The sequence below is a fragment of the Prunus avium genome, chromosome 6, assembly GCF_965620075.1.
Source record: "Prunus avium chromosome 6, drPruAviu1.hap1.1, whole genome shotgun sequence".
NCBI classification, from domain to species: Eukaryota; Viridiplantae; Streptophyta; class Magnoliopsida; order Rosales; family Rosaceae; genus Prunus; species Prunus avium.
This window is the reverse complement of record NC_142289.1, coordinates 22,007,533-22,151,711: the sequence shown is the minus strand read 5'-3', so window position 1 is coordinate 22,151,711 and position 144,179 is coordinate 22,007,533. Positions and strand designations below refer to the sequence as shown.

Genomic DNA, 144,179 nt, shown 5'->3' with positions numbered 1-144,179 from the left:
TATACTCTTAATTCAAACCAAGATAGCTAACATGCAAGCCTAAATGGTGATCAATCATTCAAACTAGCATATTAACTTATAAGCATAATGAATAAGAACAAAAACCATAATTGAAACTTGGAAACTAATCAAACTTGAAACTAAAGAAAAGAATTTACATAATGAAAAGTAAATTACAACTAAGAAAACATTAAAGAAAGCTAGAATTGAGAACTAGAAAGCAAAACTAAGAGAATTTGAGGGAGAGAAGGGAAGGGAGCTCTAGAGAAGTGTTTGAGAGCTCCCCCCCTTGGGGTCTGTTTACAAGCTTAGAGAACCTCCCTATTTATAGGCCTAAGGGAAGTGAAAATCTGAATTCAATATGGCTAATGCATACAACACTTGTTTTATAAAATCTGAAATGGTTGATGCACTTGTATTAGAAAATCTAAATTGGGTGATGCACTTGTATTAGAAAATCTTGAATTGGTTGATGCACTTCACCAATAGATCCCACCAGCAGCCCTAGCTCATCTTCATGTCACCATGACCAAGCTTCCAACCAGAAATGATAGCTCATACCTAGCTCACCATGACCAAGCATCCAACCAGCACATGCTGAGGTCAGCATGACCAGCAACTTCAAGGGCTTACAACTTGGGCTTCTCTTAATCAAATTAGGACTTTAAGCACTCGAAATTGAAGTTCAGAATGTCTTCTTTCCAGCCATATGTTATTTGGGCCAATCCAACGTCGGAGGAGGAAGTTAAGGCCAAAACAAATTGCTAACTCATTTTCCGCGCTGATAAGATCCATCCTGAGCATGGTTCTGTGTTTGCTAGGTAACAGCCTCCATATTTATCCAATGGGGCTGAATTTTGGATATGTTATAGTACACAACCATTGAAACAACTTTCATGAAGAATGTGACCTCATTAGAGCTATTTAGGTTGTTGAAACAAAGCTTGCAATATGACCTACGGAACTGGACTGGCAGGGGGCTGTAGCCAAAATGAGTTTGTCTTTAAGCTCTTCATCCATTCATCCAAATTAGGCCTTAACATGCTTGAATTGCATGAATTATGCTCTCTAAAGCCATCATTATTACCTAAAGCTCAATGAACTGAAAGATAAACACAAAAAGGATTAAAAGCACAAGTTTAACTCAAAAACATAACCAAATCATAAGCTAGAAGGGTACAAAATGATATACAATTATGAACCGATCAAATACCCCCAAACCTAGATTTTGCTAGTCCTCGAGCAAAACAACAAGAAAAACAAAACAAGAAGTTTAACTAGACCACTTTCGTAGGTAACTCGATTGCATTGAGCGTATGCAACAAGCCTTTAAACCTCTAGGCATCCCTAGTAGGAGGAGTTGTGTCTCCTGAGGGTTTAACAGATACGATACCCACAAACGTTTTTCTAACTCTACAAAACAAAATGGTTAGAAAACTTATTAGATTTGTTAGTCCTTAAGCAAAACAAAACAAAACAAAATACAAAAACGTTAACCTTCCAACCGGACAAAAATGTTAAACTTCATAGACATGGCTCAACAAGGAACAAAACAAGCACTAAGGAAGTTCTAAACATTATTCAAGTGCTACCACAATCTCACAAAAATCATGCTCAAGGTGTGTGTGTGAAGTAGCCATGAAGATACAACTCATGCTTCTCAAACAACGATATGAATTCCTGCAAGAATGAACACAAATTTGCCAAGCTAAACCAAGATCAATAGGACTTTACTTATGGATGTAATGGGGTTATGATAATGGTTAGACAAAGAATGGTTAAGGAAACACAAGGTCTAAAGAACAAAGTAGAGCATGACATGTAAACAAGATTATTGACATTTGAAATGTAAGGCACAAAAATTGAAAAGCTCACAACACCATATTTTGCAATTGAATCACTTCACAATTTGATTTTGACATTTACACACTTTGTATAATATTTGGCCCAATTTTGCGGCTCTTTACCCTAGATCACCTTTATTTCTCCTTATATCACCCTAGGGTCGTGACTACATTGGCCACACTTCTTTTCTCTTTTTCTTTTGATTTTTTTTTATAGCTCATTTATTGCCTTGAATACAATCTGAAATACAATCATACTCTACATGTTCTCTAGATGGTAGGATGTTTAATGGATGATAAGGTGATAGAAAGAAATGGCTAAGTGTTTGAGCACAAAGGGGTTTACAATGGAATATGTATTGTATGGGTTGATGGAGGAAAAAGAAAGAGGCTTAACAAAGATGGCCTAAATCATATCTTAGTTATAAACTTGACATTCCAGTGAATCACACAAGCAAAAATGCATACAATTGGGTAAGACATGCAAGAGTTGTATAATCATGGCTAAAGTGCATAAAAAGCTCAAGCATAATTATGTGAGACTTAGCTAGCAAAAGAATAAGATTCAGACCTAACACAATGCTTATCAAATTCCTAAGAGCCATATTAGAAGTTAGACTCAAGATTTATCATTGGTGTGGGAAGGAAAACTGAAAATGACTCAAAGAAAAGAAACATAAGCTAAAAAAAACTTTCCAGCACCCCCAAACTTAAATGAAGCATTGTCCTCAATGTTAAAGCAAAGTAAAGATGATTGAGAACATGTAAATGATAAGGGGAAAAGTTAAGAAGAAGGTTTAGAAAGAAAAAAAAAATGAATATATAAGCAACTCACGGATGACCAGTTAAGGGCCTCAGAAAACACAGCCAGGGGATCCGGGAAGGTTGGAGGGGTCACAATGGTCCCGCTTAAAACCCAAACTTCTTAGACACCGAAGGTGTCGCCTAAAGAACTCCTAGACACTGTATTGACGGAAGTGCTCACTGGAGTTACCATAAGTCAGCTCATATGAAAAATCTTTTTAAATTTTTAAATTTTAAATTTTTTTTAAATTTTTATAAAAAAAAAGAAACAGAAATTTAAAATAATAACAAGTAAAGAGAAAGGATTGAAATGCTCCCCCTTGAAGCGATTAGGTCGAGCGTGATGCATTTGGAGGTCGCGACTTCTCCCACTACTCCACACTTCCTATCTTTGAAGTTGCCATCTCTCTCCATTTTTATTGAGCTATTTACATTGTAAAACAAACACACAGAAAAACTTGAAACGGAATTAAAGGATTATGAAATATAAAAAAAAAACTAAAAATGAAAAGGAAAAATCAATACAAGTCCAATTCCATGCTTCAAAGCAACAAGCACCAATGGGTTGTGTAAGCTGGGACTTAAACCCAGTTCTCTTGCTTGTTGGGCAATTGTCCTTTTCTGTTGGACTACAAACACAACTTGTCCATTAACGTCATTAACTTTAAAACTTGAAATTGTCCAGTTAAGAAAAAAAAAAAAAAAAAAGTAGGAAAGCCAAATAGAATCAAACAATGTTACCGATCCCCGGCAACGGCGCCAAAAACTTGTTGCGTAAATACAGCTGCACCAAAATGGATTCAGCTGCATCCTCAACTTGTGATACTCGCAAGTGCACGAACCGTTGGTAGTTTAGCGTATGTAAGTGCGAGGTCGATTCCACAGGGATTGGTGATTGAATGATCCAATTTAGTTTCCCTACACAAAATAGAAATGAAAACAAAGAACATGAAAGAAGGAAGAAAATAAGAAAGTAACTCAAGCAAATAAGTTCCCAAGTTCAATTTAGATTAATGGATTGATTCTAGCTAAAGTATGATTAAGCCATGGTGTGTGGTCATAACCTTGTGTTCCTAATTCCCTAATTTGATCATTTGTTGTCTAACCTAAAATTAAGCATTAGGAACCCATTAAGCATAGAAGAACATTTTAAACAACCAAGCATGTATCTAATCCCTGTTGTCGAATGTCCATACATACTCTTCCTATTCATAGTTCAATTCGAATTAAAGCATGGTGTATACTCTTAATTCAAACCAAGATAGCTAACATGCAAGCCTAAATGGTGATCAATCATTCAAACTAGCATATTAACTTATAAGCATAATGAATAAGAACAAAAACCATAATTGAAACTTGGAAACTAATCAAACTTGAAACTAAAGAAAAGAATTTACATAATGAAAAGTAAATTACAACTAAGAAAACATTAAAGAAAGCTAGAATTGAGAACTAGAAAGCAAAACTAAGAGAATTTGAGGGAGAGAAGGGAAGGGAGCTCTAGAGAAGTGTTTGAGAGCTCCCCCCCTTGGGGTCTGTTTACAAGCTTAGAGAACCTCCCTATTTATAGGCCTAAGGGAAGTGAAAATCTGAATTCAATATGGCTAATGCATACAACACTTGTTTTATAAAATCTGAAATGGTTGATGCACTTGTATTAGAAAATCTAAATTGGGTGATGCACTTGTATTAGAAAATCTTGAATTGGTTGATGCACTTCACCAATAGATCCCACCAGCAGCCCTAGCTCATCTTCATGTCACCATGACCAAGCTTCCAACCAGAAATGATAGCTCATACCTAGCTCACCATGACCAAGCATCCAACCAGCACATGCTGAGGTCAGCATGACCAGCAACTTCAAGGGCTTACAACTTGGGCTTCTCTTAATCAAATTAGGACTTTAAGCACTCGAAATTGAAGTTCAGAATGTCTTCTTTCCAGCCATATGTTATTTGGGCCAATCCAAGGTCGGAGGAGGAAGTTAAGGCCAAAACAAATTGCTAACTCATTTTCCGCGCTGATAAGATCCATCCTGAGCATGGTTCTGTGTTTGCTAGGTAACAGCCTCCATATTTATCCAATGGGGCTGAATTTTGGATATGTTATAGTACACAACCATTGAAACAACTTTCATGAAGAATGTGACCTCATTAGAGCTATTTAGGTTGTTGAAACAAAGCTTGCAATATGACCTACGGAACTGGACTGGCAGGGGGCTGTAGCCAAAATGAGTTTGTCTTTAAGCTCTTCATCCATTCATCCAAATTAGGCCTTAACATGCTTGAATTGCATGAATTATGCTCTCTAAAGCCATCATTATTACCTAAAGCTCAATGAACTGAAAGATAAACACAAAAAGGATTAAAAGCACAAGTTTAACTCAAAAACATAACCAAATCATAAGCTAGAAGGGTACAAAATGATATACAATTATGAACCGATCAAATACCCCCAAACCTAGATTTTGCTAGTCCTCGAGCAAAACAACAAGAAAAACAAAACAAGAAGTTTAACTAGACCACTTTCGTAGGTAACTCGATTGCATTGAGCGTATGCAACAAGCCTTTAAACCTCTAGGCATCCCTAGTAGGAGGAGTTGTGTCTCCTGAGGGTTTAACAGATACGATACCCACAAACGTTTTTCTAACTCTACAAAACAAAATGGTTAGAAAACTTATTAGATTTGTTAGTCCTTAAGCAAAACAAAACAAAACAAAATACAAAAACGTTAACCTTCCAACCGGACAAAAATGTTAAACTTCATAGACATGGCTCAACAAGGAACAAAACAAGCACTAAGGAAGTTCTAAACATTATTCAAGTGCTACCACAATCTCACAAAAATCATGCTCAAGGTGTGTGTGTGAAGTAGCCATGAAGATACAACTCATGCTTCTCAAACAACGATATGAATTCCTGCAAGAATGAACACAAATTTGCCAAGCTAAACCAAGATCAATAGGACTTTACTTATGGATGTAATGGGGTTATGATAATGGTTAGACAAAGAATGGTTAAGGAAACACAAGGTCTAAAGAACAAAGTAGAGCATGACATGTAAACAAGATTATTGACATTTGAAATGTAAGGCACAAAAATTGAAAAGCTCACAACACCATATTTTGCAATTGAATCACTTCACAATTTGATTTTGACATTTACACACTTTGTATAATATTTGGCCCAATTTTGCGGCTCTTTACCCTAGATCACCTTTATTTCTCCTTATATCACCCTAGGGTCGTGACTACATTGGCCACACTTCTTTTCTCTTTTTCTTTTGATTTTTTTTTATAGCTCATTTATTGCCTTGAATACAATCTGAAATACAATCATACTCTACATGTTCTCTAGATGGTAGGATGTTTAATGGATGATAAGGTGATAGAAAGAAATGGCTAAGTGTTTGAGCACAAAGGGGTTTACAATGGAATATGTATTGTATGGGTTGATGGAGGAAAAAGAAAGAGGCTTAACAAAGATGGCCTAAATCATATCTTAGTTATAAACTTGACATTCCAGTGAATCACACAAGCAAAAATGCATACAATTGGGTAAGACATGCAAGAGTTGTATAATCATGGCTAAAGTGCATAAAAAGCTCAAGCATAATTATGTGAGACTTAGCTAGCAAAAGAATAAGATTCAGACCTAACACAATGCTTATCAAATTCCTAAGAGCCATATTAGAAGTTAGACTCAAGATTTATCATTGGTGTGGGAAGGAAAACTGAAAATGACTCAAAGAAAAGAAACATAAGCTAAAAAAAACTTTCCAGCACCCCCAAACTTAAATGAAGCATTGTCCTCAATGTTAAAGCAAAGTAAAGATGATTGAGAACATGTAAATGATAAGGGGAAAAGTTAAGAAGAAGGTTTAGAAAGAAAAAAAAAATGAATATATAAGCAACTCACGGATGACCAGTTAAGGGCCTCAGAAAACACAGCCAGGGGATCCGGGAAGGTTGGAGGGGTCACAATGGTCCCGCTTAAAACCCAAACTTCTTAGACACCGAAGGTGTCGCCTAAAGAACTCCTAGACACTGTATTGACGGAAGTGCTCACTGGAGTTACCATAAGTCAGCTCATATGAAAAATCTTTTTAAATTTTTAAATTTTAAATTTTTTTTAAATTTTTATAAAAAAAAAGAAACAGAAATTTAAAATAATAACAAGTAAAGAGAAAGGATTGAAATGCTCCCCCTTGAAGCGATTAGGTCGAGCGTGATGCATTTGGAGGTCGCGACTTCTCCCACTACTCCACACTTCCTATCTTTGAAGTTGCCATCTCTCTCCATTTTTATTGAGCTATTTACATTGTAAAACAAACACACAGAAAAACTTGAAACGGAATTAAAGGATTATGAAATATAAAAAAAAAACTAAAAATGAAAAGGAAAAATCAATACAAGTCCAATTCCATGCTTCAAAGCAACAAGCACCAATGGGTTGTGTAAGCTGGGACTTAAACCCAGTTCTCTTGCTTGTTGGGCAATTGTCCTTTTCTGTTGGACTACAAACACAACTTGTCCATTAACGTCATTAACTTTAAAACTTGAAATTGTCCAGTTAAGAAAAAAAAAAAAAAAAAAGTAGGAAAGCCAAATAGAATCAAACAATGTTACCGATCCCCGGCAACGGCGCCAAAAACTTGTTGCGTAAATACAGCTGCACCAAAATGGATTCAGCTGCATCCTCAACTTGTGATACTCGCAAGTGCACGAACCGTTGGTAGTTTAGCGTATGTAAGTGCGAGGTCGATTCCACAGGGATTGGTGATTGAATGATCCAATTTAGTTTCCCTACACAAAATAGAAATGAAAACAAAGAACATGAAAGAAGGAAGAAAATAAGAAAGTAACTCAAGCAAATAAGTTCCCAAGTTCAATTTAGATTAATGGATTGATTCTAGCTAAAGTATGATTAAGCCATGGTGTGTGGTCATAACCTTGTGTTCCTAATTCCCTAATTTGATCATTTGTTGTCTAACCTAAAATTAAGCATTAGGAACCCATTAAGCATAGAAGAACATTTTAAACAACCAAGCATGTATCTAATCCCTGTTGTCGAATGTCCATACATACTCTTCCTATTCATAGTTCAATTCGAATTAAAGCATGGTGTATACTCTTAATTCAAACCAAGATAGCTAACATGCAAGCCTAAATGGTGATCAATCATTCAAACTAGCATATTAACTTATAAGCATAATGAATAAGAACAAAAACCATAATTGAAACTTGGAAACTAATCAAACTTGAAACTAAAGAAAAGAATTTACATAATGAAAAGTAAATTACAACTAAGAAAACATTAAAGAAAGCTAGAATTGAGAACTAGAAAGCAAAACTAAGAGAATTTGAGGGAGAGAAGGGAAGGGAGCTCTAGAGAAGTGTTTGAGAGCTCCCCCCCTTGGGGTCTGTTTACAAGCTTAGAGAACCTCCCTATTTATAGGCCTAAGGGAAGTGAAAATCTGAATTCAATATGGCTAATGCATACAACACTTGTTTTATAAAATCTGAAATGGTTGATGCACTTGTATTAGAAAATCTAAATTGGGTGATGCACTTGTATTAGAAAATCTTGAATTGGTTGATGCACTTCACCAATAGATCCCACCAGCAGCCCTAGCTCATCTTCATGTCACCATGACCAAGCTTCCAACCAGAAATGATAGCTCATACCTAGCTCACCATGACCAAGCATCCAACCAGCACATGCTGAGGTCAGCATGACCAGCAACTTCAAGGGCTTACAACTTGGGCTTCTCTTAATCAAATTAGGACTTTAAGCACTCGAAATTGAAGTTCAGAATGTCTTCTTTCCAGCCATATGTTATTTGGGCCAATCCAACGTCGGAGGAGGAAGTTAAGGCCAAAACAAATTGCTAACTCATTTTCCGCGCTGATAAGATCCATCCTGAGCATGGTTCTGTGTTTGCTAGGTAACAGCCTCCATATTTATCCAATGGGGCTGAATTTTGGATATGTTATAGTACACAACCATTGAAACAACTTTCATGAAGAATGTGACCTCATTAGAGCTATTTAGGTTGTTGAAACAAAGCTTGCAATATGACCTACGGAACTGGACTGGCAGGGGGCTGTAGCCAAAATGAGTTTGTCTTTAAGCTCTTCATCCATTCATCCAAATTAGGCCTTAACATGCTTGAATTGCATGAATTATGCTCTCTAAAGCCATCATTATTACCTAAAGCTCAATGAACTGAAAGATAAACACAAAAAGGATTAAAAGCACAAGTTTAACTCAAAAACATAACCAAATCATAAGCTAGAAGGGTACAAAATGATATACAATTATGAACCGATCAAATACCCCCAAACCTAGATTTTGCTAGTCCTCGAGCAAAACAACAAGAAAAACAAAACAAGAAGTTTAACTAGACCACTTTCGTAGGTAACTCGATTGCATTGAGCGTATGCAACAAGCCTTTAAACCTCTAGGCATCCCTAGTAGGAGGAGTTGTGTCTCCTGAGGGTTTAACAGATACGATACCCACAAACGTTTTTCTAACTCTACAAAACAAAATGGTTAGAAAACTTATTAGATTTGTTAGTCCTTAAGCAAAACAAAACAAAACAAAATACAAAAACGTTAACCTTCCAACCGGACAAAAATGTTAAACTTCATAGACATGGCTCAACAAGGAACAAAACAAGCACTAAGGAAGTTCTAAACATTATTCAAGTGCTACCACAATCTCACAAAAATCATGCTCAAGGTGTGTGTGTGAAGTAGCCATGAAGATACAACTCATGCTTCTCAAACAACGATATGAATTCCTGCAAGAATGAACACAAATTTGCCAAGCTAAACCAAGATCAATAGGACTTTACTTATGGATGTAATGGGGTTATGATAATGGTTAGACAAAGAATGGTTAAGGAAACACAAGGTCTAAAGAACAAAGTAGAGCATGACATGTAAACAAGATTATTGACATTTGAAATGTAAGGCACAAAAATTGAAAAGCTCACAACACCATATTTTGCAATTGAATCACTTCACAATTTGATTTTGACATTTACACACTTTGTATAATATTTGGCCCAATTTTGCGGCTCTTTACCCTAGATCACCTTTATTTCTCCTTATATCACCCTAGGGTCGTGACTACATTGGCCACACTTCTTTTCTCTTTTTCTTTTGATTTTTTTTTATAGCTCATTTATTGCCTTGAATACAATCTGAAATACAATCATACTCTACATGTTCTCTAGATGGTAGGATGTTTAATGGATGATAAGGTGATAGAAAGAAATGGCTAAGTGTTTGAGCACAAAGGGGTTTACAATGGAATATGTATTGTATGGGTTGATGGAGGAAAAAGAAAGAGGCTTAACAAAGATGGCCTAAATCATATCTTAGTTATAAACTTGACATTCCAGTGAATCACACAAGCAAAAATGCATACAATTGGGTAAGACATGCAAGAGTTGTATAATCATGGCTAAAGTGCATAAAAAGCTCAAGCATAATTATGTGAGACTTAGCTAGCAAAAGAATAAGATTCAGACCTAACACAATGCTTATCAAATTCCTAAGAGCCATATTAGAAGTTAGACTCAAGATTTATCATTGGTGTGGGAAGGAAAACTGAAAATGACTCAAAGAAAAGAAACATAAGCTAAAAAAAACTTTCCAGCACCCCCAAACTTAAATGAAGCATTGTCCTCAATGTTAAAGCAAAGTAAAGATGATTGAGAACATGTAAATGATAAGGGGAAAAGTTAAGAAGAAGGTTTAGAAAGAAAAAAAAAATGAATATATAAGCAACTCACGGATGACCAGTTAAGGGCCTCAGAAAACACAGCCAGGGGATCCGGGAAGGTTGGAGGGGTCACAATGGTCCCGCTTAAAACCCAAACTTCTTAGACACCGAAGGTGTCGCCTAAAGAACTCCTAGACACTGTATTGACGGAAGTGCTCACTGGAGTTACCATAAGTCAGCTCATATGAAAAATCTTTTTAAATTTTTAAATTTTAAATTTTTTTTAAATTTTTATAAAAAAAAAGAAACAGAAATTTAAAATAATAACAAGTAAAGAGAAAGGATTGAAATGCTCCCCCTTGAAGCGATTAGGTCGAGCGTGATGCATTTGGAGGTCGCGACTTCTCCCACTACTCCACACTTCCTATCTTTGAAGTTGCCATCTCTCTCCATTTTTATTGAGCTATTTACATTGTAAAACAAACACACAGAAAAACTTGAAACGGAATTAAAGGATTATGAAATATAAAAAAAAAACTAAAAATGAAAAGGAAAAATCAATACAAGTCCAATTCCATGCTTCAAAGCAACAAGCACCAATGGGTTGTGTAAGCTGGGACTTAAACCCAGTTCTCTTGCTTGTTGGGCAATTGTCCTTTTCTGTTGGACTACAAACACAACTTGTCCATTAACGTCATTAACTTTAAAACTTGAAATTGTCCAGTTAAGAAAAAAAAAAAAAAAAAAGTAGGAAAGCCAAATAGAATCAAACAATGTTACCGATCCCCGGCAACGGCGCCAAAAACTTGTTGCGTAAATACAGCTGCACCAAAATGGATTCAGCTGCATCCTCAACTTGTGATACTCGCAAGTGCACGAACCGTTGGTAGTTTAGCGTATGTAAGTGCGAGGTCGATTCCACAGGGATTGGTGATTGAATGATCCAATTTAGTTTCCCTACACAAAATAGAAATGAAAACAAAGAACATGAAAGAAGGAAGAAAATAAGAAAGTAACTCAAGCAAATAAGTTCCCAAGTTCAATTTAGATTAATGGATTGATTCTAGCTAAAGTATGATTAAGCCATGGTGTGTGGTCATAACCTTGTGTTCCTAATTCCCTAATTTGATCATTTGTTGTCTAACCTAAAATTAAGCATTAGGAACCCATTAAGCATAGAAGAACATTTTAAACAACCAAGCATGTATCTAATCCCTGTTGTCGAATGTCCATACATACTCTTCCTATTCATAGTTCAATTCGAATTAAAGCATGGTGTATACTCTTAATTCAAACCAAGATAGCTAACATGCAAGCCTAAATGGTGATCAATCATTCAAACTAGCATATTAACTTATAAGCATAATGAATAAGAACAAAAACCATAATTGAAACTTGGAAACTAATCAAACTTGAAACTAAAGAAAAGAATTTACATAATGAAAAGTAAATTACAACTAAGAAAACATTAAAGAAAGCTAGAATTGAGAACTAGAAAGCAAAACTAAGAGAATTTGAGGGAGAGAAGGGAAGGGAGCTCTAGAGAAGTGTTTGAGAGCTCCCCCCCTTGGGGTCTGTTTACAAGCTTAGAGAACCTCCCTATTTATAGGCCTAAGGGAAGTGAAAATCTGAATTCAATATGGCTAATGCATACAACACTTGTTTTATAAAATCTGAAATGGTTGATGCACTTGTATTAGAAAATCTAAATTGGGTGATGCACTTGTATTAGAAAATCTTGAATTGGTTGATGCACTTCACCAATAGATCCCACCAGCAGCCCTAGCTCATCTTCATGTCACCATGACCAAGCTTCCAACCAGAAATGATAGCTCATACCTAGCTCACCATGACCAAGCATCCAACCAGCACATGCTGAGGTCAGCATGACCAGCAACTTCAAGGGCTTACAACTTGGGCTTCTCTTAATCAAATTAGGACTTTAAGCACTCGAAATTGAAGTTCAGAATGTCTTCTTTCCAGCCATATGTTATTTGGGCCAATCCAAGGTCGGAGGAGGAAGTTAAGGCCAAAACAAATTGCTAACTCATTTTCCGCGCTGATAAGATCCATCCTGAGCATGGTTCTGTGTTTGCTAGGTAACAGCCTCCATATTTATCCAATGGGGCTGAATTTTGGATATGTTATAGTACACAACCATTGAAACAACTTTCATGAAGAATGTGACCTCATTAGAGCTATTTAGGTTGTTGAAACAAAGCTTGCAATATGACCTACGGAACTGGACTGGCAGGGGGCTGTAGCCAAAATGAGTTTGTCTTTAAGCTCTTCATCCATTCATCCAAATTAGGCCTTAACATGCTTGAATTGCATGAATTATGCTCTCTAAAGCCATCATTATTACCTAAAGCTCAATGAACTGAAAGATAAACACAAAAAGGATTAAAAGCACAAGTTTAACTCAAAAACATAACCAAATCATAAGCTAGAAGGGTACAAAATGATATACAATTATGAACCGATCAAATACCCCCAAACCTAGATTTTGCTAGTCCTCGAGCAAAACAACAAGAAAAACAAAACAAGAAGTTTAACTAGACCACTTTCGTAGGTAACTCGATTGCATTGAGCGTATGCAACAAGCCTTTAAACCTCTAGGCATCCCTAGTAGGAGGAGTTGTGTCTCCTGAGGGTTTAACAGATACGATACCCACAAACGTTTTTCTAACTCTACAAAACAAAATGGTTAGAAAACTTATTAGATTTGTTAGTCCTTAAGCAAAACAAAACAAAACAAAATACAAAAACGTTAACCTTCCAACCGGACAAAAATGTTAAACTTCATAGACATGGCTCAACAAGGAACAAAACAAGCACTAAGGAAGTTCTAAACATTATTCAAGTGCTACCACAATCTCACAAAAATCATGCTCAAGGTGTGTGTGTGAAGTAGCCATGAAGATACAACTCATGCTTCTCAAACAACGATATGAATTCCTGCAAGAATGAACACAAATTTGCCAAGCTAAACCAAGATCAATAGGACTTTACTTATGGATGTAATGGGGTTATGATAATGGTTAGACAAAGAATGGTTAAGGAAACACAAGGTCTAAAGAACAAAGTAGAGCATGACATGTAAACAAGATTATTGACATTTGAAATGTAAGGCACAAAAATTGAAAAGCTCACAACACCATATTTTGCAATTGAATCACTTCACAATTTGATTTTGACATTTACACACTTTGTATAATATTTGGCCCAATTTTGCGGCTCTTTACCCTAGATCACCTTTATTTCTCCTTATATCACCCTAGGGTCGTGACTACATTGGCCACACTTCTTTTCTCTTTTTCTTTTGATTTTTTTTTATAGCTCATTTATTGCCTTGAATACAATCTGAAATACAATCATACTCTACATGTTCTCTAGATGGTAGGATGTTTAATGGATGATAAGGTGATAGAAAGAAATGGCTAAGTGTTTGAGCACAAAGGGGTTTACAATGGAATATGTATTGTATGGGTTGATGGAGGAAAAAGAAAGAGGCTTAACAAAGATGGCCTAAATCATATCTTAGTTATAAACTTGACATTCCAGTGAATCACACAAGCAAAAATGCATACAATTGGGTAAGACATGCAAGAGTTGTATAATCATGGCTAAAGTGCATAAAAAGCTCAAGCATAATTATGTGAGACTTAGCTAGCAAAAGAATAAGATTCAGACCTAACACAATGCTTATCAAATTCCTAAGAGCCATATTAGAAGTTAGACTCAAGATTTATCATTGGTGTGGGAAGGAAAACTGAAAATGACTCAAAGAAAAGAAACATAAGCTAAAAAAAACTTTCCAGCACCCCCAAACTTAAATGAAGCATTGTCCTCAATGTTAAAGCAAAGTAAAGATGATTGAGAACATGTAAATGATAAGGGGAAAAGTTAAGAAGAAGGTTTAGAAAGAAAAAAAAAATGAATATATAAGCAACTCACGGATGACCAGTTAAGGGCCTCAGAAAACACAGCCAGGGGATCCGGGAAGGTTGGAGGGGTCACAATGGTCCCGCTTAAAACCCAAACTTCTTAGACACCGAAGGTGTCGCCTAAAGAACTCCTAGACACTGTATTGACGGAAGTGCTCACTGGAGTTACCATAAGTCAGCTCATATGAAAAATCTTTTTAAATTTTTAAATTTTAAATTTTTTTTAAATTTTTATAAAAAAAAAGAAACAGAAATTTAAAATAATAACAAGTAAAGAGAAAGGATTGAAATGCTCCCCCTTGAAGCGATTAGGTCGAGCGTGATGCATTTGGAGGTCGCGACTTCTCCCACTACTCCACACTTCCTATCTTTGAAGTTGCCATCTCTCTCCATTTTTATTGAGCTATTTACATTGTAAAACAAACACACAGAAAAACTTGAAACGGAATTAAAGGATTATGAAATATAAAAAAAAAACTAAAAATGAAAAGGAAAAATCAATACAAGTCCAATTCCATGCTTCAAAGCAACAAGCACCAATGGGTTGTGTAAGCTGGGACTTAAACCCAGTTCTCTTGCTTGTTGGGCAATTGTCCTTTTCTGTTGGACTACAAACACAACTTGTCCATTAACGTCATTAACTTTAAAACTTGAAATTGTCCAGTTAAGAAAAAAAAAAAAAAAAAAGTAGGAAAGCCAAATAGAATCAAACAATGTTACCGATCCCCGGCAACGGCGCCAAAAACTTGTTGCGTAAATACAGCTGCACCAAAATGGATTCAGCTGCATCCTCAACTTGTGATACTTGTTGTCCAGATTTCAGCTGCACCAAAATGGATTCAGCTGCATCCTCAACTTGTGATACTCGCAAGTGCACGAACCGTTGGTAGTTTAGCGTATGTAAGTGCGAGGTCGATTCCACAGGGATTGGTGATTGAATGATCCAATTCAGTTTTCCTACATAAAACAGAAACAAAAACAAAGAACATGAAAGAAGGAAGAAAATAAGAAAGTAACTCAAGCAAATAAGTTCCCAAGTTCAATTTAGATTAATGGATTGATTCTAGCTAAAGTATGATTAAGCCATGGTGTGTGGTCATAACCTTGTGTTCCTAATTCCCTAATTTGATCATTTGTTCTCTAACCTAAAATTAAGCATTAGGAACCCATTAAGCATAGAAGAACATTTTAAACAACCAAGCATGTATCTAATCCCTGTTGTCGAATGTCCATACATACTCTTCCTATTCATAGTTCAATTCGAATTAAAGCATGGTGTATACTCTTAATTCAAACCAAGATAGCTAACATGCAAGCCTAAATGGTGATCAATCATTCAAACTAGCATATTAACTTATAAGCATAATGAATAAGAACAAAAACCATAATTGAAACTTGGAAACTAATTAAACTTGAATACTTAAGAAAGAATGTACATTACAAGAAAAATAAATTACAACTAAGAAAACATTAAAGAAAGCTAGAATTGAGAACTAGAAAGCAAAACTAAGAGAATTTGAGGGAGAGAAGGGAAGGGAGCTCTAGAGAAGGGTTTGAGAGCTCCCCCCCTTGGGGTGTGTTTACAAGCTTAGAGGACCTCCCTATTTATAGGCCTAGGGGAAGTGAAAATCTGAATTCAATATGGCTAATGCATACAACACTTGTTTTATAAAATCTGAAATGGTTGATGCACTTGTATTAGAAAATCTAAATTGGGTGATGCACTTGTATTAGAAAATCTTGAATTGGTTGATGCACTTCACCAATAGATCCCACCAGCAGCCCTAGCTCATCTTCATGTCACCATGACCAAGCTTCCAACCAGAAATGATAGCTCATACCTAGCTCACCATGACCAAGCATCCAACCAGCACATGCTGAGGTCAGCATGACCAGCAACTTCAAGGGCTTACAACTTGGGCTTCTCTTAATCAAATTAGGACTTTAAGCACTCGAACGTGAAGTTCAGAATGTCTTCTTTCCAGCCATATATCATTTGGGCCAATCCAAGGTCGGAGGAGGAAGTTAAGGCCAAAACAAATTGCTAACTCATTTTGCGCGCTGATAAAATCGATCCTGAGCATGGCTCTGTGTTTGCTAGGTAACAGACTCCATATTTATCCAATGGGGCTGAATTTTGGATATGTTATAGTACACACCCATTGGAACAACTTTCATGAAGAATGCTGCCTCATCCGAGCTGTGTAGGTTGCTGAAACAAAGCTTGCAATATGACCTACGGAACTGGACTGGCAGGGGGCTGTAGCCAAAATGAGTTTGTCTTTTAAGCTCTTCATCCATTCATCCAAATTAGGCCTTAACATGCTTGAATTGCATGAATTATGCTCTCTTGCTTTATTTGCCTACAAAACACACAACGGGAGGCAAATAACTTAGAAATCTAAGAAACTAAGCAAAAGAAGTAAGTAATTAGGGCATGTATATGTATGAAATTATGAGCTTAACACACCCCCAAACTTAGATTTTGCTAGTCCTCGAGCAAAACAAAAGAAAAAAATAAAAATAAAAATAAAAATAAAAACAAAACAAGAAGTTAACTAGACCACTTTCGTAGGTAACTCGATTGCATTGAGCGTATGCAACAAGCCTTTAAACCTCTAGGCATCCCTAGTAGGAGGAGTTGTGTCTCCTGAGGGTTTAACAGATACGATACCCACAAACGTTTTTCTAACTCTACAAAACAAAATGGTTAGAAAACTTAATAGATTTGTTAGTCCTTAAGCAAAACAAAACAAAACAAAATACAAAAACGTTAACCTTCCAACCGGACAAAAATGTTAAACTTCATAGACATGGCTCAACAAGGAACAAAACAAGCACTAAGGAAGTTCTAAACATTATTCAAGTGCTACCACAATCTCACAAAAATCATGCTCAAGGTGTGTGTGTGTGAAGTAGCCATGAAGATACAACTCATGCTTCTCAAACAACGATATGAATTCTTGCAAGAATGAACACAAGTTTGCCAAGCTAAACCAAAATCAATAGGACTTTACTCATGGATGTAATGTAATGGTTAAAAAAGGAATGGATATTAAAATACAAAGTCTAAGGAACAAAGTAGAGCATGTCATATAAACAAGATCATTGACATTTGAAATGTAAGGCACATAAATTGAAAAGCTCACAACACCAGATTTTGCAATTGAATCACTTCAAAATTTGATTTTGACATTTACACACTTTGTATAAAATTTGGCCCAATTTTGCGGCTCTTTACCCTAGATCACCTTTATTTCTCCTTATATCACCCTAGGGTCGTGACTACATTGGCCACACTTCTTTTCTCTTTTTCTTTTGATTTTTTTTTTCTTTAGCTCATTTATTGCCTTGAATACAATCTGAAATACAATCATACTCTACATGTCCCCTAGATGGTAGGATGTTTAATGGATGATAAGGTGATAGAAAGAAATGGCTAAGTGTTTGGGCACAAAAGGGTTTACAATGGAATATGTATTGTATGGGTTGATGGAGGAAAAAGAAAGAGGCTTAACAAAGATGGCCTAAATCATATCTTAGTTATAACTTAACATTCCAGTGAATCACACAAGCAAAAATGCATACAATTGGGTAAGACATGCAAGAGTTGTATAATCATGGCTAAAGTGCATAGAAAGCTCAAGCATAATTATGTGAGACTTAGCTAGCAAAAGAATAAGATTCAGACCTAACACAATGCTTATTAAATTCCTAAGAGCCATATTAGAAGTTAGACTCATGATTCATCATTGGTGTGGGAAGGAAAACTGAAAATGACTTAAAGAAAAGAAACAGAAAAGAAAAACGTGAGGTTTCAAATTGCTGTTTTGCTCAATTTCAACATATAATCTGTTTTGACATGTAACTTTCAAACCACTTGGTCAAATTTAACGTTCTTTATGTCGTTGGATTCAGCATGAAAAAATGAAGAACACAACGCGGACCAAACTTTCAAAACAGTAGCAGAAAAAAATTTGTAGCAATGAAGAAGCCTACGTTTTCAAACACAAACACACAAACTAAAAAAACTTTCCAGCACCCCCAAACTTAAATGAAGCATTGTCCTCAATGTTAAAGCAAAGTAAAGATGATTGAGAACATGTAAATGATAAGGGGAAAAGTTAAGAAGAAGGTTTAGAAAGAGAAAAAAAAAAAGAATATATAAGCAACTCACGGATGACCAGTTAAGGGCCTCAGAAAACACAGCCAGGGGATCCGGGAAGGTTGGAGGGGTCACAATGGTCCCGCTTAAAACCCAAACTTCTTAGACACCGAAGGTGTCGCCTAAAGAACTCCTAGACACTGTATTGACGAAAGTGCTCACTGGAGTTACCATAAGTCAGCTTATATGAAAAATCTTTTTAAATTTTTAAATTTTAAATTTTTTTAAATTTTAAAAAAAAAAAGAAACAGAAATTTAAAATAATAACAAATAAAGAGAAAGGATTGAAATGCTCCCCCTTGAAGCAATTAGGTCGAGCGTGATGCATTTGGAGGTCGCGACTTCTCCCACTACTCCACACTTCCTATCTTTGAAGTTGCCATCTCTCTCCATTTTTATTGAGCTATTTACATTGCTAAAACAAACACACACAAAAACTTGAAACGGAATTAAAGGATTATGAAATATAAAAAAAAACTAAAAATGAAAAGGAAAAATCAACACAAGTCCGATTCCATGCTTTAAAGCAACAAGCACCAATGGGTTGTGTAAGCTGGGACTTAAACCCAGTTCTCTTGCTTGTAGGGCAATTGTCCTTTTCTGTTGGACTACAAACACAACTTGTCCATTAACGTCATTAACTTTAAAACTTGAAATTGTCCAGTTAAGAAAAAAAAAAAAAAAAAAATTAAAGTAGGAAAGCCAAATAGAATCAAACAATGTTACCGATCCCCGGCAACGGCGCCAAAAACTTGTTGTCCAGATTTCAGCTGCACCAAAATGGATTCAGCTGCATCCTCAACTTGTGATACTCGCAAGTGCACGAACCGTTGGTAGTTTAGCGTATGTAAGTGCGAGGTCGATTCCACAGGGATTGGTGATTGAATGATCCAATTCAGTTTTCCTACATAAAACAGAAACAAAAACAAAGAACATGAAAGAAGGAAGAAAATAAGAAAGTAACTCAAGCAAATAAGTTCCCAAGTTCAATTTAGATTAATGGATTGATTCTAGCTAAAGTATGATTAAGCCATGGTGTGTGGTCATAACCTTGTGTTCCTAATTCCCTAATTTGATCATTTGTTCTCTAACCTAAAATTAAGCATTAGGAACCCATTAAGCATAGAAGAACATTTTAAACAACCAAGCATGTATCTAATCCCTGTTGTCGAATGTCCATACATACTCTTCCTATTCATAGTTCAATTCGAATTAAAGCATGGTGTATACTCTTAATTCAAACCAAGATAGCTAACATGCAAGCCTAAATGGTGATCAATCATTCAAACTAGCATATTAACTTATAAGCATAATGAATAAGAACAAAAACCATAATTGAAACTTGGAAACTAATTAAACTTGAATACTTAAGAAAGAATGTACATTACAAGAAAAATAAATTACAACTAAGAAAACATTAAAGAAAGCTAGAATTGAGAACTAGAAAGCAAAACTAAGAGAATTTGAGGGAGAGAAGGGAAGGGAGCTCTAGAGAAGGGTTTGAGAGCTCCCCCCCTTGGGGTGTGTTTACAAGCTTAGAGGACCTCCCTATTTATAGGCCTAGGGGAAGTGAAAATCTGAATTCAATATGGCTAATGCATACAACACTTGTTTTATAAAATCTGAAATGGTTGATGCACTTGTATTAGAAAATCTAAATTGGGTGATGCACTTGTATTAGAAAATCTTGAATTGGTTGATGCACTTCACCAATAGATCCCACCAGCAGCCCTAGCTCATCTTCATGTCACCATGACCAAGCTTCCAACCAGAAATGATAGCTCATACCTAGCTCACCATGACCAAGCATCCAACCAGCACATGCTGAGGTCAGCATGACCAGCAACTTCAAGGGCTTACAACTTGGGCTTCTCTTAATCAAATTAGGACTTTAAGCACTCGAACGTGAAGTTCAGAATGTCTTCTTTCCAGCCATATATCATTTGGGCCAATCCAAGGTCGGAGGAGGAAGTTAAGGCCAAAACAAATTGCTAACTCATTTTGCGCGCTGATAAAATCGATCCTGAGCATGGCTCTGTGTTTGCTAGGTAACAGACTCCATATTTATCCAATGGGGCTGAATTTTGGATATGTTATAGTACACACCCATTGGAACAACTTTCATGAAGAATGCTGCCTCATCCGAGCTGTGTAGGTTGCTGAAACAAAGCTTGCAATATGACCTACGGAACTGGACTGGCAGGGGGCTGTAGCCAAAATGAGTTTGTCTTTTAAGCTCTTCATCCATTCATCCAAATTAGGCCTTAACATGCTTGAATTGCATGAATTATGCTCTCTTGCTTTATTTGCCTACAAAACACACAACGGGAGGCAAATAACTTAGAAATCTAAGAAACTAAGCAAAAGAAGTAAGTAATTAGGGCATGTATATGTATGAAATTATGAGCTTAACAATACTCGCAAGTGCACGAACCGTTGGTAGTTTAGCGTATGTAAGTGCGAGGTCGATTCCACAGGGATTGGTGATTGAATGATCCAATTTAGTTTCCCTACACAAAATAGAAATGAAAACAAAGAACATGAAAGAAGGAAGAAAATAAGAAAGTAACTCAAGCAAATAAGTTCCCAAGTTCAATTTAGATTAATGGATTGATTCTAGCTAAAGTATGATTAAGCCATGGTGTGTGGTCATAACCTTGTGTTCCTAATTCCCTAATTTGATCATTTGTTGTCTAACCTAAAATTAAGCATTAGGAACCCATTAAGCATAGAAGAACATTTTAAACAACCAAGCATGTATCTAATCCCTGTTGTCGAATGTCCATACATACTCTTCCTATTCATAGTTCAATTCGAATTAAAGCATGGTGTATACTCTTAATTCAAACCAAGATAGCTAACATGCAAGCCTAAATGGTGATCAATCATTCAAACTAGCATATTAACTTATAAGCATAATGAATAAGAACAAAAACCATAATTGAAACTTGGAAACTAATCAAACTTGAAACTAAAGAAAAGAATTTACATAATGAAAAGTAAATTACAACTAAGAAAACATTAAAGAAAGCTAGAATTGAGAACTAGAAAGCAAAACTAAGAGAATTTGAGGGAGAGAAGGGAAGGGAGCTCTAGAGAAGTGTTTGAGAGCTCCCCCCCTTGGGGTCTGTTTACAAGCTTAGAGAACCTCCCTATTTATAGGCCTAAGGGAAGTGAAAATCTGAATTCAATATGGCTAATGCATACAACACTTGTTTTATAAAATCTGAAATGGTTGATGCACTTGTATTAGAAAATCTAAATTGGGTGATGCACTTGTATTAGAAAATCTTGAATTGGTTGATGCACTTCACCAATAGATCCCACCAGCAGCCCTAGCTCATCTTCATGTCACCATGACCAAGCTTCCAACCAGAAATGATAGCTCATACCTAGCTCACCATGACCAAGCATCCAACCAGCACATGCTGAGGTCAGCATGACCAGCAACTTCAAGGGCTTACAACTTGGGCTTCTCTTAATCAAATTAGGACTTTAAGCACTCGAAATTGAAGTTCAGAATGTCTTCTTTCCAGCCATATGTTATTTGGGCCAATCCAAGGTCGGAGGAGGAAGTTAAGGCCAAAACAAATTGCTAACTCATTTTCCGCGCTGATAAGATCCATCCTGAGCATGGTTCTGTGTTTGCTAGGTAACAGCCTCCATATTTATCCAATGGGGCTGAATTTTGGATATGTTATAGTACACAACCATTGAAACAACTTTCATGAAGAATGTGACCTCATTAGAGCTATTTAGGTTGTTGAAACAAAGCTTGCAATATGACCTACGGAACTGGACTGGCAGGGGGCTGTAGCCAAAATGAGTTTGTCTTTAAGCTCTTCATCCATTCATCCAAATTAGGCCTTAACATGCTTGAATTGCATGAATTATGCTCTCTAAAGCCATCATTATTACCTAAAGCTCAATGAACTGAAAGATAAACACAAAAAGGATTAAAAGCACAAGTTTAACTCAAAAACATAACCAAATCATAAGCTAGAAGGGTACAAAATGATATACAATTATGAACCGATCAATACACGAGGCCGTACCCTCCAGAAATCGACCGAATCCCTCTTCCCCGGAACTATCGATTGCCGGAATTCATGCTATTCTCCGGGGATGGGCAGACCTCCTCCATTGAACACATAGGCCGTTTCACGGCCCAGTGTGGGGAATCCGATTCGGACGCCCAGAAGCTACGCCTATTTGTTCATTCTTTGACCGGCGCCGCGTTCTCATGGTTCATAAACCTTCCGCCGAACTAAATAAGGGATTGGTCTGATATGGAAAGGGTGTTCCACGAACATTTCTATGAGACCAACCGAGAAATAACGGTCACCGAGCTGGCAAGGATGAGCCAGGCGTCGGACGAATCACCTCGCGATTACCTACAGCAATTCAAAACATGTAGGAATTGGTGCCGCACGAACCTACCAGAGAGGGAGTTCGTCAAGATGGCCGAGGAAGGCTTGGAATTCGAATACCGAAAGAAATTCCAGGGGATCGAATTCCGGGATATGCATGACTTGACCAACAAAGTGGACAGGTATGCGTCCTTGTTGAAGGAAGAGATGCAGAAGAAGACGGCCTCAAAGGGGACCTACTACAGGAATCCCATCGTCAGCTACGCCGAAGTAGACGGCTCCGCGGAGGCCGAGGGCGAGGAGGTAGAGATGAGTTCGGCCGAAGTCAGCATAGACAAACCCTTCGTTTGCAGAGGGCTTGTTAAAACTGACAATAGCCGCACAAAAATCCCCGACGCCAAGTTCGCAACGCGGGAAACGAAGGCCTACACTTTTGACTTAACAAGGGCCGAGGCTATCTTCGACCTGCTATTGGCCGAGAAAAAGGTCAAATTGTCCTTCGGCCATAAAATTCCGAAACCCGAAGAGCTCAAAGGGAAAACGTTTTGCAAATACCACAGTTCTTGGTCTCACAACACCAACAACTGCGTTGTCTTGCGAGACGTTATCCAGAAATTAATAGACGAAAAGAAGCTCTAGTTTCCGGAGAAGGCGGCCATGTAGGTCGACTCCAAGCCGTTCCCTCCACCTGTCGTCAACATGGTCGACACCCAACTCCCAGCTGGGTATAGGGAAGTCCGTCGACCGGCGAAAGGGAAGGAGCCACTGGCCGAACTAGAGCTGGCCCTTTGCGAGCGATGCAAGTATGAGATCGGTCAGCCCAGGTTGCAGGAAAACAAGAGGAAGGCCGCCGAGCCATCTCAAACGACCATAAAGAGATTCGGTGGTCAGTACGACCGACGGCAGACCAGCAGAGCTGTTTTCAGCCGACTGGGGCCACAAACCCCCAGAACCTCGGTCAGCCTCGAAGAAGAGGCCGCCCCTAGGTCGATAAAAACTTTCAAACCACCGGTCATAAAGGATGACTGTTGGTACCAGGCACGGCCTGGGGGCAGGGCCGAACCGCTGACGAGGACTCAACTGAGGAGAATGTAGAGACAGGTTCAGCAGGCCAGGATGCAGACAACCGAGGCCGAAGGCTTCAAGCGCCAAAAGAAAGTGACGACTGCGGACGGGCCGTCATCCAAATCGGTTGTTTCCCCGGCAGTAAAAACAGCCAGCACCAAGCCTTTGAGGACGTGGCGCCCTAGGCAAGACGAGAATCCCCATGGATCGGCGGCCAACTCAGCTCAGCCAAAGGCCGCGGTCATGGAGAAAACAGACGAAGGTGTCGTCGACATCTACCGCGGGAGGGACCCCCTTTCTCGGCCAACGGTTTGTCCTTTCTCAGGGAATTCCATAAGGACCATTCGGCCACTGAGAACCGTGAAATCGTGGAATTGGCCCTCAAGAATACAAAGGCGGAAGCGCTCGTCATCACCAGCAGTTTTGACTCGGCCAGTAAGCCCGTATATCAGGCAAACAGGGAAGCCAGAGCAAGAGGCCTGCCAAGTTACCAGCTCGACCTCGGTGAATCAGAGGCTAAGATCCCCTTCAGCAGGGGCGATTTAGAATATCTCCGCCAGTACTTTACTGTGACTCCGGCGGACACTGTCTTCGGCTTGACGACCGAGGAAAAGGGGCGGGTAAGCCGCCTAGACGATTACCTAACGGCCAGGGATGCATTGGCAAAGGCTAGACGGGCCCTCAAGGAGGAGGTCGAAGCCTCGGACCCCCCTGAGATCAAAGCATCCACGACCGGTAGCCCGGGGACCGCGAGACCTATGATCGAAGGTTTCGGTGATCCTTTTTTCGGGCACGAGGCCGAAGATGGCCCCGCTTTAGGAATCTCCGATGAGGAATATGAGGGGATCCTCGGGATGATCGAGGAAACGGTTCTCGCCAAGGACGGCTCTGAGGCCGAAGAAAAAGCCGGTAGGGGAAACCCGCGAGAACAGGAGGAAGTCGGCATCAACATGGTCATGGTGCTACCATCCGAGTTTTCAGCCCCAGGGGGACAGACCAACGGCCTAGAGGATGACATGGCCGAGGAGCAGTTAGATCTAAGGCCAAAGACAAAGGAAGAATTGTTGGCCGTAGCGTTTAACGAGGTGATACCAAGAGACGAGCCAAACAAATACCGGCACTTGAAGCCGTTGTACATCTCGGCTCACATAGAGGGTGTGCCCATATCCAAGGTTTTCGTTGACTGTGGGGCGACGGTCAACATCCTTCCTTATTCCTTGATGAAGAAACTAGACAAGTCAAAGGAGGACCTCATCCCCAGCGACGTGGTCATGAGCAGCTTTGTCGGCGACAAGTCTAAGACTATTGGTGTATTGCTGTTGAAGATTACCGTGGCCGACCAGACAAGGGTCGCGGCCTTCTACGTGGTTGAATCCAGCGTCGACTACAACATACTGCTCGCCCGTGATTGGATCCATCAGTCTGGGTGTATACCGTCCTCTCTCTTCCAGCTATTATTCTTTTAGGACGGCCAGAAGGTGTCTATACACCAGGCCGATGAAAAGCCTTTCGAGGCCAACGCCGTACAAGCTCAGATCTACGACGATGACGTTGGATGGGTTGTTCTCACCGGCCACGATGCAAACGGCCGACCAACTGGAACAACGGCCCAGAAAGTGCTGGAGTTAGGCACCGAGAATATCCGACAGGATTTGGCGCGCGAAGTATTGATCGACCTCACCAGCCTTTAGATGACAGACAAGGCCACTAAAGAGGAGGGGGCAGCAGCCGTGAAGGATTTGGTAGAAAGACTGCTAGAACACTGGGCGGAGGAATCCTTACGGCCAAATTCACCAATCAACCTGATCGAATTCCTCCACGAATCGGACGATACGGACGCTTTGACTCTGGACGACCTAGAAACGGCGCCGGCCGAGATGGAGGATGACTACCCTGAAGTCCAGGACCCTTTGTTAGAAATAAATGTAGGGTCGGAGGCCGAACCACGGCCTCTTTTTGTAAGCGATCTTTTGGATCCTAAGTTAGCGGCCGAGGTTATCGGCCTGCTCCATGAATATAAGGATTATTTTGCTTGGGATTATCACGAGATGCCTGGGTTGCCGAGAAGTTTGGTCGAACACGAATTGAGAATCAAGGACGGGTTCAAGCCTTTCCAGCAGCCGCCAAGGCGTTTCTCAACCGAGGTACAGCTCAGGGTCAAGGAGGAAATTGAACGGCTCCTTAAGGCCGGCTTCATCCGAACAGCACGGTACGTTGAGTGGCTAGCCAACACTGTACCAGTTTTGAAAAGGACTGGGGCTTTGAGGGTTTGCACCAATTACCGAAATCTGAACCTCGCAACCCCAAGGATGAATACCTCATGCCAGTGTCAGATCTCCTGGTGGACGGGGCAGCCAAGCACGAACTCTTGTCTTTCATGGACGGCCATGCGGGTTACAACCAGATTTTTGTAGCCAAGGAGGATGTCCACAAAACGGCGTTTAGGTGTCCAGGAGCAATCGGGACCTATGAGTGGGTAGTCATGCCTTTCGGCCTAAAGAATGCCGGCGCAACATATCAGCGAGCTATGAACCTAATTTTCCACGACCTCATAGGCTGGACCATTGAAGTCTACATCGACGACGTGGTTGTGAAGTCCCCATCCAAAGCCGACCACGTAGAACATCTCCGACAAGCTTTTGACCGAATGCGAGCGCATGGCCTAAAAATGAACCCAAAGAAATGTGCTTTCGGCGTCACCGCCGGGAATTTCCTCAGTTTCTTGGTTCATCAACGAGGAATCGAGGTAGATAAAAATAAAGCTACGGCCATTATGGCGGCTCCTCCGCCAAGAACCAAGAAGGAGCTCCAGTCCTTCCTCGGTAAGGTGAACTTTTTACGGCGCTTCATATCCAATCTGGCAGGGAAAATCCGGCCGTTGTCTCCCTTGCTCAAACTAAAAGACACTGAACGGTTCGTATGGGGGACAGAGCATCAGGTGGCCCTCGACGACATCAAGAAATATTTATCCCAACCGCCGGTCCTTATGCCGCCAAAAAGAGGGAAACCATTGAGGCTTTACATTTCGGCTTCGGAGGGCTCTATCGGCTGTCTGCTGGCTCAGAACAACGAGTCTGGGCGCGAACAAGCGGTGCACTATCTAAGCCGCACCCTCAACACAGCCGAATTAAACTATTCACCGATCGAGAAATTATGCCTAGCGCTTTATTTCGCGGCCACCAAGTTGCGGCATTACATGCTTCCTTCGGTCGTTCAAATCATCTCTAGGACTGATCTCATCAAATATATGCTTACTCGGCCGATCATACGCGGCCGAATTGGGAAGTGGACGATGGCATTGTCCGAATTTACCTTTCAATACGTAGCTCAGAAATCGGTCAAGGGTCAGGCACTGGCCGATTTCCTAGCTCATTACCCGGCCCAAGGACAAGAAGAGGAGTTGGAGGTCGAGATCGGTATGGCCCGCATGGAAAAGAATTATTGGACCATGTACTTCGACGACTCCAGCACCGAGGCCAGGTGTCTGCCGCGCAAATCTCACAGCCTGGAGTTCCGGGCCGAGGGGATGTGCGTTAACACGGGGTTTCCTGCTTTTGGGTGCGGTGCGGTTGTGCGCGGGCGTGCCAGCACGGTTTACCGTGCGTTGATGTTTCGATGAGTTTTGGATGGATGAATGGTGCGCCTGTTTGATCTGTCTTCCTAGTCAAACGATTGTAGCCGAGAGAGGAACTGGTCTCGGCTGTTAGGTTCACGACCTGAACTACAAGGCCGTCGAGTGATGGTGTTGGTGGTGGATTTTGGGCGGTGCTCCGGCACGCTGCTCAGGGAGCGACGGTCGTGTGATATATGGGGTGAGTGAACGAACAACAAGGATGGTGCTCCGGCGCCTTGAAAATCAAGGGTCGTATGATATATTGATGAATGGATTCTGCTTACAATCTAACACTACTCCTAGGAAAGCAAGTAAAGATATTGAAAGTGCATTACAGAAAAAATAAGTTGCTCCGTGGGAGGCTTGTTTTGGTGTTTGAACCCTTTGAATGTAGCTCCAGTCTTGTATTTATAGGAAGAGTCCCTGGATGAGTAATCGAGGCTGAATTTGCGCATAGTGGAGTCTGATTAGCGCAAGTGGGCAGTCCAATCGACATTTGGGATCGTGAAGTATGGTGGTGAGACTCCAGAAATCCCGGTGAATCTCGGCCGCGGCGCTCAATCGTGGGTTTTGAACCTCTGGCCGTGGAGACGCATTTATTGCCTGGATAGCTGGTGAACCAACATCTCAAGCTGTCAGAATCCTTGTGAGAATGTCCACGTCTAATCACTCTGATCTTCATCACCAAATCCTGACTTCAGTCACTTCCCACCTTCCCTCGTGCATTAAATGCTACTTTGTGGCCAATGGGTTTTGCTGCATTAAACAGGCACTACTTCATTAAATGCAGCCTCGGACCCTGCTGTCACGTGATGATTTGCCTTTAAAGCCTTGGCCGTAATTTGGTTCGACCTCGGCCTCGGCCTAAGCTTGAGGCCGAGATGATCATGCCTTAGCATTTCCTTCTTTTATTTTTAAGAAGGCGAAGTACCCTGGTCGAAACGCTGCGTTTCAGTCTCTGCGAACAAGTGCCAGGGCCGAGAGAAAGGGCTCCTTCGGCCAGCTCATGGCCGAGATTTATCAGGCACAAACACCAGGTCAGGAGCCGGAGTTGTGATCGAATCTCCTCAAGGGCAAAAATGGCAGTTCGCATTCCAACTCGACTTCAAATGCCCTAATAATCAGGCTGAGTACGAAGCGCACATCATCGGTCTCGAGATTTTGAAAGAAATGAAGGCAACCCGTGTTTTGGTCTACGGCGACTCTCAGCTGGTGGTTAACCAACTGACTGGGGAATACCAATGCACGAGCGAGAACTTAGCCATGTATTATGTAACGGCCCTCAACACGGCCGATAGTTTTTCTAGAATTTCCTTTGTTCATATACCGCGCGCCGAGAACGGCGAGGCCAATGAGATGGCCCAGGTAGCATCAGGCGTAAACATCCCGAACACCGACCACGATCGCGTGATAAGGATCGAGAGGCGTACCTTGCCAGCTTTGGCCGAACGAGGAATGACAGCGCAAGTATCTTCGGCCGATATCACCGACAAGATCAACACGGCCGAGGCCGACTGGCGCTACCCCATAGTGAAGTATTTGCGTAACCCTTCTGGCAGCCATGAGAGGACTACACGTTTCCGAGCTCGGTGTTATTTGATTTATCAGAACGAGCTGTATCGAAAAGGATCAGATGGTTTATTACTCCTATGTCCCAGCGCCGAGGATATCAAGGTCATCATGACTGAATCCCACGAGGGGATTTGTGGTGCTCACCAGTGTGGGGTTAAGATGAGGTGGTTGGTTCGGAGGCACGGCTATTACTGGCCGACCATTTTGAAAGATTGCATAGAATATGCAAAGGGATGCATCAAGTGTCAAATCTACGGCCCCATACAAAGGGTACCGGCCGAAGCCTTCCACCCGGTTATCAAACCATGGCCGTTCAGAGGGTGGGCCGTGGATATCATCGGCAAAATCCATCCGGCTGCATCCAACCAACACGCATGGATTTTGGTGGCGACCGACTATTTCACCAAATGGGTCGAGGCCGAGTCCTATCGGTCAATATCCAGCGCATAGGTGGTCAAATTCTTTGAGAATCACATCGTCCACCGGTTCGGTATTCCAGAAACTATCACGGCCGATAACGGCCCGGTATTCGCATCGGCCGAGACACGGGAGTACACCGAGAAAATGGGGATCAAATTGATCCACTCAACACCTTGCTACCCTCAATCTAACGGACAGGCCGAGGCAAGTAACAAAGTAATCAAGGGCATCCTTGAGAAGATGATCGAGGAAAAACCTAGGGCGTGGCACGACTTGCTCCCCGAAGCTCTTTGGGCTTACCGAACCTCAAAGCGGTCGGCCACGAGTACATCTCCTTACACCTTAACCTACGGTCACGATGCCATCGTTCCAATGGAGTTAAAGGTTCGGTCTCTCCATGTGGCCAAGCAGCGTGAACAAGGAGGGGGGGATTATGCACAAGCCATGGCTCAGGAATTGGAAGATTTGGAGCAATCTAGACTCGACGCTTATAACCTCATGCAGGCACAGAAGTAGATTGCGGCGAGGGCTTACAACAAAAGGGTTAAGCAAAAAGCTTTCGCCGAACGCGACCTAGTATGGCGAGCCGTGCTTCCTATCGGGACAAAAGACCCTCGGTTCGGCAAATTTTCGCCCAATTGGGAAGGGCCGTTCATTATCGAACGAATTCTTGGGCGAGGTGCATTTCAGTTAAAGGATAGAGATGGAGAGTGGCACAACTTACCGATCAACGGCCAGTATTTGAAGAAATACGCCCCGTCATTATGGGAGACGGCCGCGAAAGGGTTATGAATATTTACAAATGATGAAAGTGGAGTATGCAACACGACAAAGACGAACTAAAGGAAATCATACTTCATTTTATTCATTTAGTTTAAAAAGGGGGACACGTTTATGAAGGAACGGCCAGGTCATGGCCGGGTACAAACACACATAAGAAAAATCACACCCTAAATCTACGCGCTTCGGCTCCATGGTCTTCCTGCTAGACAATCGGACGCTTTCCCCCGAGGCAGGACCTCCGCCACCCATATCGTCATCAGCCACGGCCAGCCTAAAACCACAGCTTCACTCCAGGCCATGGAAAGCGCAAGGGGCGTCACTTCGGACACGGAAAGCAACTGCCACTCCAGCCATGGTAAGCAGTCGCCATTCCGGCAGTAGCAGCGGCTGTCGTTCAGGCCGTGGTAGTGGCCATCACTCTGGCCATGGTAAGCGGTCGTCATTCCGGTCATGGTAGGAGCCATCACTCCAGCCATGATAAAGGCCGTCACTTCGGCCATGGATGTGACCCGGGTACTCAGCCGCATAAATTTGGCCACGTTGGAGTCATCATCCCAGGTCCTCTCGCCCTCATCAAACTGCCAAGTCATCTGGACCAGGCCAAACTGCCAGGTCATGAGACTCAACAGATATGGCTCCCTGGTTTCGAGGAGGCTGCATTGAGGATCATTAGGGCAGGTTGAAATAGGGGAGGACGAAGCCCAGGAATCGAAGGAGGGCTCCAGAGTGATTAAAGCGAGAAGGAGGGTCACTGAGTAATAGAAAGAAGGCTGAGAAAAACTGGGGGAAGTCAGTGTGAACCTTCGAAGAACATGAACTCAGAGATTTTGGGAGTGTGAAAGAAAATGCGAAGGAGTTTGGGTTTTATACTGGCACTGGAGTTCAAAACACAGAAGTGTGATTCTCGAAAGATGAAACGGCCTGACAGCGCATTCAGAACACGCGAAGATATGACAGAAACTTGGCGGCCGACGTTTCGATTAGCAAGGAAGAATGATGGCTCGTGCGAGTTAAGAGCGCGATGACGTGGCAAAAGCCCAGAGGCCGTCGTTTCCTCTGACAAAACAAAGCGACGCCTCGAGCGAGCCTGGGCAATAATCACCTGCACGACGTGCTTGAGGCATTAAATGCGCCGACTGGCCTGCACATTTAATGCCCTAGTTGTCAATCACTTCAGAAGGAATGCAAAGGGTCCATCCCTTGGAATCCATTCGGCCCCTACCCATGCCGAGGCAGTGTTTGTGCCTAATAAATCACGGTCATGAGCTGGCCGAAGGAGCCCCCTTTCTCGGCCCTGGCACTTGCTCATAAAACTGAAACGCAGCATTTCAACAAAATGCTTTGCCTTCCTGAAGACAAAAGAAAAATGCCAAGGCATGATCATCTCGGCCTCGAGTGCAGGCCGAGGCCGAGGCCAAGATCGCGGCCAGAAATATTAAAGTCAGATCATCACGTGATAGCAGGGACCCATTCTTCATTTAATGAAGTAGTGCCTGTTTAATGCAGCAAACCCACTGGCCACAAATAAGCATTTAATGCATGAGGGAAGGTGGGAAGTGACTGAAGTCAGGTTGTGGCGACAGAAGACAGAGTGATTAGACGTAGACATTCTCATAAGAATTCTTGCAGCTTGAGAGATTAGGTCACCAGCTATCAGAGCAATAAATGCGTCTCCACGGCCAGCTGCGCAGAAACCACGATTAGGGCGGCGGCCGAGATTCACCAGGATTTATGGGGTCACACCACCATGCTTCACGATCCCAAATGTCGATTGGACACCCACTTGCGCTAATCAGACTCCACTATGCGTAAATTCAGCCTCGATTACTCATCCAGGAACTCTTCCTATAAATACAAGGCTCGAGCTACATTCAACGGGTTCAAACACCAAACCAAAGCCTCCCACGGAGCAACTTATTTTTTCCTGTAATGCACTTTCAATGTCTTTACTTGCTTTCCTAGGAGTAGTGTTAGACTGTAAGGAAAATTCATTCATCAATATATCATACGACCCTTGATTTTCAAGGCGCCGGAGCACCATCTCTGTTGTTCGTTCCCTCACCCCATATATCATACGACCGTCGCTCCCTGAGCGACGCGCCGGAGCACCGCCCAAAACCCACCACCAACACCATCACTCAACGGCCTTGTAGTTCAGGCCGTGAACCTAACAGCCGAGACTAGTTCCTCTCTCGGCTACAATCGTTTGATTAGAAGACGAGTTCAAACAGGCGCACCAATCATCCATCCTACACTCATCAACATCTCGACGCTCGGTAGACCGTGCTGGCAAGCCCACGCACAACCGCACCGCACCCAAAAGCAGGAAATCGCGTGTCAACACACATCCCCTCGGCCCGGAACTCCAGGCCGTGAGATTTGCGCGGCAGACACACGGCTGGAAGAAGAGGAGATGCACTGCCCAGAAAAAAAGAAAGGAGATAGCTGCAAGAGGAGAAATGGAAAAATAAGAATTTAATTAAGTTTCTTGGAGCTTTCAAGGGGGCGCGTGAATGGCTATAGAGTGGAGTGGGCACGTGGATGACAAAACCCTTTGGTTCTTAAAAACGGGTAATTACAACCCGGTTTTAGCATAAAGAGAATTCCAAAAGTATACCGTTTGATCAATCAGACGTCTCTTAAGGGAACCCCGCATTATAGCCTGGCCTTTTGATTTTAAGGTTTTTTTCTATTTTCCTAGTTTCACATTGGGCACAACCATAATTTTATAAAATGCTGAGATAATGAATGTGTATGGTTTCCTAAGTATTTGATTTTGAATTTTATATAGATGTTTTTTACTTCAAAATAGTTTCAATCCTCATGATTTTAGTAAACACAGCAAAAATCAGGAACAATCCCTTCTAGCTTAGTAAATATGTCATAAATTAATTAAAACAGAGAGGGGTTATATTTTCTCTAGAAAAAAGGGAAGGGATATTATTTTGCTTCAATTAAAATTGGAAAAAATAAAAAGAAAAAAGAAAGCTAGCTAGCAAGGCATGAAATTGAAAAGCAGCATATGGTGTAAGAGGCCGGCCCAACAAAAGGAAAACAGAAACAAGGAAAGACCAGTTTGAGGCAAGAGATGGCTCTCTCTCTCTCTCTCTCTCTCTCTCTCTCTCTAAACAATGAAAGGCCTCCAAGTCATTCATTCTATGAATCTATGAATCTATCTATATAGTTCATAGATCAGTGTCTACATTTCCCTGTCTAGTGTCTGCTTACTGGAGTGGTGTCTCAGTCTTAGTCTTAGCATACTCTTATAGACCCAATCCAAATGACAAATCCCAAACTCTGAAAGCAAAACCCCCAAATCCATAACTCATTTTCCTCTTCTTCCTCAATTCTCAAAGGAAACATGGTCGGAAAACCTGAGCCAGTCAACGGCACAGCCACTGCGAAGACCGACCCATCTCCGTCCCCGGGCACCTCCATGTTAGGGCTGAAATCAGATCTCCTCAATAACCTCTCATTCAAAACCCTAAAACTCAAAACCAAGCAGCAGGAGCTCCTGATCCGAGTCTCCATCCTCCGCTTAGTCTACATCCTCGCCTTCATTACGCACCTCTTCAGCGTCCTTCGCTACTAGTCCATGAACAACGAGTTCGATCCCTATTTCAATTACCGCACTACCCTCTACTTGACCGAGAAGGGCTTCTACAACTTCTGGAATTGGTTCGACTCCGAGAGCTAGTACCCCCTTGGCCGGATCATCGGCGACACCCTCTACCCTAGCCTCATGGTCACCGCCTCCCTCATCTACTGGACTCTCCGCTTCCTCAGCTTCGCCGTTCACATGCGCGAGGTCTGCGTTTTAACGGCCAAAAGTATATGATTCTTTAGAGGTGACACTTTATTAAAAAAGTTGAGTAGAAATGGTTCTTTTGAAGGATGTGGGGGGGGGGGGGGGGGGGGGGGGGGAATAGAAGGCAAAGAGAAACACACACAATACCAACAATGCAACCCACCTTAGTCCTTGCCAAAGCTTATGACTTCATACAAGACAAAATTTTCTAAAAGATATGGATAAAAGCTTATCACTGCTCAGAATAAACAAGGGCAGATACTTACATGGTTTGAAACAAAGATTTGAACAAGACCAGCCTCAGCAAAAAAATCCCATCTATGAGAATTCAGATGCCATCACATATTTTCCGCAGTTTGCATGAAGAATACAAGTGCTTGAAAAAACAAAGAATATTGATGCCATCACCTTGATAGGTAAAAGAGGAAAGCATACCTTGTTCACCATAGTAACAACAGCTTCTAAGATCTCTCCTTCGAATGGTATGAAAACAACACACTAGTCCTTCACAGGGAATGTGACAAACCCTGTCCCATCGCGAGTTAGCCCCTTCCCAATGTTTTCTATGCCCGTAATTGCAACCACAAACTCATGTTGACCACTGCACAAAAGATGAAAATATCCAACTGCTTTATCCATCCCACCATGTAGCAAAAACAGCAAAGAACATTTACCACATACTTGGTTTTTCAAAGCTAAAGCACTTGAAAGTTAAACTTGATCAGGAGAACTTGGTGAAATTCAATTATAAAGTGACTAAAAATGGAATTGGACTAGTATTAATTATACAAAAGGAGCCATATTAATGTCCATTTGCAATAAATATAGTTCCACCAAAATTCAAAGCTGAGTCAATAAGGGACTGTGGGCTTCATGGGTTCGTCCATGCAATAAGGCCTAGTGCCCAAGACATAGAGTCATGGGCTATGCCCATTAAAATATGTTGGGCTGTCAAGTGCAAGTCCCAAGCCCAATGAACTTGTCCATTGAAAATTCAATTGGCAAAGTGGTGCAAAGTCTCAAATCCACAAGTTATGAATTCATGAGCTTAAATACAAAAATGCGTATTAGTTTCCAAATCGTCAAGTGAAAGCCCAAGTGGTACAAAACCACATCAAAAGCCCCACTAAGAAATGTGGGAATCAATCACTGTGGCGAAGAAGCTATTCAGAAAGGAGTGCCAAGCGACTCAACCATGTTGTGACGGTGACTCCAATCCAAATAAATAATTGGTCATGCACTGAGCATCAAGCTCGCTCTCAAAAGATACTAAAGGAGCATCAATATGGATTAACGGGTTTGTCAACCACAATGGCCCATTAATCTTAAATCCTCCAAATCATGCATGGATACAAATGCATGTGTTAATGATTAAATTAAATCTCTCAAACACAAATTCTAAATTAGTGGGTCATATTTACCCATTAATTTCCAAACTTGGAACTACATCGGTTTGATCCCATCAAGGGTATGTAAGCGAACATCCCAATAGAAGCAATAACAATCAAATTTTCGATCCCATCATGTGATTAAGAGACATGATTTGCAATTGCAATCATAATAATTAAAGTCCATTATTTAAATAATGGCAATGAAATTATGTTAGGAGGTTTACATTTTGCACTTATTATCCATGTTGACTTGTGATGGGGACAATCCTGGAATTTAGGAGCCTTTTGTAAAAACAAAAAATAGGGCCCTATATGATATAACAAACAAAGCATAATAATCCTAAGACAACAACACCATGCACCTCACAAATCCACGACACATCATCTACTTATCTGAATTCTTCACTTCATAATATTTTAATTTTTATTATAACAGCTAACACAATGCTTCTACAAATAACGTGGAAAATTGAAGCAAACATCTCTGTATAACCGCCACGTTTGAAGAAGAAAAATCATCGTATTTTTTAAGCTCATCAGGATTATTTCTCGCACTTTGACGCATCAGCAAACACCTCAGTGTAACATATTGGGCAAGCCTGAAAAATCAAATACTATCAGCTAAACTTAATCCAACAGAACAGCTTGCCTTGTCGATGCTAAGCCATCTGGTCCCCCAACCAGCATGATAGAGGTGTTTGCACGGTAGAGTAATCCATCGGTCCCCTCGTTTATATTCCATCTGGCAAATCACACATCTACGTCCAACAAGGGAATACAAGTTAATGACGGGAAAAAAAAAAAAGTGTTTTGTTACCATTGGGAGGGGGGATTTGAACTCTATCCTTGGTTGTGGAGATAAATACTCAGTACCATTGGAAGGCACCATGTAGTAGGCACAGACAGATCCCGAAAACTTCTAATATGGGATGGGAGCTAATTATATAAATCACTTACCAAGATGAAACCCTAACCATTAAACTTTAGCAAAACTAAATCCAATCCGATACTTATACTGGTGTCTCTGTAGATTTTTCAATCCAAACCAATCTAATCCCGTCTAAGGTTGGATGGATGATAAACTTCTTGACATGTATATTCAATTTTTCATCAGATGCAGATATGAGTTCTATGAGACATAAAATTGAAGTGACAAGAAAAGTGCAATATAACTACACATTATAATTTAGTCTTGCAGCATAAGGCCCAAAGACTTTGTTAGTGACTAGTAGCCAGTACCTTAAATCATAGGTCCTCATACAGGATTATTACAAACTTTCTCACCTCATACACCGAACAGTATCTATCCTAGTGAATGACCATGTTGGACATATATTTCTATCGAACATGTTGGACATATATTTCAATCACAGACAGCAAACGAAGCATGATGCAGCAGAAAATCAAGTCGTTACTTTTATGTTTGACAGTGAGCTACCTTGCTTATAATGCCCTATTTGCTATATTTATGTCATCATTCTATCGTAGAAACATTTTGATCAAACAGCCTTGTGCAAAAGGGTACCTTCATTCTCCGATAAATTAGTGTTCTATATCTCTCCAGAATCCCATATTTATGAAATCAAGAAAAACCAATTTTCTGTTCTTTCTGTTTTCAGATAAATTGAAAGAAAAGAAAAAAAGTAGAACAAGGGAAAATGTTATTCTTGCAAACATTAGTAAATATTAAACTGTCCGGTGCTATAATAAACCATAAGCAATTCCATAAAGTAGGACTTTAGATTTCCAATTTTGATTTGAGGGGCTGTTGGAGAGAGAGAGAGAGAGTACCTCTCATCTCGTGATTCCTTTCTCGAGAAAAAGCTGCATTTGCACTTCGAGATTGGAAGCAAAGAAATCTGATCTTGAGAAAGACATCGACTTTGAGTTCCAACTGCCTCACCTAACTCAAGTAATTCCGGAACATGAAAAACATTGTCAGTAATATTGATTCAAAATATATGTAAAAACACAAAAATATAAGGAACCAAAGAAATGTTTTTAACAAGTACTAGATGTTTCCATACGACACAAGGTGTTAAAGACATACAACAGCTTAAACTAGAGAACATGGTTATGTTTCAGAGATTCGCTCACTAACAATTATGGAGTCAGATCCCCACCAAGAATACAAGGGCCAGAACCAAAAATCATATCCACTGGTAAAAGCTGATGAGGCTGATGAGACTAGCTAGGAATATAATATTCTACGCTATTATGCAAGGAATGTAGCATTTCAGGAAAAAAACAAAAAAACAAAAAACAATCCACTTAAACTAATGACAACAAAGTATGAATTCAAGGTATGCCCAGTGCCCAGTAACAGGTAGAAATTGTGCAGTTGAGAGATAAAAAAGAAAAGAACCGAAGTCTTAACAAATTTGCAAGAATCACGTCATTGAGAACGAACTGAAATTACTTGAAATGAACTTTTTAGAGCACAAGTAACCTTCCTACCAATGAAGTAAATCTACACCATCAAGGAAAAAAATTCAGTATGAACTGCTAAAATATCCTTTTTGTTAGCATAACATCCTAATGAATACGTAATCTAGAGAAAAATCAAAACTTTTCAATAGATAAGACAGATTACTTAATGATAATAGAAATGTATTATCCAAATTCTGAGGAGGAGAAAGTATAAAACTAGTAGCAAACCTCGTAAGTCATGCTATCAGGATCAATGTTGTCTTGCCAAATAACCTGCAAGTAAGAAAATGCTTCAACTTTCAATGTATTCAACTCATTATATTTCTCACACAAAGAGTTTGAATGTCATAATGATCTAGAGAAAAAATTCCGGTACAAAATCTATGGTTAGGATATTTTAGGAAGAAAAATTATAAATGGAAATCAGGAAAAGGCCTGCCCAGGCTGTGATGACTTGTTTCCCTCTTTTCGGCCGGGTAGGCCGATGGAAGGAGTTTTTGGTCCTTCTTCTCTTGAGATGCGTAGGCGTGCCACCACCAAACCACTTGATGGCTTGGATGGAAAGATTGTGTGAGTGTGTTTGCGCTTCTGACTTCTTAATCAAACGATTGATCGACCAAGCAAGGAACCTCCTCTTGGCCTAGGTTCTTTTTCCTCCTTGAGGTCAAGGATGATTGATATTTGTATGACTATTTTTAGGATTTTTGTGATAAGTGCAATGAATGTAAATGCAGTAAACGAAATGACAGAAATGTAAATGCGATTAAGTAGATTAAAGCGATAAAGACTTGAATTAAATTTGAATGTAAAGACAATTGAAATTAAATTGCAAGAATGTAAAGCTTACAGTAGGAAAATGAAGAACTTGGATAATCTGAAAAGCTTGAAAAGATAAAATCCTAGACTATGAATTGAAAAGTACATGATGAAAAGATAGATTTTGGGTGTTCAGTTGGCGGTCCTTCTTTCTTCATCTGATGTTCTATTTATAGAGCTCCTCAGCTCATGGGTTTGGTCATTCAACTAACTCTGCCTTGGAAATCTTCCCAATATTAATGCTTTCGGGAGCTCTAGGCACGAACTGCCCGATGTCTTGGAAATCTTCCCAATATTAATGTCTTCCTGTCTTTAAACTCCGCCACTTGTAGGAAAACATCTGCTGGAACTTGTAGGCTGGGCTTTGGACTTGATGAAGACTCCCACCAACATTAAGTGGCATGTGAACTCCAAATATTTGATATCGGCCGCATGATGAATTCTCCAAATATTTGGAAATTCTAACCTTGGTTGAGAACTTGTTGGCAAAGGAATTCTCTATTTTTTGTTTATATGGCCATACCTTGTCGGCCGCATGATGAACATATGTCTTACTAATTTCCGCCCAAACGATGAGTGGATGCCTCCCATATGAATAATTATATTAAATTCCAAATATATATAAGCCTAAAATAGGATGAATAAGGCTTAAACTTGGGAGCTGGCCGCACATGCACATTCATCTACTTATATATACTTATATATATATATATATATATATATAATATTATATTATCACAATATATGAGATGGAGGGTTTAAACTTGGGAGCCTCCACCCGCATTCATATAATATATATATGTATATAAGACAAAAAACTTCAGCCCAGCTTGCACAAAAAATCCATGCGCCCTATCTACTCCAAAAACCAAATACCCGGCCGACATATATATATATGTATATATGATTAAGTTTCCTACTCAAAGCCCTTCAGCCCAGTTTGTAAAGAAACTAAATACCCGGCCGACATATTCCAAAATTGTGTTCGCTCAAAACCAAAAAACAACTAGCCGCAATTTCTAGCAAACCCCAGCCGAGATATCCCAAGCATCACAATCCGACCGCAATCTTTTCGCAAGCCTTAAACCCCGGCCGAATTTGAACAATTCTCGGCCGCCAATCTTTACCCAGCTTTCCTAGCTTCACCCGGCTGCAAACTTGTGTAGCCCAAATTGCTACGACCTCCAAACTTCAAGGTCCCGGCCACATCAATTCCAAAGAACTCCAAGCTTTGGCCGTATTCATGCATGCATCCACCCATTTATATATATATATATATATATATATATATAAATGAATATATCAATATGATATGCCCAATCACTTTAGCCCAACTTTTTTGCAAGAGTAGTGTTCAGCCAACTTCAAAGATACGCCCAATCTCTTTTGCAAAAGAAGACACCTTGGCCACCTTTTTTGAGAAAACACTCGGCCACCTTTTATCCGCCTCTATGAATTCTTCCTATTATATATCTATATGTAATAGGACAAAACTCAAAAACTCTTCGGCCGAACCAATTCCATAAACTCCAAACTTTGGCAACACTTATTCATCCACTTTGTATATATAATAGCATAAGGAAAGAACTTTTCAGCCACATTGGCAGACCATCTAAATGCTCCAACCATGCTTTTCCCATTTATCCACCTATAATACAATAACTTTTCTTCAGCCCACTTCTCTTCAGCCAACTTCTTCAAGACCCAAAACCGAGGGTACTGTTCATAAATCCAGAAGTCATATTTAGGAAGCTCCGATCAGAAAACTTCCTTCATGAAAGTTGTTCGTCTACCTGAGGACTAAAATCTGTGAAACTTGTAGATTTTTCTGAATTTTCCTGATGCCTCAAAACGGGTTTGCAGCTTTTGTGTTCAGCCACGGCTGGTGGGTTTCTGCAGACTCGGTTTCTGCATTTGATTTTAATACGTGATTCTCGGATGGTTGTGCTTGCTTCACGAAACTTGCTCGAAATTATGTTGGCTATAACATATCCAAAATTGAAGATCATCCAACCGTTGTAGTGCCCCCTGCCTTCATTTTTCTGAAGTAAGGATTTAGAGGCTACTTGATTTAGCTTGGATTTGGAGACCACATCCAAACAGATTTTCAACAGCCCCAAACATGACTTAATCATCTAAAGCTTCCATTCATGTTAAGGCAATCAATTCTACTCAGCCCCCAATATAGGTGCCTGTGTGCACATGTAGTGCATATATGCAAATGTGAACGGAAGCCTAATTGTATAGTATATCTAGACAGAGATATTTTAACACTTAAAAGCATTCAACTTGTTCTGCACCGAAATCATGGAGAAGCTAAATACCTGATAATCCTGGGAATTTTGATTTCTCCGTGGGCCTGAAATGTAAAATATGATACTTCAATTGTTGGAAAAATAGGCAAATATCAAGTGTAAAGTAAATGAGTGGGAACAGAATCCACACCAAACGACATTAGGAGCAAAAAAGGATCGAAATTGAGGAGAAAACAGAATTAACATCACTTTTAGTCAAACTCAGAAGAAACATGCAAGTACACGGTCCTTCAAAGATTTTAAGTTTACAATACACTGTCACAAGGTTACATCAGTGGAGTTTAATATATACAGCCCATGTTACCTATAAGGGCTCATTTGGCCTGCCATATATTTTGAAGTTGTACATACAGGTTTCATCACACGATGGTTTTAAATTTTTAATTAACAGGGTGAACCATGGTGGCCGCATGGAGAGATCAAGTAGCTCTAAACAACAGAAAGTTTGAATTCAAAAGAATATGAAATGAAAAAGAGCAAGTACAACAATATAAAAGCTTTTGTATAAGTAAAATGTATTATTAGAAAACTCCAAGAGGAAACAAACCAAGGACGAGTAAACATTGTAACAGTGGGTCCTATCATTAAAATTCAGAAAAGGTGGTTGCCAAAAACCTACGTCCATGAATTTGACGCCTACCCATGTATGAAGTAATAATCCTTGGAACTGGAATGAAACCATTATGCAAAATAACAAACTTTTTAACAATCAAACACCTAATCATTAACTTCTTCTTTTCAAGAGGAAAAATATATGTCAACTAACTCTATGAGTCACCACTAGGCCTCTATATCATCTATGTTACTGGTCCCTGCAGGCCCTATAATGTTTTAATCCATCCATAAAGAGAAGAACAACTAGAGAATGCTCTAAGACTATCTTACCTTCGGAAACTTCATCACCAATGAACATAATAGTCACTAATTCATTGTTTTATTCTCTAAATAACATTTTTCCAGTCTTCCGGGCCTCTAATATAGGACCCAGAAAAGAGAAAACCAGAGCATAATCATGATACCTATTGCCACCCAAAAAAGAAAAAAAAAACACTTGGAACTTACATTCTATGGGGTTGTTGCGCGTAGAAGTGTTTGCATTTCCTTCCCATTCTGAATTCACTGCCACATTTTGTTCACTAGTCGTTGTTGAAGAGCTCTGCAAAAGCCTTCTTTGTTCACCATCTCTTGGGTAAGGATCATTCAACTCATAAGCATGACCAAAACCAAGATCATAATATGAAGTATTCCCAGGTTCAGATAACCCAAACTTGTAATAATTTGTATTCATTGTTCCGTAAGCACTCTCCTACACACAGAAGAAGGAAAAATCTTATCGTACATGGAACAAGATGTAAGGTGTATTGCATAGTTCTAGCGATTGGATTTCACTCAAAACTCACCAAACGACTCCTCCCACCATATTATGATGTTGCCCAAGTTTTGGGCTCGATCCGATATCAATAGAGGTAAGAGATTGGACAATTCAACTTGAAAGGCAGTTCGTTCCAAATTGGATTGGTTGGTGTTTTGCATAGTTCTAGCGATTGGATTTCACTCAAAACTCACCAGATGACTCCTCCCACCACATTATGATGTTTCCCAAGATTTGGGCTCGATCTGATATCAATAGGTCTAAGAAATTGGACAATTCAATTTGAAAGGCAGTTCGTTCCAAATTGGAGTGGTTGGTGTATTGCATAGTTCTAGCGATTGGATTTCACTCAAAACTCACCAAATGACTGCTCCCACCATATTATGATGTTTCCCAAGATTTGGGCTCGATCCGATATCAATAGGTGTAAGAAATTGGACAATTCATGTTCCAACGCAGTTCGTTCCAAATTGGAGTGGTTGGGGTATTGCATAATTCTAGCGATTGGATTTCACTCAAAACTAGCCAAATGACTCCTCCCACCATATTATGATGTTGCCCAAGTTTTGGGCTCGATCCGATATCAATAGAGGTAAGAAATTGGACAAATCAATCTGAAAGGCAGTTCGTTCAAAATTGGAGTGGTTGGTGTAGTGCGCAGTTCTATCGGTTGGATTTCACTCAAAACTCACCAAATGACTCCTCCCACAATATTATGTTGTTGCCCAAGTTTTGGGCTCGATCCGATATCAATAGAGGTAAGAAATACGACAATTCCACTTGAAAGGCAGTTCGTTCCAAATTAGACTGGTTGGTGTATTGCATAGTTCTAGCGATTGGATTTCACTCAAAACTCCCCAAATGACTCCTCCCACCATATTATGTTGTTTCCCAAGATTTGGGCTCGATCCGATATCAATAGGTCTAAGGAATTGGACAATTCAAGTTCCGACGCAGTTCGTTCCAAATTGGAGTGGTTGATGTATTGCATAGTTCTAGCGATTTAATTTCACTCAAAACTCACCGAATGACTCCTCCCACCATATTATGATGTTTCCCAAGATTTGGGGTCGATCCGATATCAATAGGAGTAAGAAATTGGACAATTCAAGTTCCAACGCAGTTCGTTCCAAATTGGAGTGGTTGGTGTATTGCATAGTTCTAGCGATTGAATTTCACTCAAAACTAGCCAAATGACTCGTCCCACAATATTATGATGTTTCCCAAGTTTTGGGCTCGATCCGATATCAGTAGAGATAAGATATTGGACAATTCAACTTGAAAGGCAGTTCGTTCCGAATTAGAGTGGTTGGTGTATTGCATAGTTCTAGAGATTGGATTTCGCACAAAACTTACCAAATGACTCCTCCCACCATATTATGATGTTCCCCAAGATTTGGGCTCGATCCGATATCAATAGGTGTAAGAAATTGAACAATTCATTTTGAAAGGCAGTTCGTTCCAAATTTGAGTGGTTGGTGCATTGCATAGTTCTAGCAAATGGATTTCATTCAAAACAAGCCAAACGACTCCTCCCACCATATTATGATGTTGCCCAAGTTTTGGGCTCGATCCGATATCAATAGGTGTAAGAAATTGGACAATTCAAGTTCCAACGTAGTTCGTTCCAAATTTGAGTGGTTGGTGTATTGCATAATTCTAGCGATTGGATTTCACTCAAAACACTCCAAATGACTCCCCCCACCATGTTATGATGTTGCCCAGGTTTTGGGCTCGATCCGATGTTAATAGAGGTAAGAAATTGGGCAATTCAACTTGAAAGGCAGTTCGTTCCAAATTGGAGTGGTTGGTGTATTGCATAGTTCTAGCAATTGGATTTCACTCAAAACTCACCAAATGACTCCTCCCACCATATTATGTTGTTTCCCAAGATTTGGGCTCGATCCGATCTCAATAGTTGTAAGAAATTGGACAATTCCATTTGAAAGGCAGTTCGTTCCAAATTGGATTGGTTGGTGTTTTGCATAGTTCTAGGGATTGGATTTCACTCAAAACTAGCCAAATGACACCTCCCATCGTATTATGATGTTGCCCAAGTTTTGGGCTCGATCCGATTTGAATAGAGGTAAGAAATTGGACAATTCAACTTGAAAGGCAATTCGTTCCAAGTTGGAGTGGTTGGTGTATTGCATAGTTCTAGCGATTGGATTTCACTCAAAACTAACTAAATGACTCCTCCCACCATATTATGCTGTTTCCCAAGTTTTGGGGTCAATCCGATATCAATAGGTGTAAGAAATTGGACAATTCAAGTTCCAACGCAATTCATTCCAAATTCGAGTGGTTGGTGTATTGCATAGTTCTAGCGATTGGATTTCACTTAAAACTCACCAAATGACTCCTCCCACCATATTATGTTATTTCCCAAGATTTGGGCTCGATCCGATATCAATAGGTGTAAGAAATTGGACAATTCAAGTTCCAACGCAGTTCGCTCCAAATTGGAGTGGTTGGTGTATTGCATAGTTCTAGCGATTGGATTTCACTCAAAACTCACCAAATGACTACTCCCACCATATTATGATGTGTCGCAAGATTTGGGCTCGATACGATATCAATAGGTGTAAGAAATTGGACAATTCATGTTCCAACGCAGTTCGTTCCAAATTGGAGTGGTTGGGGTATTGCATAGTTCTAGCGATTGGATTTCACTCAAAACTCACCAAATGACTACTCCCACCATATTATGATGTGTCGCAAGATTTGGGCTCGATCCGATATCAATATGTGTAAGAAATTGGGCAATTCCATTCGAAAGGCAGTTCCTTCCAAATTGGAGTGGTTGGTGTATTGCGTGGTTCCAGCGATTGGATTTCTCTCAAAACTCACCAAATGACTCCTCCCACCGTATTATGATGTTTCCCATGTTTTGGGCTCAATCCGATATCAATAGGTGTAAGAAATTGGACAATTCAAGTTCCAACGCAGTTTATTCCAAATTGGAGTGGTTGGTGTATTGCGTAGTTCTAGCGATTGGATTTCACTTAAAACTCACCAAATGACTCCTCCCACCATATTATGATGTTTCCCAAGATTTGGGCTTGATCCGATATCAATAGGTGTAAGAAATTGCACAATTCAAGTTCCAACGCAGTTCATTCCAAATTGGAGTGGTTGGTGTATGGCGTAGTTCTAGGGGTTGGATTTCACTGAAAACAAGCCAAATGACTCCTCCCACCATATTATGATGTTTCCCAAGTTTTGGGCTCGATCCGATATCAATAGGTGTAAGAAATTGGACAATTCAACCTGAAAGGCAGTTCGTTCCAAGTTGGAGTGGTTGGTGTATTGCCTAGTTCTAGCGATTGGATTTCACTCAAAACTCCCCAAATGACTCCTGCCACTGTATTATGATGTTTACGAAGTTTTGGGCACGATCCGATGTCAAAAGGTGTAAGAAATTGGACAATTCAAGTTCTAACGCAGATCGTTCCAAATTGGAGTGGTTGGTGTATTGCATAGTTCTAGCAATTGGATTTCACTCAAAACTCACCAAATGACAACTCACACCATATTATGATGTTTCCCAAGATTTGGGCTCGATCCGATATTAATAGGTGTAAGAAATTGGACAATTCAAGTTCCAACGCAGTTCGTTCCAAATTGGAGTGGTTGGTGTATTGCATAGTTCTTGCGAATGGATTTCACTCAAAACTCACCAAATGACTCCTCCCACCATATTATGATGTTTCCCAAGATTTGGGCTCGATCCGAAATCAATAGGTGTAAGAAATTGGACAATTCAAGTTCCTATGCAGTTCGTTCCAAATTCCAGTGGTTGGTGTATTGCTTAGTTCTAGCAAATGGATTTCACTCAAAACTCACCAAATGACTCCTCCCACCATATTATGATGTTTCCCAAGATTTGGGCTCGATCCGATATCAATAGGTGTAAGAAATTGGACAATTCCATTTGAAAGGCAGTTCGTTCCAAATTGGATTGGTTGGTGTATTGCATAGTTCTAGCGATTGGATTTCACTCAAAACTAGCCAAATGACTCCGCCCACCATATTATGATGTTGCCCAAGTTTTGGGCTCGATCCGATATGAATAGAGGTAAGAAATTGGACAATTCAACTTGAAAGGCAATTCGTTCCAAGTTGGAGTGGTTGGTGTATTGCTTAGTTCTAGCGATTGGATTTCACTCAAAACTCACCAAATGACTCCTCCCACCATATTATGATGTTTCCCAAGATTTGGGCTCGATCCGATATCAATAGAGGTAAGAAATTGGATAATTCAACTTGGAAGGCAGTTCGTTCCAAATTGGAGTGGTTGGTCTATTGCATAGTTCCTGCGATTGGATTTCACTCAAAACTCACCAAATGACTCCTCCCACCATATTATGTTATTTCCCAAGATTTGGGCTCATTCCGATATGAATAGAGGTAAGAAATTGGACAATTCAACTTGAAAGGCAGTTCGTTCCAAATTGGAGTGGTTGGTGTATTGCATAGTTCTAGCTATTGGATTTCACTCAAAACTCTCCAATGACTCCTCCCACCATATTATGATGTTTCCCAAGATTTGGGCTCGATCCGATATCAATAGGTGTAAGAAATTGCACAATTCAAGTTCCAACGCAGTTCTTTCCAAATTGGAGTGGTTGGTGTTTTGCATAGTTCTAGCAATTGGATTTCACTCGAAACTCACCAAATGACTCCTCCCACCATATTATGATGTTTCCCAAGATTTGGGCTCGATCCAATATCAATAGGTGTAAGAAATTGGACAATTCAATTTGAAAGGAAGTTCGTTCCAAATTGGAGTGGTTGGTGTATTGCATAGTTCTAGCGATTGGATTTCAGTCAAAACTAGCCAAATGACTCATCCCACCATATTATGATGTTGCCCAAGTTTTGGGCTCGAACCGATACGACTAGAGGTAAGAAATTGGACAATTCAACTTGAAAGGCAATTCGTTCCAAGTTGGAGTGGTTGGTGTATTGCATAGTCCTAGCGATTGGATTTCACTCAAAACTCACCAAGTGACTCCGCCCACTGTATTATGATGTTTCCCAAGTTTTGGGCACGATCCGATATCAATAGGTGTAAGAAATTGGACAATTAAAGTTGTAACGCAGTTCGTTCCAAATTGGAGTGGTTGGTGTATTGCGTAGTTCTAGCTATTGGATTTCCCTCAAAACGTACCAAATGTCATCTCACACCATATTATGATGTTTCCCAAGATTTGGGCTCGATTCGATATCAATAGGTGTAAGAAATTGGACAATTCAAGTTCCAACGCATTTCATTCAAAATTGGAGTGGTTGGTGTCGCGCATAGTTCTAGCGATTGAATTCACTGAAAACTCACCAAACGACTCCTCCCACCATATTATGATGTTTCCCAAGATTTGGGCTCGATCCGATATCAATAGGTGTAAGAAATTGGACAATTCAAGTTCCTATGCAGTTCGTTCCAAATTCCAATGGTTGGTTGATAAGTTCATAATTTCACACATTTGCATGCCTTCGTTACTTAGTAATTTTGTTTAGTTTCTCTTTATTTCAAGTCACTTACCTATGTTTGTGTGTTCTATAGGTTGAAGGCAGCAAGAGATTGCTTTTGAAGCAAAATGGTGCAAAACGTGCAAAAACTGGATATTGAGTTAGAAGTTCATTTCGGACTTATCTTCTTCATCCGAGCTTGGATTGGGCCAATACTTGTGTGGTTGGATCAGAGACATTCTGAACTTCAAAATGGATATCTTAAAGTCATATTTGGATTCAGCCAAACCCAATCCGTGAGCCCATCAAAATACACATCATGCTGACATGAGGATGAGCTGATGGATGCTTGGTCATGGTGAGCTAGGCATGAGCTATTGGTTTCTGGATGGATGCTTGATCATGCTGACATGAAGATGACCTATGGCTGCTGGTGGGATTTATTAGTGCAGCAACCAATTCTGATTATCTAAATACAAGTGTTGTATGCATTAGTCATATTCAATTCAGAATTCCCCTTTCCTTCTCCCTATAAATACCACTTCCATTCCACATCCCAGACACAATTCACTTCATCCATTACTTCCATACACACATTCAGATTCACCACAAAGAGAGAGAGAGAGCTAGCTGCAAAGGAGGGAGAGCTGGGAGCTGTCCTGGAAACTACCTTGCTGCCACCAGCTAGTTCTTCTATTCTCTTTATTCTACCTATGTATTTCTTATCTTCTGTATTCATAATTATGTTTAACTAATCCATTTTGTTAGGGCTTAGGATGAAGCCCTAGTCATGAATATTCAATGTTATGGATGATTTCATAGTTAATTGATTTCCTTGCTTTCATTATCAAGTTGTTAATCTCCAGCTTATTATGTGCTTGATGTATGTTTTCTTGGAGTAGCTAACTAGGATTTTATGCATCTAGCACAGGTTGGGAAGGGGTTTAGATTCACCAATTCTACTCTCCTTTCACAAGCAACACATGAATGGCCTAAGAATCATTCAAGGGGTTAATAACCATAGGTTGACTAGGACAGATACCATGTTCTAGGACTTGTGTGATTATCATATTCTCAAGGAACTTAATGACTCTTATATGCTTTATTCTAAGTAGATACCATGCTTAGGTTGCATATTAGAGATCACGTGTTGTGTAGATACCATGCACAATTACATGCCTTAGGAGAATCATGCATCCTGCACCTAGATACCATAGGCTTGTATGCGATAATCTATTGTTAATGAAGCTTGAGTCAATTTCTATGCATTCATAACTTGGATAGGAAGACTAGTGGTAGATTCCAAGGCTCTAACACTTCTCAATCATTGTTTCACAACTTGTTCATTGCTGCCATTGTTTACTTCCAGCACTTCCATTTCATTCTCTTGTTTTCATTTAAACAACAAAAACCCCCCATTCGAGTGCGTGTGTGGTGCTAGGATTCTGTCCTAGACCTTGCCAATTGTTAGTTAGTTTGTTTCTTTGTTTTCAGTTTTTCCATCATTCTAAGTAGTTTAACTTGCAACCAAGTTACCATTCTCCGTGGGATCGACCTCGTATTTCATAAGCTATACTATAAATGGTTCGTGCACTTGCGAGAATTGAAGTTTCTATTTTTAATAACTCATTTTAGTTGTTAGGAATAGGCTCAACAAGTTTTTGGCGCCGTTGCCGGGGAACCGGTAACGATGGTGCTATAGTTAGATTACTTTGAGTGTTTTTGTTTTTGTTTTCGTTGGTTTTTATTTCTGTATTCTGTTTTTCTTTTTAGTTGTTATCTCCATTTGAAGGCACTAATTGGTTTCTTGTGTGTGCATATATGTCCGAATCTGATTCTGAGCCAATTTCACCAGGAACTTTTGCTGTACGTGTTGGTTTGAGGAGGAATTATAGTTCTTTAAGTGCTGAATCTGAGAGCTACGAATCTGAAGGTTCAAGCAAGATGGCAGAGATTCCAAACAACAACAATAATGATGAAGGAGGTGGTGCGCTTGTTGTCCAACCTAGGAAACCCCTGCGTGAATTTTCCATCCCCAAAGTCACTGATCAACCTTCGTGCATCGTCTATCCTCAACTCACAATTGACAGGTTTGAGCTTAGAAGTGGTATGATTCATCTTCTTCCAACTTATTATGGTAATACCACTGAGGATCCTTACATGCATGTTAAGCAATTCTTTGAAATATGTGCTACAATCAAAATTCAAGGACTTGATGATGAGCAGATTAAGATGAGGCTATTCCCATTCAGTTTAAAAGATAAGGCTAAGTCATGGTTATACTCTTTGCCTAATGCTTCAATTCGTACTTGGGATGAGCTTTCTAATAAGTTTTTGCAGAAATTCTTTCCAGCTCAAAAGACTAACAAGATTAGAAAGGAAATTCTTGGTTTCACACAAAGAGAAGGAGAAGCTTTTCATGAATGCTGGGAGAGGTACAAGGAGATGATGAGTTCTTGCCCACACCACAATATAGAGAGTTGGATGCAAATGCAATCTTTCTATGAAGGTTTGCTTGATTCCGAAAGGATGATGGTAGATGCAACAAGTGGAGAAGGACTGATGAACAAAACAGCAGATGAGGCTTTTACTCTCTTTGAATCTTTGAGTACCAACTCTCAACAATGGAGCTACAATAAAGGAAGAGGAGCTCCTATGAAAGCTGTGGTCTCTGAGGTAAGTACTAATAATGAGATTAATGCAAAACTTGATGTTATGTGTTCTTTGCTTCAACAGGCAGTGACTGGCCCTCTAGGAAGCAAAGAGGAAGTTCAAGACCAATCTTTTGCAAAGCACATGCTAGAGCAAGCAAATGCCCTTCAAGGAAGGAATCCTCAGAATGATCCTTACTCAAACACATACAATCCGGGGTGGAGAAATCATCCTAATTTCAGGTGGAGCAATAATTCAAATGTGCAACAATCTCAAGGACCTCCCCCAGGATTTCAAATACAACAAAGGCAATTCCAGCAAGCTCCCCAACAAGTACAAGAGCAAAGGGGTGATCAAATGGGAGAATTGCAAGACATGTTCAAGAAGTTCATGGGGCAACAGATGCAAACCAATCAGAATCTTCAAAATGCAGTGAACAAACTAGAAGTGCAAGTTGGGCAGATTGCATCCTCCATGAGCAATAGAGCATCCGGAACTTTTCCAAGCCAAACGGAGGTGAATCCAAGGCATCATGAGCAAGTTAAAGCAGTGCACATCTTGAGAAGTGGTAAACAAGTTGATAATAAGGTTGGAGATGCCAATGAAGAGCAAGAAGATGGAGAAAACGTGGAGATCATTCAGCCACCACAAGGGCAGCCCACAGGTTCCACCAAACAGCCCCTCAATTCTCTTGGAAAGAGCACAGGCCCTAAGGTATCATCTAATGCTAATCAAGTTCCAATTTCATCTAATGATTTTAGGCCTATTGCACCCTTTCCCAGCAGGTTATCAAAGTCAAAGAAAGATCAAGGCTTGGATGAGATAATGGAAATATTCAAGAAAGTGCAAATCAACATCCCATTGCTCAATGCCATTGCTCAGATTCCAAAATATGCAAAATTTTTGAAGGATCTATGCACTAACAAGAGGAGATTCAAAGAGCATGAACAGGTTGCATTAAGTGAAGAGGTTAGTGCAGTCTTACAAAGAAAGCTACCTCCAAAGCTAAAGGATCCAGGTTCATTTTCTATACCTTGTATAGTTGGTGATTTTAAGTTTCAAAAAGCTTTGCTTGATCTTGGTGCATCCATTAACCTTATGCCATATCATGTTTATGAGAAACTTAACCTTGGTGAGTTGCAAGCCACATCTGTGAGCATTCAATTGGCAGATAGAACTATCAGGTACCCTAGGGGCATTCTAGAAGATGTTTTGGTGAAAGTAGAAGAGCTGATTTTGCCAGCTGATTTCTTGGTGTTGGAAATGGAAGAAGCACCAATTCATGACAATCAGTTACCACTCATTCTTGGTCGTCCATTCATGGCAACTGCCGGTGCAATTATTGATGTGAAGAAGGGTACATTGACTATGAACGTGTTTGATGAGACAATAGCATTCAAAGTGTTTGAAGCCTCCAAGTTTCCAAGTGATGAGCATGAAGTTTTCCAGCTTGATGCAATTGATAATATGGTGAAAGAAGCACTGCCAATGAGTTATTTGGAGCCTATTGAAGCATGCATCACACAAAGCATAAGGAAAGAAGAAGTGGACAGATTAGAGGCTGTGATCTCTCCTTTACTTCTTGAGCTTGTTTGCAGCATGGATAGCTACATAGAAGTGGGAAAGAGGTATGCAAACCAATTTGAATCTTTACCCGCACCTACTAATAAGGTTTTACCTTCTATTGTGCAGGCACCGGAGTTGGAATTAAAGCAATTGCCAACACACCTTAAATATGCTTATTTAGGTGAGAGTGAGACTCTACCTGTTATCATTGCCTCACACCTCGAACCAAATGATGAGAAGAAGCTTTTGAGGGTTCTAAAAGAGCACAAAACTGCGATTGGATGGAGCATTGCAGATATCAAAGGCATAAGCCCAACATCGTGCATGCATAGGATACTATTGGAGGACAATGCAGTGCCTAAGAGGGATGCCCAAAGACGTCTCAATCCAAACATGAAGGAGGTGGTAAGGAAAGAAGTAATGAAGCTTTTAGATGTTGGTATTATTTACCCTATTTCTGACAGTAAATGGGTGAGCCCAATACAAGTTGTCCCCAAGAAATCAGGTATCACAGTGGTGAAGAATGAAGCAAACGAGCTTGTACCAACACGGATGACCACGGGCTGGAGAGTTTGCATTGATTATAGGAAGCTCAACACAGCAACAAGCAAGGATCACTTCCCTCTTCCATTTATTGATCAAATGCTTGAGAGATTGGCTGGCCATAGCCACTATTGCTTCCTTGATGGATATTCAGGTTACAACCAAATCGCCATAGCCCCAGAAGATCAAGAGAAGACAACCTTCACATGTCCCTTTGGTACTTTTGCTTATAGGAGGATGCCCTTTGGTCTTTGCAACGCCCCAGCCACTTTCCAAAGGTGCATGATGAGCATTTTCTCCGACATGGTAGAAAGGTTTATTGAGGTATTCATGGATGACTTCTCTGTCTTTGGTGATTCTTTTGATCAATGTTTGCATAACTTATCTAAGGTGTTGGCTAGATGTGAACAAAATAACCTTGTGCTTAATTGGGAAAAATGTCATTTTATGGTTAACCAAGGCATAGTTCTTGGTCATGTCATCTCTAGTAATGGAATTGAGGTAGATAAAGCTAAGATTGATTTGATTGCTTCTATGCCCTCACCTACTTCTGTCAAAGAAGTACGTTCTTTCCTTGGCCATGCAGGTTTCTATAGGCGTTTCATTAAAGATTTTTCTAAGATTGCAAGGCCTTTGTGCAATCTCCTTGCCAAGGACATGGATTTTGTGTTTGATCAAAACTGTGAGAATGCTTTCAATGCTTTGAAAATGATGCTCACAACTGCCCCAATCATTATGCCACCGGATTGGAGCTTGCCTTTTGAACTGATGTGTGACGCCTCAGATTATGCTGTTGGAGCTGTTTTGGGGCAGCGAGTTGATAAGAAGCCACATGCCATCTACTATGCTAGTAGAACCCTCAACGATGCCCAACTCAACTATTCCACCACAGAGAAGGAGTTATTAGCTGTCATATTTGCTTTAGAGAAGTTCAGATCTTATTTGATTACTAACAAGGTCATTGTTTACACTGATCATGCAGCATTGAAATACTTGTTAGCTAAAAAGGATGCCAAGCCACGCCTCATTAGATGGATCCTCTTGTTGCAAGAGTTTGACTTGGAGATAAAAGATAAGAAAGGAAGTGAGAATGTGGTGGCTGATCACTTGAGTAGATTGGTGCATGTATCTAATGAAGAGGAGGATTCACTGCCATTGCGTGAAAGCTTCCCTGATGAGCAACTCTTCTCTATTTGTGCTTTGAATTCTCTTAATCCATTGCCTTGGTTTGCTGATATTGTTAACTACTTATGCACTAACGAACTCCCTACAGGGTTATCTACATTCCAACGTGACAAGCTTAGGAAACAAGCAAGATACTACTTTTGGGATGATCCATACCTATTCAAGCATTGTCCGGACCAAGTAATTCGAAGGTGTGTGCCTGAAGGTGATTTTAAGAGCATTCTAGAGTTTTGTCACTCCCATGCATGCGGAGGCCATTTTGGAGCAAAGAAGACTGCCAACAAAGTGCTACAATCAGGTTTCTTTTGGCCTACCCTTTTTAAGGATGCTTATACATTTTGTGCTTCATGTGATAGATGCCAACGGATGGGTAATTTGCATGCTAGAAATCAGATGCCTCTCACTAATATCTTAGTCATTGATATATTTGATGTTTGGGGAATTGATTTCATGGGCCCTTTTCCTACTTCTTATGGATTTGAATATATATTAGTTGCTGTCGATTATGTTTCCAAATGGGTGGAAGCCATTGCCACTAGAACTAATGATGCTAAGATTGTGATCAGTTTTCTCAGAGGAAATATTTTTACAAGGTTTGGCACACCAAGAGCAATCATTAGTGATGGTGGCTCCCATTTTGTTAACCAAGCTTTTGCAGCACTCTTGAAGAAGTATGGAATCAAGCATAAGGTGGCAACACCCTACCATCCTCAAACTAGTGGGCAGGTTGAGATAAGCAATAGGGAGATTAAGCACATACTTGAGAAGACAGTGAACACCACAAGGAAGGATTGGTACATGCGTTTGGAGGATGCATTGTGGGCTTATAGGACAGCTTATAAGACCCCCATAGGTATGTCTCCATATAGACTTGTTTTTGGTAAACCTTGTCACTTACCAGTGGAGCTTGAGCACAGGGCTTATTGGGCGATCAAGGCATTCAATTTTGACATGAAAGCTGCTGGTGAAAAGAGGAGGCTTCAACTCAATGAGTTGGAGGAGTTGCGACATGAGGCGTATGAGAACGCTAAGCTTTATAAGGAGAAAACAAAGCAGTATCATGACAAGAAGATTCTTAGGAAGACGTTTGAGGAAGGGCAGAAGGTTCTCTTATTCAATTCACGCCTTAAGCTCTTCCCAGGTAAGCTTCGTTCTCGGTGGATTGGCCCTTTTGTTATTACTAATGTGTTTGATCATGGCGCAGTGGAGATTCAAAACATTAAGGATGGCAGCACCTTCAAGGTGAACGGACATCGGTTGAAACCTTACTTTGATGCCAACTTTGATGCCAATATTGAGTCTCAAGCACTCAAGGAGCCTCCACCACTCTCTTGAAGCTCACCAAAGTTTGGACGTCCGGCTGAAGACATAAAACTTAGCGCTTCTTGGGAGGCAACCCAAGGTGATGAGGAGAAGATAGAACGTGCAAGGAGCTTGCTTGCGTCCTAATCGCTTCAAAGGGGAGTTGTTTTCTGAACTCTAACATTTGGTTATGTCTTTTCCTTATCTTCTTTCCTTTCATTTATGAGGCATTGCTTGTTCTTATACTCTAAACATTGAGGACAATGTTTCATTTAAGTTTGGGGGGAAGGATTCAGTTATGTTGTTTTATTGTCAAATTTTAAAATTTTTAAGTGTGTCTAGTGTCTAATAACGCAGGATTTTGTGTGTTGTTTCGTTATCCTTCCAAACACCTATGATAAGACTTGGATTTAATACTAATATGGTTTTTTCAGAAATTGATAGTCATTGTTTAAGGCCTATGTGTGATTCTGAGTGAACTTTGTCTTGCATGCCATCCTTGCACTTATTGAGCACTTTGCCAAGTTAGTCCAATTTCTTGCTACTTGGAGATGTTATGCAATTCTGCTTATTTCATGATCTTGGTTTCATGCTCTAGAACTTATTTGAATATCTCTTGAGACATTCTGTTGCCATACAATGCTTAGGAAGTGATTTAGGCCATGTTTAAATCGTTTGAGCCTTTCTAACCATCCCTCTACATGTATTCATCCCTAGTCAATCCATTTGAGCCTACGTTAAGCCTTTCTTTGTGTAAACCATTTCTACCATAATAAATCTCTGTTTCTTATCTTTACCTATTCTTTGAGCAATTAAAGCTATCTTTAAAGGAGAGTCATAAAGATTGCAAGGTTTTTGGAGCAAAAGTGAGTCATTAGTGCTGTAACCCAAGTGTTGAAAAGAAATAAGTTTTGGGGTATTGTTAACTAATCAAAAGAGGTAATGAAGTGTGACCAATGTAGTCACGGCCCTAGGGTGTTATAAGGAAAGATCATGGTGATCTAGGGTAAAGAGCCACAAAATTAGGCCAAATAACACATTTGAAGGTGCTGAAATTATGTTGAAAATCTGCTCATGTATGTGTTCCTTGCTTGTTACAAAGTTCAGTAATCTCTCATGCTTTTACCTATGCTTTAGTTGTGCTCAAAATGTTGTTATATCTCCATGTCTCCTCTTTCATTCAACCACTACCCTAAGCCTCATTACAACCCTTGTAAAGTCCTTTTGATCCTTGGTAATGTGTGGTATTACTGTGGAGAGCTGATTTCATAATGAGCTTATGGGGCTCGAAATTCTTGATTGTGCTTTAAGTGTGTGCGCATGTACTTATTTGAGTTGCAGGTGTTGTTCTGATTTGGCATTCACACACTACACTTAAGGATGTCATTGTAAGCTTTGCACACTCTTGAATCATGTGTGGAACTTAGATTGTGATTGTTGTGTTTCTTTGGAACCATATACTTTGATGATTCTTTGAGGATATTGTTTGGAAGGCTAGCTGCTTATTTTCTGTTTTCTAAGTTGTAGTTTTATTTTGTTTGCTCGAGGACTAGCAAAGTCTAAGTTTGGGGGTATTTGATAAGTTCATAATTTCACACATTTGCATGCCTTCGTTACTTAGTAATTTTGTTTAGTTTCTCTTTATTTCAAGTCACTTACCTATGTTTGTGTGTTCTATAGGTTGAAGGCAGCAAGAGATTGCTTTTGAAGCAAAATGGTGCAAAACGTGCAAAAACTGGATATTGAGTTAGAAGTTCATTTCGGACTTATCTTCTTCATCCGAGCTTGGATTGGGCCAATACTTGTGTGGTTGGATCAGAGACATTCTGAACTTCAAAATGGATATCTTAAAGTCATATTTGGATTCAGCCAAACCCAATCCGTGAGCCCATCAAAATACACATCATGCTGACATGAGGATGAGCTGATGGATGCTTGGTCATGGTGAGCTAGGCATGAGCTATTGGTTTCTGGATGGATGCTTGATCATGCTGACATGAAGATGACCTATGGCTGCTGGTGGGATTTATTAGTGCAGCAACCAATTCTGATTATCTAAATACAAGTGTTGTATGCATTAGTCATATTCAATTCAGAATTCCCCTTTCCTTCTCCCTATAAATACCACTTCCATTCCACATCCCAGACACAATTCACTTCATCCATTACTTCCATACACACATTCAGATTCACCACAAAGAGAGAGAGAGAGCTAGCTGCAAAGGAGGGAGAGCTGGGAGCTGTCCTGGAAACTACCTTGCTGCCACCAGCTAGTTCTTCTATTCTCTTTATTCTACCTATGTATTTCTTATCTTCTGTATTCATAATTATGTTTAACTAATCCATTTTGTTAGGGCTTAGGATGAAGCCCTAGTCATGAATATTCAATGTTATGGATGATTTCATAGTTAATTGATTTCCTTGCTTTCATTATCAAGTTGTTAATCTCCAGCTTATTATGTGCTTGATGTATGTTTTCTTGGAGTAGCTAACTAGGATTTTATGCATCTAGCACAGGTTGGGAAGGGGTTTAGATTCACCAATTCTACTCTCCTTTCACAAGCAACACATGAATGGCCTAAGAATCATTCAAGGGGTTAATAACCATAGGTTGACTAGGACAGATACCATGTTCTAGGACTTGTGTGATTATCATATTCTCAAGGAACTTAATGACTCTTATATGCTTTATTCTAAGTAGATACCATGCTTAGGTTGCATATTAGAGATCACGTGTTGTGTAGATACCATGCACAATTACATGCCTTAGGAGAATCATGCATCCTGCACCTAGATACCATAGGCTTGTATGCGATAATCTATTGTTAATGAAGCTTGAGTCAATTTCTATGCATTCATAACTTGGATAGGAAGACTAGTGGTAGATTCCAAGGCTCTAACACTTCTCAATCATTGTTTCACAACTTGTTCATTGCTGCCATTGTTTACTTCCAGCACTTCCATTTCATTCTCTTGTTTTCATTTAAACAACAAAAACCCCCCATTCGAGTGCGTGTGTGGTGCTAGGATTCTGTCCTAGACCTTGCCAATTGTTAGTTAGTTTGTTTCTTTGTTTTCAGTTTTTCCATCATTCTAAGTAGTTTAACTTGCAACCAAGTTACCATTCTCCGTGGGATCGACCTCGTATTTCATAAGCTATACTATAAATGGTTCGTGCACTTGCGAGAATTGAAGTTTCTATTTTTAATAACTCATTTTAGTTGTTAGGAATAGGCTCAACATTGGTGTATTGCATAGTTCTAGCAAATGGATTTCACTTAAAACTCACAAAAAGACTCCTCCCACCATATTATGACGTTTCCCAAGATTTGGGCTCGATCCGATATCAATAGGTGTAAGAAATTGCACAATTCAAGTTCCAACGCAGTTCGTTCCAAATTGGATTGGTTGGTGTACTGCATAGTTCTAGGGGTTGGATTTCACTCAAAACAAGCCAAATGACTCCTCCCACCATATTATGATGTTTCCCAAGTTTTGGGCTCGATCCGATATCAATAGGTGTAAGAAATTTAACAATTCAATTTGAAAGGCAGTTCGTTCCAAATTGGAGTGGTTGGTGTATTGCACAGTTCTAGCGATTGGATTTCACCCGAAATCCACCAAATGATTCCTCCCACCATATTATGATGTTTCACAAGATTTGGGCTCGATCCGATATCAATAGGTGTAAGAAATTGCACAATTCAAGTTCCTACGCAGTTCGTTCGAAATTGGGGTGATTGGTGTATTGCATAGTTCTAGGGGTTGGATTTCACTCAAAACAAGCCAAATGACTCCTCCCAACATATTATGATGTTTCCTAAGATTTGGGCTCGATCCGAAATCAATACGTGTAAGAAATTGGACAATTCATGTTCCAACGCAGTTCGTTCCAAATTCCAGTGGTTGGATTATTGCACAGTTCTAGCGATTGGATATCACTCAAAATTCACCAAATAACTCCTCCCACCATATTATGATGTTTCCCAAGATTTGGGCTCGATCCGATATCAATAGGTGTAAGAAATTGGACAACTCAATTTGGAAGTCAGTTATTTCCAAATTGGAGTGGTTGGTGTATTGCATAGTTCTAGGGATTGGATTTCACTCAAAACTCACCAAATGACTCCTCCCACCATGTTATGATGTTTCCCAAGATTTGGGCTCGATCCGATATCAATAGGTGTAAGAAATTGGACAATTCAATTTGAAAGGCAGTTCGTTCCAAATTGGAGTGGTTGGTGTATTGCATAGTTCTAGCGATTGGATTTCACTCAAACCCCCCCCCCCCCAAATGATTCCTCCCACCACATTATGATGTTTCCCAAGTTTTGGGATCGATCCGATATCAATAGGTGTAAGAAATTGGACAATTCAAGTTCCAACGCAGTTCATTCAAAATTGGAGCGGTAGGTGTCTCGCATAGTCCTAACGATTGGATTTCACTCAAACCTCACCAAATGACTCCTCCCACCATATTATGATGTTTCCCAAGATTTGGGCTCGATCCGATATCAATAGGTGTAAGAAATTGCACAATTCAAGTTCCTACGCAGTTCGTTCGAAATTGGAGTGATTGGTGTATTGCATAGTTCTAGGGATTGGATTTCACTCAAAACAAGCCAAATGAATACTCCCACCATATTATGATGTTTCCCAAGTTTTGGGCTCGATCCGATATCAATAGGTGTAAGAAATTGGAGAATTCAATTTGAAAGGCAGTTCGTTCCAAATTGGAAAGGTTGGTGTATTGCATAGTTCTAGCGATTGGATTTCACTCAAAACTCAACAAATGACTCATCTGACCATATTATGCTGTTTCCCAAGATTTGGGCTCGATCCGACATCAATAGGTGTAAGAAATTGGACAATTCATGTTCCAACGCAGTTCGTTCCAAATTGGAGTGGTTCGTGTACTGCATGGTTCTAGCGATTGGATTTCACTCAAAACACACCAAATGACTCCTCCCATCATATTATGATGTTTCCCAAGAGTTGGGCTCGATCCGATATCAATAGGTGTAAGAAATTGGACAATTCATGTTCCAACGCAGTTTGTTCCAAATTGGAGTTGATGGTGTATTGCATAGTTCTAAAGATTGGATTTCACTAAAAACACACCAAATGACTCCTCCCACCGTATTATGTTGTTTCCCAAGTTTTGGGCTTGATCCGATATCAATTGGTGTAAGAAATTGGACAATACAAGTTCCGACGCAGTACGTTCCAAATTGAAGTGGTTGGTGTATTGCCTAGTTCTAGCGATTGGATTGCACTCAAAACTCACCAAATGACTCCTCCCACCATATTATGTTGTTTCCCAAGAATTGGGCTCAATCCGATATCAATAGGTGTAAGAAATTGGACATTTCAATTTGGAAGGCAGTTCGTTCCAAATTGGAGTGGTTGGTGTATTGCACAGTTCTAGCGATTGGATTTCACTCAAAATTCACCAAATGACTCCTCCCACCATATTTTGATGTTTCCCAAGATTTGGGCTCGATCCGATATCAATAGGTGTAAGAAATTCGACAATTCAGTTTGAAAGGCATTTCGTTCCAAATTGGTGTGGTTGGTGTATTGCATAGGTCTAGCGATTGGATTTCACTCAAAACTCACCAAATGACTCCTCCCACCGTATTATGATGTTACCCAAGATTTGGGCTCGATCCGATATCAACAGGTGTAAGAACTTGGACAATTCAAGTTCCAACGCAGTTCGTTCCAAATCGGAGTGGTTGGTGTATTGCATAGTTCTAGCGATTGGATTTCACTCAAAACTCAACAAATGACTCATCCCACCGTATTATGATGTTTCCCAAGATTTGGGCTCGCTCCGCTATCAATAGGTGTAAGAAATTGGACAATACAAGTTCCAACGCAGTTCATTCCGAATTGGAGTGGTTGGTGTATTGCATAGTTCTAGCGATTGGATTTCACTCAAAACATACCAAATGACTCCGCCCACCGTATTATGATGTTTCCCAAGATTTGGGCTCGATCCGATATCAATAGGTGTATGAAATTGGACAATTCATTTTCCAACGCAGTTCGTTCAAAATTGGTGTTGTTGGTGTATTGCATTGTTCTAGAGATTGGATTTCACTCAAAACTCACCAAATGACTCCTCCCACCGTATTATGATGTTTCCCAAGATTTGGGCTCGATCCGATATCAATAGGTGTAAGAAATTGGACAATTCAATTTGAAAGGCAGTTCGTTCCAAATTGGAGTGGTTGGTGTATTGCATAGTTCTAGCGATTGGATTTCACTCAAAACTCACCAAATGACTCCTCCCACCGTATTATGATGTTTCCCAAGTTTTCGGCTCGATCTGATATAAATAGGTGTAAGAAATTGGACAATTCTAGTTCAAACGCTGTTCGTTCCGAATTGGAATGGTTGGTGTATTGCATAGTTCTAGCGATTGGAGTTCACTCAAAACTCACCAAATGACTCCTACCACCATATTATGATGTTTCCCAAGATTTGGGCTCGATCCGATATCAATAGGTGTATGAAATTCGACAATTCATGTTCCAACGCAGTTCGTTCCAAATTGGAGTGGTTGGTGTATTGCATAGTTCTAGCGATTGGATTTCACCCAAAACTCACCAAATTACTCCTCCCACCGTATTATGATGTTTCCCAAGTTTTGGGCTCGATCCGATATCAATAGGTGTAAGAAATTGGACAATTCAAGTTCCAACGCAGTTCGTTCCAAATTGGGGTGGTTGGTGTATTGCACAGTTCAAGCGATTGGATTTCACTCAAAACTCACCAAATGACTCCTCCCACCATATTATGATGTTGCCCAAGTTTTGGGCTCAATCCGATATCAATAGAGGTAAGAAATTGGACAATTCAACTTGAAACGCAATTCGCTCCAAATTGGAGTGGTTGGTGTATCGAATAGTTCTAGAGATTGGATTTCACTCGAAACTCACCAAATGACTCCTCCCACCATATTTTGATGTTTCCCAAGATTTGGGCTCGATCAGATATCAATAGGTGTAAGAAATTGGACAATTCAAGTTCCAACGCAGTTCGTTCCGAATTGGAGTGGTTGGTGTATTGCATAGTTCTAGCGATTGGATTTCACTCAAAACTCACCAAATGACTCCTCCCACCATATTACGATGTTTCCCAAGATTTGGGTTCGATCCGAAATCAATAGGTGTAAGAAATTGGACAATTCAAGTTCAACGTCAGGTCGTTCCTAATTGGAGTGGTTGGGTTAATTCATAGTTCTAGCGATTGGATTTCACTCAAAACACACCAAATGACTCCTCCCACCATATTATGATGTTGCCCAAGTTTTGGGCTCGATCCGAAATCAATAGGTGTAAGAAATTGGATAATTCAAGTTCAACGGCAGTTCGTTCCTAATCGGAGTGGTTGTTGTATTCCATACTTCCAGCGATTGGATTTCACTCAAAACACACCAAATGACTCCTCCCACCATATTATGTGTTCGCACCACTTTGCAAAACCCAAGGGAGATGTCGTATAGCAGTGTAGCTCGGAAGTCCGAGTGTCGTATCCACAGAGAGCAGTCTAAAGAAAATAACAGAGATGAAAAAGAACAATTATGATTGAGAGGTAAATTTATGCAAGATTTGATTTAGAGAAAATTTAATTGATTAAAACACTAAGGCATTGGGGTTCCACTTTTAACATAAGCATGCGACTCTTAATAATTTGATCCACAAAATATTTTCCAATGTAGTTGTTCAAAATAATTAAAGCTCTTTTTAATTTCCTTTAGAAGTATTCTAAGCATAACTTGTACCATTGGCAACAAACTATCAAAAAATAATCTTCATCAAAATTCTATTAATCTTTAGTAATTTTCTTCTCTTTTAAAAGCATGAAAGTTTTTACTACACAATGGGAAAAACATGATTGAACTCATGAAATAGATTATCAAACATTCATCAATTAATTAAAAAGAAAACTACAAATTCCATTTGAACAGAAACTACAAATTCACATTAAAGCTTAAGTTTGGATCAAACTAATAAAAATTACACACTTATATTAAAAGCTTTCTCCCTAGCCTTAGCTAGGGAGTTAGTTCCCCATAATAAAATAAAACTAAAAACAGAAATTAAAACTTAGAAAGATATGGAGGAAGGAGAGAAAGCTCAAGTTGTGAGGCTTGGTGTGATTTTACAATGCCTTAGCTCCTCCTATTTATAGGAAAATGGGAGCAATTCTAAATTCATCAAATCCCTCCATTCATGAATTTAATATGTATTCCACTTGCCATCAAACCAATTGCCAATTTGCTTCCATTACTTATTCCATAGTGTTGATGACTCCATTCTCCAAATTCTTCATCTTATTCAATGCACAACCGTAACCCATCTCTTCATTGTTTCTTCTTTTGGCATGGGTGTGGCACTTCATGCATTCTTTTCAATTCTTTTCTTCTTGGTTGCTCCATCCATTGCTTCTTTTCCTTTCTTTTATGCCTTGGTGTGGCACTAATTCTTCATCATTCATTTGGTCATTCCCAACTACAAATTGTTTGATGCCACCAAGTCACCATTTGATAATTCTTCAACCTTAAGATAAAATAATGAAATCATCATCAATTGTGTAATGGGTATGTAAGCAAGTGCAAAAGTGAAAAACAAACCTAATTAACTAAAATTGTAAGAAAATCAATTACTAACAAATATATTTAGGGATAATAAATGTGATAGTTTATGTGCTCATCATTATGGTGTTGCCCAAGTTTTTGGCTCGATCCGAAATCAATAGGTGTAAGAAATTGGACAATTCAAGTTCAACGTCAGTTCGTTCCAAATTGGAGTGGTTGGGGAAATTCATATTTCTAGCGATTGGATTTCACTCAAAACACACCAAATGACTCCTCCCAACATATTATGGTGTTGCCCAAGTTTTGGGCTCGATCCAAAATCAATAGGTGTAAGAAATTGGACAATTCAAGTTCAACGGCAGTTCGTTCCAAATTGGAGTGGTTGGGGTAATTCATACTTCTAGCGGTTGGATTTCACTGAAAACCCCCAAATGACTCCTCCCTCCATATTATGATGTTGCCCAAGTTTTGGGCTCCATCCGAAATCAATAGGTGAAAGAAATTGGACAATTCAAGTTCATCGGCAGTTCGTTCCAAATTGGAGTGGTTGGGGTAATTCATAGTTCTAGCGATTGGATTTCACTGAAAGCACACCAAATGACTCCTCCCACCATATTATGAGGTTGCCCAAGTTTTGGGCTCGATCCGAAATCAATAGGTGTAAGAAATTGGACAATTCGAGTTCAACGGCAGTTCGTTCCTAACTGGAGTGCTTGGTGTATTCCATACTTCTAGCGATTGGATTTCACTCAAAACTCACCAAATGACTCCTCCCACCATATTATGATGTTGCCCAAGTTTTGGGCTAGATCCGAAATCAATAGGTGTAAGAAATTGGACAATTCAAGTTCAACGGTAGTTCGTTCCTAATTGGAGTGGTTGGTGTATTCCATATTTCTAGCGATTGGATTTCACTCAAAACACACCAAATGACTCCTCCCAACATATTATGATGTTGCCCAAGTTTTGGGCTCGATCCGAAATCAATAGGTGTAAGAAATTGGACAATTCAAGTTCAACGGCAGTTCGTTCCAAATTGGATTGGCTGGGGTAATTCATAGTTCTAGCGATTGGATTTCACTCAAAACTCCCCAAGTGACTCCTCCCTCCATATTATGATGTTGCCCAAGTTTTGGGCTCCATCCGAAATCAATAGGTGAGAGAAATTGGACAATTCAAGTTCACCGGCAGTTCGTTCCAAATTGTAGTGGTTGGGGTAAGTCATAGTTCTAGCGATTGGATTTCACTCAAAACACACCAAATGACTCCTCCCATCATATTATGGTGTTGCACAAGTTTTGGGCTCGATCCGAAATCAATGGGTGTAAGAAATTGGAGAATTCAAGTTCAACGGCAGGTCGTTCCTAATTGGAGTGGTTGGTGTATTCCATAGTTCTAGCGATTGGATTTCACTCAAAACTCACCAAATGACTCCTCCCACCATATTATGATGTTGCCCAAGTTTTGGGCTCGATCCGAAATCAATAGGTGTAAGAAATTGGACAATTCAAGTTCAACGGCAGTTCGTTCCTAACTGGAGTGGTTGGTGTATTCCATACTTCTAGCGATAGGATTTCACTCAAAACTCACCAAATGACTCCTCCCACCATATTATGATGTTGCCCTAGTTTTTGGCTCGATCTGAAATCAATAGGTGTAAGAAATTGGATAATTCAAGTTCAATGGCAGTTCCTTCCAAATTGGAGTGGTTGGGGTAATTCATAGTTCTAGCGATTGGATTTCACTGAAAGCACACCAAATGACTCGTCCCACCATATTATGAGGTTGCCCAAGTTTTGGGCTCGATCCGAAATCAATAGGTGTAAGAAATTGGACAATTCAAGTTCAACGGCAGTTCGTTCGTATTTGGAGTGGTTGGGGTAATTCATAGTTCTAGCGATTGGATTTCAATCAAAACACACCAAATGACTCCTCCCACCAGATTATGATGTTGCCCAAGTTTTGGGCTCGATCCGAAATCAATAGGTGTAAGAAATTGGACAATTCAAGTTCAACCGCAGTTCGTTCCGAATTGGTGTGGTTGCTGTATTCCACACTTGTAGCGAATGGATTTCACTCAAAACGTACCAAATGACTCCTCCCACCATATTATGATGTTGCCCAAGTTTTGGGCTCGATCCAAAATCAGTAGGTGTAAGAAATTGGACATTCAAGTTCAACGGCAGTTCGTTCCTAATTGGAGTGGTTAATGTATTCCATACTTCTAGCGACTGGATTTCACTCAAAACACACCAAATGACTCCTCCCACCATATTATGATGTTTCCCAAGTTTTGGGCTCGAACCGAAATCAATAGGTGTAAGAAATTGGACAATTCAAGTTGAACGGCAGTTCGTTCCTATTTGGAATGGTTGGGGTAATTCATAGTTCTAGCGATTAGATTTCAATCAAAACACACCAAATGACTCCTCCCACCATATTATGATGTTGCCCAAGTTTTGGGCTCGATCTGAAATCAATAGGTGTAAGAAATTGGACAATTCAAGTTCAACGGCAGTTCGTTCCTAATTAGAGTGGTTGGTGTATTCCATACTTCTAGCGATTGGATTTCACTCAAAACACACCTAATGACTCCTCCCACCATATTATGATGTTGCCCAAGTTTGGGGTTCGATCCAAAATCAATAGGTGTGAGAAATTGGACAATTCAAGTTGAACGGCAATTCGTTCCTAATGGGAGTGGTTGGTGTATTCCATACTTCTAGCGATTGGATTTCACTCAAAACTCACCAAATTTCTCCTCCCACCATATTATGATGTTGCCCAAGTTTTGGGCTCGATCCGAAATCAATAGGTGTAAGAAATTGGACAATGCAAGTTCAACGGCAGTTCGTTCCAAATTGGAGTGGTTTGGGTAATTCATTGTTCTAGAGATTGGATTTCACTCAAAACACACCAAATGACTCCTCCCACCATATTATGATGTTGCCCAAGTTTTGGGCTCGATCCGAAATCAATAGGTGTAAGAAAGTGGACAATTCAAGTTCAACGGCAGTTCGTTCGTAATTAGAGTGGTTGGTGTATTCCATACTTCTAGCGATTGGATTTCACTCAAAACACACCTAATGACTCCTCCCACCACATTATGATGTTGCCCAAGTTTTGGGCTCGATCCGAAATCGATAGGTGTAAGAAATTGGACAATTGAAGTTCAATGGCAGTTTGTTCCTAATTGGAGTGGTTGGTGTATTCCATACTTCTAGCGATTGGATTTCACTCAAAACACACCAAATGACGCCTCTCACCATATTATGATGTTGCCCAAGTTTTGGGCTCGATCCGAAATCAATAGGTGTTAGAAATTGGACAATTCAAGTTCAACGGCAGTTCGTTCGAATTTGGAGTGGTTGCGGTAATTCGTAGTTCTAGCAATTGGATTTCACTCAAAACACACCAAATGACTCCTCCCACCATATTATGACGTTGCCCAAGTTTTGGGCTCGATCCGAAATCAATAGGTGTTAGAAATTGGACAATTCAAGTTCAAAGGAAGTTCGTTCCAAATTGGAGTGGTTGGGGTAATTCGTAGTTCTAGCAATTGGATTTCACTCAAAACACACCAAATAACTCCTCCCACCATATTATGATGTTGCCCAAGTTTTGGGCTTGATTCGAAATCAATAGGTGTAAGGAGTTGGAGAATTCAAGTTCAACGGCAGTTCGTTCCTAATTGAAGTGGTTGGTGTATTCCACACTTCTAGTGATTGGATTTCACTCAAAACACACCAAATGACTTCTTCCACCATATTATGGTGTTGCCCAAGTTTTGGGCTCGATCCGAAATCAATAGGTGTAATAAATTGGACAATTCTAGTTCAGAGGCAGTTCGTTCCAAATTGGAGTGGTTGGGGTAATTCGTAGTTCTAATGATTGGATTTCACTCAACACACACCAAATGACTCCTCCCACCATATTATGATGTTGCCCAAGTTTTGGGCCCGATCCGAAATCAATAGGTGTAAGAAATTGGGAAATTCGAGTTCAAAGGCAGTTCGTTCCAAATTGGAGTGGTTGGGGTAATTCGTAGTTCTAGCAATTGGATTTCACTCAACACACACCAAATGACTCCTCCTACCATATTATGATGTTGCCCAAGTGTTGGGCTCGATCCGAAATCAATAGGAGTAAGAAATTCGACAATTCCAGTTCAATGGCAGTTCGTTCCAAATTGGAGTGCTTGGGGTAATAATTCGTAGTTCTAGCGATTGGATTTCACTCAAAACTCACCAAATGACTCCTCCCACCATATTATGTTGTTGCCCAAGTTTTGGGCTCGATCCGAAATCAATAGGTGTAATAAATTGGACAATTCAAGTTCAAAGGTAGTTCGTTCCAAATTCTAGTGGTTGGGGTAATTCGTAGTTCTAGCGATTGGATTTCACTCAAAACTCACCAAATGACTCCTCCCACCATATTATGGTGTTGCCCAAGTTGTGGGCTTGATCCGAAATCAATAGGTGTAAGAAATTGGACAATTCAAGTTCAACGGCAGTTCGTTCCAAATTGGAGTGGTTGGGGTAATTCATACTTCTAGCGATTGGATTTCACTCAAAACACACCAAATGACTCCTCCCACCATATTATGGTGTTGCCCAAGTTTTGGGCTCGATCCGAAATCAATAGGTGTAAGAAATTGGACAATTCAAGTTCAACGGCAGTACATTCCAAATTGGAGTGGTTGGGGTAATTCATAGTTCTAGCGATTGGATTTCACTCAAAACATACCAATGGACTCCTCCCACCATAGTATGATGTTGCCCAAGTTTTGGGCTCGATCCGAAATCAATAGGTGTAATGTAACAACCCAGACCTTAATTATTATTTAATTAATAATTTAATAGAGGAAAAGACAATTATACCCTTGGAATATTTTATTAGGTTTTAAGATGACGTTTTGACTGGGATAGAATCTGGAGATTTGTTTGTACCATTTGGTAAAGCGCGTCGAAACGAGTCCGTAGACACGTGGTAGACTCAAATCCGAGTCGTATTAGGGAAAATACGAGTATTTATATGCGAGTATTTATATAAGAAATGATTTATGTAAGAAATGATTTAGATTTTATAACATTTTTACAGTGGGGTTAGTATGTTCTTATACTATGTTTTAAAACCTTGTTTCTGGTCCACTCACCCTTTAAATGTTTTGCGCCCCCAGGCAGTAGTCGTACGTCAGTGCGCCACCACCGGGCCGAGTCCATCTTCTGCTACTTTCCTTGACAGCATAAGGTCTTGTATAATTATTTTATACTTGTAATCTAATCTGTGTAGAGCTCTGATATTGCCCTAGTATACTTGTCTAACTGTTAGTATGTAAATTTTTGTATGGTGGCAGTTGGTGTATATTCTTACATGTTTGACAGGTGTAATCTTGGGATTGGTCTAATTGTACGGGAGACTATGCTGAGTTTTTTCGTCAAAAGTCAAACCCTAGTTTTAGTTGAAATTTGACTAGAAGGGCAATTAGGTCTTTTGTGCTCGGCACTTGCTGGGTGTCGGACACGCACAGGGTTCGGCTCGGATTCCAAAGTGGAATTTGGGTCGGGTCCTGTCAACTTGGTATCAGAGCATTAGGTTAACTTCCTGTAGACTCCGCACCGTGTGTGCATCTCGGTTTCAAGGAATTTCTGTTTCTTTTCACAAAATCAGGGGCCCATAGCGTGGTGGCACTAGGAGTGGGACTAGACAGTTGTCCCGACTTCGGGGACAGGATCCCCATCCTGAACCAGAGCAGGTAGAACAGTCTCAGGTGGGAGGTCAGACAGGGGCCGTACCGGCGAGGGTTCTCCAACACCTGGACCCTAATTTCCAGCAAACTTACTTAGGCCATATCTAGAACTGGGCAATCCTGAGATCCTTCTCTGAGCTACGCAGATCAGGCTAGGAGGTTAGGGGCCATCGATTTTGAGGGTGATGGTGGCCCAGCTGTAGCTGAGAAATGGATAGAGAGGATAGAGTGGATTATGGAGGTGATGGCCGTTCCACAGGATCACAGGGTGACCATGGCCACTTTCGTTTTGGCCAGAAATGCTTGATGTTGGTGGGAATCAATCAGGAGGAGATATCAGGACCCATCAGTCATTACTTGGCCAGATTTCAGAGCAAAGTTTGATATGCAGTTATATCCACTTACCTATCAGAATTTGAGGATGGAAAATTTCATGCAGTTGGAACAAGGGTTAATGACTATACTAGAGTACAGAAAGAAGTTTAAGGAGTTGTCTAAGTATTGTGTTCCACTGGTAGCAGATGAAAGAAAGAAGTGTCAATGGTTCACCAGAGGTTTGAGGGCTTCCGTCAGAGATATTTTGATTAATCAGCGGTTCACTAAGTTTGCAGATCTGGTTATGACGGCCTCACTGAATGAGAGCAGCCAAATGATGGTCCAAGTGCGGGGTAATTCCCCCAGGCGACAGTTTGAGGAGGGTGGTCCCAGTCAGGGGTCATAAAAAGGGGCTGTTTCAGTTCGGGATCATCTAGTGGCCGCAGTTACAGAGGTTTTCGACCTGGAGTGGGTTCCAGTTGAGGGTCTAACCTGAGTGGTAGTTCTGGGAACCGCTCTGGAGATGGAGCAGCTAGAGGTGCTGAGAGACGTATTTCTGGAGGCAAATCTAATTTCCCTAGAGATGGTGGATTTATATGTCATTTTGGGGATGGATTGGTTAGCCAAGCACTATGCCTCCGTAGGTTGTTTTTGGAAAGAGGTCATGTTCCGTAGTCCTGGACGACCTAAGGTGACATTTTAAAGTGAGCTCAGAGTACTTCCATCTTGACTCATTTCAGCCATGACGGCAAGGCGGTTGCTCAGGAAAGGATGTTCAGGATATTTGGTGCACATTATCGATACCCGGGATAATGGATTGAGATTGGAGGATATTCCAGTGGTACATGAATTGCCAGATGTGCTTTCGGAGGATCTCAAGGTTTACCACCTCACCGAGAGATTGAGTTCACTGTTGAGCTCGTTTCGGGTGCGAAACCCATTTCTTAGGCGCAGTACAGAATGGCAACAGTTGAGTTAAGGGAGTTAAAGACTCAATAGCAGGAGCTGGTGGATGAGGGTTTCATCTAACCCAGTTCCTCACCATGGGGCGCTCCAGTAGTGTTGGTAAAGAAGAGGATGGCACCATGAGATTGTGTATTGCCAACGGGTAGTAGAATAGGGGCATAGTAAGGAACCGGTATCCGTACCATGGATAGATGACCTGTTTGATCAGTTGAAGGGTGCTAAGGTATTTTCTAAGATTGACTTGAGATCTGGATATCATCAGCTGCGCATTAGAGAGGAGGATGTGCCTAAGACAGCTTTTCGGACGAGGTATGGGCACTATGGGTTCCTGGTGATGCCATTTGGATTAACTAGCGTGCTAGCTGCGTCTATGGATCTCATGAACAGAGTGTTCCGATGTTATTTGGATCCCTGTGTGATTGTGTTCATGGACGACATCTTGATTTACTCTAAAAGTCAAAAGGCGCACTTGAAGCATTTGGAAGTTGTGTTGAAGACCTTGAGATAGAAACAATTGTATGCCAAGTTCAGCAAGTGTCAATTTTGGTTGGACAGAATGAGCTTCTTGGGGCACGTGATTTCTGCAAAGGGTATTTATGGGGATCCCCAGAAAGTTGTGGCAGTAGTGAATTGGCCACGACCAACTAGTGTTACTGAGATACGGAGTTTCCTTAGGTTAGCTGGTTATTATTTGTCGCTTTGTGGAGAGTTTCTCTACTATAGCGGCACCTCTCACTCGCTTGACTAGGAAAGGCGTCGAATTTGAATGGTCAGATGAGTGTGAAGAGAGTTTAACGAACTCAAGACCAGGTTGACCACCGCTCCGGTATTAACACTTCCGGACGACACAGGAAATTTTGTAATATACAGTGACACATCCCGACAAGGATTAGGTTGTGTGCTGATGCAGTATGGTAGGGTGATCGCTTATGCTTCTAGGCAACTTAAGAAGCATGAGTTGAACTATCCTACTCATTATTTGGATCTTGCCGCAGTAGTATTTGCCCTGAAAGTTTGGCAACACTATTTTATGGGAAAACGTACTAGATTTTCAAGGATCATGAGAGTTTGAAGTACTTGTTCACCCAGAAGGAATTGAACCTGAGGAAAAGGATATGGTTAGAGTTGATTAAAGATTATGATTGTACTATTGAGCATCACCTAAGAAGAGCTAATGTGGTAGATGATGCCCCAGCAGGAAGTCCTCGGGATTGGTAGCTCATGTTCCAGGGAGGTATTTGCCACTGTTGGTGGAGATGAGGAAATTGAGAATTGGGCTAGTTAAGGATGATCAGGGAGCACTGTTAGATACTCTCAATGTGAGACCAGTGCTAGTAGAGCAAATAATTGAAGCCCAGTCTCAAGATCCGTTAGTTTGGGCATTGAGATTAGAGGTTGAAGTGGCGACAGGACGATTTATTTAGCGAGGAATGATGGGACTTTGATGGGAGAAACAAGGTTGTATGTTCTTAAGGATGATTCATTAAAAAGGAGAACTCTCGAGGAGGCCCACTGTTCAGCTTTTGACATGCACCCAAGTAGCACTAAGAGGTATTGTACTCTGAGGGAATATCAGGGGTGACCTTTCAAGAAGAAAGAGATAGCAGAGTACGTCAGTAAGTGCCTAGTTGGTCAGCAAGTCTTGGCAGAGTGGCAGGAACTTTTTGGGATTGCTGCAGCCACTTCCGATTCCTAAGTGGAAGTGGGGGTACGTTAGTAAGGATTTTGTGTCCAAACTTCCTCAGACAAAGGACAAGTATGACGGAGTGGGAATAATTATAGATTGACTCACTAAGTCAGCTCACTTTCTGCTGGTGAGAGCGACTATACTTTGAATAAGTTGACCAAGATTTTTATAGACGAGATTGTGAGACTTCTTGGGGTACCAATATCCATTGTTTCATGTTGAGAGCAGGTGCGTTGCAATTTTGAGGAAACTGAAATAAGAAATTGTCATTCATGGAATTTGCCTATAATAACAGTTTTCAGGTGAGTACAGGAATGTCACCATTTGATGCATTGTATGGAAAACAGTGTAGAACGCCCTTGTATTGGGATGAGGTAGGAGAGCACAGGTTCGAGGTATCGGAGGATGTTGAAAGGACAAGAAACATGTAGAAATAATCAGAAAAAGGCTCAAGGCGGCCCAGGATCGACAAAAAAGTTATGCAGATAACCGGAGAAAGGGATCTTCAGTTCGAAGTTGGTGACTGGGTATTTTTGGAATTGTCGCCTTGGAAAGGCGTAGTGAGATTTGGGAAACAAGGAAAACTAAGCCCTTGCGATTTTAGGCCATAGGAGGTTATAGAATGTGGGGGCCCAGTAGCTTACAGATTGGATTTGCCAGCAGATCTGTCCCGTCTACATGATGTATTCCATGTGTCCATGCTCTAGAAGTATATTTCAGACCCATCCCATGTCTTGGAAGAGTAATCCTTAAAGTTGAAGGATGATCTAAGCTGTGTGGAGTAGTCGGCTCAGATTCTGGATTGGAAGATGCAAGTGCTTTGATCCAGAGATTCCACTAGTGAAGGTATTGTGGAGGAGTCACGACATGGAAGAGGCCACAAGGGAACCAGAAAAGTGTGCAGGCCCAGTATCCTTAACTTTCGAGTGATAGATACGTAAATTTCGAGGACAAAATTGTCATAAGGGGGGTAGATTGTAACAACCCAGACCTTAATTATTATTTAATTAATAATTTAATAGAGGAAAAGACAATTATACCCTTAGAATATTTTATTAGGTTTTAAGATGACGTTTTGACTGGGATGGAATCTGGAGATTTTGTTTGTACCATTGCGTAAAGCGCGTCGAAACGAGTCCGTAGACACGTGGTGGACTCAAATCCGAGTCGTATTGAAGAAAATACGATCAAAATAAGAAAAAGGGCCAAAATCGTAATTTGAGAAAATCAGATTTTTAAAATCTGTTTTCTCCTTTCTCTCTCCTCACTCTCCCTCTCCCTCGCGCGACCTCTCTCCCTCTGCAGCTTCAGCCGATCACCACCAATCTCCCAGCCACCATGACGCCACCATCCAGCCGGCGGACCAGATCAGAACGGAGCCCCACCACCTCCGCACCTCACCCCAGACCCTCCCCGCCGTCCAGCAGCCACGAGCTTGTCGGAAAAACCAGAAATCGCGTCCGTTTTTAACAGATTTTCGTCGGCTCCGTTCGTCGTCTTCCGGCCACCAAATCGGACGAATTAGGTATGGTTTTTCGACTGATTTTCATGCTCTAGCTGATGGCTGGGTAGGTTTCGAGAGATTTTGATGTTTGAATGGTTGATTTTCGAATTGAATGCCTGCCGGTTTGCATCGCCGAGTTCAGCCACTTCCGGCCACTTTTTGGCCATAGTCCAAGAACAAAAGTGGTTCCAAATAGGGTGTATTACCTAGGATAGGAGTTTGGGCCGACGTTGTGGAGAAAATCCGGTCACCGGAAATTGTTAGGTGCACCCACGCGCTGCCGGCGCGTGGGCCAGGTAGCAGGAGCCACTCTTGGTCCTAGAATAATCCTCGTGTCCTCATGAGCGCGTAGGATTTCGCTGATCTCAATTCGGACAACGTTTGAACCCTGAATGGATCTCGCATAGTGTGCGATTTCTGGGTTCAATAAGCTCGGACCGTTGGATCATAGCCAAACTGGATTATGTTGATCTAGGTATTTTAAGGTTCGTGTAGGATTCGACGGATTGTCAATCGGAGTCCCGGTTACTCCAAAAAGGCCAACCCTAGGGTTAGGATTACGGAAAATCATTCGTTATCCGATCGCGCGATCGTGACCAATCCGACCGTCCGATCGAGATCAAACTCTCGGGACATGTGTCCTAGGCTTTTCGAAACCTCTAGGAACGATCAGATCGGAATTCTGAGGTCGTGGACCCCACAAGGTCCCAAGTTGACTTTTTGGGACTTTATCGCTTTTGAGTCCCTAGATGCTTTTAAATTGTACCCAGCGAGAGGAAAGCTAAAGTGGGCATAGGAATGATCTTTAAGTTGATGCACGCACTTTTAGGAGCCGGGGGTCAGGGTTTTTATTTTAATATTATATTATTGAGCTGAGTTATTAATAAAATATTATGATGGTAACACAGGCACCCGGGCACCAGGTGACTCGCAAGAGGGACCTTCAAAGGGTCCAGCTGGCTCAGAGTATCTGTGAGTGGACTGTTTGTTTTATAAACGTTTTATGCATTTTATTTTCATTATTTGATCTTGAATAAGTTTTACTGAATACGGCTTTCCTAGCATGACTTGATAGATTTAAATATTTCTGTTTATTTATGTGCTGCCTAGTGGAACATTAAAAAGGGATTTGGAAAGTCAGAACTGAGGTATTATTGGATTTAATGGCAGTAGGATTTAAGGAATGGTTTTATAAGTAGTTTTATAAACTTTAATCTTTTTCATAATTATATATATATATATATATATATATATATATATATATATATATATACATTTATTTTAAGCCACCATAAGTACCCAAGGTTGCCTTCAGTATAATAAATGTTGCCTCGGAAATAAAGTTGCCTTCGGAATAAAATTATGTTGCCTTCGGTTATATTGATGTCGACGGACATCCAGTTGCCTTCGGGTAGGTCAGCATGCTTGACACAGCCTCACGAGTCTCGGGGACGCTCGAACCGTGTGGTGCTAGGATTGCGGATCAGGCCGACCAAGAGTCCCCTGAATTCTGCTAGGATTGCGGCTTGGGTGACTTTGTGTTTCCCGAGGTCTGCTAGGACGTGTCACTTCGGTGGCACAAGGATGGAATTGACGGATTATAAGGAATTGACGGAAACTAAAGGAATTGACGGAATTATAAATGGGTACACCTGGTGGTAGATTAAAAGTTGATTTCAATGCTTTCAATAATTTAATGTTTGATCAAGTATGTGATTGATTATATATATATGGATATGAATGCAGTGATTTCAGTGCGAGTATTTATATAAGAAATGATTTAGAAATGATTTATATAAGAAATGATTTAGATTTTATAACAGTTTTTACAGTGGGGTTAGTATGTTCTTATACTATGTTTTAAAACCTTGTTTCTGGACCACTCACCATTTAAATGTTTTGCGCCCCCAGGCAGTAGTCGTGCGTCAGTGCGCCACCACCGGGCTGAGTCCATCTTCCGCTACTTTCCTTGACAACATAGGGTCTTGTATAATTATTTTATACTTGTAATCTAATCTGTGTAGAGCTCTGATATTGCCCTAGTATACCTGTCTAACTGTTAGAATGTAAATTTTTGTATGCTGGCAGTTGGTGTATATTCTTACATGTTTGACAGGTGTAATATTGGGATTGGTCTAATTGTAGGGGAGACTATGCTGAGTTTTTTCGTCAAAAGTCAAACCCTAGTTTTAGTTGAAATTTGACTAGAAGGGCAATTAGGTCTTTTGTGCTCGGCACTTGCCAGGTGTCGGACACGCACAGGGTTCGGCTCGGATTCCAAAGTGGAATTTGGGTCGGGTCCTGTCATGTAAGAAATTGGACAATTGAAGTTCAACGGCAGTTCGTTCCTAGTTGGAATGGTTGGTGTATTCCATACTTCTAGCGATTGGATTTCACTCAAAACTCACGAAATGACGCCTCCCACCATATTATGATGTTGCCCAAGTTTTTGGCTCTATCCGAAATCAATAGGTGTAAGAAATTGGACAATTCAAGTTCAAAGGCAATTCGTACCAAACTGGAGTGGCTGGGGTAATTCATAGTTCTAGCGATTGGATTTCACTCAAAACACACCAAATGACTCCTCCCACCATATTATGATGTTGCCCAAGTTTTGGGCTCGATCCGAAATCAATAGGTGTAAGAAATTTGGCAATTCAAGTTCAACGGTAGTTCGTTCCTAATTAGAGTGGTTGGTGTATTCCGTACTTCTAGCTATTGGATTTCACTCAAAACACACCAAATGACTCCTCCCACCATATTATGATGTTGCCCAGGTTTTGGGCCCGATCCGAAATGAATAGGTGTAAGAAATTGGACAATTCAAGTTCAACGACAGTTCGTTCCAAATTGGAGTGGTTGGGGTAATTCGTACTTCTAGCATTTGGATTTCACTCAAAACACACCAAAGGACTCCTCCCACCATATTAGGGTGTTGCCCAAGTTTTGGGCTCGATCCGAACTCAATAGGTGTAAGAAATTGGACAATTCAAGTTCAACGGCAGTTCGTTCCTAATTGGAGTGGTTTGTGTATTCCGTACTTCTATCGACTGGATTTCATTCAAAACTCACCAAATGACTCTCTCCCGCCATATCATGGTTTTGCCCAAGTTTTTGGCCCGATCCGAGATCAACAGGTGTAAGAAATTGAACAATTCAAGTTCAAAGGTAGTTCGTTCCAAATTGGAGTGGTTGGTGCATTCCATACTTCCAGCGATTGGATTTCACTCAAAACACACCAAATGACTCCTCCCACAGTATTTTGATGTTGCCCAAGTTTTGGGCTCGATCCGAAATCAATAGGTGTAAGAAATTGGACAATTCAAGTTCAACGGCAGTTCGTTCCTAATTGGAGTGGTTGGGGTAATTCATAGTTCTAGCGATTGGATTTCACTCAAAACACAACCAATGACTCCTCCCAGCATTTTATGATGTTTCCCAAGTTTTTGGCTCGATCCGAAATCAATAGGTGTAAGAAATCGGACAATTCAAGTTCAACGGCAGTTCGTTCCAAATTGGTGTGGTTGCAGTATTCCACACTTCTAGCGAATGGATTTCCCTCAAAACATACCAAATGACTCCTCCCACCATATTATGATGTTGCCCAAGTTTTGGGCTCGATCCGAAGTCAATAGGTGTAAGAAATTGCACAATTCAAGTTCAAAGGAAGTTCGTTCCAAATTCGAGTGGTTGGGATAATTCATAGTTCGAGCGATTCGATTTCAATCAAAACACACAAAATGATTCCTCCCACCATATTATGATGTTGCCTATGTTTTGGGCTCGATCCGAAATCAATAGGTGTAAGAAATTGGACAATCCAAGTTCAACGGCAGTTCGTTCCTAATTGGAGTGGTTGGTGTATTCCATACTTCTAGCGATTGGATTTCACTCAAAACACACCAAATGACTCCTCCCACCATATTGTGTTGTTGCCCAAGTTTTGGGCTCGATCCGAAATCCATAGGTGTAATAAATCGCACAATTTCAGTTCAAAGGCAGTTCGTTCCAAATTGGAGTGGTTGGGGAAATTCGTAGTTCTAGCGATTGGATTTCACTCAAAACACACCAAATGACCCCTCCCACAATATTATGATGTTGCCCAAGTTTTGGGCTCGATTCGAAATCAATAGGTGTAAGAAATCGGACAATCCAAGTTCAACGGCAGTTCGTTCCTAATGGGAGTGGTTGGTGTATTCCATACTTCTAGCGATTGGATTTCACTCAAAACTCACCAAAAGACTCCTCCCACCGTATTGGGTTGCCCAAGTTTTGGGCTCGATCCGAAATCAATAGGTGTAATAAATTGGACAATTCAAGTTCAAAGGCAGTTCATTCCAAGTTGGAGTGGTTGGGGTAATTCATAGTTCTAGCTATTGGATTTCACTCAAAACACACCAACTGACTCCTCCCACCATATTATGATGTTGCCCATGTTTTGGGCTCGATCCAAAATCCATAGGTGTAACAAATTGCACAATTTATATTCGAAGGCAGTTCGTTCCAAATGGGAGTGGTTGGTGTAATTTGTAGTTCTAGCGATTGGATTTCACTCAAAACGCACCAAATGACTCCTCCCACAGTATTATGATGTTGCCCAAGTTTTGGGCTCGATCCGAAATCAATAGGTGTAAGAAATTGGACTATTCAAGTTCAACGGCAATTCGTTCCTAATTGGAGTGGTTGGTGTATTCCATACTTCTAGCGAATGGATTTCCCTCAAAAGACACCAAATGACTCCTCCCACCATATTATGATGTTGCCAAAGTTTTGGGCTCGATCCGAAGTCAATAGGTGTAAGAAATTGGACAATTCAAGTTCAAAGGGAGTTCGTTCCAAATAGGAGTGGTTGGGGTAATTCATAGTTCTAGGGATTTGATTTCAATCAAAACACACAAAATGACTCCTCCCACCATATTATGATGTTGCCCAAGTTTTGGGCTCGATCCGAAATCAATAGGTGTAAGAAATTGGACAATCCAAGTGCAACGGCAGTTCGTTCTTAATTGGTGTGCTTGGGGTATTCCATACTTCTAGCGATTGGATTTCGCTCAAAACTCACTAAATGACTCCTCCCACCATATTATGATGGTGCCCAAGTTTTGGCCTCGATCCGAATTCAATAGGTGTAAGAAATTAAACAATTCAAGTCCAAAGGTCGTTCGTTCCAAATTGGAGTGGTTGGGGGTAATTCATAGTTCTAGTGATTGGATTTCACTAAAAACACACCAAATGACTCCTCCCACCATATTATGATGTTGCCAAAGTGTTGGGCTCGATCCGAAATCAATAGTTGTAAGAAATTGGACAATTCAAGCTCAACGGCAGTTCGTTCCAAATTGGAGTGGTTGGTGTATTCCATACTTCTAGCGATTGGATTTCACTAAAACCTCACCGAATGACTCCTCCCACCATATTATGATGTTGCCCAAGTTTTGGGCTCAATCTGAAATCAATAGGTGTAAGAAATTGAACAATTCAAGACCAATGCCAGTTCGTTCCACAGTGGAGTGGTTGGAGTATTGCATAGTTCTAGCGATTGGATTTCACTCAAAACACACCAAAGGACTCCTCCCACCATATTATAATGTTGCCCAAGTTTTGGGCTTGATCCGAAACCAATAGGTGTAAAAAATTGAACAATTCAAGTCCAAAGGCAGTTCGTTCCAAATTGGAGTGGTTGGGGTAATTCATAGTTCTAGCGATTGGATTTCACTCAAAACACACCAAATGACTCCTCCCACCTTATTATGATGTTGCCCAAGTTTTGGGGTCGATCCGAATTCAATAGGAGTAATAAATTGGAGAATTCAAGTTCAAAGGCAGTTCGTACCAAATTGGAGTGGTTGGGGTAATTCGTAGTTCTAGCGATTGGATTTCACTCAAAACACACCAAATGACTCCTCCCACCATATTATGATGTTGCCCAAGTTTTGGTCTCGATCCGAAATGAAGAGGTGTAAGAAATTGGACACTTCAAGTTCAACGGCAGTTCGTTCCTAATTGGAGTGGTTGGGGTATTCCATACTTCTAGCGACTGGATTTCACTCATAATTCATCAAATGACTCCTCCCACCATATTATGATGTTTCCCATGTTTTGGGGTCGATCCGAAATCAATAGGTGTAAGAAATTGGACAATTCAAGTTCAACGGCAGTTCGTTCCTAGTTGGAGTGGTTGTTGTATTCCATAGTTCTAGCGATTGGATTTCACTCAATACACACCAAATGACAACTCCCACCATATTATGATGTTGCCCAAGTTTTGGGCTCGATCCGAAATCAATAGGTGTAAGAAATTGAACAATTCAAGTCCAAAGGCAGTTCGTTCCAAATTGGAGTGGTAGGGGTAATTCATAGTTCTAGCGATTGGATTTCACTCAAAACACACCAAATGACTCCTCCCACCGTATTATGATGTTGCCCAAGTGTTGCCCATGTTTTGGGCTCGATCCGAAATCAAGAGGTGTAAGAAATTGGACAATTCAAGTTCAACGACAGTTCATTCTTAATTAGAGTGGTTGGTGTATTCCATACTTCTAGCGATTGGATTTCACTCAATACACACCAAATGAAAACTCCCACCATATTATGATGTTGTCCAAGTTTTGGGCTCGATCCGAAATCAATAGGTGTAAGAAATTGGACAATTCAAGTTCAAAGGCAGTTCGTACCAAATTGGAGTGGTTGGTGCAATTCATAGTTCTAGCGATTGGATTTCACTCAAAACACACCAAATGACTCCTCCCACCATATTATGGGGTTGCCCAAGTTTTGGGCTCGATCCGAAATCAATAGGTGTAAGAAATTGGACAATTGAAGTTCAACGGCAGTTCGTTCCTAATTGGAGTGGTTGGTGTATTCCGTACTTCTAGCGATTGGATTTCACTCAAAACACACCGAATGACTCCTCCCACCATATTATGTTGTTGCCCAAGTTTTGGGCATGATCTGAAATCAATAGGTGTAAGAAATTGAACAATTCAAGTTCAACGGAAGTTCGTTCCTAATTGGAGGGGTTGGTGTATTCCATACTTCTAGCGATTGGATTTCACTCAAAATACACCACATGACTCCTCCCACCATACTATGATGTTGCCGAAGTTTTGGAATCGATCCGAAATCAATAGGTGTAAGAAATTGGACAATTCAAGTTCATCGGCAGTTCGTTCTTAATTAGAGTGGTTGCTGTATTCCATACTTCTAGCGATTGGATTTCACTCAAAACACCCCAAAAAACTCCTCCCACCATATTATGGGTTTGCCCAAGTTCCGAAATCCATAGGTGTAAGAAATTGGACAATTCAAGTTCAACGGCAGTTCGTTCCTAATTGGAGTGGTTGGAGTATTCCGTACTTCTAGCGATTGGATTTCACTCAAAACACACCGAATGACTCCTCCCACCATATTATGTTGTTGCCCAAGTTTTGGGCATGATCTGAAATCAATAGGTGTAAGAAATTGAACAATTCAAGTTCAACGGAAGTTCGTTCCTAATTGGAGGGGTTGGTGTATTCCATACTTCTAGCGATTGGATTTCACTCATAACTCACGAAATGACTCCTCCCACCATATTATGGTGTTGCCCTTGTTTTGGGCTCGATCCAAAATCAATAGGTGTAATAAATTGGACAATTCAAGTTCAATGGCAGTTCGTTCCAAATTGGAGTGGATGGGGTAATTCATAGTTCTAGCGATTGGATTTCACTCAAAACGCACGAAATGACTCCTCCCAAAATATTAGGATGTTGCCCAAGTTTTGGGCTCGATCCGAAATCAATTGGTGTAAGAAATTGGAGAATTCAAGTTCAACGGCAGTTCGTTTCTAATTGGAGTGGTTGGTGTATTCCGTACTTCTAGCGATCGGATTTCACTCAAAACTCACCAAATGACTCCTCCCACCATATTTTGATGTTGCCCAAGTTTTGGGCTCGATCCGAAATGAATAGGTGTAAGAAATTGGACAATTGAAGTTCAACGGCAGTTCGTTCCTAATTGGAGTGGTTGGTGTATTCCGTACTTCTAGCGATTGCATTTCACTCAAAACTCACCAAATGACTCCTCCCACCATATTATGGTGTTGCCCATGTTTTGGGCTGGATCCGAAATGAATAGGTGTAAGAAATTGGACAATTCAAGTTCAACGACAGTTCGTTCCTAATTGGAGTGGTTGGTGTATTCCGTACTTCTAGCGGTTTGATTTCATTCAAAACACACCGAATGACTCCTCCCACCATATTATGTTGTTGCCCAAGTTTTGGGCATGATCTGAAATCAATAGGTGTAAGAAATTGAACAATTCAAGTTCAATGGAAGTTCGTTCCTAATTGGAGGGGTTGGTGTATTCCATACTTCTAGCGATTGGATTTCACTCAAAAAACATCAAATGACTCCTCCCACGATATCATGGTGCTGCCCAAGTTTTGGGCTCGATCCGACATCAATAGGTGTAATAAATTGGACAATTCAAGTTCAACGGCAGTTCGTTCCTAATTAGAGTGGTTGGTGTATTCCATACTTCTAGCGATCGGATTTCACTCAAAACACACCAAATGACTCCTCCCACCATATTATGGTGTTCCCCGAGTTTTGGGGTCGATCCGAAATCAATAGGTGTAAGAAATTGGACAATTCAAGTTCAAAGGCAGTTCGTTCCAAATTGGAGTGGTTGGGGTAGTTCATAGTTCTAGCGATTGGATGTCACTCAAAACACACCAAATGACTCCTCCCACCATATTATGGTGTTCCCCAAGTTTTGGGCTCGATTCGAAATCAATAGGTGTAAGAAATTGGGCAATTCAAGTTCAACGGCAGTTCGTTCCTAATTCGAGTGGTTGGTGTATTCCATACTTCTAGCGATTGGATTTCACTCAAAACTCACCAAATGTCTTCTCCCACCACATTATGATGTTGCCCAAGTTTTTGGCTCGATCCGAAATCAATAGGTGTAAGAAATTGGACAATTCAAGTTCAACGGAAGTTCGTTCCAAATTGGAGTGGTTGGGATAACTCTTTGTTCTAGCGATTGGATTTCACTCAAAACAAAACAAAAGACTCCTCCCACCATATTATGATGTTGCCCAAGTTTTGGGCTCGATCCGAAATGAATAGGTGTAAGAAATTGGACAATTAAAGTTCAACGGCAGTTCGTTCCTAATTGGAGTGGTTGGTGTATTCCATACTTCTAGCGATTGGATTTCACTGAAAACAGAACAAATGACTCCTCCCACCATATTATGATGTTCCCCAAGTTTTGGGCTCAATCTGAAATCAATGGGTGTGAGAAATTGGACAATTCAAGTTCAAAGGCAGTTCGTTCCAAATTGGAGTGGTTGGGGTAATTCATAGTTCTAGCGATTGGATGTCACTCAAAACACGCCAAATGACTCCTCCCACCATATTATGGTGTTCCACAAGTTTTGGGGTCTATCCGAAATCAATAGGTGTAAGAAATTGGACAATTCAAGTTCAAAGGCAGTTCGTTCCAAATTGGAGTGGTTTGGGTAATTCATAGTTCTAGCGATTGGATGTCACTCAAAACACACCAAATGACTACTCCCATCATATTATGGTGTTCCCCATGTTTTGGGCTCGATTCAAAATCAATAGGTGTAAGAAATTGGGCAATTCAAGTTCAACGGCAGTTCGTTCCTAATTCGAGTGGTTGGTGTATTCCATACTTCTAGCGATTGGATTTCACTCAAAACTCACCAAATTTCTTCTCCCACCACATTATGATGTTGCCCAAGTTTTTGGCTCGATCCGAAATCAATAGGTGTAAGAAATTGGACAATTCATGTTCAACGGCAGTTCGTTCCAAATTGGAGTGGTTGGGATAACTCTTTGTTCTAGCGATTGGATTTCACTCAAAACAAAAAAAAAGACTCCTCCCACCATATTATGACGTTGCCCAAGTTTTGGGCTCGATCCAAAATCAATAGGTGTATGAAATTGGACAATGCAAGTTCAACGGCAGTTCGTTCCAAATTAGAGTGGTTGGGATAACTCATTGTTCTAGCGATTGGATTTCACTCAAAACACAACAAAAGACTCCACCGACCATATTATGATGTTGCCCAAGTTTTGGGCTCGATCCGAAATCAATAGGTGTAAGAAATTGGACAATTCAAGTTCGACGGCAGTTCGTTCCTAATTGGAGTGGTTGGGGTAATTCATAGTTCTAGCGATTGGATTTCACTCAAAACTCACCAAATGACTCCTCCCACCATATTATGATGTTGCCCAAGTTTGGGGCTCGATCCGAAATCAATAGGTGTAAGGAATTGGACAATTCAAGTTCAACGGCAGTTCGTTCCTAATTGGAGTGGTTGGTGTATTCCATACCTCTAGCGATTGGATTTGACTAAAAACTCACCATATGATTCCTCCCACCGTATTATTGTGTTGCCCATGTTTTGGGCTAGATCCGAAATCGATAGGTGTAATAAATTGGACAATTCAAGTTCAAAAGCGGTTCGTTCCAAATTGGAGTGTTTGGGGTAATTCATAGTTCTAGCGTTTGGATTTCACTCAAAACACACCAAATGACTCCTCCCACACTATTATGATGTTGCCCAAGTTTTGGGGTCGATCCGAATTCAATAGGTGTAAGAAATTGGACAGTTCAAGTCCAAAGGAAGTTCGTTCCAAATTAGAGTGGTTGGGGGAATTCATAGTTCTGGCGATTGGATTTCACTCAAAACACACCGAATGACTCCTCCCACCATATTATGGTGTTGCCCAAGTTTTGGGGTCGATCCGAATTCAATAGGTGTAAGAAATTGGACAACTCAAGTTCAACGACAGTTCGTTCCTAATTGGAGTGGTTGGTGTATTCCATACTTCTAGCGATTGGATTTCCCTCAAAACTCCCCAAATGACTCATCGCACCATATTATGATGTTGCCCAAGTTATGGGCTCGATCCGGAATCTGTAGGTGCAAGAAATTGGACAATTCAAGTTCAACGGCAGTTCGTTCCAAATTGGAGTGGTTGGCGTATTCCGTACTTCTAGCGATTGGATTTCACTCAAAACATACCAAATGACTCCAGCCACCATATTATGGTGTTGCCCAGGTTTTGGGATCGATCCGAATTCAATAGGTGTAAGAAATTGGACAATTCAAGTTGAAAGGCAGTTCGTTCCAATTTGGAGTGGTTGGGGTAACTCATAGTTCTAGCGATTGGATTAACTCACCAGTTGACTCCTCCCACAATATCATGATGTTGGCCAAGTTTTCGGCTCAATCCGAAATCAATAGGTGTAAGAAATTGGGCAATTCAAGTTAAAGGCAGTTCTTTCCAAATTGGAGTGGTTGGGGGAATTCATAGTTGTAGCGATTGGATTTCACTCCAAACACACCAAGTGACTCCTCCCACCATATTATGATGTTGTCCAAGTATTGGGCTCGATCCGAAATTAATAGGTGTAAGAAATTGGACAATTCAAGTTCAACGGCAGTTCGTTCATAATTGGAGTGGTTGGTGTATTCCATAGTTCAAGCGATTGGATTTCACTCAAAACACACCAAATGACTCCTCCCACCATATTATGGTGTTGCCCAAGTTTTGGGCTCAATCCGAAATCAATAGGTGTAAGAAATTGGACAATTCAAGTTCTACGACAGTTCGTTCCAAATTGGAGTGGTTGGGGTAATTCATAGTTCTAGCGATTGGATTTCACTCAAAACACACCAAATGACTCCTCCCACCATATTATGGTGTTTCCCAATCTTTGGGCTCGATCCGAAATCAATATTTGTAAGAAATTAGACAATTCAAGTTAAACGGCAGTTCGTTCCTAATTGGAGTGGTTAGTGTATTCCATACTTCTAGCGATTGGATTTCCCTCAAAACTCGCCAAATGACTCCTCCCACCATATTATGATGTTGCCCAAGTTTTGGGCTCTATCCGAAATCAATAGGTTTAAGAAATTGGACAATACAAGTTCAACGGCAGTTCATTCCTAATTGGAGTGGTTGGTGTATTCCATACTTCTAGCGATTGGATTCCACTCAAAACGCACCAAATGACTCCTCCCACAATATTATGGTGTTGCCCAAGTTTTGGGCTCGATCCGAAATCAATAGGTGTAAGAAATTGGACAATTCAAGTTCAAAGGCAGTTCGTTCCAATTTGGAGTGGTTTTTGTAATTCGTAGTTCTAGCGATTGGATTTCACTCCAAACACACCAATTGACTCCTCGCAACATATTACGGAGTTGCCCAAGTTTTGGGCTCGAACCGAAATCAATAGGGGTAAGAAATTGGACAATTCAAGTTCAACGGCAGTTCGTTCCTAATTGGAGTGGTTAGTGTATTCCGTACTTCTATTGATTGGATTTCACTCAAAACGCACCAAATGACTCCTCGCACCGCATTATGGTGTTGCCCAAGTTTTGGGCTCGATCCGAAATCCATAGGTGTAAGAAATTGGACAATTCAAGTTGAACGGCAGTTTGTTCCAATTTGGAGTAGTTGGGGTAATTCATAGTTCTAGCGATTGGATTTCACTTCAAACACACCAAATGACTCCTCCCACCATATTACGGTGTTGCCCAAGTTTTGGGCTCGATTCGAAATCAATAGTTGTAAGAAATTGGACAAAAAAAGTTCAACGGCAGTTCGTTCCCAAATGGAGTGGTTGGTGTATTCCATACTTCTAGCGATTAGATTTCTCTCCAAACTCACCAAATGACTCCTCCCACCATATTATGGTGGTGCCCAAGTTTTGGGCTCGATCCGAAATCAATAGGTGTAAGAAATTGGACAATTCAAGTTCAACGGCAGTTCGTTCCTAATTGTAGCGGTTTGCGTTTTCCATATTTATAGCAATTGGATTTCACTCAAAACTCACCAAATGACTCCTCCCCCAATATTATGATGTTGCCCAAGTTTTGGGCTCGATCCGAAATCAATAGGTGTACGAAATTGGACAATTCAAGTTCAACGGCAGTTCGTTCCTAATTGTAGCGGTTTGCGTTTTCCATATTTCTAGCAATTGGATTTCACTCAAAACTCACCAAATGACTCCTCCCCCAATATTATGATGTTGCCCAAGTTTTGGGCTCGATCCGAAATCAATAGGTGTACGAAATTGGACAATTCAAGTTCAACGGCAGGTCGTTCCTAATTGGAGTGGTTGGCGTATTCCGTACTTCTAGCGATTGGATTTCACTCAAAACAAACCAAATGACTCCTGCCACCATATTATTGTGTTGCCCAAGTTTTGGGCTCGTTCCGAATACAGTAGGTGCAAGAAATTGGACAACTCAAGTTCAACGAGAGTTCGTTCCAAATTGGAGTGGTTGGTGTATTCCATACTTCTAGCGATTGGATTTCCCCCAAAACTCCCGAAATGACTCCTCCCACCATATTATGATGTTGCCCAAGTTTTGGGCTCGATCCGAAATCAATAGGTGTAAGAAATTGGACAACTCAAGTTCAAAGGCAGTTCGTTCCAAATTGGAGTGGTTGGGGGAATTCATAGTTCTAGCGATTGGATTTCACTCCAAACACACCAAATGACTCCTCCCACCACATTTCGGTGTTGCCCAAGTTTTGGGCTCGATCCGAAATCAATAGGGGTAAGAAATTGGACAATTCTAGTTCAACGGCAGTTCGTTCCTAATTGGAGTGGTTGGCGTATTCCGTACTTCGAGCGTTTGGATTTCACTGAAAACACACCAAATGACTCCTGCCACCATAATATGGTGTTGCCCAAGTTTTGGGCTCGATCCGAATTCAATAGGTGTAAGAAATTGGACAATTCAAGTTCAACGGCAGTTCGTTCCTAATTGGAGTGGTTGGCGTATTCCGTACTTCGAGCGTTTGGATTTCACTCAAAACACGCCAAATGACTCCTGCCACCATATTTTGATGTTGCCCAAGTTTTGGGGTCGATCCGAAATCAATAGGTGTAAGAAATTGGACAATTCAAGTTGAAAGGCAGTTCGTTCCAAATTGGAGTGGTTGGGGGAATTCATAGTTCTAGCGATTGGATTTCACTCAAAACACACCAAATGACTCCTCCCACCATATTATTGTGTTGCCCTAGTTTTGGGCTCGATCCGAAATCAATAGTTGTAAGAAATTGGACAATTCATGTTCAAAGGCAGTTCATTCCAAATTGGGGGGGTTGGGGTAATTCTTGGTTCTAGCGATTGGATTTCACTCAAAACACACTAAATGACTCCACCCACCATATTATGGTGTTTCCCAAGTTTTGGGCTTGATTCGAAATCAATAGGTGTAAGAAATTGGACAATTCACGTTCAAAGGCAGTTCGTTCCAAATTGGAGTGGTTGGGGGAATTCATAGTTCTAGCGATTGGATTTCACTCCAAACACATCAAATGACTCCTCCCACCACATTACGGTGTTGCCCAAGTTTTGGGCTCGATCCGAAATCAATAGGGGTAAGAAATTGGACAATTCAAGTTCAACGGCAGTTCGTTCCTAATTGGAGTGGTTGGTGTATTCCGTACTTCAAGCGATTGGATTTCACTCAAAACACACGAAGTGACTCCTTCCACCACATTTCGGTGTTGCCCAAGTTTTGGGCTCGATCCGAAATCAATAGGGGTAAGAAATTGGACAATTCAAGTTCAACGGTAGTTCGTTCCTAATTGGAGTGGTTTGCGTATTCCGTACTTCGAGTGTTTGGATTTCACTCAAAACACACCAAATGACTCCCGCCACCATATTATGGTGTTGCCCAAGTTTTGGGCTCAATCCGAATTCAATAGGTGTAAGAAATTGGACAATTCTAGTTCAACGGAAGTTCGTTCCTAATTGGAGTGGTTGGTGTATTCCATACTTCTAGCGACTGGATTTCACTCAAAACTCACCAAATGACTCCTCCCACAATATTATGATGTTGGCCATGTTTTGGGCTCAATCCGAAATCAATAGGTGTGAGAAATTGGACAATTCAAGTTCAAAGGCAGTTCGTTCCAAATTGGAGTGGTTGGGGTAATTCATAGTTCTAGCGATTGGATTTCTCTCCAAACACACCAAATGACTCATCCCACCACATTTCGGTGTTGCCCAAGTTTTGGGCTCGATCCGAAATCAATAGGGGTAAGAAATTGGACAATTCAAGTTCAACGGCAGTTCGTCCCTAATTGGAGTGGTTGGTGTATTCCGCACTTCTTGCAATTGGATTTCACTAAAAACACTCGAAATGACTCCTCGCATCGTATTATTGTGTTGCCCAAGTTTTGGGCTCGATCCGAAATCAATAGGTGTAAGAAATTGGATAATTCAAGTTGAAAGGCAGTTCGTTCCAATTTGGAGTGGTTGGGGTAATTCATAGTTCTAGCGATTGGATATCACTCCAAACACACCAAGTGACTCCTCCCACCATATTACGGTGTTGCCCAAGTTTTGGGCTCGATCCGAAATCAATAGGTGTAAGAAATTGGACAATTCAAGTTCAACGACAGTTCGTTCCTAATTGGAGTGGTTGGTGTTTTCTGTACTTCTAGCGGTTGGATTTCGCTCAAAACTCTCCAAATGACTCCTCCCACAATCTTATGATGTTTCCCAAGTTTTGGGCTCGATCCGAAATCAATAGGTGTAAGAAATTGGAGAATTCAAGTTAAACGGCAGTTCGTTCCCAATTGGAGTGGTTGGTGTATTCCATACTTCTAGCGATTGGATTTCCCTCAAAACTCACTAAATGACACCGCCCACCATATTATGTTGTTGCCCAAGTTTTGGGCCCGATCCGAAATCAATAGGTGTAAGAAATTGGACAATTCAAGTGCAACGGCAGTTCGTTCCTAATTGTAGTGGTTGGTGTATTCCGTACTTCTAGTGATTGGATTTCACTCAAAACACACCAAATGACTCCTCCCACCATATTATGGTGTTGCCCAAGTTTTGGGCTCGATCCGAAATCAATAGGTGTAAGAAATTGGACAATTCAAGTTGTAAGGCAGTTCGTTCCTAATTGGAGTGGTTGGGGTAATTCATAGTTCTAGCGATTGTATTTCGCTCAAAACATACCAAATGACTCCTCCCACCATATTATGGTGTTGCCCAAGTTTTGGGCTCGATCCGAAATCAATAGGTGTATGAAATTGGACAATTCAAGTTCAACGGCAGGTCGCTCCTAATTGGAGTGGTTGGTGTGTTCTGTAATTCTAGCGACTGGATTTATCTCAAAACTCACCAAATGACTCCTCCCACAATATTATGATGTTGCCCAAGTTTTGGGCTCGATCCGAAATCAATAGGTGTAAGAAATTGGACAATTCAAGTTGAAAGTCGGTTCGTTCCAAATTGGAGTGGTTGGGGGAATTCAAAGTTCTAGCGATTGGATTTTACTCAAAGCACACCAAATGAGTCATCCCACCATATTATGGTGTTGCCCAAGTTTTGGGCTCGATCCGAAATCAATAGGTGTAAGAAATTAGACAATTCAAGTTCAACGACAATTCGTTCCTAATTGGAGTGGTTGGTGTATTCTATACTTCTTGCGATTGGATTTCACTCAAAGCACACCAAATGACTCCTCCCACCATATTATGGTGTTGACCAAGTTTTGGGCTCGATCCGAAATCTATAGGTGTAAGAAATTGGACAATGCAAGTTCAACGGCAGTTCGTTCCAAATTGGATAGGTTGGGGTAATTGATAGTTCTAGCGATTGGATTTCACTCAAAACAGACCAAATGACTCCTCCCACCATATTATGGTGTTGCCCAAATTTTGGGCTCGATCCGAAATCAATAGGTGTAAGAAATTGGACAATTCAAGTTGATGGGTATATTTTATATTATATATTTAACCTCATTCATGGTACATTTTGGTTCATATTTTGGAAGAATTTTGATACTTTGAATTGTTTTCTCAATATAGGACTTTCAACTTTCTCTGGAGCAAAACATAATCAAATGGATTAATTTTGGAGTAATTCCAGTTGGAGGACGTTCGTGAGTCACTTGGCTTGTTCGTATCAAAATTTCAGACTTTTCTACCAAGCGGTTATTTTCTGGTGATAAAATAAAGGAGCAGTGTGCAGTGCTGGAAAATGACGTTTTGGGCTTTTATGCCGTTTTTGGAGCCTGAGATGACCTCTGATTGATTCGTGGCCTTCTGGAGAAGTGTTCAGAACGTTTTTATCTTTAAAACAAGCTGGATTTGGAGCAGATTTGAGGTCAAAACGTGGCTGGGCAGATTGGGGGCAGATTCTCCTAGTCCAATTTGGATTTTATGTCATGTCATTATTTTATTTTATTTAGTTTCCTTGTGAGGATAGAAAAGCAGGTTGTGGGCAGCTAGGTTTTAGGAAGTATTTAAGTTCTTTTTCAAAACAAATTGAAGACTTCTCTTTTGGCTTTTGAACGCGACTTTGCTAGGGTTTTTTGGAAGAACTTCTACTTCACGGTGTTTTTGATCTTTATTATTTTAATGAAGAACTTGATTATTTTTATTATGAACATGCGTAACTAACTCTCTTTTGCTAGGGTGAGGCCACGGGCCTTAGCAAAAATATGTAGTTTCTGTCCAATTTGCTTATGATTATATGCATGCAGGTTTTCGAATTATTCATCACTGGGTTAAACTATCTAAGTGTCTTGATGCTTGATCACCATTAGGATGTTTAGAAAAGTAATTTGATGCAGTTTTGGTTGGAGGTCGGTCCCTGAAATTGACGAAGGCTTCTTGTGATTAATATGTGCAAGTTCACTTAGGATGAATACCACGTCTTAAGGGTTGCATGGTTTTTCAAAAGGTTTCACAGAACGTAATGAGTCATGTATGTTTAGATTTGATCTGAATACCACAGACAGATTGCATGTGCGATATACGCTCTATGTTGGGGGTCCAAGTAGGCATATATTAGTAATATGATCGGTTCATAATTGTATATCATTTTGTACCCTTCTAGCTTATGATTTGGTTATGTTTTTGAGTTAAACTTGTGCTTTTAATCCTTTTTGTGTTTATCTTTCAGTTAATTGACATTTAGGTAACAATGATGACTTTGGATAGGAAATGATGCAATCCATGCATGTTAAGGCTTGATTTGGGTGAATGGAAGAAGGGCTTAAAGACAAACACATTTTGGCTACAACTCCTTTCCAGCCCAATTTCGTAGGTCAGGTTCTTGGCCTTGGATCAGCATGCTATGGGGCTTAGATGAGGTGAAGATCTTCATGAATCTTGTTCCAATGGGTGTCTAGTACAACATATCCAAATTTCAGCCCAATTGGACATTTGTGGAGTGCTCAGCCCGCCCAACACTCAACCTTACTCAGCAGGATTTGCAGCTGCCAGCTTTGTCATGTGCCTCCATGTGCCTCCTTTTAGCCATGTGCCTCACCCCAGCTATAACTGACTTTGCACCCAGCATAATGAGTGAAGTGGGGAGGCATTCCAGCTATGAAATTCTAAAGGAGCAAGTTGGTACATGCTGGAGCTATTATAGAAAAAGCATGTGCATGCATGGGAAGCAAAGAGAAAGGAGAGAGAGAAGGATGAGGAATGATGAGAGGCATTTTGCTTCAGCCTTTGAACATGGGAATTGAATTGGCAGATCACTTTGGAGCTGGAGATCAGCTTTTGAGCTACTAAAGAGAAGCATGTGCATGCATGTGAAGCAAAAGAAAGAAAAGAAATGAAATGAAGTCAATTCCAGTCCCTGTTTCGGCAGCCAACTTGCAGTGGCCAAAACGTATACTTCTACTGCTCCGATGGGAATACTTTCTTCATAGAAGTTGTTTCAATGGGTGTCTAGTATAACATATCCAAATTTCAACCCCATTGGATACGTTTTGAAACCTGTGGCCTTCCTACACCAAGTCTGGTTCAGAAAACTCATTTTTTCAGCAACCAAAAGGCAACCACATGGGTTGGCAGCAAAAGCAGCCACAGCTGATCACCTTTGAACCCATGTGAAGAAAGTTTGAGGTGCAGCAAATGATGAAGGATGGTGTGGGAATTCATCATGATGTTCCTCCCTCCTAGCCCAAGGGGGGGGAGCTCTCAAACACTTCTCTAGAGCTCCCTTCCCTTCTCTCCCTCAAATTCTCTTAGTTTCTCTTTCTAAGTTTTCAATTGTTGTAATGAAATTCTGAAATTCTGATTAAGTTTTTCTTAGTTTAACTTTACTTTTCATTGTAATGTACATTCTTTACAAACCGGAGTTTTTCTTAGTTTGGATTTCACTCAAAACACACCAAATGACTCCTCCCAACATATTATGGTGTTGCCCAAGTTTTGGGCTCGATTCGAAATCAATAGGTGTAAGAAATTGGGCAATTCAAGTTTCAAGGCACTTCGTTACAAACCGGAGTGGTTGGGGTAATTCATAGTTCTAGAGATTGGATTTCACTCAAAACACACCGAATGACTCCTCCCACCATATTATGGTGTTGCCCAAGTTTTGGGCTCGATCCGAAATCAATAGGTGTAAGAAATCGGACAACTCAAGTTCGTAGGCAGTTCGTTCCAAATTGGAGTTGTTGGGGTAATTCAGAGTTCTAGTGATTGGATTTCACTCAAAACACAGCAAATGACTCCTCCCACCATATTAGGGTGTTGCCCAAGTTTTGGGCTCGATCCGAAATCAATAGGTGTAAGAAATTGGACAATTCAAGTTCAAAGGCAGTTCGTTCCAAATTGGAGTGCTTGGGGTAAATCATAGTCTAGCGATTGGATTTCACTCAAAACACACCAAATGACTCCTCCCAACATAATATGTTGTTGCCCAAGTTTTGGGCTCGATCCGAAATCAATAGGTGTAAGAAATTGCACGATTCAAGTTCAACGGCAGTTCGTTCCAAATTGGAGTGGTTGGTGTATTCCATACTTCTAAAGATTGGATTTCCCTCAAAATCACCAAATGACTCCTCCCACCGTATTATGATGTTGCCCAAGTTTTGGGCTCGATCCGAAATGAATAGGTGTAAGAAATTGGACAATTCAAGTTGAAAGGCAGTTTGTTCCAAATTGGAGGGGTTGGGGTAATTCATAGTTCTAGCGATTGGATGTCACTCAAAACACACCAAATGACTCCTCCCACCATAATATCATGTTGCCCTTGTTTTGGGCTCGATCCGAAATCAATAGGTGTAAGAAACTGGACAATTCAAGTTCAAAGGCAGTTCGTTCCAAATTGGAGTGGTTGGGGTAATTCATAGTTCTATCGATTGGATTTCACTCAACACACACCAAACGACTCCTCCCACCATATTATGCTGTTGCCCAAGTTTTGGGCTCGATCCGGAAGCAATGGGTGCAAGAAATTGGACAATTCAAGTTCAACGGCAGTTCGTTCCTAATTGGAGTGGTTGGTGTATTCTGTACTTCTAGCGATTGGGTTTCACTCAAAACACACCAAATGACTCCTCCCACCATATTATGGTGTTGCCCAAGTTTTGAGCTCGATCCGAAATCAATAGGTGTAAGAAATTGGACAATTCAAGTTCAACGGCAGTTCGTTCCTAATTGGAGTGGTTAGTGTATTCCATACCTCTAGCAATTGGATTTCACTCAAAACTCCCCAAATGACTCCTTCCATAATATTATGATGTTGCCCAAGTTTTGGTCTCGATCCGAAATCAATAGGTGTAAGAAATTGGACAATTCAAGTTGAAAGGCAATTTGTTCTAAATTGGAGTGGTTGGGGTAATTCATAGTTCTAGCGATTGGATTTCACTCAAAACACACCAAATGACTCCTCCCACCATAATATGATGTTGCCCAAGTTTTGGGCTCGATCCGAAATCAATAGGTGTAAGAAATTGGACAATTCAAGTTTAAAGGCAGTTCGTTCCAAATTGGAGTGGTTGGGGTAATTCAGAGTTCTAGCGATTGGATTTCACTTAAAACACAACGATTGACTCCCCCCACCATATTATGGTGTTGCCCAAGTTTTGGGCTCGATCCGAAATCAATAGGTGTAAGAAATTGGACAATTCATGTTCAACGGCAGTTCGTTCCTAATTGGAGTGGTTGGGGTACTCCGTACTTCTAGCGATTGGATTTCACTCAAAACACACCAAATGACTCCTCCCACCATATTATGGTGTTTCCCAAGTTTTGGGCTCAATCCGAAATCAATAGGTGTAAGAAATTGGACAATTCAAGTTCAACGGCAGTTCGTTCCTAATTGGAGTGGTTTGTGTATTCCGTACTTCTAGCGATTGGATTTCACTCAAAACACACCAAATGAGTCCTCCCACCATATTATGGTGTTGCCCAAGTTTTGGGCTCGATCCGAAATCAATAGGTGTAAGAAATTGGACAATTCAAGTTCAACGGCAGTTCGTTCCAAATTGTAGTGGTTGGCGTATTTGTTTGTGCCTAATAAATCACGGCCATGAACTGACCGAAGGAGCCCCTTTTCTCGGCCCTGGCATTTGCTCAAGCGCAGCGTTTCACCAAGATTTTTTGCCTTCCTGGAGACAAAGGGAACGTTGCCAAGGCATGATCATCTCGGCCTCGATAATAGGCCGAGGCCGAGGCCGAACAAAATCACGGCCAATGATATCAGAATCAAATCATCACGTGATAGCAGGGTCCCATGCTTCATTTAATGAAGTAATGCATGAGGGAAGGTGGGAAGTGACTTAAGTCAGGATTTGGCGACAGGGAAAAGTGATTAGACGTGGACGTTCTCACAAGAATTCTTGCAGCTTGAGAGAGTAGGTCACCAGCCATCAGAGCAATAAATGCGTCCCCACGGCCAGAGGCGCAGGAACCCAAGATCAAGGTGGCGGCCGAGATTCACTAGGATTTATGAGGTCACACCACCATACTTCACGATCCCAGATGTCGATTGGACTACCCACTTGGTCTAATCAGACTCCACTATGCAGGATTTCAACCTCGATTACTCCTCCAGGAACTCTTCCTATAAATACAAGGCTCAAGACTACTTTCAAGAGGTTCAAACACCAAACCAAAGCCTCCCACGGAGCAACTTATATTTTCCTGTAATGCACTTTCAACATCTTTACTTGTTTTCCTAGAAGTAGTGCTAGACTGTAAGGAAGATTTCATCAATATATCATACGACCCTTGACTTTCAAGGCGCCGGAGCACCATCTCTGTTACTCATTCATTCACCCCATATATCATACGACCGCCGCTCACTGAGCAGCGCGCCGGAGCACCGCCCAAAACCCACCAACACCATCACTAAACGGCCTTGTAGCTCAGGCCGTGAACCTAACAGCCGAGATTAGTTCCTCTCTCGGCTACAATCGTTTGATTAGAAGAGGAGTCCAAACAGGCGCACCACTCAACCATTTCCACACACATCAACTTCTCAATGCACGGTAGACCGTCCTGGCATGCCCGCGCACAACCGCACCGCACCCAAAAGCAGGAAGCCGCGTGTCAACGCATATCCCATCGGCCAGGAAACCCAGGCCGCGAGATCTGCGCGGCAGACAGTATTCCATACTTCTAGCGATTGGATTTCACTCAAAACACACCAAACGACTCCTCCCACCATATTATGGTGTTGCCCAAGTTTTGGGCTCGATACGAAATCAATAGGTGTAAGAAATTGGACAATTCAAGTTCAACGGTAGTTCATTCCAAATTGGAGTGGTTGGGGTAATTCAGAGTTCAAGCGATTGGATTTCACTAAAAACACACCAAATCATTCCACCCACCATATTATGATGTTGCCCAAGTTTTGGGCTCGATCCGAAATCAATAGGTGTAAGAAATTGGACAATTCAAGTTCGAAGGCAGTTCGTTCCAAATTGGAGTGGTTGTGATAATTCATAGTTCTAGCGATTGGATTTCACTCAAAACACACCAAATGACTCCTCCCACCATATTATGGTGTTGCTCAAGCTTTGGGCTCGATCCGAAGTCAATAGGTGTAAGAAATTGGACAATTCAAGTTCAACGACAGTTCGTTCCTTATTGGAGTGGTTGTTGTATTCCACACTTCTAGCGATTGGATTTCACTCAAAACGCACCAAATGACTCCTCCCACCATATTATGGTGTGGCCTAAGTTTTGGGCTCGATCCGAAATCAATAGGTGTAAGAAATTGGTCAATTCAAGTTCAACGGCATTTCGTTCCAAATTGGAGTGGTTGGTGTATTCCATACTTCTAGCGATTGGTTTTCACTCAAACTCACCAACTAACTCCTCCCACAATATTATGATCTTGCCCAAGTTCTGGACTCGATCCGAAATCAGTAGGTGTAAGAAATTGGACAATTCTAGTTCGGAGGCAGTTCGTTCCAAATTGGAGTGGTTGGGATAATTCATAGTTCCAGCAATTGGATTTCACTCAAAACGCACCAAATGACTCCTCCCACAATATTATGATGTTGCCAAAGTTTTGGGCTCGATCCGAAATCAATAGGTGTAACAAATTGGACAATTCAAGTTCAACGGCAGTTCGTTCCTAATTGGAGTGGTTGGTGTATTCCGTACTTCTAGTGATTGGATTTCGCTGAAAACACACAAAATGACTTCTCCCACCATATTATGGTGTTGCCCAAGTTTTGGGTTCGATCCGAAATAAATAGGTGTAAGAAATTGGTCAATTCAAGTTCAACGGCATTTCGTTCCTAATTGGAGTGGTTGGTGGATTCCGTACTTCTAGTGATTGGATTTCACTCAAACCACACCAATTGACACCTCCCACCATATTATGGTGTTGCCTTAGTTTTGGGCTCGATCCGAAATCAATAGGTGCAAGAAATTGGACAATTCAAGTTCAAAGGATGTTCGTTCCAAATTGCGGTGGTTGGGGTAATTCGTAGTTCTAGCAATTGGATTTCACTCGAAACTAACCAAATGACTCTTCCCACAATATTATGATGTTGCCCAAGTTTTGGGCTCGATCCGAAATCAATAGGTGTAAGAAATTGGACAATTCAAGTTCAAAGGCAGTTCGTTCCAAATTGGAGTGGTTGGTGTATTCCATACTTCTAGCGATTGGTTTTCACTCAAAACTGACCACCTAACTCCTCCCACCATATTTTGATGTTGCCCAAGTTTTGGGCTCGATCTGAAATCAATAGGTGTAAGAAATTGGACAATTCAAGTTCGAAGGCAGTTCGTTCCAAATTGGAGTGGTTGTGATAATTCATAGTTCTAGCGATTGGATTTTACTCCAAAATGACTCCTCCCACCATATTATGGTGTTGCCCAAGTTTTGGGCTCGATCCGAAATCAATAGGTGTAAGAAATTGGACAATTCAAGTTCAACGGCAGTTCGTTCCTAATTGGAGTGGTTGGTGTATTCCGTACTTCTAGTGATTGGATTTCGCTGAAAACAAACAATATGACTCCTCCCAACATATTATGGTGTTGCTCAAGTTTTGGGCTCGATCCGAAATCAATAGGTGTAAGAAATTGGACAATTCAAGTTCAATGGCAGTTCGTTCCTAATTGGAGTGGTTGGTGTATTCCGTACTTCTACCGACTGGATTTCATTCAAAACTCACCAAATGACTCTCTCCCGACATATTACGGTTTTGCCCAAGTTTTGGGCCCGATCCGAGATCAACAGGTGTAAGAAATTGAACAATTCAAGTTCAAAGGCAGTTCGTTCCAAATTGAAGTGGTTGGGGTAATTCATAGTTCTAGCGATTGGATTTCACTAAAAACACACCAAATGACTCCTTCCACCACATTGTGGTGTTGCCCAAGTTTTTGGCTCGATCCGAAATCAATATCTGTAAGAAATTGGACAATTCAAGTTCAACGGTAGTTCGTTCCTAATTCGAGTTGTTGGTGTATTCCGTACTTCTAGCGATTGGATTTCACTGAAAACACACCAAATGACTCCTCCCACCATATTACGGTGTTGCCCAAGTTTTCGGCTCGATCCCAAATCAATAGTGTAAGAAATTGGAGAATTAAAGTTCAACGGCAGTTCGTTCCTAATTGGAGTGGTTGGTGCATTTCGTACTTCTGGCGATTGGATTTCACTCAAAAATCCCAAAATGACTCCTCCCACCATATTATGATGTTGCCCAGGTTTTGGGCTCGATCCGAAATCAATAGGTGTAAGAAATTGGACAATTCAAATGCAAAGGCAGTTCGTTCCAAATTGGAGTGGTTGGGGTAATTCATAGTTCTAGCGGTTGGATTTCACTCAAAACACACCAGATGACTCCTCCCCCCATATTATGATGTTGCCCAAGTTTTGGGCTCGATATGAAATCAATAGGTGTAAGAAATTGGACAATTTAAGTTCGTAGGCAGTTCGTTCCAAATTGGAGTGGTTGGGGTAATTCGTAGTTCTAGCGATTTAATTTCACTCAAAACACACCAGAAGACTCCTCCCAACATATTATGGTGTTGCCCAAGTTTTTGGCTCGATCCGAAATCAATATGTGTAAGAAATTGGACAATTCAAGTTCAACGGCAGTTCGTTCCTAATTGGAGTTGTTGGTGTATTCCATACTTCTAGCGGTTGGATTTCACTGAAAACACTCCAAATGACTCCTCCCACCATATTATGGTGTGGCCCAAGTTCTGGGCTCGATCCGAAATCAATAGGTGTATGAAATTGGTCAATTCAAGTTCAACGGCATTTCGTTCCTAATTGGAGTGGTTGGTGTATTCCATACTTCTAGCGATTGGTTTTCACTCAAACTCACCAACTAACTCCTCCCACCATATTATGATGTTGCCCAAGTTCTGGACTCGATCCGAAATCAAGAGGTGTAAGAAATTGGACAATTCTAGTTCGAAGGCAGTTCGTTCCAAATTGGAGTGGTTGGGATAATTCATAGTTCTAGCGATTGGATTTCACTCAAAACGCACCAAATGACTCCTCCCACCATATTGTGGTGTTGCCCAAGTTTTGGGCTCAATCCGAAACCAATAGGTGTAAGAAATTGGACAATTCAAATTCAAAGGCAGTTCATTCCAAATTGGAGTGGTTGGTGAATTCCATACTTCTAGCGATTGGATTTCACTCAAAACTCACCAAATGACTCCTCCTACCATATTATGGTGTTGCCCAAATTTTTGGCTCGATCCGAAATCAATAGGTGTAAGAAATTGGACAATTCAAGTTCAACGACAGTTCGTTCTTAATTGGAATGGTTGGTATATTCCGTACTTCTGGTGATTGGATTTCACTCAAAACTCACCATATGACTCCTCCCACCATATTGTGATGTTGCCCACGTTTTGGGCTCGATCCGAAATCAATAGGTGTAAGAAATTGGACAATTCAAGTGCAAAGGCTGTTCGTTGCAAATTGGAAAGGTTGGTGTATTCCATACTTCTGGCGATTGGATTTCACTCAAAACTCACCAAATCACTCCTCCCACCATATTATGATGTTGCGCAAGTTTTGGGCTCAATCCGAAACCAATAGGTGTAAGAAATTGGACAATTCAAATTCAAAGGCAGTTCATTCCAAATTGGAGTGGTTGGTGAATTCCATACTTCTAGCGATTGGATTTCACTCAACCTCACCAAATGACTCCTCCCGCCTTATTATGGTGTTGCCCAAGTTTTTGGCTCGATCCGAAATCAATAGGTGTAAGAAATTGGACAATTCAAATTCAAAGGCTGTTCGTTCCAAATTAGAGTGGTTGGTGTATTCCATATTTCTAGCGATTGGATTTCACCAAAAACTCACCAAATGGCTCCTCCGACCATTTATGGTGTTGCCCAAGTTTTGGGCTCGATCCGAAGTCAATACGTGTTAGAAATTGGACAATTCAAGTTCAACGGCAGTTTGTTCCTAATTGGAGTAGTTTGTGTATTCCGTACTTCTAGCGATTGTATTTCACTCAAAACATACCAAATGACTCCTCCCCCCATATTATGATGTTGCCCAAGTTTTGGGCTCGATATGAAATCAATAGGTGTAAGAAATTGAACAATTCAAGTTCAAAGGCAGTTCGTTCCAAATTGAAGTGGTTGGGGTAATTCATAGTTCTAGCGATTGGATTTCACTAAAAACACACCAAATGACTCCTTCCACCACATTGTGGTGTTGCCCAAGTTTTTGGCTCGATCCGAAATCAATATGTGTAAGAAATTGGACAATTCAAGTTCAACGGTAATTCGATCCTAATTCGAGTTGTTGGTGTATTCCGTACTTCTAGCGATTGGATTTCACTGGAAACACACCAAATGAGTGCTCCCACCATATTACGGTGTGGCCCAAGTTTTGGGCTCCTTCCGAAATCAATAGCTGTAAGAAATTGGACAATTCAAGTTAAGCGGCATTTCGTTCGTAATTGGTGTGGTTGGTGTATTCCGTACTTCTGGCGATTGGTTTTCACTCAAAACACACCAAATGACTCCTCCCACCATATTATGGTGTGGCCCAAGTTTTGGGCTCGATCCGAAATCAATAGGTGTAAGAAATTGGTCAATTCAAGTTCAACGGCATTTCGTTCCTAATTGGAGTGGTTGGTGTATTCCATACTTCTAGCGATTGGTTTTCACTCAAACTCACCAACTAACTCCTCCCACCATATTATGATGTTGCCCAAGTTCTGGACTCGATCCGAAATCAATAGGTGTAAGAAATTGGACAATTCTTGTTCGAAGGCAGTTCGTTCCAAATTGGAGTGGTTGTTATAATTCATAGTTCTAGCGATTGGATTTCACTCAAAACGCACCAAATGACTCCTCCCACCATATTATGGTGTTGCCCAAGTTTTGGGCTCAATCCGAAACCAATAGGTGTAAGAAATTGGACAATTCAAATTCAAAGGCAGTTCATTCCAAATTGGAGTGGTTGGTGAATTCCATACTTCTAGCGATTGGATTTCACTCAAAACACACCAAATGACTCCTCCTACCATATTATGGTGTGGCCCAAGTTTTGGGCTCGATCCGAAATCAATAGGTGTAAGAAATTGGTCAATTCAAGTTCAACGGCATTTCGTTCCTAATTGGAGTGGTTGGTGTATTCCATACTTCTAGCGATTGGTTTTCACTCAAACTCACCAACTAACTCCTCCCACCATATTATGATGTTGCCCAAGTTCTGGACTCGATCCGAAATCAATAGGTGTAAGAAATTGGACAATTCTTCTTCGAAGGCAGTTCGTTCCAAATTGGAGTGGTTGTTATAATTCATAGTTCTAGCGATTGGATTTCACTCAAAACGCACCAAATGACTCCTCCCACCATATTATGGTGTTGCCCAAGTTTTGGGCTCAATCCGAAACCAATAGGTGTAAGAAATTGGACAATTCAAATTCAAAGGCAGTTCATTCCAAATTGGAGTGGTTGGTGAATTCCATACTTCTAGCGATTGGATTTCACTCAAAACTCACCAAATGACTCCTCCTACCATGTTATGGTGTTGCCCAAATTTTTGGCTCGATCCGAAATCAATAGGTGTAAGAAATTGGACAATTCAAGTTCAACGACAGTTCGTTCTTAATTGGAATGGTTGGTATATTCCGTACTTCTGGTGATTGGATTTCACTCAAAACTCACCAAATAACTCCTCCCACCATATTGTGATGTTGCCCACGTTTTGGGCTCGTTCCGAAATCAATAGGTGTAAGAAATTGGACAATTCAAGTGCAAAGGCTGTTCGTTGCAAATTGGAAAGGTTGTTGTATTCCATACTTATGGCGATTGGATTTCACTCAAAACTCACCAAATCACTCCTCCCACCATATTATGATGTTGCGCAAGTTTTGGGCTCAATCCGAAACCAATAGGTGTAAGAAATTGGACAATTCAAATTCAAAGGCAGTTCATTCCAAATTGGAGTGGTTGGTGAATTCCATACTTCTAGCGATTGGATTTCACTCAAAACTCACAAAATGACTCCTCCTACCATATTATGGTGTTGCCCAAATTTTTGGCTCGATCCGAAATCTATTGGTGTAAGAAATTGGACAATTCATGTCCAACGGCAGTTCGTTCCTAATTGGAGTGGTTGGTGTATTCCGTACTTCTAGGGATTGGATTTCACCCAAAACGCACCAAATGTCTCCTCCCACCATATTATGATGTTGCCCAAGTTTTGGGCTCGATCCGAAATCAATGGGTGTAAGAAATTGGACAATTCAAGTTCAAAGGCAGTTCGTTCCAAATTGGAATGGTTGGTGTATCCCATACTTCTAGAGATTGGATTTCACTCAAAACTCACGAAATGACTCCTACCACCATATTGTGGTGTTGCCCAAGCTCTTGGCTCGATCCGAAATCTATTGGTGTAAGAAATTGGGCATTTCAAGTTCCGCGACAGTTCGTTCCTAATTGGTGTGGTTGGTGTATTCCGCACTTCTAGCGATTGGATTTCACTCAAAACTCCCCAAATCACTCCTCCCACCATATTATGGTGTTCCCCTAGTTTTGGGCCGGATCCGAAATCAACAGGTGTAAGAAATTGGACAACTCAAGTTCAAAGGCAGTTCGTTCCAAATTCGAGTGGTTGGGGTAATTCATAGTTATAGAGATTGGATTTCACTCAAAACACACCAAATGACTCCTCCCGCCTTATTATGGTGTTGCCCAAGTTTTTGGCTCGATCCGAAATCAATAGGTGTAAGAAATTGGACAATTCAAATTCAAAGGCTGTTCGTTCCAAATTAGAGTGGTTGGTGTATTCCATACTTCTAGCGATTGGATTTCACCCAAAACTCACCAAATGGCTCCTCCGACCATCTTATGGTGTTGCCCAAGTTTTGGGCTCGATCCGAAGTCAATAGGTGTTAGAAATTGGACAATTCAAGTTCAACGGCAGTTTGTTCCTAATTGGAGTGGTTGGTGTATTCCGTACTTCTAGCGATTGGATATCAGTCAAAACTCCCCAAATGACTCCTCCCACCATATTATGGTGTTCCCTTAGTTTTGGGCCGGATCCGAAATCAACAGGTGTAAGAAATTGGACAATTCAAGTTCAGAGGCAGTTCGTTCCAAATTCGAGTGGTTGGGGTAATTCATAGTTCTAGAGATTGGATTTCACTCAAAACACACCAAATGACTCCTCCCACCATATTATGGTGTTGCCCAAGTTTTTGGCTCGATCCGAAATCAATAGGTGTAAGAAATTGGACAATTCAAGTTCAATGGCAGTTCATTCCTAATTGGAGTGCTTGGTGTATTCCGTGCTTCTAGAGATTGGATATCACTGAAAACACACCAAATGACTCCTCCCACCATATTATGGTGTTGCCCAACTTTTGGACTCGATCCGAAATCAATAGGTCTAAGAAATTGGACAATTCAAATTCATAGGCAGTTCGTTCCAAATTGGAGTGGTTGGGGTAATTCATAGTTCTAGTGATTGGATTTCACTAAAAACACACCAAATGACTCCTCCCACCATATTATGGTGTTGCCCAAGTTTTGGGCTTGATCCGATATCAAAAGGTGTAAGAAATTGTATAATTCAAGTTCGACGGTAGTTCGTTCCTAATTGGAGTGGTTGGTGTATTCCATTCTTCTAGCGGTTGGATTTCAATCAAAACTCACCAAATGACTCCTCCCACCATATTATGATGTTCCCCAACTTTTGGGCCGGATCCGAAATCAAAAGGTGTAAGAAATTGGACAATTGAAGTTCAAAGGAAGTTCGTTCCAAATTGGAGTGGTTGGGGTAATTCATAGTTCTAGAGATTGGATTTCACTCAAAACACACCAAATGACTCCTCCCACCATATAATGGTGTTGCCCAAGTTTTGGGCTCGAGCCGAAATCATTAGGTGTAAGAAATTGGGCCCTTCAAGTTCAAAGGAAGTTCGTTCCAAATTGGAGTGGTAGGTGTATTCCACACTTCTAGCGATTGGATTTCACTCAAAACTCACCAAATGACTCCTCCCAGCATATTATGATGTTGCCCAAGTTTTGGGCTAGATCCGAAATGAATAGGTGAAAGAAATTGGACAATTCAAGTTCGACGGCAGTTCGTTCCAAATTGGAGTGGTCGGGGTAATTCATAGTTCTAGCGATTCGATTTCACTCAAAACACACCAAATGACTCCTCGCACCATATTATGGTGTTGCCCAAGTTTTCGGCTCGATCCGAAATAAATAGGTGTAAGAAATTGGACAATTTAAGTTCAAAGGCAGTTCGTTCCAAATTGGAATGGTTGGTGTATTCCATACTTCTAGCGATTGGATTTCTCTCAAAACTCACCGAATGACTCCTCCCACCATATTATGGTGTTGCCCAAGTTTTTGGCTCGATCCAAAATCAATAGGTGTATGAAATTGAACAATTCAAGTTCAAAGGCAGTTCATTCCTAATTGGAGTGGTTGGTGTATTCCGTACTTATAGCGATTGAATTTCACTGAAAACGCCCCAAATGACTCCTCCCACCATATTATGGTGTTCCCAAGTTTTGGGCTCGATCCGAAATCAATAGGTGTAAGAAATTGGACAATTCAAGTTCTACGACAGTTCGTTCCAAATTGGAGTGGTTGATGTATTCCATACTTCTAGCGATTGGATTTCACTCAACACTCACCGAATGACTCCTCCCACCATATTATGGTGTTGCCCAAGTTTTTGGCTCGATCCAAAATCAATAGGTGTATGAAATTGAACAATTCAAGTTCAACGGCAGTTCGTTCCTAATTGGAGTGGTTGGTGTATTCCGTACTTATAGCGGTTGAATTTCACTGAAAACGCCCCAAAGGACTCCTCCCACCATATTATGGTGTTCCCCAAGTTTTGGGCTCGATCCGAAATCAATAGGCGTAAGAAATTGGACAATTCAAGTTCAACTGCAGTTCGTTCCAAATTGGAGTGGTTGGTGTATTCCATACTTCTAGCGATTGGATTTCACTCAACACTCACCAAAGGACTCCTCCCACCATATAATGATGTTGCCCAAGTTTTGGGCTCGATCCGAATCAATAGGTGTCAGAAATTGGACAATTGATGTATTCCGTACTTCTAGCGATTGGATTTCACTCTAAAGTCACCAAACGACTCCTCCCACCATATTATGATGTTGCCCAAGTTTCGGGCTCGATCCGAAATCAATATGTGTAAGAAGTTGGACAATTCAAGTTCAATGGCAGTTCGTTCTTAATTGGAATGGTTGGTGTATTCCATACTTCTAGCGATTGGATTTCACTCAAAACTCTCCAAATGACTCCTCCTACCATATTATGGTGTTGCCCAAATTTTTGGCTCGATCCGAAATCAATAGGTGTAAGAAATTGGACATTTCAAGTTCAACGGCAGTTCGTTCCTAATTCGAGTGGTTGGGTAATTCACAGTTCTAGCGATTGGATTTCACTCAAAACACACCAAATGACTCCTCCCACCATATTATTATGTTGGCCAAGTTTTGGGCTCGTTCCGAATTCAATAGGTGTACTAAATTGGACAATTCAAGTTCAAAGGCAGTTCGATCCAAATTGGAGTGGTTGGGGTAATTCATAGTTCTAGAGATTGGATTTCACAGAAAACACACCAAATGACTCCTCCCCCCATATTATGGTGTTGCCCAAATTTTAGGCTCGATCCGAAATCAGTGGGTGTAAGAAATTGGACAATTCAAGTTCAACGGCAGTTCGTTCCTAATTGGACTGGTTGGTGTATTACGTACTTCTAGTGATTGGATTTCACTCAAAACGCACCAAATGACTCCTCCAACCAAATTATGATATTGCCCAAGTTTTGGGCTCGATCCGAAATTAATAGGTGTAAGAAATTGGACAATTCAAGTTCAAAGGCAGTTCGTTCCAAATTGGAGTGGTTGGTGTATTCCATACTTATAAAGATTGGATTTCACTCAAAACATGCCAAATGACTCCTCCCACCATATTATGGTGTTGCCCAAGTTTTGGGCTCCATCCGAAATCAATAGGTGTAAGAAATTGGACAATTCAAGTTCAACGCAGTTCGTTCCTAATTGGAGTGGTTGGTGTTTTCCATACTTCTAGCGATTGGATTTCACTCAAACCACACCAAATGACTCCTCCCACCATATTATGGTGTTGCCCAAGTTTTGGCCTCGATCCGAAATCAATAGGTGTAAGAAATTGGACAATTCAAGTTCAATGGCAGTTCGTTCTTAATTGGAATGGTTGGTGTATTCCATACTTCTAGCGATTGGATTTCACTCAAAACTCTCCAAATGACTCCTCCTACCATATTATGGTGTTGCCCAAATTTTTGGCTCGATCCGAAATCAATAGGTGTAAGAAATTGGACAATTCATGTTCAACGGCAGTTCGTTCCTAATTGGAGTGGTTGGTGTTTTCCATACTTCTAGCGATTGGAATTCACTCAAACCGCACCAAATGACTCCTCCCACCATATTATGATGTTCCCCAACTTTTGGGCCGGATCCGAAATCAAAAGGTGTAAGAAATTGGACAATTCAAGTTCAAAGGAAGTTCGTTCCAAATTGGAGTGGTTGGGGTAATTCATAGTTCTAGAGATTGGATTTCACTCAAAACACACCAAATGACTCCTCCCACCATATTATGGTGTTGCCCAAGTTTTGGGCACGATCCGAAATCATTAGGTGTAAGAAATTGGGCCATTCAAGTTCAAAGGCAGTTTGTTCCAAATTGGAATGGCTGGTGTATTCCATACTTCTAGTGATTGGATTTGACTCAAAACTCACCAAATGACTCCTCCCACCATATTATGGTGTTGCCCAAGTTTTGGGCTCCATCCGAAATCAATAGGTGTAAGAAATTGGACAATTCAAGTTGAACGGTAGTTCGTTCCTAATTGGAGTGGTTGGTGTATTCCGTACTTCTAGCGATTGGATTTCACTCAAAACGCACCAAATGACTTCTCCCACCATATTATGGTGTTACCCAAGTTTTGGGCTCGATCCGAAATCAATAGGTGTAAGAAATTGGAAAATTCAAGTTCAACGGCATTTCGTTCTTAATTGGAGTGGTTGGTGTATTCCATATGACTCCTACCACCATATTATGGTGTTGCCCACGTTTTTAGCTCGCTCCGAAATCAATAGGTGTAAGAAATTGGACAATTCAAGTTGAACAGCAGTTCGTTCCAAATTGGAGTGGTTGGGGTAATTCATAGTTCTAGCGATTGAATTTCACTCAACACACACCAAATGACTCCTCCCACCATATTATGGTGTTGCCCAAGTTTTGGGCTCGATCCGAAATCAATAGGTGTAAGAAATTGGACAATTCAAGTTCTACGACAGTTCGTTCCAAATTGGAGTGGTTGATGTATTCCATACTTCTAGCGATTGGATTTCACTCAACACTCACCAAATGACTCCTCCCACCACATTATGATGTTGCCCAAGTTTTGGGCTCGATCCGAAATGAATAGGTGTAAGAAATTGGGCAATTCAAGTTCAAAGGCAGTTTGTTCCAAATTGGAATGGCTGGTCTATTCCATACTTCTAGCGATTGGATTTGACTCAAAACTCACCAAATGACTCCTCCCACCATATTATGGTGTTGCCCAAGTTTTTGGCTCGATCCGAAATCAATAGGTGTAAGAAATTGGACAATTCAAGTTCAACGGCAGTTCGTTCCTAATTGGGTTGGATGGTGTATTCCGCACTTCTAGCGATTGGTTTTCACTCAAAACGCACCAAATGATTCCTCCCACCACATTATGGTGTTGCCCAAGTTTTGGGCTCGATCCGAAATCGATAGGTGTAAGAAATTGGACAATTCAAGTTCAAAGGCAGTTCGTTTCAAATTGGAATGGTTGGTGTACTCCATACTTCTAGCGATTGGATTTCACTCAAAACTCAACAAATGGCTCCTCCCACCATATTATGGTGTTGCCGAAGTTTTTGGCACGATGCGAAATCAATAGGTGTATGAAATTGGACAATTCAGGTTCAACAGCAGTTCCTTCCTAATTGGAGTGGTTGGTGTATTCCGTACTTCTAGCGATTGGATTTCACTCAAAACTCACCAAATGACTCGTCCCACCATATTATGATGTTGCCCAAGTTTTGGGCTCAATCCGAAATCAATAGGTGAAAGAAATTGGACAATTCAAGTACAACAGCAGTTCGTTCCAAATTGTAGTGGTTGGGGTAATTCATAGTTCTAGCAATTGGATTTCACTCAAAACACACCAAATGACTCCTCCCACCTATTATGGTGTTGCCCATGTTTTGGGCTCGATCCGAAATGAATAGGTGTAAGAAATTGGACAATTCAAGTTCAACGGCAGTTCCTTCCAATTTGGAGTGGTTGGTGTATTCCATACTTCTAGCGATTGGATTACACTCAAGACTCACCAAATGACTTCTCCCACTATATTATGATGTTGCCCAAGTTTTGGGCCCGATCCGAAATCAATAGGTGTAATAAATTGGACAATTCAAGTTCAAAGGGAGTTTGTTCCAAATTGGAGTGGTTGGGGTAATTCATAGTTCTAGCGTTTGGATTTCAATCAAAACACACCAAATGACTCCTCCCACCATATTATGGTGTTGCCCAAGTTTGGGCACGATCCAAAATCAATAGGTGTAAGAAATTGGACAATTCAAGTTCAACGGCAGTTCGTTCCTAATTGGAGTGGTTGGTGTATTCCGTACTTCTAGCGATTCGATTTCACTCAAAACGCACCAAATGACTCATCCCACCACGTTATGATGTTGCCCAAGTTTTGGGCTCGATCCCTCAAAGGCAGTTCCTTCCAAATTGGACTGGTTGGGGCAATTCATCGTTCTAGCGATTGGATTTCACTCAAAACACACCAAATGACTCCTCCCACCATATTATGGTGTTGCCCAAGTTTTGGGCTCGATCCGAAATCAGTAGGTGAAAGAAATTGGACAATTCAAGTTCAATGGTAGTTCGTTCCAAATTGGAGTGGTTGGGGTAATTCATAGTTCTAGCGATTGGATTTCATTAAAAACACACCAAATGACTCCTCCCACCATATTATGGTGTTGCCCACGTTTTGGGCTCGATACAAAATCAATAGGTGTAAGAAATTGGACAATTCAAGTTCAACGGCAGTTCGTTCCTAACTGGAGTGGTTGGTGTATTCCGTAATTCTAGTGATTGGATTTCACTCAAAACGCACCAAATGACTCCTCGCACCATTTTATGTTGTTGCCCAAGTTTTGGGCTCGATCCGAAATCAATAGGTGTAAGAAATTGGACAATTCAAGTTCAACGGCAGTTCGTTCCTATTTGGTGTGGTTGGTGTATTCCGTACTTCTAGTGATTGGATTTCACTCAAAACGCACCAAATAACTCCTCGCACCATATTATGATGTTGCCCAAGTTTTGGGATCTATCCGAAATCAATAGGTGTAAGAAATTGGACAATTCAAGTTCAAAGGCAGTTCGTTCCAAATTGGAATGTTTGGTGTATTCCATACTTCTAGCGATTGGATTTGTCTGCCGCGCAAATCCCACGGCCTGGAGTTCCGGGCCGAGGGGATGTGCGTTGACACGCGGTTTCCTGCTTTTGGGTGCGGTGCGGTTGTGCACTGGCGTGCCAGCACGGTCTGCCGTGCGTCGAGTTGGTTGATGGGGATAGAATGATTAAGTGGTTAAGTGGTTCGCCTATTTGAACACGTCTTCTAATCAAACCATTGTAGCCAAGAGGGGAACTAGTCTCGGCTGTTAGGTTCACGGCCTGAACTACAAGGCCGTTGAGTGATGGTGTTGGTGGTGGGTTTAGGGCGGTGCTCCGGCACGTTGCTCAGGGAGCGACGGTCGTATGATATATGGGGTGAGTGAACGAACAACAAGGATGGTGCTCCGGCGCCTTGAAAATCAAGGGTCGTATGATATATTGATGAATGAAATTTCCTTACAGTCTAACACTACTCCTAGGAAAGCAAGTAAAGATATTGAAAGTGCATTACAGGAAAAATAAGTTGCTCCGTGGGAGGCTTTGGTTTGGTGTTTGAACCCTTTGAAAGTAGCTCGAGCCTTGTATTTATAGGAAGAGTTCTTGGAGGAGTACTCGAAGCTGAAAATCCGCATGGTGGAGCCTGATTAGAGCAAGTGGGTAGTCTAATCGGCATTTGGGATCGTGAAGTATGGTGGTGTGACCCCTTAAATCCAAGGGATGGACCTTTAGCATTCCTCCAGAAGTGATTGACAACTGGGGCATTAAATGCGCAGGCCAGTCGGCGCATTTAATGCCTCAAGCACGTCGTGTAGGCCATCATTGCCCAGGGCGTCGCTTCGCCCCGTCAAGTGAAACGACGGCCTCTGGATTTTCGACGCGTCATCGCGCTCTTAATTCGCACGAGCCATCATTTTGCCCTGCTAATCTAAACGTCGGCCGCCATGTCTCCGTCATAATTTCGCGTGCTCTGAGTGCGCTGTCAGGCCATTTTATCTTTCGAGAATCATACTTCTGTGTTTTGAACTCCAGCACCAGTATAAAACCCAAACTCCTTCGCATTTTCTTTCACACTCCCAAAATCTGTGAGTTCATGTTCTTCGAAGGTTCACACTGACTTTCCCCAGTTTTCTCAGCCCTCTTCCCCAAATTTGAAACTCTTTTATTATTTAGTGAACTTCCTTCTCGCTTTAATCATTCTGAAGTCCTCCTTTGATTCCTGGGCTTCGTCGTCCCCTATTTCAACCTGCCCTAATGATCCTCATTGCAGCCTCTTCAAAACCAGGGAACCATATCTCCTGAGTCTCATGACTTGGCAATTTGGCCTGGTCCAGATGACTTGGTAGTTTGATGAGGGCGAGAGGACCTGGGATGATGACCCCATCGTGGCCGAATTTATGTGGCTGAGTACCCTGGTCACATCCATGGCCGGAGTGACGGCCCTAACCATGGCTGGAGTGATGGCTCCTGCCATAACCGGAATGACGACCGCTTACCATGTCTAGAGTGATGGCCGCTACCACGGCCTGAACGACGGCCGCTGCCACTGCCGGAATGGCGACTACTTACCATGGCTGGAGTGAAGCCCTGGCTTTAGGCTGGCCGTGGCTGATGACGAAATGGGTGGCGGAGGTCCTGCCTCGGGGAAAAAGCGTCTGATTGCCTAGCAAGAAGACTACGGAGCCGAAGCGCGTAGATTTAGGATGTGATTTTTCTTATGTGTGTTTGTACTCGGCCATGACCTGGCCGTTTCCTTGTAAACGTGTCCCCCTTTTTAAACTAAATGAATAAAATGAAGTATGATTTCCTTTAGTTTGTCTTTGTCGTGTTGCATACTCCACTTTTGATATTTGTAAATCTCATAACTTTTTTATGGCCGTCTCCCATAATGACGGGGCATATTTCTTCAAATATTGGCCGTTGATCGGCAGGTTGTGCCACTCCCCATCTCTATCTCTTAACTGAAATGCACCCCGCCCAAGAATTCGTTCGATGATGAACGGCCCTTCCCAGTTGGGCGAAAATTTGCCGAACCGAGGGTCCTTCGTCCCAATAGGAAGCACGGCTCGCCATACTAGGTCGCCTTTGGCGAAAGCTTTTTGCTTAACCTTTTTATTGTAAGCCCTCGCCGCAACCTGCTTCTGTGCCTGCATGAGGTTATGAGCGTCGAGTCTAGATTGCTCCAAATCTTCCAACTCCTGACCCATGGTTTGTGCATAATCCCCCTTTTCTTGTTCAGGCTGCTCGGCCACACGGAGAGACCGAACCTTTAACTCCATTGGGACGATGGCGTCGTGACCGTAGGTTAAGGCGAAAGGAGATGTGCCCGTGGCCGAGTGCTGTGAGATTCGGTACGCCCAAAGAGCTTCGGGGAGTAAGTCGTGCCACACCCTAGGTTTTTCCTTGATCATCTTCTTAAGGATACCTTTGATTACTTTGTTACTTGCCTCGGCCTGTCCGTTAGATTGAGGGTAGTAAGGTGTTGAGTGGATCAATTTGATCCCCATTTTCTCGGTGTATTCCCGTGTCTCGGCCGATGCGAACACCGGGCCGTTATCGGCCGTGATAGTTTTTGGAATACCGAACCGGTGAACGATGTGATTCTCAAAGAATTTGACCACATGTGCGCTAGATATTGACCGATAGGACTCGGCCTCGACCCATTTGGTGAAATAGTCGGTCGCCACCAAAATCCACGCGTGTTGGTTGGACGCAGCTGGATGGATTTTGCCGATGATATCCACGGCCCACCCTCTGAACGGCCATGGTTTGGTAACCGGGTGGAGGGCTTCGGCCGGTACCCTTTGTATGGGGCCGTAGATTTGACACTTGATACATCTCTTCGCATATTCTATGCAATCTTTCAAAATGGTCGGCCAGTAATAGCCGTGCCTCCGAACCAACCACCTCATCTTGACCCCAGACTGGTGAGCACCACAAATCCCTTCTTGGGATTCAGTCATGATGACCTTGATATCCTCGGTGCTGGGACATAGGAGTAATAAACCATCTGATCCCTTTCGATACAGCTCGTTCTGATAAATCAAATAACACCGAGCTCGGAAACGTGTAGTCCTCTCATGGCTGCCAGAAGGGTTACGCAAATATTTCACTATGGGGTAGCGCCAGTCGACTTCGGCCGTGTTGATCTCGTCGGTGATATCGGCCGAAGACACGTGCGCTGCCATTCCACGTTCGGCCAAAGCTGGCAAGGTACGCCTCTCGATCCTTATCACGCGGTCGTGGTCGGTGTTCGGGATGTTTACACCTGATGCTACCTGGGCCATCTCATTGGCCTCGCCGTTCTCAGCGCGCGGTATATGAACAAAGGAAATTCTAGAAAATCCATCGGCCGTGTTGAGGGCCGTCACATAATACATGGCTAAATTCTCGCTCGTGCATTGGTATTCCCCAGTCAGTTGGTTAATTACCAGCTGAGAGTCGCCGTAGACCAAAACACGGGTTGCCTTCATTTCCTTCAAAATCTCGAGACCAATGATGAGTGCTTCGTATTCGGCCTGATTATTGGTGCATTTGAAATCGAGTTGGAATGCGAACTGCCATTTTTGCCCTTGAGGGGATTCGATCACGACTCTGGCCCCTGACCTGGCCTCGGTACTGGAGCCGTCGAAGTGCATGGTCCAATAATTCTTTTCCATGCGGGCCATACCGATCTCGACCTCCAACTCCTCCTCTTGCCCCTGGGCCGGGTGATGAGCCAAGAAATCGGCCAACGCTTGACCCTTGACCGACTTCTGAGCCACATATTGAAAGGTAAATTCGGACAATGCCATTGTCCACTTCCCAATTCGGCCGCGTATGATCGGCCGAGTAAGCATATATTTGATGAGATCGGTCCTGGAGATGATTTGAACGACCGAAGGAAGCATATAATGCCGCAGCTTGGTGGCCGCGAAATAAAGCGCTAGGCACAATTTCTCTATCGGTGAATAGTTTAGTTCGGCCGTGTTCAGGGTGCGGCTTAGATAATGCACCGCTTCTTCTCACCCAGACTCGTTGTTCTGAGCCAACAGACAGCCGATAGAGCCCTCTGAAGCCGAAATGTAAAGCCTCAAGGGTTTCCCTCTTTTTGGCGGCATAAGGACCGGTGGTTGGGAAAAATATTTCTTGATGTCGTCAAGGGCCGCTTGATGCTCTATCCCCCATACGAACGGTTCTGTGTCTTTCAGTTTGAGCAAGGGAGACAACGGCCGGATTTTCCCCGCCAGATTGGATATGAAACGCCGTAAAAAGTTCACCTTACCGAGGAAGGACTGGAGCTCCTTCTTAGTCCTTGGCGGAGGGGCCGCCATAATGGCCGTAGCCTTATTTTTATCTACCTCGATTCCTCGTTGGTGAACCAAGAAATCGAGGAAATTCCCGGCGGTGACGCCGAAAGCACATTTCTTTGGGTTCATTTTTAGGCCATGTGCTCGCATTCGGTCAAAAGCCTGTCGGAGATGTTCCACGTGGTCGGCCCTGGATGGGGACTTCACAACTACGTTGTCGATGTAGACTTCGACGGTACGGCCAATAAGGTCGTGGAAAATCAAGTTCATAGCTCGCTGGTACGTTGTGCGGCATTCTTTAGGCCGAACGGCATGACTACCCATTCATAGGTTCCAATTGCTCCTGGACACCTAAATGTCGTTTTGTGGACATCCTCCTCGGCCACGAAAATCTGGTTGTAACCCGCATGGCCGTCCATGAAAGATAATAGTTCGTGCTTTGCGGCTCCGTCCACCAGGAGGTCTGACATAGGCATGGGGTATTCGTCTTTGGGGGTTGCGAGGTTCAGATTTCGGTAATCGGTGCAAACCCTTAAAGCCCCAGTCCTCTTCAAAACTGGCACAATGTTGGCCAGCCACTCAACGTACCGAGCCGTCCGGATGAAGCCGGCTTTAAGGAGCCGTTCAATTTCCTCCTTGACCCCGAGCTGAACCCATCCTTGATTCTTAATTCGAGTTCGACCAAACTTCTCGGCAATCCAAGCATCTCGTGATAATCCCAGGCAAAACAATCTTTATATTCATGGAGCAGGCCGATGATCTCGGCCGCTAACTTAGGATCCAAAAGATCGCTTACAAAAAGAGGCCGTGGTTCGGCCTCCGACCCTACATTTATTTCTAACAAAGGATCCTGGACTTCAGGGTAGTCATCCTCCATCTCGGCGGGCGCCATTTCCAGGTCGTCCAAAGTTAGAGCGTCCGTCTCGTCTGATTCGTGGAGGAATTCGATCAGGTTGATTGGTGAGTTTGGTCGTAAAGATTCCTCCGCCCAATGTTCCAGCAGCCTTTCTAGCAGATCCTTCAAGGCTGCTGCCCCTTCTTCTTTAGTGGCCTTGTCCTTCATCTAAAGGATGGTGAGGTCGACCAATACTTCGCGCGCCGAATCCTGTCGGACATTCTCGGCGCCTAATTCCAGTACTTTCTGGGCCGTTGTTCTGGTTGGTCGGCCGTTTGCATCGTGGCTGGTGAGAACAACCCATCCAACGTCGTCGTCGTAAATCCGAGCTTGTACGGCATTGGCCTCGAAAGGTTTTTCGTCGGCCGGGTGTATAGACACCCTCTGGCCGTCCCAAAAGAATAACAATTGGAAGAGGGAAGATGGTATACACCCAGATTGGTGGATCCAATCACGGCCGAGCAATATGTTGTAGTCGACGCTTGATTCGACCACGTAGAAGGCCGCAACCCTTGTCTGGTCGGCCGAGCAATAAATTGGACATTTCATGTTCAACGGCAGTTCGTTCCTAATTGAAGTGGTTGTTGTATTCCGTACTTCTAGCGATTGGATTTCACTGAAAACACACCAAATGACTCCTCCCACCATATTATGGTGTTGCCCAAGTTTTGGGCTCAATCCGAAATAAGTAGGTGTAAGAAATTGGACAATTCTAGTTCAAAGGCAACTCGTTCCAAATTGGAGTGGTTGGTGTATTCCATACTTCTAGCGATTGGATTTCACTCAAAACGCACCAAATGACTCCTCCCACCAAATTAAGGCGTTGCCCAAGTTTTTGGCTCGATCCGAAATCAATAGGTGTAAGAAATTGGACAATTCAGGTTCAAAGGCAGTTTGTTCCAAATTGGAGTGATTGGGGTAATTCATAGTTCTAGCGATTGGATTTCACTCAAAACACACCAAATGACTCCCCCCACCATATTATGGTGTTGCCCAAGTTTTGGACCCGATCTGAAATCAATAGGTGGAAGAAATTGGACAATTCAAGTTCAACGGCAGTTCGTTCCTAATTGGAGTGGTTGGTGTATTCCGCACTTCTAGCGATTGGATTTCACTCAAAACGCACCAAATGTCTCCTCCCACCACATTATGAACTTGCCCAAGTTTTGGGCTCGATCCGAAATCAATACGTGTAAGAAATTCGACAATTCAAGTTCAAAGGCAGTTCGTTCCAAATTGGAATGGTTGGTCAATTCCATACTTCTAGCGATTGGATTTCACTCAAAACTCACCAAATGACTCCTCCCACCATTTTATGGTGTTGCCCAAGTTTTTGGCTCGATCCGAAATCAAAAGGTGTACGAAATTGGACAATTCAAGTTTAACGGCAGTTCGTTCCTAATTGGAGTCGTTGGTGTATTCTGTACTTCTAGCGATTGGATTTCACCCAAAACGCACCAAATGACTCCTCCCACCGTATTATGATGTTGCCCAAGTTTTGGCCTCGATCCGAAATCAACAGGTGTAAGAAATTGGACAATTCAAGTTCAACGGCAGTTCGTTCCTAATTGGAGTGGTTGGTGTATTCCGTACTTCTAGCGATTGGATTTCACTGAAAACACACCAAATGACTCCTCCGACCATATTATGGTGTCGCCCAAGTTTTGGGCTCGATCCGAAATTTATAGGTGTATGTAATTAGACAATTCAAGTTCAACGGCAGTTCGTTCCTAATATGACTGGTCGGTGTATTCCGTACTTCAAGCGATTGGATTTCACTGAAAACACTCCAAATGACTCCTCCCACCATATTATGATGTAGCACAAGTTTTGGGCTCGATTCGAAATCAGTAGGTGTAAGAAATTGGACAATTCAAGTTCAACGGCAGTTCGTTCCTAATTGGAGTGGTTGGTGTATTCCGTACTTCTAGTGATTGGATTTGACTAAAAAATGCACCAAATAACTCCTCACACCATATTATGATGTTGCCCAAGTTTTGGGCTCGATCCGAAATCAATAGGTGTAAGAAATTGGACAATTCAAGTTCAAAGGAAGTTCGTTCCAAATTGGACTGGTTGGGGTAATTCATAGTTCTAGCGATTGGATTTCACTCAAAACACACCAAATGACTCCTCCCACCATATTGTGGTGTTGCCCAAGTTTTGGGCTCGATCCGAAATCAATAGGTGTAAGAAATTGGACAATTCAAGTTCAACGGCAGTTCGTTCCTAATTGGAGTGGTTGTTGTATTCCGTACTTGTAGCGATTGGATTTCACTCAAAACGCACCAAACGACTCCTCCCACCACATTATGATGTTGCCCAAGTTTTGGGCTCGATCCGAAATCAATAGGTGTAAGAAATTGGACAATTCAAGTTCAAAGGCAGTTCGTTCCAAATTGGAATGGTTGGGGTATTCCATACTTCTGGCGATTGGATTTCACTCAAAACATACCAAATGACTCCTCCCACCATATTATGGTGTTGCCCAAGTTTTTGGCTCAATCCGAAATCAATATGTGTATGAAATTGGACATTTCATTTTCAAAGGCAGTTCGTTCCTAATTGGAGTGGTTGTTGTATTTCGTACTTCTAGCGATTGGATTTCACTGAAAACACGCCAAATGAATCCTTCGACCATATTATGGTGTTGCCCAAGTTTTGGGCTCGATCCGAAATCAATAGGTGTATGAAATTGGACAATTCAAGTTCAACGGCAGTTCGTTCCTAGTAGGACTGGTTGGTGTATTCTGTACTTCTAGCGATTGGATTTCACTGAAAACACACCGAAGGACTCCTCCCACCATATTGTGGTGTTGCCCAAGTTTTGGGCTCGATCCGAAATGAATTTGTGTAAGAAATTGGAGAATTCAAGTTCAAAGGCAGTTCGTTCCAAATTGGACTGGTTGGGGTAATTCAAAGTTCTAGCGATTGGATTTCCCTCAAAACACACCAAATGACTCCCACCATATTATGGTGTTTCCCAAGTTTTGGGCTCGATCCGAAATTAATAGGTGTAAGAAATTGGACAATTCAAGTTCAACGGCTGTTCGTTCCTAATTGGAGTGGTTGGTGTATTCCGTACTTCTAGCGATTGGATTTCACTGAAAACACACCAAATCACTCCTCCCACCATATTATGATGTTGCCCAAGTTTTGGGCTCGATCCGAAATCAATAGGTGTAAGAAATTGGAGAATTCAAATTCGAAGGCAGTTCGATCCAAATTGGAGTGGCTGGTGTATTCCGTACTTCTAGCGATTGGATTTCACTCAAAACTCACCAATTGACTCCTCCCAACATATTATGGGGTTGCCCATGTTTTTGGCTCGATCCGAAATCAATAGGTGTTAGAAATTGGACAATTCAAGTTCAACGGCAGTTCGTTCCAAATTGTTTTGGTTGGGGTAATTCATAGTTCTAGCGATTGGATTTCACTCAAAACAAACGAAATGACTCCTCCCACCATATTATGATGTTGCCCAAGTTTTGGGCTCGATCCGAAATCAATAGGTGTATGAGATTGGACAATTCAAGTTCAACGGCAGTTCGTTCCTAGTAGGACTGGTTGGTGTATTCTGTACTTCTAGCGATTGGATTTCACTGAAAACACACCAAAGGACTCCTCCCACCATATTATGGTGTTGCCCAAGTTTTGGGCTCGATCCGAAATCAATTGGTGTAAGAAATTGGACAATTCAAGTTCAAAGGCAGTTCGTTCCAAATTGGACTGGTTGGGGTAATTCATAGTTCTAGCGATTGGATTTCCCTCAGAACACACCAAATGACTCCTCCCACCATATTATGGCGTTGCCCAAGTTTTGGGCTCGATCCGAAATTAATAGGTGTAAGAAATTGGACAATTCAAGTTCAACGGCTGTTCGTTCCTAATTGGAGTGGTTGGTGTATTCCGTAGTTCTAGCGATTGGATTTCACTGAAAACACACCAAATCACTCCTCCCACCATATTATGATGTTGCCCAAGTTTTGGGCTCGATCCGAAATCAATAGGTGTAAGACATTGGACAATTCAAATTCGAAGGCAGTTCGATCCAAATTGGAGTGGCTGGTGTATTCCGTACTTCTAGCGATTGGATTTCACTCCAAACTCACCAATTGACTCCTCCCAACATATTATGGCGTTGCCCATGTTTTTGGCTCGATCCGAAATCAATAGGTGTTAGAAACTGGACAGTTCAAGTTCAACGGCAGTTCGTTCCAAATTGTTTTGGTTGGGGTAATTCATAGTTCTAGGGATTGGATTTCACTCAAAACAAACGAAATGACTCCTCCCACCATATTATGATGTTGCCCAAGTTTTGGGCTCGATCCGAAATCACTAGGTGTATGAGATTGGACAATTCAAGTTCAACGGCAGTTCGTTCCTAGTAGGACTGGTTGGTGTATTCTGTACTTCTAGCGATTGGATTTCACTGAAAACACACCAAAGGACTCCTCCCACCATATTGTGGTGTTGTCCAAGTTTTGGGCTCGATCCGAAATCAATTGGTGTAAGAAATTGGACAATTCAAGTTCAAAGGCAGTTCGTTCAAAATTCGACTGGTTGGGGTAATTCATAGTTCTAGCGATTGGATTTCCCTCAAAACACACCAAATGACTCCTCCCACCATATTATGGTGTTGCCCAAGTTGTGGGCTCGATCCGAAATTAATAGGTGTAAGAAATTGGACAATTTAAATTCAAAGGCAGTTCGTTCCAAATTGGAGTGGCTGGTGTATTCCATACTTCTAGCGATTGGATTTCACTCAAAACACACCAAATGGCTCCTCCAACCATATTATGATGTTGCCCAAGTTTAGGGCTCGATCCGAAATCAATAGGTGTAAGAAATTGGACAATTCAAGTTCAAAGGCAGTTCGTTCCAATTTGGAGGGGTTGGGGTAATTCATAGTTCTAGCGATTGGATTTCACTCAAAACACACCAAATGACTCCTCGCACCATATTATGTTGTTGCCCAAGTTTTGGGTTCGATCCGAAGTCAATAGGTGCCAGAAATTGGACAGTTCCAGTTCAAAGGAAGTTCATTGATAATTGGAGTGGTTGGTGTATTGGGATGTTCTAGAGATCGGATTTCACTTAAACTTAACCAAATGACTACTCCCACCGTATTCTGAGGTTGCCCAAGTTTTGGGCTCGATACGAAAGCAATAGGTGTAAGAAATTCGACAACTCATGTTCAAAGGCAGTTCGTTCCAAATTGGAGTGGTTGGGGTAATTCATAGTTCTAGCGATTGGATTTCACTCAAAACTCACCAAATGACTCCTCCCCCCAGATTATGATGTTGCCCAAGTTTTGGGTTCGATCCGAAGTCAATAGGTGTAAAAAATTGGACAGTTCAAGTTCAAAGGCAGTTCCTTCCAAATTGGAGTGGTTGGGGCAATTCATAGTTCTAGCGATTGGATTTCACTCAAAACACACCACATGACTCCTCCCACCATATTATGTTGTTGCCCAAGTTTTGGGTTCGATCCGAAGTCAATCGGTGCAAGAAATTGGACAGTTCAAGTTCAAAGGAAGTTCATTGATAATTGGAGTGGTTGGTGTATTGGGATGTTCTAGAGATCGGATTTCATTTAAACTTAACCAAATGACTACTCCCACCGTATTCTGAGGTTGCCCAAGTTTTGGGCTCGATACGAAATCAATAGGTGTAAGAAATTGGACAACTCAAGTTCAAAGGCAGTTCGTTCCAAATTGGAGTGGTTGGGGTAATTCGTACTTCTAGCGATTGGATTTCACTCCAAAATCACCAAATGACCCCTCCCCACCATATTATAATGTTGCCCAAGGTTTGGGTTCGATACGAAGTCAATAGGTATAAAAAATTAGACAACTCAAGTTCAAAGGCAGTTCGTTCCAAATTGGAGTGGTTGGGGTAATTCATAGTTCTAGCGATTGGATTTCACTCAAAACTCACCAAAAGACTCCTCCCCCCATATTACGATGTTGCCCAAGTTTTGGGTTCGATCCGAAGTCAATAGGTGTAAAAAATTGGACAGTTCAAGTTCAAAGGCAGTTCGTTCCAAATTGGAGTGGTTGGGGCAATTCATAGTTCTAGCGATTGGATTTCACTCAAAACACACCAAATGACTCCTCCCACCATATTATGGTGTTGCCCAAGTTTTGGGCACGATCCGAAATGAATAGGTGTAAGAAATTGGACAATTCAAGTTCAACGGCTGTTCGTTCCTAATTGGAGTGGTTGGGGTATTCCATACTTCTAGCGATTGGATTTCACTCAAAACTCACCAAACGACTCCTCCCACAATATTATGATGTTGCCCAAGTTTTGGTCTCGATCCGATATCAATAGGTGTAAGAAATTGGACAAATCAAGTTCAACGGCAGTTCGTTCATAATTGGAGTGGTTGGTGTATTCCGTAGTTCTAGCGATTGGATTTCACTCAAAACTCACCAAATGACTCCTCCCACCATATTATGTTGTTGTCCAAGTTTTGGGCTCGATCCGAAATCAATAGCTGTAAGAAATTGGACAATTTAAGTTCAACGGCAGGTCGTTCCTAATTGGAGTGGTTGGTTTATTCCGTACGTCTAGCGATTGGATTTCACTCAAAACTCACCCAATGACTCCTCCCACCATATTATGATGTTGCCCAAGTTTTGCGCTCGATCTGAAATCAATAGGTATAAGAAATTGGATAATTCAAGTTCAAAGGCAGTTCGTTCCAAATTGGACAAGTTGGGGTAATTCATAGTTCTATTGATTGAATTTCACTCAAAACACACCAAATGACTCCTCCCACCATATTATGTGGTTGCCCAAGTTTTGGGCTCGATCCGAAATCAATAGGTGTAAGAAATTGGACAATTCAAGTTGAACGGGAGTTCGTTCCTAATTGGAGTCGTTGGTGTATTCCATACTTCTAGCGATTGGATTTCACTCAAAACTGACCAAATGACTCCTCCCACCATATTACGATGTTGCCCAAGTGTTGGGCTCGATCTGAAATCAATAGGTATAAGAAATTGGACAATTCAAGTTCAAAGGCAGTTCGTTCCAAATTGGACAGGTTGGGGTAATTCATAGTTCTAGCGATTGAATTTCACTCAAAACATACCAACTGACTCCTCCTACCATATTATGTTGTTGCCCAAGTTTTGAGCTCGATCCGAAATCAATAGCTGTAAGAAATTGGACAGTTCAAGTTCAAAGGAAGGTCGTTCCTAATTTTAGTGGTTGGTGTATTGGGATGTTCTAGAGATCGGATTTCACTTAAACTTAACCAAATGACTCCTCCCACCGTATTCTGAGGTTTCCCAAGTTTTGGGCTCGATCCGAAACTAATAGGTGTAAGAAATTGGACAACTTAAGTTCAGAGGCAGTTCGTTCCAAATTGGAGAGGTTGGGGTAATTCATAGTTCTAGCGATTTGATTTCACTCAAAACTCACCAAATGACTCCTCCCACCATATTATGATGTTGCCCAAGTTTTGGGTTCGATCCGAAGCCAATAGGTGTAAGAAATTGGACAGTTCAAGTTCAAAGGCAGTTCGTTCCAAATTGGTGTGGTTGGGGTAATTCATAGTTCTAGCGATTGGATTTCACTCAAAACACAGCAACTGACTCCTCCCACCATATTGTGGTGTTGCCCAAGTTTTGGGCTCGATCCGAAATCAATATGTGTAACAAATTGGACAATTGAAGTTCAACGGCAGTTCATTCCTAATTGGAGTGGTTGGTGTATTCCATACTTCTAGCGATTGGATTTCACTAAAAACTCCCCAAATGACTCCTCCCACAATATTACGCTGTTGCCCAAGTTTTGGTTTCGATCCGATATCAATAGTTGTAAGAAATTGGACAATTCAAGTTCAACGGTAGTTCGTTCGTAATTGGAGTGGTTGGTGTATTCCTTACTTCTAGCGATTGGATTTCACTCAAACTTAACCAAATGACTCCTCCCACCGTATTTTGGTGTTGCCCAAGTTTTGGGCTCGATCCAAAATCAATAGGTGTAAGAAATTGGACAATTCAAGTTCAATGGCAGCTCGTTCCAAATTGGACTGGTTGGGGTAATTCATAGTTCTAGCGATTGGATTTCACTCAAAACACACCAAATGACTCCTCCCACCATATTATGATGTTGCCCAAGTTTTGGGCTCGATCCGAAATCAATAGGTGTACACTACTACAAAAAACACTTTGCGCGATGAATGATTTTTGGTCGCGCAAAGGAAAATTTTTTGAGCGACGAAATTTTGGTCGCGCAAGTTCTGTCGCGCCAAACTCGTAAAGAAAGGGTTTGCGCGACGAAGGATAACAACTTGTGCGACGAATCATGACGACTTTGCGCGACGAAAATAACAACTTTGCGCGATGAATATTAATTACTTCGCGCGACGGACAATAACAACTTTGCGCGACGAATATTAATTACTTTACGCGACGAATATTATCTACTTTGTGCGACGAATAATATCTTCTTTGCGCGACGAAACATTCATTTTTTTTAATTTTAATTTTTTGAAAATTTTAAACTAAAATAAACTAATTTAATAATTTGCGCGACGAAATATTTTGTCACGCAAGGTTTTTGACATTTTTTATTATTATTTCTCTTATATCAATTTCATTATATTAATTTTTTAAAATTTAATTTAATTGTATGATTTTATTTTTCTTAATTACTTTAATTTAAATTGACATATTCAAAATAAAATTACATAAGAAAAACAGTGGTCAAATTATCCAATATACATAATATTCAAAATGTACACTTAAATTAACAAAGTACAATAATAAAATCTACAAGCATCTTATATCAAATCCTCAACTTTAGCCATCAAAGCCTCAACAATTCCCTACAAAAAAAAAACAAATATTGTCAAATAACAAAACAATAACATAAAATAATGAAAAATAATTGGCATAAACTCAAAACTAACTCCAAAAACACATATTAATGAAAAAAAATTAAAATTTACAGAGAAGTGAGTGTGAGAGAATTAGAGAAGATAGTGAGAGAGAGAGATGAGAGAGTGAGTGAGAGTGAGAGATGATGAAAAGAGAGATGAGAGAGTGAGTGAGAGAGAGAGAGATAGTGAAGAGAGAGATGAGAGATTAAGTGAGAGGAGTGAGTGTGAGAGAAATGGTAGGATTTGGGGAGTGGGAAAGAGAGAGAAATGGTAGGATTTAGAAGACATTGAAAAAATGGTGGACGAGTTATTTTGCTTTTAAAGAACGTATCACTTTGCGCGACGAAACAATATATTGGTCGCGCAAAGTGTTTAAAAAATTTTAAAAAAAAATTCCCATTTTCGGTGCCCGCCAAATTTTTTCAGTTTTGGGCGACGAATTTTTGCGCGACCAAAATATTCCCGCATCCCATTTTGGTGCCCGCCAAATTTTTAGAGTATACTTTGCGCGACGAATATTTATATATTGGTCGCGCAAAGTCGAAATTTTTTTTAAAAAAAATCCCATTTTTGGTGCCTGCCAAATTTTTGGAGTACACTTTGCGCGACGAATATTTATATATTGGTCGCGCAAAGTCGAAATTTGTTTTTAAAAAAAATCCCATTTTTGGTGCCCACCAAATTTTTAGAGTATACTGTGCGCGACGAATAATTATATATTGGTCGCGCAAAGTCAAAAAAATTTTTTAAAAAAAAATTCCCATTTTTGGCACATGCCCAAATTTTGAGAGTATACTTTGCGCGACGAAATACTAATTGGTCGCGCAAAGTCTTAAAAAATATTTAAAGCTAATAATAAATACATATACTATTCAATTTCTTAAGTGCTATACGTAGAAAATAAATAAATTTAAAGCTACTAAACGATCCAACCGTCAAACTTGTTTGTTTATACTTCGAGATCATATACACCAAAATTCAGAAAAAATAAACATTAAGAGATCAATTAATGGGACAAAACATTTCGACGGTTATAAACGAAAAATCATGATTTAACAGTTATTTCAACCCTGATTTTGATGATTTTTTACAACTACACTCCTTGACCCGATATGAATACAATGACTGCATTCGATCGTCAATTTAAAATATTTACACTAGTAGATACCACAACATATTATGTTATATTTAATAAAAGTATAAATAAACTCTTATTTGTTAGTGAATATATTGTTTTCATGGCATACGCATTCTACAAAACTAGTTTCAATGATCCAACCGTCAAATTTGTTTGTTTACACTTCGAGATCATATATGCCAAAAATCGTAAAAAATAAACATTCAGAGATTAAGTAATAGCACAAAACTTTTCGACGGTTATAAACGAAAAATCACGATTTAACGGTTATTTCAACTCTGATTTTGATGATTTTTTACAGCTACACTCCTTGACCCTATATGAATACAATGATTGCATTCGATCGTCAATTTAAAATATTTACACTAGTAGATACCACAAAATCTTATGTTATATTTAATAAAAGTATAAATAAACTCTTATTTGTTAGTGAATATATTGTTTTCATGGCATACGCATTCTACGAAACTAGTTTCAACGATCCAACCGTCAAATTTGTTAGTTTATACTTCGAGATCATATATGCCAAAAATAAAAAAAAATAAACATTCAGAGATTAAGTAATAGGACAAAACTTTTCGACGGTTATAAACGAAAAATCACGATTTAACGGTTATTTCAACTCTAATTTTGATGATTTTTCACAGCTACACTCCTTGACCATATATGAATACAATGAATCACTTCGATCGTCAATTTAAAATATTTACACTAGTGGATACCATAAAATCTTATGTTATATTTAACAAAAGTATAAATGAACTCTTAATTGTTAGTGAATATATTGTTTTAATGGCATATGTATTCTATGAAACCAGTTTCAACGATCCAACCGTCAAACTTGTTTGTTTATACTTCGAGATCGTATACCCCAAAAATCGGAAAAAATAAACATTCAGAGATCAAGTAATAGGACAAAACTTTTCGACGGTTATAAACGAAAAATCCCGATTTAACGGTCATTTTAATTTCGATTTTGATGATTTTTTACAGCTACATTCCTTGACCCTAAATGAATACAATGAACCAATTCGATCGTCAATTTAAAATATATATTTTCTAACAAAAACCCAATCCGAACTACAATAATATATTTTTCTAACAAAATAATTTTTTTCTTTTATTTATTTTTGTATAGACTTTGCGAGACGAAGATTATTTTGTCGTCGCGCAAAGTCATCCAAAATTTTTTTAATTTTAGTAAAGACTTTGCGAGACGAAGATTATTATTTCGTCACGCCTGCATCCAAAAATTTTTAAAAATAATTTTTTATTTATTTATTTTTGTAAATACTTTGCGAGACGAATCACTATTCGTCGTACAAAACTCTGTGCACCGAAGTTACTTTTCGCGACGATGCTTTGTTGTCGTGCAAAGTGACTTTGTGCGACGATTTTTTTTTCGTTGCGCAAAATTGAGTCGCGTAAGCCTTTGAGCGACGATGATTAATATTTGTTGCGCAAAGTGACTTTGCGCGACGAATTTTGTATGGTTGCTAATTGGAGTGGTTGGGGAAATTCATAGTTCTAGCGATTGGATTTCACTCAAAACACACCAAATGACTCCTCCCACCATATTATGATATTGCCCAAGTTTTGGGCTCGATCTGAAATCAAGAGGTGTAAGAAATTGAACAATTCAAGTTCAAAGGCAGTTCGTCCTAAATTGGAGTGGATGGGGTAATTCATAGTTCTAGCGATTGGATTTCACTCAAAACAGACCAAATGACTCCTCCCACCATATTATGTTTTTACCCAAGTTTTGGGCTCGATCTGAAATCAATAGGTGTAAGAAATTGGACAATTCAAGTTCAACGGCAGTTCGTTCCTGATTGGAGTGGTTGGGGTAATTCATAGTTCTAGTGATTGGATTTCACTCGAAACACACCAAATGACTCCTCCCACCATATTATGTTGTTGCACAAGTTTTGGGCTCGATCCGAAATCAAAAGGTGTAAGAAATTGAACAATTGAAGTTCAACGGGAGTTCGTTCCTAATTGGAGTGGTTGGGGTATTCCGTACTTCTAGCGATTGGATTTCACTCAAAACTCACCAAATGACTCCTCCCACCATATTATGACGTTGCCCAAGTTTTGGGCTCGATCTGAAATCAAAAGGTATAAGAAATTGGACAATTCAAGTTCAAAGGAAATTCGTTCCAAATTGGACAGGTTGGGGTAATTCATAGTTCTAGTGATTGAATTTCACTCAAAACACACCAAATGACTCCTCCCACCATATTATGTTTTTACCCAAGTTTTGGGCTCGATCTGAAATCAATAGGTGTAAGAAATTGGACAATTCAAGTTCAACGGCAGTTCATTCCTAATTGGAGTGGTTGGGGTAATTCATAGTTCTAGTGATTGGATTTCACTCGAAACACACCAAATGACTCCTCCCACCATATTATGTTGTTGCCCAAGTTTTGGGCTCGATCTGAAATCAAAAGGTGTAAGAAATTGAACAATTCAAGTTCGAAGGCAGTTCGTTCAAAATTGGAGTGGTTGGGGAAATTCGTTGTTCTAGCGATTTGATTTCACTCAAAACTCACCAAATGATTCCTCCCACCATATTATGTTGTTGCCCAAGTTTTGGGCTCGATCTGAAATGAATAGGTGTAAGAAATTGGATAATTCAAGTTCAAAGGCAGTTCATTCCAAATTGGAGGGGATGGGGTAATTCATAGTTCTAGCGATTGGATTTCACTCAAAACTCACCAAATGACTCCTCCCACCATATTATGATGTTCCCCAAGTTTTGGGCTTGATCCGAAACCAATAGGTGGAAGAAATTGGACAATTGAAGTTCAACGGCAGTTCGTTCCTAATTGGAGTGGTTGGGGTAATTCATAATTCTAGTGATTGGATTTCACTCGAAACACACCAAATGAATCCCCCCACCATATTATGTTGTTGCCCAAGTTTTGGGCTCGATCCGAAATCAATAGGTGTAAGAAATTGGACAATTCCAGTTCAACGGCAGTTCGTTCCTAATTGGAGTGGTTGGTGTATTCTGTACTTGTAGCGATTGGATTTCACTCAAAACTCACCAAATGACTCCTACCACCATATTATGATGTTGCCCAAGTTTTGGGCTTGATCCGAAATCAATAGTTGTAAGAAATTGGACAACTCAAGTTCAATGGCAGGTCGTTCCCAATTGGAGTGGTTGGTGTATTCCGTACTTCTAGCGATTGGATTTCACTCAAAACTCACCAAATGACTCCTACCACCATATTATGATATTGCCCTAGTTTTGGGCTCGATCCGAAATCAATAGGTGTAAGAAATTGGACAATTCAAGTTCAAAGGTAGTTCGTCCCAAATTGGAGTAGTTGGGGTAATTCATAGTTCTAGCGTTTGGATTTCTCTCAAAACTCACCAAATGACTCCTCCCACCATATTATGATGTTGCCCAAGTTTTGGGCTTGATCCGAAATCAATATGTGTAAGAAATTGGACAATTCAACTTCAACGGCAGTTCGTTCGTAATTGGAGTGGTTGGTGTATTCCGTACAACTAGTGATTGGATTTCTCTCGAAACTAACCAAATGACTCCCCCCAGAATATTATGATCTTGCCCATGTTTTGGGCTCGATTCGAAGTCAATAGGTGTAAGAAATTGGACAATTCAAGTTCAAAGGAAGTTCGTTCCAAATTGGAGTGGTTGGGGAATTCATACTTCTAGCGATTGGATTTCACTCAAAACTCACCAAATGATTCCTCCCACCATATTATGTTGTTGCCCAAGTTTTGGGCTCGATCCGAAATCAATAGGTGTAAGAAATTGGACAATTCAACTTCAACGGCAGTTCGTTCGTAATTGGAGTGGTTGGTGTATTCCGTACTTCTATTGATTGGATTTCTCTCGAAACTAACCAAATGACTCCCCCCAGAATATTATGATCTTGCCCATGTTTTGGGCTCGATCCGAAATCAATAGGTGTATGAAATTGGACAATTCAAGTTCAAAGGAAGTTCGTTCCAAGTTGGAGTGGTTGGGGAATTCATACTTCTAGCGATTGGATTTCACTCAAAACTCACCAAATGACTCCTCCCACCATATTATGATGTTCTCCAAGTTTTGGGCTCGATATGAAATCAATAGGTGTAAGAAATTGGATAATTCAAGTTCAAAGGCAGTTCATTCCAAATTGGAGGGGATGGGGTAATTCATAGTTCTAGCGATTGGATTTCACTCAAAACTCACCAAATGACTCCTCCCACCATATTATGATGTTCCCCAAGTTTTGGGCTTGATCCGAAACCAATAGGTGTAAGAAATTGGACAATTCAAGTTCAACGACAGTTCGTTCCTAATTGGACAGGTTGGGGTAATTCATAGTTCTAGCGATTCAATTTCACTTAAAGCACACCAAATGACTCCTCCCACCATATTGTGTTGTTGCCCAAGTTTTGGGCTCGATCCGAAATCAAGAGGTGTAACAAATTGGACAATTCAAGTTCAACGGCAGTTCTTTCCTAATTGGAGGGGTTGGTGTATTCCATACTTCTAGAGATTGGATTTCACTCGAAACTCACCAAATGACTCCTCCCCCAATATTATGATGTTGCCCAAGTTTTGGGCTCGATCCGAAGTCAATAGGTTTAAGAAATTGGACAATTCCAGTTCAACGGCAGTTCGTTCCTAATTGGAGTGGTTGGTGTATTCCATACTTCTAGCGATTGGATTTCACTTAAAACTCACCAAATGACTCCTCCCACAATATTATGATGTTGCCCAAGTTTTGGGCTCGATCCGAAATCAATAGGTGTAAGAAATTGGACAATTCAAGTTCAACGGCAGTTCGTTCCAAATTGGAGTGGGTGGTGTATTCCATACTTCTAGCGATTGGATTTCACTCGAAACTCACCAAATGACTCCTCCCACAATATTATGATGTTGCCCAAGTTTTGGGCTCGATCCGAAGTCAATAGGTTTAAGAAATTGGACAATTCCAGTTCAACGGCAGTTCGTTCCTAATTGGAGTGGTTGGTGTATTCTGTACTTGTAGCGATTGGATTTCACTCAAAACTCACCAAATGACTCCTACCACCATATTATGATGTTGCCCAAGTTTTGGGCTTGATCCGAAATCAATAGGTGTAAGAAATTGGACAATTCAAGTTCAACGGCAATTCGTTCCTAATTGGAGTGGTTGGTGTATTCCATACTTCTAGCGATTGGATTTCACTCGAAACTCACCAAATGACTCCTCCCCCAATATTATGATGTTGCCCAAGTTTTGGGCTCGATCCGAAGTCAATAGGTTTAAGAAATTGGACAATTCAAGTTCAACGGCAGTTCGTTCCTAATTGGACAGGTTGGGGTAATTCATAGTTCTAGCGATTCAATTTCACTTAAAACACACCAAATGACTCCTCCCACCATATTATGTTGTTGCCCAAGTTTTGGGCTCGATCCGAAATCAAGAGGTGTAACAAATTGGACAATTCAAGTTCAACGGCAGTTCGTTCCTAATTGGAGTGGTTGGTGTATTCCGTACTTCTAGCGATTGGATTTCACTCGAAACTCCCCAAATGACTCCTCCCCCAATATTATGTTGTTGCCCAAGTTTTGGGCTCGATCCGAAGTCAATAGGTTTAAGAAATTGGACAATTCCAGTTCCACGGCATTTCGTTCCTAATTGGAGTGGTTGGTCTATTCCATACTTCTAGCGATTGGATTTCACTCAAAACTCACCAAATGACTCCTCCCACCATATTATGTTGTTGCCCAAGTTTTGGGCTCGATCCGAAATCAAGAGGTGTAAGAAATTGGACAATTCAAGTTCAAAGGAAGTTCGTTCCAAATTGGACTGGTTGGGGTAATTCATAGTTCTAGCGATTGGATTTCACTCAAAACACACCAAATGACCCCTCCCACCATATTATTCTGTTGCCCAAGTTTTGGGCTCGATCAGAAATCAATAGGTGTAGGAAATTACACAATTCAAGTTCAATGGCAGTTCATTCCTAATTGGAGTGGTTGGTGTATTCCGTACTTCTAGCGATTGGATTTCACTCAAAATTCACTAAATGACTCCGACCACCATATTATGATGTTGCCCAAGTTTTGGGATCGATCCGAAATCAATAGGTGTAAGAAATTGGACAATTCAAGTTCAACGGCTGTTCGTTTCAAATTGGAGTGGTTGTGTATTCCGTACTTCTAGGGATTGGATTTCACTCAAAACTCACCAAATAACTCCTCCCACCATATTATGATGTTGCCCAAGTTTTGGGCTCGATCCGAAATCAATAGGTGTAAGAAATTCGACAATTCAACTTCAAGGGCAGTTCGTTCCAAATTGAAGTGGTTGGGGTAATGCATAGTTCTAGCGATTGGATTTCACTCAAAACACACCAATTGACTCCTCCCACCATATTATTTTGTTGTCCAAGTTTTGGGCTCGATCCGAAATCAATAGGTGTATGAAATTGGACAATTCAAGTTCAAAGGTAGTTCGTTCCAAATTGGACAGGTTGGGGTAATTCATAGTTCTAGCGATTTAATTTAACTTAAAACACACCAAATGACTCCTCCCACCATATTATGTTGTTGCCCAAGTTTTGGGCTCGATCCGAAATCAAGAGGTGTAAGAAATTGGACAATGCAAGTTCAACGGCAATTCGTTCCTAATTGGAGTGGTTGGTGTATTCCATACTTCTAGCGATTGGATTTCACTCGAAACTCATCAAATGACTCCTCCCCCAATATTATGATGTTGCCCAAGTTTTGGGCTCGATCCGAAGTCAATACGTTTAAGAAATTGGACAATTCCAGTTCAACGGCAGTTCGTTCTTAATTGGAGTGGTTGGTGTATTCCATACTTCTAGCGATTGGATTTCACTCAAAACTCACCAAATGACTCCTCCCACAATATTATGATGTTGCCCAAGTTTTGGGCTCGATCCGAAATCAATAGGTGTAAGAAATTGGACAATTCAAGTTCAACGGCAGTTCGTTCCTAATTGGAGTGGTTGGTGTATTCCATACTTCTATTGATTGGATTTCACTCAAAACTCCCCAAATGACTCCTCCCACCTTATTATGGTGCTGCCCAAGTTTTGGGCTCAATCCGAAATCAATAGGTGTATGAAATTGGACAATTCAAGTTCAAAGGCAGTTCGTCCGTAATTGGAGTGGTTGGTGTATTCCGTACTTCTAGCGATTGGATTTCACTCAAAACTCACCAAATGACTCCTCCCGCCATATGATGATGTTGCCCAAGTTTTGGGCTCGATCTGAAATCAATTGGTGTAAGAAATTGGAAAATTCATGTTCAAAGGTAGGTCGTTCCAAATTGGAGTGGTTGGGGTAATTCCATACTTCTAGCGATTGGATTTCGCTCAAAACACACCAAAAGACTCCTCCCACCATATTATGATGTTGCCCAAGTTTTGGGCTCGATCCAAAACCAATAGGTGTAAGAAATTGGACAATTCAAGTTCAACAGCAGTTCGTTCCTAATTGGAGTGGTTGGTGTATTCCATACTTCTAGCGATTGTATTTCACTCAAAACTCACCAAATGACTCCTCCCACCATATTATGATGTTGCCCAAGTTTTGGACTCGTTCCGAAATGAATAGGTGTAAGAAATTGGACAATTGAAGTTCAAAGGCAGTTCGTTCCAAATTGTACTGGTTGGGGTAATTCATAGTTCTAGCGATTGGATTTCACTCAAAACACACCAAATGACACCTCCCACCATATTATGGTGTTGCCCAAGTTTTGGGCTCGATCCGAAATCAATAGGTGTAAGAAATTGGATAATTCAAGTGCAAAGGCAATTCATTCCAAATTGGAGTGGTTGGGGTAATTCACAGTTCTAGCGATTGGTTTTCACTCAAAAGTATTCATTACGACGATATTTTTTTCCCCGTCGTATAACTTATTTTCAGACGACGTTTTGTTATTTAAACCGTCGTATTTATTTATTTACCACGTCACTTTATCTTGCTTTATTTCTTCAAACAGGATACTGAAGTACCAGATTATTCAAAGCTGGAGTTGCCATCTTCTTTACAATCCCTTTGTAGCTATGTGGAATCGACACTAAAGCCTCAGGGGAAGGCTATGACCTTTACTATTGAGAAGGAGGTGTTTGGCATAGATCGTAATACCTTCGTCTTGCATGAAGATATTACCCAATTTGCTGGCATGGAGGAAATTGGGGCTACTGTAGTTGCAGTATATATGAGGTTTGTCCTTATTTTTATATTCATTTGACACTCGCCTTTATGTTGAAAAAAAAAACACTCATGGTTTCAATTCATATATTTAGGTGCCTATTTGATCATTTGAAAGCTGCAAATATGGTAAATATGGTTGGCTTTATAGACCCTGCTCTAGTTAGTCCCGACGCTGGTTCATTAACTGAAAGATCACGTATCGTATTCAGTCGACTTCAAAAAACAGATGGTGAACAGATTTTCCTGATGCCTTACAATCCAGGGTTAGTCTCCAAACAAAAAACAGTATTTTGTTTGCTCTGCATATAAAACTATTTAACCTTTATATTTATTTTGTGCAGCCGTCATTGGGTCTTGATCATTGTGAGAGCAAAGAAGGAGACCGTCTATTTTCTGGATCCACTGCCTGGCAATCGAGTTGTGGATGAGGAGGGGAAAAACATAGTGAACAGTGCTTTAAAAATGTATAATTCACATATAGGCAGAGTAGGCCGTAAAGCAACTCTTTGGAAAACTCTGCCCAGCACTCCAAAGCAACCAAGCAGCGTAGAATGCGGGTATTATGTCATGCGCTTTATGAGAGATATCATAAAGGATACTTCCCTGGAATTTGAGAAGATGGTAAGAAGAAAATTTTCAGATTTATTTTTATGTGGGTTTTTATATTATCAACGACGGTAAATTAAAAATACCGTCGTTTAATATATATACTATGTCGGTAAATTAAAAATAGCGTCGTCTGTGAGATTAATCTTTGTTTATGGACTGCAGTTTGCCAAGGGAAAGGATCAAGCACCATACCCCCAAGCTGCCATTGAAGAAGTTAGGAAAGAATGGGCAGAGTTTGTTTGTGTTCATATGGAGTAGAGGAATTTTAGCATACTTAAACATTTTTATAAAATGTACAAATTTTGTTAGAATTAGACAAGTTTTTGTACAAAATTGGTTAGAATTAGACATAAACATTCTTAAACATTCTTTTTTTCCCTATGAATTTCAAATAGGTTTTCATTATTTTTTAAAAACGGAAATTGTGTGACCGACGTGTAAACGCACTTGCAACGACATAATTATATAGAATACCGTCGTCTTTATAACTATCAAAATTCAAAATATTTATAATAAATTTAAAATATAACCAAAAAATGCACCGTCAACCTCCGTGTAAATTTGTTGAGGTTTTCATGTTGTGAAAAACCCAAGATCATGCTGAACCAAATTTGTTGAGGTTTTCATGTTGTGAAAAACCGTAGTTTTTTAAAAAGACGTTGTACACATATAACAACGTCACAGTTTTAAAAAGCGACGTAAAAGGTTTTTCAAACGACGTTGTTGGTTCTATAGACGACGTTGTTTTCTTGATTTTAGTCGGCGAGAAGTTAATAGTTGAGGTCATGGAAAATGGTTTGTACGTCATTTTCTGTGTAAAAATGGCCATGGTTTTAACTTTAAACGAGGTTTGTTTAAAAATTACGTCGTTTATTATAATTTAAAACGTCGTTAATTTATTAACGCCGACGTGGTTTGTGGGTTTTTAAAATAATATTTTATTCTATTTAATTCGAAATATTCATAATAAATTTAAAATAAATCCAAAAAATGCAACGTCAACTCCTATGAAGTCATTGAGATATTTTCTTCCCCCTTAAGCTTTAAAAAATTAAGTTTGAGTTATACAAATTTAAAATTACCACCAAAAAGAAAAATGCTTTCATGAGTCACAACATCACTTATACTTTAATGGTTTAGGGTTTAGGGTGTAGGGGGATAAAGGTTTATTTTTGGGGTTTAAGGTTTATGGTTAATATATATTAGGCAGTAAAACCATAAACCCTTTTCTAAAATTATTTAAACATATATATATAATTTAGGGTTTATATTTTATGGTTTAGGGTTTAGGGTATAGATGTAATAAGCGTCATGTTTATTTATATTGTTAACGACGGTTTTTTTGTTTTCCGTCGATGATTATCGAAGGGCGCATTTCTAAACCGTGGTTTTTTTAAAATGACGTTGTACACACATAACAACGTCATAGTTTTTACAAAGCGACGTAAAAGGGTTTTCAAACCGTCGTATTATAAAGTTATAACGACGGTAAATAATTCATAACTGACGTAGTTATCACAACTGCCGAACGACGTCGTTCTCTTTTTAATACTCGGCAAATGTCTTTTGGATTTCCGATGTAGTTATGACGGCGCTTGTTTATCTAAACTGACGTTGATTAGTCAAATATGACATCGCTATGTATATTAGAACCGACGTGGATATTTACGATATTTTGTTTAAATATGATTTTTTCATGCATTTTTTAACTCTCAGTTTTCAATTAGGGTTGCAGAATGATTCCTCACAAGACCAAGCATGGGTTTGCTAAATCCTCCTGTGTAGCAAGGGTGAAACCAGCTTTAGAACCTGCATGGGTTTGCAGCCGCACTCAGGTGGTGGTGGCTGTAGTGGGTTCCTGATGCTCCTTATGATAAGATAAAGCCCTAAACACTCGCAGAGACGGACTCAGGTGGTGGCTGTAGTGGGTTCCTCCCAAATCAGAGAAAAGTCTATTCATTCTGAACCTCAAGCCCACTCCCAGCTTCTTCCCAGCCCCCACTCTCCCCACCCCAAAGGCACAACCCACAACAGGTTCTAAGGCTGGTTCCACCTTGCTACATAGGAGTTTTGAAGTTGATCACTGTGGAAAAGGGGACTACAATGTAACCAGGAATCGAGGAGTGAGCTTTTCACACTTTGTTGATTTTGATTTTCTGAAATTATTAGATATTCATCTGTGGTTGTGCAGGAGCTTGAGAACAAGAGGAAGGAGAGGGCCCAGCTTGCATATGAGAACAAGCTGAGGGTGAAGGCAGAAAAGAAACCACGATGTATTTGCCAAATTTGTGTACATATATTGTGTAAATATTGATCAATATTTAACACGAAGAGATTTGCCTTTTAAGATGAAAATGTTGTTGAGGATTGAGAATTAAATTTTGTTTTGTGTTAAGAAAGATATTACCAAAATAAAAGAAAAATTAATTAATTTTAAAAAGCTATAAAAATAAGACGGCGGTTTACAGAGAAGGCAGACGTATAAATTGAAAAAATACGACGGTAATTTGAACTTAGGACGTGGTAAATAAACACGACAGTAGTGTTGTAGGTACCGTCGTAGTATACTCCAAAATAATAAGTCGATAAATTAATCTCTCGCGTCATGGTATATTATTTAACACGTCGTTTTTTGTAATATACCGACGTGTATTAATTACATTATACACGTTTAGGTCGTGGAAAATGGTTTGTACGTCGTTTTCTATGTAAAAATGGCCATGGTTTTAACTTTAAACGAGGTTTGTTTAAAAATTACGTCGTTTATTATAATTTAAAACGTCGTTAATTTATTAACGCCGACGTGGTTTGTGGGTTTTTAAAATAATATTTTATTCTATTTAATTCGAAATATTCATAATAAATTTAAAATAAATCCAAAAAATGCAACGTCAACTCCTATGAAGTCATTGAGATATTTTCTTCCCCCTTAAGCTTTAAAAAATTAAGTTTGAGTTATACAAATTTAAAATTAAAACCAAAAAGAGAAATGTTTTCATGAGTCACAACATCACTTATACTTTCATGGTTTAGGGTTTATATAAATTTAGAAAAGGGATTAGGGTTTAGGGTTTTATGGACGAGATATTTTAGGACATAAAACCCTAATCCCTTTGGAGAAATTATTTTTTTTAAAAATATATATATAATTGTGGTTTTATTTATTAGGGTTTAGGGTTTAGGTTATATTTGTCTATTAGGGTTTAACGACGGCAGTTTGGTTTTGCGTCGTAAGGATATTTACAACGACGTCATGTTTTAAATAAGCGTCATGTTTAGGTTGAACTTTTAACGACGGTTGTTTTGTTGTTTCCGTCGATGTTTTTTAAAAAGCGCGCTTTCTAAAAATTTCACCTTGACCTAAAATTTTCAGATTTCGCTCTAACTCTTATACTTGTAACCCTGAACCAAGTTGGCCATAGTCTGTGACCTAAAACATTTCGCTCCGCTCTCTCACTTCAACTCTAATTCAAAGTTGGGCTCTTCGTCGAATCCAAGTTGGCCATAATCTGTGAGCTCTGCCTACCTGTAAGTACAAACCCTAATCTCATGTTTGTAAATTCATTGAATGATATTCAGTTCTGTGGTAAAGGGTTTTGTGATTTTTTAATGTTGTCGACGGTATGGGTTAATGTGTTTAATGTTTAATGTTTTCATGAATCGTGAATGGATATAATGTTGTCGGATCTTTTAATCACTCTCTGTTATTATGAATCGGGAATGGATTTAATGTTTTCATGCTTAGTATATGTTGGTTTCGTGCTTAGTATACGTGTTCTTAATACCCAACATAAAAATTAATGTATATGTTGTGTTCTGAATATATTTTGGGTTCTTGAAAATAAACTGGGATTTCGATATCTTTTTATGCATGCGACGACGGTTTTTTTAACAAACTGTTGTTTGTAAATATATACCACGACGCAGTTTTTAACTACCGTCGTGGTTCAAGTTCACTGGCGTCTGTTTCTTGCTAGCATTAGACGACGTTTTTTTAAACTGGGATTTCGATATCTTTTTATGCATACGACGACGGTTTTTTTAACAAATCGTCGTTTGTAAATATATACCACGACGCAGTTTTTAACTACCGTCGTGGTTCAAGTTCGCTGGCGTCTGTTTCTTGCTAGCATTAGACGACGTTTTTTTAAAACCCGTCGTCTATATATGTGTAATACGTCTTTTGTTGTTTAAAAACCGTCGTCTGTATACTATATTATTTGCTATTAAAACCTTATATAATATGCTATAGTGATAGTCATTGCTTGTCTTTTCACCTTATTATAGATAATAGGATATAGTGTCGGAGATGGATAAGTCATGGATGCACTCGGATAGAAGATCGAAGGCATATGAGTTAGGGGTGGAAGCATTTTTGCAATTTTCTGTAGAAAATCTTCTAACTACAACGCATATCCGTTGTCCATGTGTTAAATGTGCGAATTTGAAATTGTTTGGGGTTGGAATTATAAGGGAGCACTTATACTTTAATGGAGTTGACCAAAGCTATAAGAATTGGACATTTCATGAAGAACCTTGGGAACCAACTACTAATGCTAGTAGAAATGTTGAAGAAGATGATGATCATAGTAGGTACAGTTTTGTGTCTGAAGAAATAGAGTTGGATGATAATGATTTTGGTGATTTTGGATCCGATCCTTATGAGTTTGTTAATGTGATTGGGGATGGAGATCAACCATTGTACCCTGGTTGTAGAAAGTACACCAAGTTATCGGCATTAGTGAAGTTGTATAATTTGAAGGCAAAACATGGGATGAGTGATGTATGTTTTACAGAATTATTGATACTTCAGGGCGAGTTGCTTCCAGAAGGAAATACAATACCGGCCTCTATGTATGAGGCAAAAAAGACTTTGTGTGGATTGGGGCTGAGTTATGAGAAAATCCACGCATGCCCCAATGATTGCATCTTGTATAGGAAGGAGTATGAAGATTCAACTAATTGTCCTACTTGTGGTATCTCAAGGTGGAAGGAAACCGAAGATGGATTCTTGAAAGAGGGTGTGGCAGCAAAGGTGTTGTGGTATTTTCCTCCAATTCCAAGGTTTAAAAGGATGTTTCAATCACATGAGACAGCTAAGAATTTGACTTGGCATGCTGCTAGAAAATCAATTGACGGTCAGATGTCTCATCCGGCGGATTCCCCGTCTTGGAAACTTGTTGATGATAAATGGCCCGAGTTTGGTAATGAGCCGAGAAACTTGAGATTGGCTCTTTCATCTGATGGATTCAATCCCCACAGTTCTCTAAGTAGCAGATATAGTTGCTGGCCAGTTATCTTAGTTACATATAATCTCCCACCATGGCTGTGCAGGAAACGAAAGTTCATCATGTTGACTTTATTGATTTCCGGTCCTAAACAACTCGGAAATGATATAGACGTCTACTTGGAGCCTTTGACTGATGATTTAAAATCTTTGTGGGATGGGATTAGAGGAGTGTATGATGCACACATAGGAGAATACTTTACACTCAGAGCTGCATTACTGTGGACCATTAATGATTTTCCCGCCTATGGAAACTTATCTGGTTGTGTTGTTAAAGGATATAAAGCTTGTCCAATATGCGGCGATGATACACCTAGTCACAGGTTGAAAAATGGCCACAAAATTTGTTACATTGGGCATAGAAAATGGTTACCAATCAATCATCCATATAGGAGGCAATGTGCAGCTTTTAATGGGAAACCTGAATATGGCACGCCTCTGGAGCCATTAACGGGAGAAGAAGTGCTGCATATGGTTGAAGATATTAATTACATATGGGGCTCGAAAAAAGGGGGAGGTGGAGGTGAAAATGATGGTGACAGAGTTTGTTGGAAGAAGAAGTCAAAATTCTTTGATCTTGAGTATTGGAAATACCTTCTAGTGAGGCATGTCCTAGATGTTATGCACATTGAGAAGAATGTTTGTGATAGTATCATTGGAGATCCCTGGAAAAAATAAAGATGGGATTGCTGCTTGGTTAGATTTATTGAACATGGGGGTCAAAACTGATTTGCAACCCGAGTATGGAGAAAGAAGTACTCGTTTGCCTCCAGGGCCTTGGAATTTGTCAAGAGCAGAGAAGAGAGCGGTTTGCAATTCTTTCTATGGTATGAAGGTCCCTGAAGGTTATTCTTCAAATATAAAAAATCTTGTATCTTTACAAGATTCAAGACTTCTTGGCCTTAAATCACATGATTGTCATACCTTAATGCAACAATTGCTCCCTGTGGCAATTCGTTCTGTTTTGGAGAAGCCTGCAAGGTATGCAATAACTCGTTTGTGCTTCTTCTTCAATGCTATATGTGCAAAGACGGTTGATGTTTCCAAGCTAGATAAGTTGGAAGAAGATGTAGTAGTTACTTTGTGTTTGCTTGAAAAATACTTTCCACCTCATTCTTCGATATCATGGTTCATCTAGTAGTACATCTTGTCAGAGAAGTTCGTCTATGTGGGCCAGTATATTTTAGATGGATGTATCCGTTTGAAAGATATATGAAAGTTCTAAAGGGGTATGTTCAGAACCGTACTCATCCCGAAGGTTGCATTGCGGAGCGTTATATAGCTGAAGAAGCTGTAGAATTTTGCACTGAACATTTATCTGATATTAGTACAATTGGAGTGCCATCAAGTCAGAAGATAGGAGTTTCAAAGCCATTATTAGGTTGCACAGTGAGCGTAGTTGATCGGGACCTGTTGAACCAAGCACATCTATATGTCTTGGAGAATACGGAGGAAGTCCTACCTTATATCGAGTATGAGTTTTATTCTTTAAGTTTCCATTTTAAATTATTCCTTATGTTAAATTTAAGGTATGCAATAATTGATTGGGACCGTAATGCTTGAATTTTTCGTGTCATGTAGGGAACATATGATCCACATTAAGGCCGCTTATCCAAAATTTAGAAAGAGAACAAAGTGGCTGCAAGATAAGCACAATAGCACTTTTATTCAATGGCTACACTTCAAGGTATATGTTATTCAATAACATATTGGACTTTTAATTTTCTTCTTTCTATATTAGATTGAATTAAGATATGATTAATTTGCAGGTTCAAAGTGAACTTGATGAGGGAGGCAATCATGGGGTATCAGAAAATTTAAGGTGGCTAGCAGCTGGTCCAAACATGGCAGTGCCATTATATAGGAGCTATCTTATTAAAGGTGTTAAATTTAACATCAAGGCACAAGATGATGTGCTGACAGTTCAAAATAGTGGAGTTTATTTACTTGCACATACCATGCAAGTTGCTAGTGCCAAGGACAAAAACCCAATTCTCTCAAATATGGGTTTTTATGGTGTCATTCAAGAAATTTGGGACCTTGACTACCAAAAGTTTACAATCCCAGTCTTTAGGTGTGATTGGATAGATAGTACTTCCGGCCTTGTAGTCGACGAACTTGGATTTACCCTTGTAGATTTGAGTAAAATTGGACATAGGAATGACCAATTTGTTTTGGCTTCTCAAGTCAAACAAGTATTTTTTGTTGACGACCCGATGCATCATGGTTGGTCGGTAGTGTTATCAGCGCCTAATAGAGAATATAATGATGTTATTGGTGATGATGTCTTAGGTGATGTGAGAATTGAGTGTGAGCCATTTACTAGAGGGATGCCAAATGTTGACACATTTGATGAACTGGTGGGTGAGTTTGGGAGTCAAAATATTCGAGATGGGTGTGAAGATATATGGATTGAATGATGGTCTTGTAATTTATGAAATTACTTATGCCCTAAACAGCACTACTGTATGACATTAATTTTGTAATAAATTGTAATGTGTTTTCTTCACTTTCATTATGCAGGTTTTGGCCACAAAACAATCAGTACATAAAATACTGGTTCAGTATTATAAAACAACGGTCCTCATAAAACTGTGAAAAACAGACGTCTGTTTTCATAAAATTGTCAATAAAAAATGACGTTTTGGAGCATTCAACGACGGCATTGAATTTACCGACGTCTAAAAGCGAAGTAAAATTGAAGAAAGACGACGGTATTGTGAAACAGTTATTAACGATATCACGTCGGAGAAGCATAAAGAGCCGACATGTAATTACAAATAACACGACTCCAATACCATAATACCGACGTCTAAAAGGACAGATATCGAACCTGAACGTTACAAAAGACGACGTCTTAGAGCATGAACTCGTCCGTAACAAATCAAAAATCGTCGTCTTAAAATTTTACCACGTCGCTTGTTATATAAAAAACGAAGTAAAAAATAAACAATTCACGACGTAATTTGATATCCAGAGGTAAATTCGTCGACGTAAAAAGATATTTTGACGTCGTTCTTTTACAAAAACAACGTTATATTAAATATCCACATCTCTTTTTTTATTCTTATGTCGTTACATATATTTTCCACGTCGATTGGCTGAAAAACTTCGCCGTCTCAGATATATTAGACGACTATTATTTTGGTAAAGACGACGTATAAATAGAGAAACACGGTTGTCTTTTACATGATCATGACGTTGTATATAAAATATGACGACGTTTATAGAAATAAATATGTCGTAAGTCATGAGCCTAACATATTTTCCACGTCGTTTATTTTATATACAATGAAGTGGAAAAACCATTTTACGACGGTTATATAAATATTCCCGACGTCGTATAGTTTAATAACATCGTATTTTATTTATTTAAAGACGTATTGTATTTATTTACACGACGGAGTTTGTATAAAATAGGTCGTCTATTCTTATCCTTGACAATTTTTTGGCTCATTTTTTAGTATACAGACGTCGGTTTTTTTGGGAAATGACGTTGTTTGTTAGAACAACGACGGTGATGTACCCTAACCGCTATTTCCACGTCAATATTAATGGAAAAAACAAAGTGGAAAAAGTATTTCACGACGGTTATATAAATACATTGGACGTCGTATGTGTAAATAACGTCGGATTTTATTTATTTAAAGACGTATTGTATTTATTTACACGACGGAGTTTGTATAAAATAGGTCGTCTATTCTTATCCTTGACAATTTTTTGGCTCATTTTTTAGTATACAGACGTCGGTTTTTTTGGGAAATGACGTTGTTTGTTAGAACAACGACGGTGATGTACCCTAACCGCTATTTCCACGTCAATATTAATGGAAAAAACAAAGTGGAAAAAGTATTTCACGACGGTTATATAAATACATTGGAAGTCGTATGTGTAAATAACGTCGGATTTAATTTATTTAAAGACGTATTGTATTTATTTAAACGACGGAGTTTGTATAAAATAGGTCGTCTATTCTTTTCCACGACAATTTTTTGGTTCATTTTTCAGTATACAGACGTCGGTTTTTTTTGTTCATGATGTTGTTTGTCATTACAACGACGGTGATTTCGCGTCGTGGTTTTACTTTGCAAAAGATGTCGGTCGATTTTACGACGGTTTGAAAACCCGATACACGACGGTGAATTTCCGTCGCCTTTTGCCTTTTTTGTAGTAGTGAATACAAGTTCAACGACAGTTCATTCCTAATTGGAGTGGTTGGTGTATTCCGTACTTCTAGCGATTGGATTTCACTCAAAACTCACGAAATGACTCCTCCCACCATATTATGATGTTGCCCAAGTTTTGGGCTCGATCCGAAATCAATCGGTGTAAGAAATTGGACAATTCATGTTCAACGGCAGTTCGTTCCTAATTAGAGTGGTTGGTGTATTCCATACTTCTAGGGATTGGATTTCACTCAAAACTCACCAAATGACTCCTCCCACCATATTATGCTATTGCCCATGTTTTGGGCTCGATCCGGAATCAATAGGGGTAAGAAATTGTACAATTCAAGTTCAACGGCAGTTTGTTCCAAATTGGAGTGGTTGGCGTATTCTGTACTTCTAGCGATTGGATTTCACTCAAAACTAACCAAATGACTCCTCCCGCCATATTATGATGTTGCCCAAGTTTTGGGCTCGATCCGAAAT

The 144,179-nt window shown here is 40.6% G+C and overlaps 1 protein-coding gene and 1 non-coding gene across 2 annotated transcripts; both read right to left on the bottom strand.

The window, feature by feature from the left end:
* Positions 1-35,901: 35,901 nt before the first annotated feature.
* Positions 35,902-112,421, bottom strand: LOC110767122 (E3 ubiquitin-protein ligase BIG BROTHER-like). Its single transcript, XM_088254614.1, has 7 exons — positions 112,290-112,421; positions 42,141-42,384; positions 41,088-41,122; positions 38,177-38,220; positions 37,309-37,437; positions 36,167-36,275; positions 35,902-36,116 (listed from the first exon to the last, which is right to left on the bottom strand). The coding sequence occupies exons 1-7, from the start codon at positions 112,419-112,421 to the stop codon at positions 36,060-36,062; spliced, it is 750 nt and encodes a 249-aa protein (XP_088110740.1). The 3' UTR covers positions 35,902-36,059.
* Positions 50,290-50,396, bottom strand: LOC148293827 (small nucleolar RNA R71). Its single transcript, XR_015836887.1, has one exon. It is a non-coding gene; the product is annotated as a small nucleolar RNA R71 (small nucleolar RNA).
* Positions 112,422-144,179: the final 31,758 nt, after the last annotated feature.

Excerpts from the sequence above, each read along its gene's own strand:
- LOC110767122 (XM_088254614.1), bottom strand. The coding sequence starts at position 112,421 with ATGGGTCAGGAGTTGGAAGATTTGGAGCAATCTAGACTCGACGCTCAT. Across the intron at positions 41,123-42,140 it reads GCGCAACAACCCCATAGAAT|GCCCACGGAGAAATCAAAAT; the intron begins GTAAGTTCCAAG and ends TTTACATTTCAG. Across the intron at positions 36,117-36,166 it reads GATGGCTTAGCATCGACAAG|GCTTGCCCAATATGTTACAC; the intron begins GCAAGCTGTTCT and ends TTGATTTTTCAG.